The 144,179-nt window shown below is 43.9% G+C and overlaps 1 protein-coding gene across 1 annotated transcript; it reads right to left on the reverse strand.

Moving 5' to 3' along the window:
- Positions 1-28,273: 28,273 nt before the first annotated feature.
- Positions 28,274-84,690, reverse strand: UBL3 (ubiquitin like 3). Its single transcript, XM_059820342.1, has 5 exons — positions 84,161-84,690; positions 38,913-39,021; positions 35,102-35,188; positions 30,449-30,526; positions 28,274-30,038 (listed from the first exon to the last, which is right to left on the reverse strand). Exons 1-5 carry the CDS (start codon positions 84,185-84,187, stop codon positions 29,986-29,988), a joined length of 354 nt encoding a protein of 117 aa, XP_059676325.1. The 5' UTR covers positions 84,188-84,690; the 3' UTR covers positions 28,274-29,985.
- Between the last annotated feature and the right edge of the window lie 59,489 nt (positions 84,691-144,179).

Here is a 144,179-nt window from a genome sequence, read left to right on the forward strand (position 1 = left end):
TTCACCCGCAGCAGCGCCAAGGGTCTGTTTGGGCAAAGCCTTCTGTGTGCAAAGCTGCCATTGAAACTAGTCAGCTGAAGAACATTTTAAGACTAGGCACTTCATGAACTCTATACAGAAATAGAAGTGAATCTCCAGGAAAAGAAGGAAAAGCTCATTCTGGACAATTCCAAAAGAAACATTCCTGTATCTTGACTCAGTTGGAAAGTAATTAAGATAATATGGAAATCATATTCAAAGTCTAGCATGAAAGAAAGGCTCCCACTGCTAAGAGAAACAGCCTTGCAGGAGACACTGATGATAACACATATTCTGGTGTAACAGTGAACAACTGGATTGTTACTGCGATGTTAAATTCTGTGTTAATAAATAAACCCTATATTTTCACTCATTTATGGCTTTGCTTGCTTTCTTTTCTTCTTTCCTTGCTTGTTGTTGTCCCCTCATACACATTCCAGGCAGCTCTGCTGTAAATCCTTTTCATCACACTGTCACGCTTACTGACATTTCAAGGACATTGAAATGTTAAGAAAAACAGCTCTTCACAGCCTTCCAGGAAGAAGCATCAATGACTGGCAGCATTTGAACTCATGTTGTCCCATTTCCAGCTCAACCCAATCCCTGAGAAGCAATATCTGGAAACAGGATCCCAGGAAAACTTCTAAAGGCGCCTGCACATTTTGGGTCACCTGTGACGCCACCTCATGGCAACAATTCACCCACAGCTGGGTGCTATAATTTAGCACAAGCTACCTTATTATTTATTGCCTGGCCCCTCCTCAGTTTTACCCTTCCACGTGCAATTTCATTCATGCTTGGTGTCCCTTGTTGCTTCCTTGGCACACAGCTCTCCCCAGTTCCTCCTCTTCCATTGTTGCTCACATCACAAACTCACTTAAACTCATTTAAAAATTATTGTTTCCGTAAATTATCAGTGTCGGATCCTCACCTGGTGTCATTCATAGCAGTCCTTGAAAATTAACAGCTCAAGGCCATTTAAGGCACTAGATCTCTGTTCTCAAGCTGATAGTGTAAGTTCTTTGAGATAGGGACTACACTGGCAATAGGTAAAAATAGATACAAATAGATAAAAGATGTTGATAGAGTCTACATGGAGTCTAAACAGTTAGGAGGAAAAAGAAAACTTCTGGCACTTGAAGTAGGAGACATGGCTAAGAGGATAATCAAAGATGGCCCCTGGTAATGGAGTGTGTGATTTGGGACTTCAAAAGGTTTGGAGAGGATGGTAGAAACAAGATGGTAGAGCAGGCCCTAAATCTTCATGTTCAGATAGATGGATAAAACCGGTGGAACTGTGCGTGACTGGAGGCCCATGAAGGACAGCTGTGCTCCTGTGCACTGACTCATCGCTGGGAGTTTTACTGCTGAACTTCAGCTGCAACAGTGGGTGGTCCTCCGTGAATTAATAGGTTTATCATATGGTGTTTTTTCTATTCAAGACATACCGCTTGCAAAACAGAAATGTGATATGGCACAGAGTAAAAGCCCTTATTCAGTTTTGATCTGCTGGAACAGCAGTATTTGGCAACTGCAAAGGAGGAAAGATCAAGAAAAATATACCGTAGACTAAATAGATACCTGTGTCACTACTCATTATTTCTCCGCTTAAAAAAACCCGAAACCAATCCAAGTATGGAATCCAGATTTTCTTGATCTGCTCAGAAGTCATTTCCCTGATGATGAATTTTGCTTTCCGAACTTATTCCTCTTCTGTGTGAATCCTATCCTTGTGATAGACCAGCACCAGTTGTCATTGGTATCAGAAGGGATTGAATCAAGGACTCTCATTGTTTCCTTGCTCTCCATCACTGTTCTCTCTCTTGCTTTGTTTCTTTTTTGGTTCAAAAAAGAAAAATAACACAATCAGTGATATGCCCACATGAGATTCACTTTACTACCCACCCTCTGGAATCGCAATGAAATTGTGAAATCGCTGTCTTCAACAATATTTGATTGATAGCCTTTGAAGGTGGGACAAAAAAGTCAATAAAGTCTCATTTCTTCAGAATGTCTTCTCTGCTGCTTTTTCATATTTGTCCTGTGGGATATTTGGCAATTTTTCACACACCAAGTTGACTTATCACACACAGTTCTTTAAAATAACACTGGAGGAATTCAAGGATTTTACTTAACACAATATTGTGAAGAAATACATCAGAGTTTTGTTTGCATTAGCTATAATTCCCTAACAAGCCAATGGGTCTGTTCAGATGGAGCCTGCAACTAAGCTAAAGTTGTTTAGGCAATAATTAAGGTTTTAATCATGGAATTTTATTTGGAGTTCTATCTGGGGAAAATCATCATTTAAGAACCTCTGTCCAGATCAATGGTGTCTTGGGTTAGACAAATGTCTCAAAAAGAGACTAAGATGATATGCAGGGCATTTTTTATGTCACCTATAATTGGCACTGCTGCCTCCTGTGGAGTCTATGTTCAAGAGAGTAGTGAGCAATTCAGCCACAATTATCTGGCATTCCCAGACCCTGCCTGCTTACGTGGTCAATAAAGAGAAGCCATCAAAACGCCCTAGGGAGGTACCTATAGATTATGGTTTGAATATAGGCCCTGCTTCTCAGCCAGGAGCCAACACTGGGAAGTCAGAGGTCTAAACCCTTCTCTTGGATATCAGTGTCATAGAAGGCATTTGAGCAGGACACTTAAGGGCTCAACTGTCCGTTATGTTAAGGCTTAGCCCTTAATACTACTGTTTGTGGGGCACGTTTTTTCATAAATAACAAGCCAGATTGCTTTTATTGCAGGTTGTTTTATTTTTTACTGCTGATGTGGAGCAGGAGTCCAGTGCCACAACCCTCTCCGCAGAGGAAAACCCAGTCTGTTGGCGTCCAAAGCAGCTCTGCATCAGCATGAGGTTGTGAGCCCTTAGCATCCTACTTCTGGCACAGCTCAGTCCTCATGAATCACGCTTCCCACTACAGTAGTGCCGGACGCAACATCTCTGCAGCCAGCAAAGCAGCAATTCATGTGCCCCTGCAATCTCTGAGGGACACTGCAAAGCCCATCAGCTCTCCCCGGGCTTTTCATTCGGAAGGAAGCTGCGTACTTGGGTACAACCCTCCATGGCATTGGCTCTGACTGTGCAGCAACATCAGTAGGCCAAATCCTCAGCTCTTGCTCAGTCTCTGTTCTGGGCTTATTTAAGAGACTGACTGCTGTTTACCTTAATAAATAACAAGCAAGAGACAGACTACAAGGTAGAGCAGAAACAGTATCTGCCCTATCTTTGAACAACACATGAAATCATAGCGTCCTCACCCTCACTGAGGGCTTTCTGGTGTTATCTTAATAAAAATAATTATCCTAATTGCTCACTTTAAGTATTCCAGGTGCTAACAGTAGTTGTGCCTTATAAATGGAAACGAAACATGAAATGAAAAAATAGATGAAGCAACAACTCTTACAAAGAAAAGCTTAATCTAAACATTAAACCCCCATCACAGCAGCAAGACACATGAGGAATGTGGCTGTAGCATCAGCATAAGACACTGCAAGTTAGATGTATTTGTCTAGCACTAAAAGCTTCATCAGCCCACAAGCCTTTTGGTCCTGCTTATGCCCTAATCCCCTCTGAGAAAGCCCATGTCTCAACATGAGGTCTTTCAGGGTCTATGTGCCTCCAAGCTTCATAGCACCTGGACCTGGGTATAATGCGAGGGGCTATCCACATCCAGTGGAGAATATCCATTCCTGTGGGTGAGACACTAACAGCTTGTAAAGTTTGGTGATGTAGCTCTTTCAAAATGGTCATCTTCTGCCAAAACCCTGATCATTTTACCTTGAGGACCACAGCAGAAGAAACGGAATGCGCTACAACAGCACAGTGTGCAAGAGGTGCCCTGGCAGGGTAATAGCGATGTCTGCAGCAACCTGTGGTGATAGGTGGGAAAGCTGGAGGAGCAAAAAACTCCATGTGTCTCTGCTGTGGTGCTAGCGTGGGGCAGGTCTGCATGCCCCACATTTGACATGCCGGGTGGAAAGCCTCGTTTGAAGCCCTGGTGAACCCTTGCCTGCTCTGCTCAGCCATGCCCAAGGCAAAGAAAACCACTTGGAGTCAGCAGAGACGGCTGCCCGGTGTCTGGGGGAGTGACTCTTCCCTATCTGGAGAGGACACTGATGGAGTGGGCATTTCAAGCCTGATGAGAGGAGCTGAGAGGGGCTGTGAGCGCTCTCCTCATACCTCAAGGGCAAGCACAGGAAGGCTGAAGAAGCTTTCTGAACTGCAAAACAGCACTGAGCAAACTGATAGCAGCTTGCCATACATGCACTTCAGCTGGGCATTCACCGAGGGTCCCAGTGAGCTCAGAGCAACTTCTGACTCCGCTTACGGGGCCCACATCTACCTGGGTCTAAAGCACAGTAACTTTATAATCAGTGCTAGGTGGTGAGAAGCTGGGGGCAAAAGGAGGTTCAGTTTGACCAGAAGAGTCCCAACAGTCCTACAGCCCTTCATCTCCCTGGACATCTCCATTAGGAAGCAGAAATATGGCTCATTAGCCCCAGTCTTATTTATACCCATCTGAATCCTGACTAGTTGCCTTGCTGCGGTGACCAAGTAATTTGAGTGTATCTTGCAGGGGAGTCCCTATCTGGGACAAACTTTGAGCTCCTAATTTTAAAGTACAGGTTTGTGTGACTTCAGCCTGTTCTTGCTTCTTTCCGTAGTATGTTACTGCCAGGATGTTCCAGCAGTGTAACTATAGAGGCCCCAGTCTGAATTTTATTCTTTATGAAAATTTCAGGCCACCACATATCTTCAAGAATATATCCCTTTATACAGCTGTCAATGCTCTGATATGAGTCAGTCTGTGAATCACAGGAGATACAGCTAGAAACCAAACTAGACCATGCTCTGTTCTTTCTTTAACAGAAAAGAACTATTTTTCTGTCATATCAAACAAATTTATTCTTTCAGTTCATTACTTTTCCCCTTCCCTCTTCCAATTCTTTTTCTTTTTTTCTTTATAACAGTTGCTTATTTTTCTCTGACTGGACGCACGTCCTGCCACAGGTCTGCATGCCAGTGCTTTCCCCTCATTACCGGGTGATGTGACTCAGTGGTGCGACTTGCATGTGGGACCAGTGGGGATGCTCCTGAAGGTCATGATATTCTTTGCTCTTGTGCATGCTGCAGCAGCGCCCAGAAATGTTTGCCAGCACTATGTAAAAATTATGTATATGATGCAAGCATGTTTTGAAGAACTGCAATGTGGAGCCCCAGCTGGGGCTCTTGTGCAACCTTTTTCTCATGCTAAAGGGAAGCTTCATGCTGGAATATTTTGCTGCAAAGGGCCCAAAACATGCCAAGGAATAAAGTATAAACACATGGTCACACTGAGGTGCACACAAGACCTGCTTGTGCTGGGGATCTGTGGGCCTTGAAGGACATGTCTCCCTGTGGCTGCGTGCCCAGGTCCAGCCAGTGTGAGCTCACACAAATGAACATCTGGGACAGCAACCTCCTGGTCTGGGCAAGCAGCTCTGTTGCTTGTAAGAACAGAAAGCTGATTTTCCTGGTGGTGAGTATGTTTTTTCCATGGAAAGCAATTCTTGGTGTGATGCTGAAGTGTGAAAACCAGATAGAGAAAAAAACCACTAGGGGTGGGAAACAGTTTCCCATGAATTTTTTATCTAGTGCTAGATCGTTTTACATTCAACCCCCTTCTGGCCAAGTTTTCAAGGGCATGATCTGGCACAGTTGTGCTGGGGAGGGAGAAAAGCAGTTTTCCCATAAGTGCTTCAACATCCATCTGTCCGTCTCTCAACAAATAACCTAACTACAGAGTGGAGATAAGTTGCAATAGGAGTAGTCCTATTCATTTGGTAGATATAGATGCCCAGGTAGAGCAGAAGAATTGACTCCTGCCTAGACAGAGGAACCATGTGGGCACAATCCTGGCAGGGACAAGCCCAGGAGGAACCAGGCTTGGTTCATGCTGCAGCTCCAGCAGGGCTTTGATTTTCCCCTTTTGCAGACAATTTGCCCAAACCTCAGTTTAGATCGCCTGCAAGTTTGGAGGAGGGCTTTTCCCTCCTCAGTAAGGTGTCCCCTCCTGGTGGTACGAGCACACTTCCAGCCCTCATGACCACGTTTGGCCAAACTGCCAGCCCCATTCTGCTTTCTTCCTGGACTGCTTTTGGTGGCAAAACACAAAGAAACGTGGGCACCTTCTCCCGTGCTGGGCGAGCTCCCAGTCCCTCCTTGCTCTTCTGAGATGGTGCTTTTCCTGGGGGGCTGTGGCTGCAGCAGGGCAGGGGAGGGGGCAGATGTGGATGGGCAGCGCTATGCCACCTTCATGCATTTATATCAGGGAGTCCTGGGAAGCAGAGTGAAACCAGGGAGCGTGCAAGCAAGAAACTAAAGCTAATGAGAGTAACTAGCGCTGTGTGGGAGCTGGAATTTCCATTTTCGAGGGGAATTCCCCGGTTTTGCAATAGGCTTTTATTCTCTGCTGGATCAAAACCAACAAGTTTTGGAATTTCCTATGAAATTAAACTTGAGAAAGATGAGCAGATCCTTTGATGCTTGTTGAAGCGTTTGTTGTCATTTCAACAACTGACAGGGCTTTTTTTACATTAAATGAATTTCAGAACAACATGTTGCCTCGCAAAAGAATAAGCCAAGTATTTCACTGTGGAAGGGTTGAAGCAAAGTAATTTTATTACTTTAATGCAATGCTCCCTTCCTTGCTTCCAGGATTTTATTCAATCTTTTTCTTTAGATGTTCCCTTAAAAAATTTCCCTTAAAATGATACTTTCTCCCAGAAAAAAAAGAGATACTTTCTCCTGTATTACTACTGCTAACAAAGCTAAGCAATTTTATTGCTTTTGCAGCCACAAGCCCACTTCTAGGACTTCTTGAATGCTTAAAAAACAGCCCTTTTCCTTTTCCTTTCTTGCAGGTTTTCTTGAGTGCCAGCCTTCCTGGGAGGTGTTGGAGGTATGCCCTGATGGCAGCTGGGAGCAGGACCAGCACCTGCCCAAGCTCCCCTTCCATCCCAGGGCCCCCACCAAGGGCAAAGAGGGTGGCACGGCCGATGTGGTGAAGGACTACAGCAGCTATCCAGGCTGCGATTGACTTCAAGTTTGATGACTGTGGGAGCAGAGACAAAATTGAGCCTCTGAGCAGCTGCCTTTGACAGGCTGACAGCTAAATCCTGGAGAAGAGCAAGCCCTGATGGATCTATCAGTCAGGCCAATTCTGCATATGTATTTATGGCTACAGGTTTTCATCAGTAAGAAAAAAATGCAAACACTTTATCCATGTCCTCAGTTTTCCATAAATCATGATCCTGCTGTGGCGAGGAAGTCCTGCAAACGTGGGCGCTCACCTGGTAGGAAGGGAGGAGGTTCACAGTTTTGGGGTGTCTCCCCGAAGGCGATTGGTAGCATGAGATGCACAGCCTGCACTGCTGCTTGAAAAGCACTGCTTTCCTTTAATGAATTTTAAGCAGCCACATTCTTACTTGATGCACTGATTCCCACCCTGGTTTTCCCTGGTAGCTGTGCCCAGAGACACTGTCCCCCTCCAGTTTTGGTGGGCACAAGAGCCACTGCAGTGCCAGCCATCCTGCCTGAGGATGAGCACTCCTTCAACAATGTAAATCAAAGCTCTTGCCTTCTTTCTTGGCCATATTTGTTATTTCAAGTAAGTCAATCCCATCTGAATTCCTGAAAGCCAAATATCCTGATCTGCATAAGAAATGTGTTTTATCTTTATGAGAAGAGCGATGGGATCATTTCTTTGTATAGCTTTCTGGTTTGTCTCTGTACTAACTGCTTCTCTTCTTTAATTATTCATTTAATATCCACTGCCCCTTTGCTGCTACCTGAAGTACACTTCAAAGCTCCCAAACATGAAGTGATAGGCACATATAAATTTCAATGTAAATCAGAGCAAAAAGGAATTTTGGGAAACCATCAAAGAGCTGCATGGAAAAGCTTCCTAAACTGTCTCCATTCCCAGCAGGCAGCCGTGATGTCCCGTGGTTCCTCCCTGATAGAAAAAAAATTAAGGCAGGATGGTGCTTTTCCAGCGCCAACCCATACTCCCAAGGATTACAGTGGGATGTAGGTGCCTAGACAGTCTGAAGACTGTTATTTCACAGGTTTCAATAAAATATCCATGTCTGTCCATGAATTGTGTCCCCCAAACACACAAGGGACAATGAGTGCATGCTGGTGGCTTGGCTGTGAGTAGAAGCTGGAGAAGAGCGCTGGATCCTAACCCCCTTCCCAGGGTGCGATGGCTCTTTCCAGCTCCCTCCCAGTCCTCCCGGGGGCATTGCCCAACACCCAGCAGCTCCTATGCCTGGGCAAGAGGTGCTCTTTGGACGAGTCCAGACAAGGTTTAAACCCTTCAGTGAATTAGTTAAACCGAGAAAATTACAAAGGATTTTTTTTCCTAGTCCCTCAGCTCAGTAAAGAGGACCCTGTTGGTCTTGGAGTAGCTTCCCTTGTCTTCAAACCATTTAGCTCAGTTTTGCTCTTCACTCTTCCTACCCCATGCTCAGTATTCTTCTATTTCTAGTGCCTCACACTCCCATGTGCATTGCCATGTAGGGTATCTTTTAGGGGCCATTCCTGACACGCATCCAAATCATCACAGCTGTCTTTTTCGACTCTTCAGTAGCAGGGCAGTTTCTTGTGTTAGCTGTTTCCCTCATCACATCATCTTTTATTTTCTGCAGCTCTGGCCCTGGCAGCCTTCTTTCCAGCTGGCTCATTTCCACGGTCCCCATCCCTGGGTCGCCGCCGTTTCTCATGCTCCAGCGCCCTGACCCATTCAGTGGAGCTGTCTTAGACGTGCTCATTCCTGGCTTTGGCAAAATGTTGGGAGCACACTCCAGCCCTTGCAGAGTTTCTAGCCTTGTGCTTCTCACAGTGCCAGTTTCACAGCGCTTATTGCTGCTATTAGTTGTCCACCAGGTTTTTCAGCTTGTCCTCATTTTCACCTCCCAATTCAATCTTTGCCTCTTCCCATTGTTTTCCATTTGACTTGATGTTTACCTGCATGCTGAGCCTCCGTCCAAACTTTCTGCTCTTTCAGTCCCACCTTGTCAGTTATTCTCTGCAGACCTTTCTTCATAAGTGATACCAGGTCAACAAGAGAGCTGAGCTGGGAAAATGGCAATGAATAATTTATCTGATGAGCGGAGCTCCTTTGTGTGTCATGGCATAGCCGTGAGCAGCTTGTGTTTCCCTGGACTGCCTCCAAGTCCTAGCCCTGTTTAAAAAGTCTATTAATCACCAACAGTTTAATTATTTACTTACAGGCTCATCAGCCCGGAGGAAGCCTAGCCCTGTGGATGTCCAGCCTGGGTCCCACCAAGCCCCAGCCCCACCAGCACCTGCAACTTGCACCCAGGTCCGGCACTGGTGGATGAGCGATTTTCCCCAAATCGGTGCCTCGCTGCTGATACCCTCCGCTGGAAGGAAGCAGCTTGGCCGTTCCCCATCACTGAGCACGAACACCAGCGAGGCTGGGCTGGGCAAGCACACGTGGCAGCCGGCTCCCATGGGGATTTTGAGGGGACCAGGGGGTGAGGGACTGTTCGTGGCACATGGCTGGGAGCCTTTACCCAGCTCCCATCATGGGGCAAACTCCTGATATAGACTTCTCCATAAGGAGTTGCATGGACTACCAGGTAATTTTAGGATCTAATTTCAGCACAAGTTAAGCCAGAAGGAAAGGTTGTCAGGAAGCTGAATAGCATGGGGAAACCTCTGACTCTCAGAAATGTCAAAGATTAATCAGGGAAACCTGTGCACAGGACACCTCTTTCCAAGTAATCTTTTTGATGAAAAATGGATATATAAACTGAGCCCAGCCCTTCCTCCACTTGTAACCCCGGCCACAATTAAAAGACAGACAGACAGAGCAAATGCAAGCAAGAGAGCACCACATGCCTTACTAATAGGTTGTCTCTGTTCTCTGCAGGGACGGGATTATTTCCCTTTTAGCTTCCAGCACTGCCTTTGCACAGTGAGCTGCAATGATGATTAACAGGAGGAAGAAACCCATTGACCCAAACCAAAGCCCATTACAGTAAATGGATGCTGCCCATTGATTTTGCTACGTCCTTCCTCCCTCTGCCTGGTGAGAGCCGACGTCCCTACAGCTGGTCTGTAGGGCTGCTGCCGCTTGGAAACTGCTTGGGTTGGGAAGGTCAGAAGAGGAGGGTGTCTCTGGGAGACTCCTCCTGCGAGACCATAGCAAGCTCAGATCAACCCATTTCTGTGTCCCCATCTCCACCAAACACCAGTCCTTGTGCAACAGGCTTTGGCTCCAGCGTATCGTGACATTGCTTCCTGTGAAACTAAGGGTATGTACAGTTGCCCCAAATTACTTTCAAAAATCATCATAGTGATGAACACCAGTGTAAGAGGCCGTGCAGGGCCCAGGAGGGGGGGTGCAGCTGGGTACATAAACCCCCTGGATGCAGTAGGGTTTGCCACAGCAGTCTGCTTCACAGCTCACTGACTCTAAAAGACTCAGGAAGGGAAAAAGGCTCCTGAAAGAGCAAGTCCTGGCAAAGGAAGGCTGCTCCTCTGAAGGGCCCTGATGCCTGGTCACATCATGCAACCAGATGTGTGCAGAGCTGGCTTCGTCTGCTGGAGTTAAAAGGTCTTTCAGGGCTGCAAACCTGCATTTTTTGGCATACCCTTATCTGGTTCACGGGAGGTGACCAACCTACAACCTGGTCATCTTTTTGCCCTTAAAAAGCTTCCCCTTTATATTGTCACATTGGAGCCTGGAGGTTCCACTGGTGTCAACTGGCACAGAAACCACTGCACCAGACAAATGTAAGATGTATGGAGCTCCATTCTTGCACCATCATTGCAAGGCTGAGGCAGACAAAAAACCATAGGAGCAGGTTTGCCTGGATATTCACAAGTGGGAACAGGCATGACTCTACAAATGGAGGTAAAAAGACCAGCAGGCAACAGACACAAATGCTAAGCAACAGCAGAAGATACCCTTGAGATGCATTGAATACCATCTCAGGGCTGTTTTCTCTCCAGATGGAAATAGCTTGCAAGACTCAAAATATTGGCTAGATGTTTGGATACAGCAAAATGGCATCTATAAGTCAGAGAAGGTTACTTTTCACCTGGGATCTCTTAAAAATGTTATTATAACAGTTTAGAGAAAGTTAAGGGTATTACACCATGGGCTCTTGGAGACCAGTCTGCAGCACAGTTTTATCCCCATAAAACCAGTGATCTGGCAAAGCAAGCCCCGGTAGTATCTAGATGTGCTTCCCCCTGCAGCCTCACTGTGGGGCTTATGATGCTTGGAAACCGAATACGTAGTGTGTTTGAATTTATGAGATTTGGAATTATTTTGGGGTAAAATCTCACAAAGATTTTTTTTAAAACAAGCCTACATGTTTAAAGGGCCAGAAAGACAGAAAAGAGGATAAATGATGCAGAAGTTACTATTAGTTATTCAAAATATTATTTTCAAAATGAGAAAACCCTTCCTCACTGCACTCCACCATCCTCCTGCCATGTGGAGCCCATGAATCCTGGGGTGCCCTGAGTTCAGAGAGCACATCTACAGGGGGAAGAAGGACCATTTGCCTCCCTGTTCTGTGCCAAGTGGTGCCCTGGCCTTTATCTGCCGTGCTTGGCACTCACTGGCAATATAAATCAGGGTTTCCCAAGCTGCGGTTGTAGCCTGCACAATAGGCATTAAATTAATGAGCATGTGGCCTCCTAAAGGCAGGCAGATCCCGGAGGCAGGGGCAGGCAGCGAGGGAGGTGAAGCGTCTGGTCCCTCGGACCTCACACGAAATGCAAATGCATTGCCCTGATTTGACCATGGGCAAATAACGGTGCCCCCCGGGCCAGCCCCGGGGCAGCTTCTCCCCAACCTCCGCCTTTCCTGGCTGCCCAGCCGGAGCTTCATTTTGCAGTAGCTGGTTTTCCTGGGAATGGCAGAAGGACCAAAGCCCAATTTCCTACCGAGCTGGGTCCAAAATCTTCATCCCTCAGTTGCTTACCTCCTTATCATGTCGTAACTCATGTCCTGTCTCCCACGCCTGTCCCCAGCTGGCATCCATCTACCCAGTAACTCCGGTGGGAGATGGGCCATCTCCATGCGCTGGTGTCGTGCCCCCAGCTCCCTGTGTTGGCCATCGGTGGATCAAACCAGCAACAAATAACCCAGATCACACTCCTGCCTTCCCACTTTGAGTCTCCATCCCTTTCACCCACCCAGCCGTCACTCCTCGCATCACCTGCAGGATCTTCTCACCGCTGGGACCATCACCTGCCTGCCAGATTGAGATAGAGCTGATCGATGGCATCAGAAGCCCTTGAGAGCAGGCAAACCCAGCTGGCTGCCTGGTTGGCGAGACAGATGGACAGACAGCTAGCATGAGTTTACGCGCCTCGTTTCCTCAGAAATCTAGGCTAGAATTAAGTTTCCATACTATGACAGCAGCGGTTTCTATGATGATGTGAAAAGGTTGCTCTGAGCTCGCTGGATGTCTTGGACAACTGAGAGCAAAAGGTCAAATGATACATATATCAGGCAATAAAAATCTCCTGATAACACAGACTTTCTTATTTCTGTGGCTGACAAAGAAATCCATCCCCGAGCACAGAAGCAGAGTCACAGAAAATAAGGCTGGTAAAGCCTTCAAATATGAATCCAGTCTCGTGCTCCTCAGCTGGCACCCCCTGACCCATGCCCCCACCCAGACCCAGGGTGTGAGGGGATCTGTCTGCTGGCTGCGCATCCGCCTGCCCTCCATGCTTCTGCTGTTTTGGGGAGCCTCCCGGAGACATCCTCACGGCCAACAGGACCTTCACTCATGCAGCACTGTGTCCCAGCCCACCTACTGCCCACCTGTGCTCAGCTTCCGTGAAAAAACGGTCAGTTAAGCCTTATTTAGCTCATCCTCCCTTGCAGAAAGAGCTATGCACCACTTGAGTCCCAGACAAAGCCTGTTCTGCCTTTTTTATCCGTCTTACTGAGGAGGGGAGGACACAAGTGGCCCAGAGCAGGAAGGCTGGGGTGCAGGACTTGCCCCCACTGCACAACTGTGTTTCTTTCAAAGGGACCCCACTGCTGCCTGCCAGGCTCCTGCCAGCCCATGGCATATCTGTGGGATGTGTTCGACTTTGGGGGAAGAGCAGAGCGATCGTTCTCTTGCTGCTTCTGTTTCTGCTCCATCTGGCAGGGGATACAGCAAAACACCACTAACAATGTGCAGGCGGTCCCCAGCCCAGAGCCCCCATGAGCTATCTGCAGCCGTAGCTTTCTGCTTTGTTCCTTCCCACCCTGCTTACCAGACCAGAGGGGAACACCCAAGGGTGCTTCCCAAACAGTGCGTCTACAATGCCATGCAGCGAACACAAGCTGGGGTCCAGCCGGAGCAGCCCATCCCCTCTACCCCAAGGATAGCTCATCCCGACCCTCCCCTCCCAGTTCTCCTTGGAGGAAGGCACAGGAGGCTTTGCCCAGGTGATGACAGCTTTTTGGATCTATGGCAGTAGAAGAGATCAAAAAGCAGATAAAAAATACTATTAAGAGACACGAGCTGAGACCAGCATCTCCTGTGTCTAGCCCCAGGATCAATAGGCCAGCACGGGCAAGGGGATGCTGGAGGCCGTGCCAGCAGCAGCGTGCAGGGAAGGGGTCAGAAGCCCCTCTGAACCTCACTTCGGGCAACTTACCTTCAGCGAAGCTTGGCCAGGAGCCCAAAGGCTTTCTTCTCTTCAGAGCTCAGCTGCAGCTCCGCGCCACTGCACGCATATAAGTCTCAATAAAATGTACTTTAAAATTAGATGAGCAAAACCCAGGGGCCGCTCCTCGGGCAGGGAAATAGCCACTGTTCAGCGCTCCTCTGCTTTACGGCGGCTGACACACAGAGCGCTGCCGGTGGCATTTGCAACCTCCCATTTTTGTTTCTTATCGCAGTTTGCTGGTACTGAGGAGATGGGAACGTCTCGCGCCGAGAAGCAGGGAACGATTGCCTGCAGCCATCGCGTCCAATGACGCAGTGACCATGCCCATCTCTGCAGACAGAGCGCAAGCATCCAAGACGCCCTCTGATTTGGAGCTGTCTCTGCCAGTATTAAATAGCCAATAAAAGAAAATTTTGCACATGAGTAAGATACACCTTTGGGACAGATTTCCTCCCCATATTCTCCCTCTTCTTCATTGTTTATAGGAGAGGAAGCACACGCTGCACCCCGACACCCACGTGCCATCTTCAGGATGCTCTCCATGGCAGCCACGTGCCCAGCTCCTGGGTCCAGCTGAGGGCACGCTAAAAGGCTTTCTGTGTTTGTGAAATCACAAAATAACACATGGCCTCTGCCAGAACTCCCAGTCGGTTCCTGGTGAAAACCAGGAATACCAAAAAATGGAAGTAGCTCAGACAAATGGCAGGGACAAGAGAGGAGATCTCCTGGTGTTCACGCAGAAGCCACAGCCGAGGGATTTCGCTTTTCAGCCAGAATTTCACCTGGCTGCAGCCATACTCCTGGCTTCCCCTTTGACATGAATCTTGGTCAACATCTCTCACTCCTGTAATTGGGTAATTATGTCAATTATGAGGGCGAGGGAAATTGTTCAAGCTTGTAAGTGCCAGCACAGCCTCTTGGAGCCAAGCTTTCACCACACAGCTGGCTCAGGAAACCTTCTGTGTTGAGGATGAAATTTACCCCTAGGAGGGATGTGCCAGGACAAACCTGTCCACGGCTGGGGAAGGGCCAGGGCTGAGCTATGGCTGTGCAGTCACCTGCTCACCCCCTGCTCCCTGATTTGGAGGTGCCTCTGGGTCTGTCCATGCCCGCTGATGCTCAGGGCTGCAGTGGTGGGAAGCTGCTGCCTCTGTCCCTAGAACACCATGACGTGTGGCTGTGCTGCATAAACTGCTGTGAAACCGATGCATTTCTTTTTCTCCCTCTCCTTACAAGCAGGCAAATGAACCATTCGACCCAGTGAAAGCTGTGGTGTGTGGCACATGCCCGTGAGCGATCCAGGCCCCACTCCACGTCCCTGCTGCAGAGCCTGGGAGCAGCAATGCAGAGAGCGCAGCCCTGCAAGGGGCCGGGGCTGCGGAGAGCCGAGGGGCCAGCAGCATCCCCTGGCACGGGGCACGCACCCATGCATGTAGCTCGGGAGGATTTTCCCCAGGGACTCCATGAACATTATATCAAGGTATAACCTAAAGTCATCTGACAGCTCAAAAACCAGCTAAGTAATAGCCAAAACTTACTGGGGGGAGTAAAAGCATCTTCAGTTACCTCCGCCCACCGCTGCAGGATGGTGTAGCAAGAAGTGGGGGTACAGCAAGCCTGTGGGGCAGAACCAGGGGCATCCCGCCCCAGAGCACGGGGCAGGAGGGGGATCCAGCACGGTCCCTGCCTGAACCCTCCAAAATAAACACTGGATTCCCACTGCACGGGCTTGTAGTGTAGCCTAACAGCACTTTGGGCCTTTTGTAGATAAGTTCTTATTTATTCATCAGGAATTGCCTTCTTGTTAACGATGACACATGGCCTTGCAGTGGGATGGAGCGGCACAGTTAATTGCAGCTTCCAGGGACGGGGCTTTGCTGCGACAGGAGAGGAAAATGCCTTCAAAGCAGTCTGAGCTGGGGAATGGGAATTTGATGCTTTCTTGCAGTGCGCCCAGCTCAATAGGCAAACCAAGGAGCAGATAAGTGATCTCAGAGGGGCAGGAAGGAATATATTGATTTAGGGGCTTGGAGACCACTTTCATGCAGAGCATGCACAGGAAAGCCAGGGCTGTTTAGCTGAAAGCCATACAATTTTTTTGAAGGCGTGAGATAGCTGTCAGAGGAAAAAGATGGCCCGGATAGGAAACAAACCGCCTCATACTTTTGTCTCATTACCCACATTTTTTTTTTGGCAGAATCATCTGAATTGGAGACACTACTAAGCGCAACGGAGAGAATAAATTATCCTTTTTCAGACGGGCCTTTCTTACATTTATCTTCATATGGATTGCCTGCCTCACTCCAAACTAGAAGGCAAAAGCTTTTAAATATGCGGGGCTCCTTACCACCCACCATGCAAAGCCCCCATCATTCAAGGCAGGGCTGGAGAGAGGCTTTCTCCTCCTCTTCCCCGGTGCAAAGTTTTCCTCCTCTGTCCCAGCAGAGCCCTGCTGGAGGATGCTGCAGCCATTCCTGCTCCTCCCATCCTCCCCAAGGCTGCTTCAAAGAGCAGGACTGGGTTTTTCCTAGAGCTATGCCATCCAGTTTTTATCCTCTCCCTGTTTTTAAGTAAGAAGGTTTCTGACAGAATTAGGAATAAATAGCTTTGGACCTAGCATTCAGCAGCATCATTTGATATCAGTGCTCACAGTGGGGCAATTTTTAATGGAAATATCTCTGTTTTTTTGGCGTTGTTGGGCAACTATTTGGAAATAGATATGTACCAAGTAAGGCTGGGGCTGCTGCATGTGTGAGAAGGTAAGTAGTGCACCAAGGTATAGTTTGTAGCTCTGGTGATGTTTCAGCACTTCATTGATCTTCATTGAGGCTGGAAGGGACCTCAGGAGGTCTCTAGTCCAACCTGCTGCTCAGAGCAAGGTAAGCTGTGAGATCTGGCCAGGTTGCTCAGGGTCCAGATGGGTCTTAAACATCTCAGAGGACAAAGAAACAGAACGGCCTCCCTGGACAACGCCCTCTGGGACACGGCCACCCTCACGGTGGACGTTAGGTTAGGTGGCAAAAGGGCAATTTTCAGCTGAGCGGTCCCCAGCCAGGCAGCCCCCTGGTCTGCGTCACTGCAAAAGAGCAGGGCTTTGCATTTGTCCCTGTTAAATTTCACGAGGTTCCTGCTGGTTCATTCCTCCAGGCTGCCCAGATCTCTCTGAATGGCAGCATATTGACCGGTCCCTTCAGTTCAGTATCACCCACAGACTTGACACAAGTGCACTCTGTTGCCTCTTCCATGTCATTGATAAAGATGTTGAACAGAACAGGTACCACAATAGACTCGTGGTACCCTACGTGTTACTGGGCTCCAGTAAGTAGAGCACAACTCATTAACCTCTACCCCCTGAGCCTGATCATCCAACCAGATTTTTACTTTTACCTATCTGGTTGCCCACCCATTCAGACCATAATGTCCGAACTTGGATGCGAGAATACGTAGGAGACAGCATCAAAAGCCCCACTGAAGTTGAGGTAAGTGACATCTCCAGCTCTCCCTCCCACCACAAATCCAGTCATTGCCAAGAAGGCAATCAGGTTGGTCAGGCATGACTTACCCTTGGCAAACCCATGCTGACCGTTTCCAGCCATCTCCTTCTCCTTCATACACCCAGAAATAAGTTCCCAGAGAGGTCACTCCTTGATTTTCCCAGGGACCAAAGAAAGCGTGACCAGCCTGTAGTTTCCAGGATCATCCGTTTGGCTGTTGTTCCCCGCCCTGTCCAAGATGGGTGCAACACTTGCTTCTCTCCCAATGTCAGGGATCTCACACAATCTTCATGACCTTTCAAAGATCAGTACAGTCGTCATCTCCAAACTGTACTTACAGGTTCCTGATGTTACACTCAGGTAAGCGTGCTGGCAAACAACCCAATCATCTTACCTTGTGCTCTTCAGTCCTAACAACAACAGAGAGTAAGAAGATGATGGTACATTTGCAAAGCTGGTCTCTATTAAAGGGAGTATGTTTCAAAGCAAATATTAATGGATTTTCCAAGAAGGAGGACTATGTGCAGGACTGCATCTGGTGAAGGGAATCAGGGTGTAGATTCAAACGGCTGGCACTACTAACTCCTCCTCTCCTCTTCACAAATTTTGTTTTCTCTTCAGGAATCATTTAGAAGTGTGCTAACAACAGTCTTCCTGAGATCAGTAGCCTGCTTTTGAAGACATTAGAAATGACAAAGCTTTAGGAGGACTTTTTTTTTTTTAAATAAAGCATAACAGCACCAGCAGTGAAGTGGTACCACAGTCACCTAGAGAGATAAACCTGTCCCCAGATCCCTCTGCGGCTGCATTTGCACCATGGGCAGAGCGAAAGAACAAGCCACCAAGAGAAAGACCACTCTCCCTCTCTGGTCCCTTGCAGGAGGTCATCAAAGGAAAACTATGGGAGGTGAAGACTGACCCAGCCTGGGTGTCAACTCACTCAGACATCCAGAGGGATCCCCATCCCAGAGGGACTTGATTCAAAAAGGACTGAGATCTCCTGAATTCAGAAGAGGGACAAAGTCTTCCAGTGGGAAACTTCCATCATAGCTCTCACTATGTTTGGTATGGACAAAATGCAAAAAAATATGACTGGAGTCAATAGAAAACTTTCCATGAGCTACTGTGGGAATCAGATGGGGCCACATTTCTCAGTACCTTTTTCTTTTTGCTACTTCTATCTATTGGCAATCCTTGGAGACCAGCCAAGTCTGCTTCCTGTGCTCCTCATTTATCAGCATGCTCCTAAAAATCAATATCCTTGCGTTGGCTACTTCTGTTAGTGCATTATCATTTCCTGCAACAAGGATAGCTTGACAAAGTGAAGTTTCAGCTAATTAAAGCTTGTAAAACAGTTGCGTTGATGCTGAGTATCCAGCACTCTGTAGGCCACTTCCTACAATTTCCTCTGGAGGAGACTCCAAAAGACTCCTTGATGGGTCCTTTTGTAGTTACTACCCTTGCGTGGTCCTCAGCAATATACTTCACAGTCAGGATGCTCTGTCCCCCATCCATTAATAGGAATCACTTTGATTTGAATGATGTGAGTGTTCTCTAGGTTCAATGGGCTGGGAGCCCTTTACATCACTGTCAACACAAAGACGCTAGAAGGCTCTATCCACATGCAAATTGCACATCTGCTAATGCTGAAACCTCCCTCATAGCACATGTGGTCCTTCACATGAATGAGAATCAGCCTTTTTGATTTCCAAAATATTTGCAGCGAAGCACACGCCTGCTCAGAGACAACACACAATTGCCAAATGGCTCCCAGCGGTTGACTAAGGCAGCCCAGTCACAACTTGTAGCCTTTGAAAGGAAAGAAAGGAAACTGTACAGCAATTTCCAGTTTGCTGATAAATCCCAGAATCACAGAATCACAGAATCAGTACGGTTGGAAAAGACCTGTAAGATCATCGAGTCCAACCTGAAAAAAAAAAAAAAAACAAAATAAAACACACACAGGGAGGGTGACTCTACCACCTCCCTGGGCAGCCTGTTCCAATGTTTCACCACTCTCTCAGTAAAGAACTTTTTCCTAATATCTAGCCTGAACCTCCCCTGGCGCAACTTGAGGCCATCTCCTCTAGTCCTGCCACTCGTCACTTGGGAGAAGAGACCAACACCCACCTCTCTGCAACATCCTTTCAGGTAGTTGTAGAGAGCGATGAGGTCTCCCCTCAGCCTCCTCTTCTCCAGACTGAACAACCCCAGTTCCCTCAGCCGCTCCTCATAAGACTTGTGCTCCAGACCCCTCACCAGCTTCGTCGCCCTTCTCTGGACACGCTCCAGCACCTCAATGTCCTTCTTGTAGTGAGGGGCCCAAAACTGAACACAGGATTCGAGGTGTGGCCTCACCAGAGCCGAGTACAGAGGCACGATCACCTCCCTGCTCCTGCTGGCCACACCATTTCTGATGCAGGCCAGGATGCCGTTGGCCTTCTTGGCCACCTGGGCACACTGCTGGCTCATCTTCAGCCGGCTGCCAATCAACACCCCCAGGTCCTTTTCTGCGGGGGAGCTTTCCAGCCACTCGTCCCCAAGCCTGTAGCGTTGCATGGGGTTGTTGTGGCCGAAGTGTAGAACCCGGCACTTGGCCTTATTGAACTTCATCCGGTTGGCCTCAGCCCATCGATCCAGCCTGTCCAGATCCCTCTGCAGAGCCTTCCTACCCTCAAGCAGATCAACACTCCCGCCCAACTTGGTGTCATCTGCAAACTTGCTGAGGGTGCACTCTATCCCCTCATCCAGATCATCAATAAAGACATTAAACAAGACCGGTCCCAAAACTGAGCCCTGGGGGACTTTGCTTGTGACCGGCTGCCAGCTGGATTTCATCCCAGGGTAGTCTGGGCTGAGGAGGACTGAACGCAACCCGGCAGGCAGCTGTAGCTCTCAAATAGTTCATCAGGCAGTTAGGTTTAACAGATTTACCAGACCAGTTTGCACAACAGCATCATGTAACACATGAGCTTCATGTATTTGTATAAGGTGGATCCTCAGCTTTTAAGACAGATGGAAAAAAGCACTGAGGGACCAACACAGGAGTGAAGCTAAATAGGGCAAAATCAGTGCAACCTCCTTTCCCATCTGCCTTTTATCCTAACAGGGATATTATACCAGCTTAGACTTGTATTCACATGCTGGTAGGAAAGTCTCTCTACCCCCCTTCTCATCACATGTGAATATTGTCCCGCAGCTTGGCATAACCCAAATGCAAAAGGCCTAAAAGAGATGATGCACTGGAAGAGGAAACAAAGAGCAAGGCTGGGAGATGGCTGCTAGCAAGAGCAGACAACAGTCCTCCAGTTTAGTCCCTGGTGTTCCAAGATGTTAATTTACACCAGCCCAAACTCAGTCACCACGCAATGTACCTGCACATCAGCCCACCTTCCCATCTATAAACTAAAGCATTTTATATATCAGCTTGGAGTACAGCAGTCTCATTCCCTCTTTCCCTGCGTGACTTGTGGGATGCGATTCTCAGCTATTTTCTCTGAACCTTTCCTATGATTGCTTAGTAATGACTGCATTAGAGCTAGCAGCTATTACTCTGAACACAACTGCATCCTAAAAGATGCATACCTCACATGAGGAAAGGAGATTGATTCCTGCTGCTGCAGCCTGGCTAACCAAATTAAGTATTTCCTACATTAAAAAAACCAAAAAAGAGTATATAAATACACAGACCACTGGTACAGGATCCATGCAGAGACACAAAATGTGGAAATTATTGTAGGATCTTCCTAAAGAAGTTCAGAGACCAGCCCATTCGTAGTTTCCTGGTAGCACCTGAAAACCTGGCAGCTTCATCCAGGGTCTGATCCAGACCCAGAGGAGTAGGCAGGGGTCACCACCGCTGCCTCTGTCTGTGCTTGGGCCGGCAGTTCCAGAGGGAGCAGTGATGGAGTAGCCATAGAGAAGGAGATACAGTTCCTCTTACAGACATGGCAGGATTGATGGTGCAGCATTGCCGAGAGTTTATGCTACACAGAAAGGTGATTTTTCTTGTTGAAGTGAATTCAGTACTTAAAAGAGGTGTAAAGAAGGGACATCACATCACAGGAAAAAGTATATTTTTGTTGAATCAGGTTTAAACGTTGCGGCTGGATTTTCAGTCTAGAGATGAATGATAGCAGCTATTACATGGTTCTGCATCTTTAGTGTACCATACACAATCTTTTTTTTTTTTTCCTGGTTTTCAGTAGAAAAATACTGTTTTCATGCCAAAACTAGGACAAAAAGTCAAGCTACTTTTACAGTACTGTAAAGCCGACTAAAAGTGCCTGTTTTGGTATTTATCATTTGGTGAGACCTTGTTTTCACATTTAAGAAAACATCAGTAAGCACAAATACCCCAACGCAGGAATGGCAGTCGGTACAGGAGGGAAAGTCTTGACCTGCAGGTGCTGTGAGCACCTCATCAGGACCTGACAAGAACATCAGATGAAAAGCCATGGCCTCCGCTCCCCACACCAGTCACTTCTGCATTTCCTAATAAAACCAGCTCTCCTCCCTTGGAGCATTTCTTAACACAAAGCTCTTTTCACACATAGAAATTGTACTTCTATAGAGAAATAAGCTCAAGAACTGCAGTTGTAAAGGACTATCGGATGTCAAAATTCAGCACCTGTATCCAGGAATCTATATAGCCTCAATATGACAGTCTGCAAAATCTCAAAGTGCCAGGAGCAGCATTATTTACAACTAGCCGTTTGTTGCTGATGCCCAGACACTGCAGTACTCTGCTTTCTTCCCCAGCCAAATTGCACTCAGCCTTTTTTCTTCCTCCTCCTCCATTAACCGTGCTACCTTTTGCCTTGGAAACTGGCATCTCTGAGACTACAATTCTGCTTCAGGCGAGCTGAATATATGATCTTTTTATTGTTCCACAAAAACTTCATTTTAATTTTAGCTGAAAACCCTTTCAACGTATTTGGCCAAACCGTGCAGTTAGGGATTCATACACCTCTCATTTACACCTCCTTACACAGGCGTGCATGGCCGCAGACAGCTCCACCACGCAGCTGCTGAGTTCCCCGCTCCCTCCTGCCCACGCTGGTGCCAGCACGGCTGGGGCTGCCTGAGGCTCGCTGCCCGATGCTGCCCGACGCAGGGCCAGGGGCACTGGAGGACTATCAAGTTTCATCGTCTTCTCACTCAGCAGATAATAAGCTTCAGTCCGAGATTTTGCAAATCCCACTGGTTTTCCTCAAGGAAAGGTCTGGCGAGTCAGGGAGTGTTCATAGCTATGACAGTTCACTATCTTTGTGTGACCTCAACATTTCATACAGGAGGTCATCTTTTCTCTCCCCCTCTCACGCACGTCCCAAGCATTAACGACTGCAACATCCCAGAGGTGTAAGGACTGCACCACTCACATTTAAATACCTCTCAGCAGCTGAAAAGATGAGTTGTGCATTGGATGCCAATTCTATCATGCTCTTGGAAGCTTCATTATCTCCAGGCTCTTGTGTTTGCTCTGGCCCACCACCAAGAAAATTGTTTTTGTCTCCATTTTTCATTTTTTCACCCAAGAAAGGAGAGGTGTGTCTCCAGGTTTTGGAATCAACCTGCAGGGATCAGAAGAACCCTTCAGGTTTTCCCTAGCAGCAGCTACATTTCGCCCTAAGGAAGATGCGAGGAAGCTCCATGTTGGCTATCTGCTGGCCAACTCTTCCCTCTTGGAAAAAAATGGAGTTGAGTAACTTCTGCAGACTGGTTTCCCTTTTCAGGAAATGGGAGGAAAGTTCTTTGCTAAATCAAAGGGGAGTTAAAGATTTAGATACCACTACACTGACCCAACATCTTTAAGACCACGTTTCCTTAAGCAGCCCATGAACTTGTGCATGCAAGCCTGGCCACAGCTGGATCCTCCCATACGCACAGGGAGTGCAACCGTACACCACTGACAAGACAGCCCTCCTCAAAGGCAAGGTGGGCGTTTGGCACATACGCAGGCAGCAAGCCACCACACCTTCCAGCTGCCTTAATTTCCAGAGGTAACAAGAGGGTTCTCAGTGCCTGGCCACAGTCTCTGGGGCTTAACCATTAATTTTCAGTTGATTAAAACAGCCAGGCACAGAAGTGCATACACAATATTTAACATGAACAAAAGCATCCTCATAGCTTTTAACCACCAGGAAGAAGAAACTACGTCTTTGAAGAGTGAAACAACCTGTGTCACCCCCACCAACCCTCCCCTCCCCACGTGGATGAAGCCCAGGGGGAGGCTGATGCCTTCACTGGCTGGTAGCAGCTGCCAGGCCAATGAGGCAAATGAAAGCCATGGGCTCAGACCTGGTCCCCCAACAAGACCTTCTGGAAGCTCAAGTCCCCCCATCCCGCTGGTGGCAGCATGCCTCTGGGGAGCTCATAGGAACATTTTGCCCTGGACGAGGTATCAGAATGATGGGATGCTTGAAGACTTGGGTGATGAAGCCAGAGACCGTCATTGCTCAGAGGACAAGAAAAACATATGAAAGCTGCCTCAGAATCCCTTTGTTGAGAGAAGACCTTTCTGGATGCTGGCAGTCAGGGTGACCAGGAACCAAAAGATTTGGCTGCCATTGCTTAGTTAACGCAAGAGCACAAGAGAAGACTCTTGCATATTTGCTTTCCAGAAGAATACCCACTGAATTTACTTCACTGAAAGACAAGAAAACTCATCTGCTGGTACAGTCATGTGGATTTGGTAGAGTTCCCTTGGCTGGACACTTACTGACTTGCCACACTGACATTTCATCCCACTTAAGATTTACGTGCTTTTCATCTCGCACTGGTGTGCACAGTTGTGGCGCTGACTTTTCACTCGGCAAGGTTGCGGGGTACAAGCTCCCCGACAGCTCCACTGCCTGCTACAGCAGAGCCGTAACCTTGGCAGTACTGAGGATTAACAATCCTTATTTAGGGACGCATGTGAGTTGCAGAAATTAAAGAACTGAAACCCAATCTTTCTTTCATTTAGCCAGCGTAGGTAACAAACAGATGCAGGCAACACAGACACCAGTACGTATTTCCATCTCTTTCTCTGGAAGTGCGGTATCATCCACCCAGCATAGATTTGACTTTCAGTATCATGGATTTTTTAAAATATTATTGTTTTTCAAATCTAACCTCTACAGGCAGTTTCACTCTTATTTTGTCCCCCAATGACTGGTGCAAGATCCCAATCCCTTTTTTGCCAGGCAACAACTGAAAGCCTCATGAAATGACCAAATACCACCCCCTTTCTGCCCCTCATTCACAACCTGAGCTACTTCACCCTGGCTATTAGTTGCCACACTGTGGGCAATGGTCACCTCTTCCCACAGCTGCCTTTTGTGGCATGGATAGCTGCTGGTAGGTGAATTTTGACCAGCCATATAATGGTTGATCCTACAATAAGCACCTAAAACTTCTCCCGTTATTTCTTCCTGATCTTTAGTTCAAAGAATAGATAAAAGTACAAAAAGAAAATTGTTCCGATTCATCTCACTACCCTGCCTCTACCCAAACAAAGTAGTAGCTGAAGAGTATTTTCTGGTAGAAGAGTCAAAACATTTACTACCTACAAATTCAGCACCTCTGAATTGATAGAAGCAGGGTGTTTTCATCTGGCACTGCTCAAGAGGCATTAACTTCTGCCCTAAGCACCTGCAGTTCACATTCTCCACCAGCTAAAACACAGCAACTTACTCCCTCAAGCCTGCTCCAGGAAAGCACAAACATCACCTTGACTCTGGCCAAAATTACTTCTCAGGAAGCAGCAGGTTTGTAGAGATAAACTCTAACCAGGGTACATGATACGCTTGTCCCGCACAGGCTGGGGCTCGTGTTATGCAGTTGCTTGTACATAATGGAGGTGGTAATGTGCCAGAAGTATTTTTCCCCTAAGAGTTGGGCTCTTCATTGAAAGTTAACATAATGTCTGAAGGACAAAAATGACTACCTTGTTGAGAAAAAGTTTGGCATCACTAATTATAATTCTGGAAATTCTATCAATTTTCATCGCTACAATGATCCATTTTCCTTTTATATCTTGCTCAGCTTTTCTCCTCGAATTACTTCTGGTGAAAGTGAGTGCCATTGATTTAATGAAAAATGTTTCAATCGGATTTGGATTTGTCACCTCTGCTTTAAAGACAAATGTAAAAACTGGGCCAACAAAACTAAAAGACAAAAATAGAAGTTCTCCATCTATTTTCTCTGTGCTAGTCATAAATGTAGCTATTTTAAGCTCTCATTCTCTTCAGTCTCTCTATAATATTTCTGCTGTCTCATTATTTTTGTTATCATTTTCGAAACCCTAAGGAACTTGCAATACAAAGTGTTTACCCATGATGCCCAGAACTCAGTCCCGGACTGATTCAGGTAAATTTAAACCTCAGAGTTGTGCGAGTACTTTGCTTTCTCTAACTATGCTGTCCTTTACATTCAAAACTGAACTTCATTTGTCACTGTGGTCCATTCCACAAGCTTGATAAGGTACCATTAAATTTTCCTTATTTTTTTTGAGCTTGACTTTAATAACCTTCACTATTTTCTATTTCACTGGTCATTCCTTTTCCAGATCAATTAAAAAAAACCTTAACAATTTAAAAAAAAAGCAGACATCAATCATAACTATTGGAAAAACCCAGACCATAAAGAGGGTCTTGTAATTTTACAGTCTAGTATAATGAATTGGCAAGCAAATTAGCTATTACATTCTAAACCTCTTCACAGGTATGTACACATGGCACAGAAGGACAAGTATGCCACTACCTTATGAGGATTGTTAACAACTTACTATCATGAACGATATATTACTGTCATCCTCTTGAATAATAACAAATGCCTTTTATTGTGCTCTGAAAATAAGCTTGATACTCTATCTTGGCCATAACTTGTCAGTATCTAGGAAGAATCTAAGTACTTGAGAAGAAATAAAGGGGGTAGGAACTCTCCTTTAAGAATCTTAACAGGTCTCAGTATTTGCTCTGATTTAAGCACAGAATTCCCATTGGTTTCAATGGTGCACCTGCTGTTAATAGTCTAAATGGCAATTTACAGAGGACATATAACCCAAAATCTGCTTAAGCTTACCCATTTAATTAGCATAAAGTTAGTGAGAGAGTTTTAGATGGACAAGTATTTCCATCTTCTTATTTGCTTCTTGAAGTAAGATTAGTATAACAAATCTTATCAGAGCACACACAGAACCACAAAATACACAAGCTTTACTTGCCCAAAGAACAGCAGCATTAACTACCAGCTTTTGGCAAGCCCAGAAATGGCTGCCTGCCTTCCTACCTATAACAGAGGAAGGAAGCTTTTTTGGAGCACCGCATATTTCTCTTCTAATTTAAATCACTGTTCCTCCTGTTGTAAATGCAGTGTACTAAGGAAAGGTATTCAGAAACTGCAGAGATCAGCACTGAATTAAGATCGATGCAGCACCTTAGCAAAGCCTTTAACATTACAGTGGCCATACTTTCTTCCTCCAGCAGCTGAGCTAATCCCCAAGACTGTTTCAACAGTCGTATCTTTGCTATCATCTAAGAAAACAGAAGTTACAGAGTGCTTTCATTGCTACCAGATATTCTTCACATGTGTGAATATTAATTTATGATTGATAACACACACAATGGTATGGGAGACAGGTATGGTCCCTTCATGGTATTTCAGAACATGAAGGGCTCCAATTCATCCTCTCCTTCCCTTCCTTCATGACATCTATTAACTCATCCATAGGGAAAATATAATTTCTCTCCAACAGTGAAAAATCAAATGTCTAACTCTTCAACATATTATTAGACTGTCCAACAGCCTGACCCTGCAAATATTTAGCTTTTACCTTTATGGGCTGCAAATACCCTCTTGACTCCAACCAATGTAAAAGAGAAGCACATAAGTGAACTTTAGCAAGGCTGAGGAATCTGGGGTTAAGAGCTACTGCTTGTGTTTTGGTGAATATACAATCCACAAGACAAAGCATCCAAGGAAAAAAAGCACAAATCTTTTAGCAATTCTACCCCACAGTTTTCCACCTGCCTCACACCACAACAGAAATGCTCTGCAATGGGCAGAACTCTTGACAATTTGCAGGAAAATTAAGGCAACGGTTCTACCCGCTTTCTGCATGAGTTTTTTTGGCAAGCTCATGCTTTAAATGCCAAGCAGCATTTAAGGATTTGCTTGGACATGTGCATATATGCATCTTATTCATCTCAACAAAAGGGAACTCCACATACTTTGCTATTCAGGCTTGCCAAATATTTTAACCAGAAGCTACTGGATTTTCATGTATTTATACTGTATTAAGTACGCAGCTACTTTTTCAAACCAAGATTACATTTCAAACATTCATTTTTCAAAATCAATGCATCTGAAAGACTTGTTTAACTAACAAAACACGTCCTGCCGCAGCCCGTTTCTTTTTCTTATATCATGATAGCCGTCTCCCGTCTGAGCCTCTGTTACTTAGGTGGTCAGCATTTTGGAAAAGCAAAGTTTCATTTTATAGTTAAAGATGATAACATGCTCGTAGTAGCTTTCTCAAGCTGATGTTTATCAAACTTTTTTTTTTAGATAAGGTTTGTGTCCATATAGTTAGTTACTTAGCAACTACACTGCAGAGTACAAGGAAATCCCCCCTCCCAAGATTCATTTAGGCAATGAGCACATAATGCTGTCATCTCAGTTCCCAACACCCTATGAGGTATGCGTATGCTCTTCGCTAGAAGTAAATGAAGACTACAAAAACTTACAGTACGAGCACTAATTTCTGTGAGGTACACCAGGGTGTGACACAGCTGTACATTTGCAACTGCAACTGTCCATGCTCACATTCTTCTCCGACAGAAAAAACCTCTAGGCCACTTCTTTTGACATGAAAGGAAAACAAAACTGAAGTGATAAATCCCATTAGCAGTTTTCAACAGGTTTTGCCCCTCACCCCATTGTCTGGGGTTTTTTTAATAACTAAAATGGAGTCCTTACTTAGTTTCCAGATTAAGAAGTATTATTAAAATTAGTTACAGGCCCAATTACAACCCTTAAAACACCACCAAAATGCACTACAATATTCTTTTATTTAGTTTACAGAAGAGTTCTATCAGTACAGGTTGCAGAAAGAAAATGTTTAGTGCTATTTACAATTTGTTTTAAAACTCTGCTCTATACAAATTTAATTCTGATCAGTATGAACAATATTTTTGTAAATCTACTGCATATAAAGCATTTCATCAAAGCAGTAACAATGAATAAAATAACCTGATTACATTTGAATGATGCTAATCATTCAAAAAAACGATTACACAGAACATCTGTAAGAGTTGTGGACACTTAAGTACAGAACACAATGTCAACCTGTGACTCTTTTTAAATGCTAAAGCTATTTATATGGAATATTGTTCTATTATACTACACGCCAATCTATATTTAACTTCTATAGTTATGTATTTTATAAGATTTTTATTAAATATATTCTACACATATTTGTAATTTCACCCAGGAAGAATTTCTCCCCAGTGAAAAAATATAAAATCTTTTATATTTTTTTATTTTTATTTATTTTTATTTTTTACAGGTTTAGATGAAACTAGCTCATGCTTTAGTGCTGTGCAAATTTCTTTAGCATATCAACGTTTAAATTATTGATATGAAATAAAAGAATGGCATCCTTTTTAATTATGTATGCCTTCAAAAATCAGCTTCTGATTTTAATACAATTGCAAGCACTAATACCAAATGCAGATTACGTAAAGAAACAAAACTAATACTATGGCAGAGGTTTTTCTTTTTGCTTCTTAAACTTTAATAATTCTTTTGAAGTCACTAATGAGTAAGCATGACACTGAACACTAAGGTACAGATGAGAAAATGACTGAAAAACACCAATTGCCAATATTCAAGTACATAAAATTGATTAGTAAATGATGTTTTCTAACATTTATGCACAATAATAAAAGCCTATGAACTACAGGAAATTACCCCTCCCATATTAAGGCTAGGAAATGCACTCTCTGCACTTGTTTGTGCTGTCTGAATAAGCACTCACCGAACATAGGAGATCAGAGTGCACACGGTAACGAAAAAATCAGTTTCATCAGCCCTCTACAGAGTGCTTTTAAATTACAGGCACATAGTTATTTTTGTTTGTCGCAGTGAAAATATATATAGTTAGACTTGGTTTAGTTAGTATTCTGTGCCAGTTCGGCCACCAAGGTTGACTTAGGTAGAATTGACTTAACAGTTTTTCCTTTGATTTGGCCATAAGTGAGATTTGTTTTAATTATAGATATACTATTTTCCAGTGTTACATTATACATTGTAGGTTATTACTAGGTGTCTCAAATATTGTTAGAGATTGTTGATGAGAAATATACTGTCAACCATATTTAGTGCAAATTGCATCTAGAAAGCTTGACTGGTTAGATCTGGTTAATGGAGATTTTTGTGGTAGCAAAATGATTCCTGCTATGGAAAAAGAACACATTAACTTTTCCGGAGATTTAATTCTTTCAAGAACTGATGTACTGTAAGATTATTCAACAAACAAAAAGCAGGAATTAAAAAAACTAAAAAAAAAACCAATGAAAGTGTTCATAGATCTTTCTCTTTAAAAAAAAAATACTAATGAGACAGTGTTCGTGTAATATTTCAGTTCCATGGATTTACAGATAGGCTCTTCCTACAGGTGTTTGAAGCAAGGTAGGGCCTCTTCTATTCCAGCAGCATGAAAGACAAAGACTATATTACATCACACTTAGCAGGTAAAGCTAACAGGGTTTACAGGATTACACAGCAATTGCTTTCTCCAGTTTTTTCACGGTTCCTTTGACCTGTGGAACAAGAAGAAAGTTTTGCTTACATACCATTTCTAAAGCAATTTGGTTGTTTTGTGCATGAGTATGCTTGACACAAGTATGTTTTTTATTATTTTTAGTTAAAAAATTATTTATTATTATACACATGCATACATAACCAAAAAACAAATCAGGAGTAGTTTTTAACAATAAAAAGGGAAAGCTTTTAAGGTTTGAGTAAATTTCTGCTTTCTACAAAAATGCTAAGCCAGAAAGTGAATTTCTTAGTTTTCTATAAACAACATGTACAAGAGTATTCCATTACTTGCTTCACCAAAGACCACAAGCACTTGACTTCTCTACTATGAAATACTCAAAGAATCTGTAAGAGATCTGACCACTGTGCCATGTACTTGAGTAAGAAATACCTCTAGTGCACAGCATACCTTGAGAGTTTGGCTCTGGCAACGTCTCTCTAGCCACCAAATGCATCACTGTTGTTTTGCCAAAAGGAAGTTTTAACGCTGCAAAAGGAGAGAGGGAGATTTATTAATACATTACAGCAGACGTCTTTCTTCAAAACACCCAACTGAAACTAGCTATAATTGGATTAGCATCTGTTCAAAAGTTCATACTGTTAGGTTTGAACTGCTTACTAAATAGATTTATAAAGGTGTTTCTGGCTAAAGTTTTGTAGATCAGGGTCTTGGGACCTGATAATAATCACTTAAAACACTGTGTTCTTAGAGACATGATATTCCTGTTAGGAAACTTAGCCTTCCTCTTTTGAGTAAAAGCAGAAGTGGGCATTCATGCCAAGACTCAGGTGCTAAGCACTCTTTATTGATAAGGATGCTAAAAAGTGGCTAATTCAGCCACTAAATTGTTACTCCTGAGACACCAAAACACTGACCCGCTACTGCAAAACAGATTTTCTTAAAACATACTTTGATCCACAATACAGATTTTCCAAAATACAAAATGTCTGCATCTTGCCTTTTAATATTAATCTATAACATCAGCTGAATATGAAAAATATAAATTTTGAAACATTTTAAATCAGATAAGGTAGTTCTCACAATGCTGCCTTTGTGAGCTTTAGTAACACAAAACAACAAAATTGGGAGCTTTCCACAATTTGTTCTGCTTGTTTCTAAAATTAAAATGATCATTTTCACATTCTGATTAAAGCATACCAACACAGTGCTGCATTTATGGTTTTAGCACTGTAGTATAATATTTATCAAAACTTCTAGTCTCCTTAAGATGAAAGGAGTCTCTGTTGCTCATTATATTTAGCAGATTCTCATTGCCAGATGCAATATTCTGAACTTTGACTTCTTCCATTTATTTGGGGGGGGAGTTATTTTTAGAAGTTCTTTACAAAACTTGAGTTTTGTTTCCTCTCTCCAACTCCTAAGGATTAAGCATCTTTCTTGATTATTTTTCTGAGAAACGTAAGCTAAAGATGCTCTAAGTTTTGTCATCCTCCCCTTATAGAGGGGAAAAAAGTTAGTGATAAATATAACAAGAACTTAACCCTAAATACACAAATCATTCTAAGTTGAGTAGAATTTGTCCTCTCAAATTCAATTTACATCTTCTATTTTCACGTACAGTGCACCAAGGCATTTTAAGTGAATAAATGAATAATGAATGTCCAATAAACCTGAAGGTAACTGAAAAGAAATATGCTCCTCTATTTTAATCACTACAGCACAGATTCTAAATTCAGTAATAAATAAATAAACAAACCTAGTATTTGGTTACTACATGTATTCAAGACAAGCCTAGCTACAACATTGCTGTTAAATCACATTCCTTGTCTATGTATTTGTTTGAAAAAATACAAGTTATGATTAAAACACAGGGGTAAGCATATGGAGGAATACACAGCTCCACAAGCTTCTTTGAAGTAGCTGTGCTTTGGGAAAAGCCATCTCTATACAAAGTCGTATCTGAAAGTTGCTTAGTTTACTCGAAGCACTGCCTGTGCCTGCAACTAGAAGTTATTGATAGCTTAAAGTCTGACAAGGATGAAGTATTTTGGGTACTTGATTCTGTAATACAGCTGAAAACTCTGCCAAGAGCATATTAACAATCTGTTAAACTCAATGGAAAAGGATTGTCTTCATGACAAACTCTTACAAAGCCGTTACAGAAAGACCAAAATATTACAAACTAATCACATTAGGGACATCTTTCATAATATCAAGACACTTGAGGAGACTTGATTAGTGAGCTGTGGAGATTAATTGTTTACAGTAATCAAGTCAAAGTATGCTAATATTTCAATTAACTAATTTCAGCTAGTAGTCTGCATAGTTCACACAAGTTCTTACTAGCAATTTCCAGCTTCTTGCTTGGAGCACCATGACAGAATCTGAGCACCCTAACCCATGCTCAGTAATCCTTTCTTGCTCTTGTCTTCATTCTCTCACCCCTTTCTCTCATTTAAACTAAACTTTTATTTAATTCCTTTCCCATCTGTTTAATTCCACTTTTATTTCAGATTTTCTATTGCCAGAATTTACTTTTCACCCCCTTTTTTGGCATGTGTTTGGCACAGGGTGGGTTGGCTTCCCTTCCCCCCTCCCCAATAAATAAGTAAAACATTGCTGATTACCATTATCTAACAAGAAATGGAGAACTGTCAATTATGTATTACCTCCCTAATTAATGTTATTTCAAATGCAAACTGCAGACCAAATATTTAGCTAAGGATAAAATTTCCTGTTGGAAGCTGAACAACAGACTCTGCCTTGCTAGCTAATGCCCCAATGCTTCACACAGGCAGGACACCACGAAACAGTACGGCCCAAGCACCACAGGCAAGAGTGGCAGAGCAAGCTTTACAGAAGGGTCTGTTTTTCTTTACCACTTCCAATGCCATTAGCTCTACTGTTCTTGTAGTGACAAGTCCATTCAAAGAGGCTGGCAAAAGAGATGGTTTCTTTAAAATAAAATTTTCCACTCAAAATCCAGTTTTCCTTATAAATTTTTTGATGGTTCTTAGTTTAAAGGAGTCTCAAATTCATAACACACTACATAGACATGTGAGGTTACAACTAGAACATTACAATGTCATTTTTACATGTGAACAAAAAATGGACTCCTGTTAAAACAGAAAACACCAAACTGTTCCCTTGGAAACTTTTGTTTCACTAGTTGATAAAGTGACTTTCAGTACACAGTAGGTCCAAATTCCAGTCAATATTTTCTAATCACCTAAAGCAAATAAAACACTAAGTGCTATAACTCAGTTTTAGAGAGCTGCAGATAGAAAAGCTTAATGGAACTGTATTATAACAGCACAAGAAACCAAATACTGTATTTAGGAAGAAATTCCCTCCCCCCTCCATCTCCCTCCCCTTTTAAAGATAACTAGTTCACTTAGGGTTACATTCAATGAACACCACAAATAATGGTGGTGTTACATTCAATGAACACCAAAAACAATCTTTTCAGGCTGCTTCATGAATTGCTGTTCCCTGAATCAGCTGTATAATCTTAGTCCAGATAGCTTCATTAGTACTGAAGTACACCAATGTTTTAGGGATTCTTTTTCTTAAAACAATACAGGAACAAAAAGATCTTTGAAAAACACTAATATACATGCAAGATCCTTAAGGTAAAATCATGATGATTAAATTGCAATGCATGAATAATTAAGAATGAACTAAAATGCCCTGAACCCAAGTGTTCAAAATCCATAGACCTGAGTTAATGCAAGAGTCAACAACATGCAGCTATTGTTTTTCAGCTTAACTCATTAAACAATACATTAAATACATTAAACAAATATTCAAACTTGTTGGATTAGACAACTATCACTAAAGGGAACAAGCACTGGTGGTCAAGAGCAACACCTAGAGATGAAGGGCAAAGAAAATCCCATTTAGCTATCCTTGCCTGAAAAATGTAGGGTAAGACTAGCATCTCTAATTGCAGAGATGATCCAAGACTCAACATTTGCCTTTCAACCCCACTCCAACTGCTACTAGCTGCACTCATTGGCACCTGGTAAACATACAAATTAAAGAGTGAATAAAAATTTCAGAGTTCTCCCAGCTGAATTGACAATGATCTTGTTTGTATATATAGCTGCATTAAAAATTGATTTTTAGAATAGATTTACACTCCGTATAAGTACATCAGTAATGGAAGAAAGCGAATCAATGGCTATGTCATCCCAGTCACTTCTTCATGGAAAGATCACCATAAGCGGTTCAGAAATACTCTTTTCAGGTTCATCTTAACTTCATAAACATTTCATTGGTGATTATGTCTAAAATTTTCCTCTCTGTATTGCACTCAAGTACCAAATGCACGAACAATCTGAACATACAGAGAAAGAAGTATTAATTTAAGTATTAATTTATTTTTAAACTCGCGCATAAAGAGAGTCTCATTTTGTTTAATCATTGATATCGTTGATATTCACACTGGCAACTTTTATCTACAAAAGGAAAAATTATTGTTACAAATTTGTGTCATATCGCTATCAAAGACACCCATCAAAATACGTACTTGTGGGGAAAAAGTTGCCACAAGGGGGCAGAGTTGAATTGCATTTCCTTAGCATATGAAGTGAAGCCATTTACTTTTGTTTTCGCATAACTATGCAATTGTATCCCTGGGAGAGCAGTGGACAGCAAGAATGCTTCCCCTCATTCTCATTCATAGAGTGTCTTCCTACATTGCACTAAGATTTAAAGTATTGTTTAACCAATTATCATAAAGTTTATCAAACATTTTAAAATACTTCAGACATTAATGAAGTAGCTTACCCTGCAAGTGCAGTGTAAGAGAGGTGGAACAAAATATTCCATTTAGAAAGACAACAAATAAAAGCAGCATTACTGTTTCTTTATGTAAGAGGAGACTTGACTTAGCAGGTGGTACCTCCCAAAGTCTAACAAGTAGTGGTAACAAAATGGAAAAATACACAGGAAGATACAATGTCACTATATGCAGAAGAAAAATAGTGTATCTCAAGCCATACTGTGATCTTGAACAGTAAAGTAGTATTTAATGCACTGTAAATAAACATCCCCTTTGCCTGGCTGTTACATGCATAATGAAAATTATTTTCATACCTCCTAATGTCACATTGCCATGAAGAAACCTCCCTTGATAAATAAGCCGCAAGATATTTGGACTGCTGACTTGTTCTTCTTCCCAATCTGAAAAGACACGAGAGAATTTGCACAGTTACATTGTAATAAAAACACCTTTTATTATTTCTCTCACCTTTACTCAGGAAGAAAACTAAGAACCGGACTCTTTTGCGTGAAACATTGAAGAGAGAGCACAGGCTGAAGATACAAAAAGATAATTCAAGGCTAGCACTCCTGAAATCCATTCTTAAATTTATTATTTGACATTGAGCATTGAAACACATAATTTTATGCCTGCAAGTATTACTAACTAACTTCACAGATTGCATGAGATATTCAGCACATCTACAAGTCCTACACAAAATATTTCATAAATGCAAGTTGCTTCCTGAGGTTTAATATCCACTTGGCTAAAATTGCCTTAATTTCTTCCCATTCAGAAGATTCTCAAGCCATACTCCTCTTCATCAGCTAACAATCTAACTGGAGCCGTTCTCCAGCAATGCGAAGCAGCCACACACAGAGCGAAAGCGCATGTGATGGGTTATTTGAAATAGGATTCTCAGATCACAGCACTGAAAACGCTCCACAGGCTGCTCAGCAGCATTCGATGATGGCCAGATCCAACCAGTTAAATGTCCAGAGGGGGCAGTGACCTGAACAGCCCCAAATGGTCACCGCAGAGAGCCTGAACAGAGGACTCTCACAGAGCAGACACTGACTGATACATTTTAAGGAACTTCTCAAAGGACAATCTGTGGATGTTTTTATGTGGCAAACCGTGATTTGGGAAAAGCAAGCATGCATTTTCCTATAATGCATTTCCTATAATGCTTAAGCCATCATAAATCATTTATAAGCTTAAATGATCTTTTCCTACTCTTTTACTGATCCATGTCACAATGTGAACAACAAATAAATCTGCACTTTGCTTTCAGAACAAATATCATAAAACCTTGAAATGTTGAATTTAAATGGGCTCCCTGGGCATACAGTGTCTTCTCTTTCTTAGCTGACCAGATATCTGGTAACAGCTGTTCACAAATGTTCTCCCTTTCTGCTTTTGTAGTGTTTATACACCAAATGAATATTCAGCAAGGGATCACGACAGACAACAGAAACCAACCTGTTCACTGGGAACATACAATTAACATACAGGCAGTGGCAACTGGCACCACAAAAGGAGAAGAACTGAAAAGTCGAGAAGGGGAAGCGTTTAAAACAAAAGCCACGGCTTTGGAGAGTGTACGGAGAGGCATCTGGTGCGAAAAAGCAAGGAGGCAGAGACAGGGGCAGCAGGAGCCATCGCAGCCCCAGCGCTGCGCAGGACACGGCGGAGGCAGGGCTGGTATCAACAGCAGAAGCTGCAATATCCCCGGGTGCTGCCATGTGCCTAGTTTATAAGATTAGATTAAATAAGGTAACCAAGGCCATTTGAATTTCAAGTATTCCCACTCAGGGTCTGATTCAATTGTCTTGCAATTCAAGCACATGCCCTTTTTGCTATGCTGTGAAGTGGACTACCTTAAGGATCTGAATTACCACACTGCTAGGGTAAGCGATTTTTTTTGGAAGATACAAGTTTTTTTTATTTTTTTTTTTTTTACTCCATACAGTCTGAACTCCACTACACTATGGCTGTAAAGAAGAGAAGTTCAACCAGTTTACAGTGCCATAACGACACAAAACAGCAACCAAAAGACAACAGACTATATTTTGGCACAGCTCTTTGCTCATTGTTAAGCTGCCAATTTACCCATCCTTTTAATTTTTGCTTCTTGGCTGGCAGTCTGAAACATTTCTTTCTGACAGGACTTCAAATTTTAATTTCCACTGATGACTAAATGAGCTAAGGAGAAAATACTTACCTACAACTTTTTTTTTTTTTTTTTTTTTTTTTTTAAGTTCAGCAGATAATTGCTGTACAAGAAAAAAGTTAGTATTATTTAGAAGAAAATATGGGGAGGGAAGAACAGGTAACCTACGTAGATGATATACATTAATAGAAATTTGGCATTTTCCACTACAAGTCAAGAGATCCTTAATTAACAACTGTATCGCCAGAAGAGGAGAGGAGAGGTTTGCCTTAATCCTGCCAGCATGTGACGGAAGATATTTCATGACTTTTTTCCCCCGACAATATCATGACAAGTCAAAATGGTGGTAAAAACAATTATTTCATATAATCTCTATTTCAAGGAAACTTTAGTCCTCATCAAGATTTCTCAGTCCTGGGGCAAAGAAGAGCACTCTCAGTCTGAAAACAGCTAGTGGGCTAGTGTTGTGAAAACCTATACACTATTCTGAAGTCGATTTTTCTTCAGTCTTTCAAACTGACACTATTCTTCTTTGCACAGGCAATTAGATATTCATCAAGATTTAGAGCACTCCCTCAGGACAACAGGTATTTGAACTGAGGCTTCCATGTCCGGTTCTACTTTTCTTTTTCTTTAAGAAAGACACACTAAAGTCTGGGTTTCTTCCCAACTCTAAACTCAGAATCTGCAACCTTCAAGCTCTTCACAGACTGGGAACATAAGACCACATGTTCAGGAATACACTTCAGTAAGAAAAAAAACAGCCTTTACTAATTCAGATAAATGTACACAAAGAACATTTGGTCATGACAACTATGTTGTAGGCACAGATTGAAATACGTACAATAGCTACACAAATGCTTCATCAACGAGATTTCTTAGTGTAAAAGGTATTGTACATCTATATCTAATACTTCAGATGACTAAAAACCTCCTCCTTCATTACATATTTTACTAAATATGTAACGCTGCATCCGAGCAAAACAGACAGCAAAGAAGTCTCCTGAAACCCTGTTCTTCCTGACCTCAAAGACCAGTTTAAGGCCTAAAATACGGATTATCAACACTAACTTTTTGGCATGAATTATTATCCACCCCACCTCTTTGACAAAGGCACCACAGAAACAGATATTGCAATGTTTTAGTATGTGTAAATAGTAGTCTTTTTTTAACATCAAAACAGTAACCCAAATGAAGTCCTGTACCAAAAGAAGCATTTTCTTTCATATGTAAAGCTATGTCTGTGTTTTGGCTATTTTCCCATGAAATCATAGCCAGGGAGAACAGAAGCACTTTGTTTTTGTGGAACTATTCATATATGTGAATACATATCTTAATTGTGAATACATATCTTAATATATATCTTAAGTTTTGTGAATACATATCTTAATTCCATTTTCCGAAGCTAGTAATCCTGCATAACACCAAATATATTCATACAAACAACCTCAGTTTCCCTCAGTCTTCTAATGACTCCTAAAATGTTCTTTTATATTTTATTTTTTTCCTGGAAAAAATATCATTATTACAGATCCTTTCCAACATAAGGCAGCAAGTACTTCAGACTCAATTTCACTAATGCGTTCTGTGACATGCCATGTTTTACATTAGCTGTCCTCACATAAGAGGTTTTATATCTCCAACATTTCCTCACACTTACTAGATCCTCTAATAAGATTGATCAAGAAACGTGTCTAGAGATAGGGGGGAAAAGTACTTCAGTCTGAGGAAGCAAATTTTAGAAATAAAGTCGGAAATGGTCCAGACATCTAAAAATCTGCCCAACCAAAGAAACAGGGAAAAAGAAGGCAAGAAGGCAGTTGTATTTCTTTATAAATCTATGCCCAGATACACAATAAACATACTTAACTTGAATGCTGAGAACAGAAATCTGTTTATTGACACTTCAGTCTGCAAATACAGGAAAGCTTCTAGCTTGCCAGTTAAAAAGCCAAAGCCACACAGCTACTCACCCATCGGCCAGTTGTCATACACATGTTTTGCAATATCTGCTGCAGAGTCATTTGGTGAAAACAGGAACTCTTTCGTTTTCCCACTTACCAAGATGAGGCGCAAATTTATCTGTAAAAAAAAAATGCAGTATTAGGAAAGTATCCAGAGAAGACTTAAACTATTACTATTTTTTTTTCAAGTTACTAAAAAGTTGCCATTGTGTTTAGAAGAAAATTGATCCAAAGTCAATCGAGAAAACAGTTTAAGATGGTGTTAAAAATAGGGTCAAAGTGGTCAATAAAATTTTGTTTGCTTACACATAATCTAGGAAGATTAAATTCTAACAGCTGGCATTTTTGATGGTAAACACCAGAAGATTCTGATAGGTAGTGATTGAATCAACTGTGCCATTAAAAAAAGCTTTCAGCAGAGTATAAAAAAATTCCAGCCAAGACACACTGGCAACATATCTTCTTGAATGAACAGGAAAAATATAAACCTGAAAAATTAACCTGAAAAGAGAGCACTAAAAATATCAAAATCTGTGCCTGAATAGCCTGTGAGCTATGTAAAGGCCCTAGCACACTCCCTCCAGTATGATATATGTCAACCCTAATCTCACCTACTGCACCTCCTACAAAACACCAGGGAGTCAGACAGCATTCTTCCTTGGTCCCAGCTGCCACAGAACTTGAACCCCTCTGCCAGTCTTCTGAACCCAAAACTTTGTTCCACCACTGTCTTTCACTACAAGCAAAGTGGTTGAAATCCACATGCAATACAGTAAAAACATCACATCATTAGTTTTTCTATCATCAATTTCCTTTATCTAACCATCAGCATCTTCAGCTATAATTTTCCTCTCTTATACTTGCAAGTTACTGAATATCATTCCTTTTCCATATAGCATTAAAATAACCTGCATAAAGAGCTAACTATGACATTACTTGCAATGCAAAAGAGATTAAATTCTGGCTCCTGAAGCAACTGCTAGCAAGGTCACAAAATGCATTTGGGTAGCTAGCACTAATCAATGCCTATGGCAAGTAGGAGTCTAGCTGCCTTTGTGTTTTGGCCTACAAGTCTAAATTGCATCAACTTTTAGCAAGACTTTAGCATACTAACTACTTGGATACTTTTTTCCAAATCATGCTCTCAAACCGTGGCTCTCATTTTAAGTTAAGTTGCAAGAAAGCTTTCCTTGTTGGAATTCAGTAAACTGTTTTCTAGATCAAATGCAAAAGGAAAAATTTACAGCGATGCCCAAGTTTTCAAGACTTCTTCAGGGTCAAAAATCTCAGCATGTCATACCCACTGAACATGACTGTCCTGCCTCAGTTACCTACTCACCACTTACTTCAGAAGCTCTCCAGACAGATTGTCTATTCTCTCGAATGCTTTGGCTTGGATTCATCCCTCCTATCTTTAAGCACGTAATGGAGGTATCCAAATTACAATCTCTATCATCCTGCACACTTCAAGGTCAATGAAGAAAATGACCCCTCCAAAAAGCAATTCAGCCTCTATTTCAAAGTGTAGCAAGGATAAAAAGAATTAGCATAGAAGGGCTAGGTTCCCCTCCCTGTCCCCCTGCTAATGCCCTTCAGAAAATACGAGTTCTGCCATTAGCCCAGCAGAGAAGCCAAGTGGTAGCTGTCTCTGGGAAAGCACCACAGTCACTGCAAGAGTATCGCTGCATGCCAGGAAATTGCAAAAAAACTTAAAGGAGAGAAGCTGCAGGAATGCTGTTTAGTCAAAGATGATTATTCAGAAAATCCAGAACACACCTGACTATAAACATTAAAGTTACATTTTCTTTGATATTTCCAGAATTAAGGAATTATTTTCAAATCTCACCACGTTTTAGCAGAAAAAGCAGAACAAGTTCCACTATTCCTGTTTACTCCAAAAACCTGACTGCTCTAATGAATTGCAACTTCAAAATGTTATGCCTAAATTTAGCAATGGCCGACTATGTCCACTTGTTGTTTTGCTTATATTGCCTTTCAGTTTAAATAGTTTCCTCCCTCTTAGCTGTCTCCACCTGTGTATGTATAGGCAACACTTACATATACAGTTTCTTTAGTTGGACTACCCAAGACCAGCTCTTCAAGCTTTCTCTAGTGAGATAACCATTTCCGCATTCATCCTAGGAGCCTGTTTCAGCACATTTCAATTTCTTCTCTTTTCTCCTCAAAACAGATAACTATTTCTGAAGCATACTAAATGATGTCTCACCAGACGTTTGTATAACACCACCAGTAATTTCCTCTGTCTACTGGAAACATCTTCTGTCATTGTGTCCCAAGATCATGTATACCTTCTTCATAACTGCACCACGTCGTTTGCTCAGTTACTTCGTACCCTTTTCTACTTTGATTCTTTCAATTATTCAGCCTCCAAGCTTGTAACTGACATTTTGGCTCTAACGCCCTAAAGCACAAGGCTCCAAATTTCATCCCACTCTTATTACTCCACCCCTCCCAGGGAAAGGAGGCTGGGTAGAAAGAAGTATTCTGCACCACAAAGATGTTTCACATCTCCCCCATGTCTGGGACCATGGCCTATGAAATCCTCAAAAAAATTTCTGTGTAACACTTCTTTCTCTCTACTTTAATAGCATTTTTCACTTCATGTCATCAACAAATTCTAGCAGCAAGATCCCTTTACAGGTACCTTTGTCATTAAATGAATCAGGAAACGTAAGACTGATCTGACAATTCATCCATAACTGTTCCAATAATAAGCTCTCTCCGAGCTGGTTTAACCCTCCTCTCAGCTAGGTCCTTTATGTTAGGCCCTTACACACACTCACAATTTCTCTATTAAATCCTAATTTCTCCTATTTAACCAACAGTTTGCAATACGGCGCCACATCAGTTACTATGTACGTATCCAGATGAAACTATGAAAATGTCTATGTAGAAAATAAGTTCTTTTCATCAAAAGTCAGCTTGCCATACTCCAGGCTTTCAGAGGTGTGGCATACTGTGCCTCATTCCACTTTGTCTGTACCTCATTATATTTAATTATCCTTTAAGCATTAATGCATCTCATTACAACATCAATATACTGCCAAAAATTTAGGAGGTTTAGACTGCATCACAAACTGTTATTGCACTTGGGAATGGGCCACCTGTTTAAAAAACAGACAAACCAACCAACCCCAAATACTTGGCAGCAGTGCCTGCTGTAGGCACTAGTGGTGAGGAGCTTTTCCACCAGCAGCCCTCCTGCCTTTCACTTGAATCTCCTCGCATCCATTTCCTCTACTCTAACTGGCTCCTGAGACTCCCCCCCTTAGCTTGCTGCCTCTGGCCAAGCAGTCCCCCAACTCTGGTTTTATGCTGGTTATCTAAGGATATCTGCTCCTTCATTTGTGTGTAGTTTATCTGTGGTGGGGATTACCCGTTTTGAAGATCATAATACCTTCCTAGGCAGTAGACATAACACCAAACCATCAGCTCCCTAGAACTGTCTGATTTGAATCCTACAAGGAGATAACTGAAAAAACCCAGAAGATTAGTCCTGCTCAGCACTTAAAATATGATTAGGGCACAGCATTAATATAGAACTAAAGTTATGCTTCAGCTAGCATAACATTGAAGAGACACATTTCTTTTTATTCTCACTACTGTGAGATTTCAGATTACCAGGCACACTAAAGTGAATACAGAAAGGAGAAGAATATCACAGAGAAATAACCAAAACTAACTTGGCTTCCTGGAAAATTTGATTAAGTCATACTTCTGCAGTTAATATACAATGTAAAATCAATATAAGCAACAGGGGGGAAAAAAAGTGAAAAATGTTAGTTCCTTCTTCCCCCCCACCCCATCTCCCCAAGATGGATAACTTAATAGTGCTGAAGTTTTTTGTTGCTAAAGAGCATTTCTTATAGTCTTACTATGAAATATAAAAGGCACAACAAGATAAACTAATAATTTTATAGGATATACTACAAAGTATGTGTAAAATGCAGGAGGAATTTTTTCATACCAAAAAAAATAATATCACTAAATATCAGCAGAAGCCCAAAATAAATCCTTAAATCAGTCAAGCAGATGTTGCATCAAGTGCAAGGAAACAGCTGCTCTAAATGAAAGGTTAAAGTATTCTTATTTATAGTACAGCATGCCACTGACACATTTAGTTTGCATGTTTGTCTATATATATGCGCATATATATAAGATATATATATATATCTTTATATTTCTTAATCTTGGCTTGAAGGAATCTTAGTCTTGAGTTGCACATCACGCTACCTCAAAGGGTTTGAAGCAAATAATCCCAAAATTTGCCTTAAAATTTAGAGTCTAATCTCATTCCCCTTAAGAGCATTGGGAAATTTAATGGTTTGCAGCTACTGTACTACTTATTCTGCAAGCCTGAGAACCCCACTTCAAACAAACTACAGGGGACCTGAAACAAACCTTTCTGGTAAAATGCCACTGATGAAAGTTCGTATTTAAAAGAAAAAAAAAAAAAAACAGCACATGTGTATATACATTTACTCAAAGGGAAGTGCAGAAAATAAATCTTGGTTAGGTAGAGAAGTTTTGACACAAAAGCAGCAAATTTTAATTTTTCAAGTTATAAAAGCATTCTTAGCAGTCTTAGCTACCCTGTATCCTATTTCCTATGTTAAAAGTTAGCAAGGAAGTTGTATCTGTATCCCTTGTATGCTTAAAGCCCCTCCACCTATTCTTGTCAAAGAGGCTTGGTCCCAAGACACTTTTGTGATTCTCGTTGCTCTTCCACAGGGGACATAACAACGACCATCCTGACTTTTTTTTTTCAGGCTACCAAAGGGAATTCCAGCCTTCTGCTACAGCAAACTGATAAGGATCATATCCTCACACTTCTGCATTATAGCACCAACGGCAACATTACTGATGAAAGCAGTTAATGAGAGCCACAGTATCAGAAGTAGGATTAAATACAATTTGTGGACTACATCCTCTCTGTACGGTTATATAATAGCACATTCTGTTTGTGATATCAAGCATGCAAATCTTGCCCTCTCTCCCCCCCACACCAAAGCCCACAGCAGTCTCATAATTACAGTCCAGTAACTACCCCATCAGTTGCATCACATACACAATACAGAATTTCAGTGTAGATTATATACCGTAAATCAAAAAAACCCCATACATTTTTTAGAAAATGTATATGCAAAGATTGTAGTAACAACTGTGACCACAACTTTTGGAACAGAAGTTTGGGTCATGTATATGCAGATGTAGAATAAGTTGTGTTTTGTTTGTTATAGGCATCTGCAGAGTTTTTTCATTCCTTGAGGTGTAAATACAAAGTATCTTAGTGCCACAGTGCTTCTAATTTCACAGATAAAGTTAAGTAAATGGGAAGTCACTTCAACATCAAGAAATAAGAGATTTACAACCTACACAATGTTTCTTGATGTTGAAGTGATTTCTCATCTATTCAGTTAAACAAGTTACTTTGTTCTCAATTTTATGCTCCAGTAGCAGCTTAAGATTCCTCCCATCCTACAATTAAAATGCAGAGGAGGAAAAGTGTCCTATCGCCACATGCTATACAACCACAAGTTTAAACTTAGTGCTTTTCTTCAGCTGTTTAAGATTAAAATACATGCACAAGAGTATTTTTTTTCCTTTTCTTAATACATGTGAAATTGAATTAAAAACTAGCGATGAACCAGAAGAGAAAGCAGTAAGAGCGTTCAGAAATACAGACTGAAGTTCCTCTTCTCAAAATTCAATACGTTTACTTCCTAGTTCAAGTTCATAATTGTAAAAAATAAGTTTGTTCTTCAAAGACACATCAAAGTTTTCTAACGACTCTAGGCCAAAGAGAAACCTCACAGCATGATGCAGTACACTTTACTGGCTGAATTCCACCAGATTCACATAAGAAGTTGAACCAAGCCTGAGTAACAGTCTAAGTGAAACAGCAGCATTACACAGGCCAAGTGTGCTTGTTTTGGCTGGGGTAGGGTTAGTTTTCTTCATAGCAGCTAGTGTGGGGCTATGTTTTGGATTTGTGCTGGAAACAATGTTGATAAAGCAGGAATGTTTGAGTTACTGCTGAGCAGGGCTTGCACAGAGTCAAGGTCTTTTCTGCTCTTCACACCACCCCACCGGTGAGTAGGCTGGGGGTGCATGGGAAGTTGGGAGGGGACACAGCCGGGACAGCTGACCCCGACTGACCAAAGGGATATCCCATACCATATGATGTCATGCTCAGCATATAAAGCTGGGGAAGGAAGAAGGAAAGGGGGGACATTGGGAGTAATGGCATTCATCTTCCCAAGTAACCGTTACACATGACGGAGCCCTGCTTTCCTGCAGATAGCCGAACACCTGCCTGCCGATGGGAAGTAGTGAATGAATTCCTTGCTTTGCTTTGATTCCTTGCTCGGCTTTTGTCTTTATCTCAACCCACGAGTTTTCTCACTTCTACTCTTCCGATTCTCTCCCCCATCCCACCTGGGGGGAGCGAGCGAGCGGCTGTGTGGTACTTAGTTGCCGGCTGGGACTAAACCACAACACCAAGTTAGCAGGGACCTGCAGGTTCTAGACTCCAGTTCACTCCAAAGGTAGACGTATCATCTCATGTAATCCCTTCTGGAAATGTATCCACCTGAATATAGTGAAGAACTTCAGTTTTTACACTCCCTGGAAGGCTGCTCTAGAACCTGACTGTCCCATTGAGTGGAACTTTCTTCTAATACCCAGCATAAATTTATTCTTGGACAGGTTACATTCACTGATGCCAGACCTACTTTGTGCTCTAATTATAATAGGCTTTTTCCCAGCTTAGGATTTTGATGGCTTTCTTCTACATCTGCAGACAAGGACACACTTTGCTAAAATAAACAAGCAAAGGTTTTCCTCACTAATAGGTTGGCCCTTGGTGCGATCACTGTGCTTCAGAGCTTTGAAGCACATCAACAGAGGTTAAGGAAACAGGCTTGGTTAGGCTGGAGGCCTGGTGGGCATGAGGCATCTTTCCTATGCCTAAATTACCAAGACAAACGACCTCTTTACTGATGTCCAAGACAGAAGAACAAGAGACAATCGTCATAAATGGAAACAAGAAGCTTTGAACTGTGATAAGGAAAAAAGTTCTTGCCTTAAGGACATCAAAGCAGTGGAAGAGTTCACCCAGAGATGCTTTGGAAGCTCTGTCCTTGGGGGTTTTCAAGACCCTACCTACAAAGCCCCGAGCAACCTGGTCTGAATTCAGCGGTGACCCTGCTTCCAGCAGGAGGTTGGGCTAGAAAATTTCTCGAGGTCCTTTCCAAAGTGAATGATGCTACAATTCACTTTAATCTGCATCTACTTTAGTTTTGATTCATTTGTCTTAAGTATACATGATTAGAATTATACATAATATTTCAGGAATTTATAAAATTATACTAGAACCTCCTTAAATCAACTGCAAATGCTTCTCCATTTTCCATATGAACACCACAACTGTCTCGCATTTGCAATGCAGTAATCTTGCAATGCTCTTCTCTAGTCCAATCATTTCCATGACATAAGCCTTCAAGCTTGTATTACAAAATATTGCTTTTAACCACCCATTATGTGCAGGGTATTTTTATATTAATGAAATTGATTTTGTTCCTATTAATTCAGTCTTTGAGATAATCCAAACTTTTCCATACAACACCATGATCATCTTCTGTACTATTGGTGCCTCCAGATTTTCATCATGAACAAGTTTCATCAGCATACTGATTTTTCCTTGTGTCAGTAGCATAAACGAAATCATCAGAAAGATAGCTGGTCCCAAAATTAATCTTTAAAGAATTCCACTAAGCATAACTGCCAGCCTGACACTTCCACACTGAACGCTATCTTACCATCTTCTCCACTCAAGTCACACACTTTATCAAACCCTGCCTTCCCAAACCAATCCTTTCCTACGCAACATCAACTACTCACTGAAGTCCAACCAGACAACGCCTCTTCTGCATTTCCCTCATCTGAAAAACACTCTCCTTCCAAAGAAAATTGTCTAATGAATACATCATAATCTAACTTGGGTAAATATATATTGTGAATTTTATTCCATTATTTCTTCTCTGCTCCTTCTCAATATCCTTCTTGAGGTGGGTATTCATCTGTCAAATTCAAAGTCTCTCTCCAAATCCTTTCACTCATTTAGCATGCAGGTATCTTATACCTTCAATGTCTTCGACCTGAAGAAACACCAAGCATGCAAATTCTTCAGGTATGCTGCTTATACGAACCCAGTACACTTAGTTTAATAAGCATCTGTCCCCTGGAAATCCAAACCCTTATATACACTCCTACTTTGTTTATTCTTCCATTTGATTTTAACTGTATCAGCTTGTGATCATTGGATCCAATGCCATTTTCCCAAGCAGCCTTCTGAAGATTTCCAGAGCTTTCTGGGAATTTAAGAGACATCTAGAATAATATTAGGTCCTTCTTGGCCAAGTAACTAGCTGGTAGAGGGACTGAGATGCAGGTGCATAAGGTAAGAAAGTAAGCGAGCAAAAAGTATGAATTTGTAGCCCACCAATGCAAGCATTCTCACGAGAGAGAAGAGATCTTTGATTCTGGACTCTTGTTCAAGAGTCACTTGGTAAAATAAATAAAACTATAGTTGTTATGTATCACACTTCTGGACACCTATTTTCAACAGATGCTTTATAGGGAATACAGGTAACTTAACTGCACTTCCTCAACTGAATATCTAAAATTTACATTTGGCAACACTCAGAACCCCTACATTTAGCTTTAGATGCACAAAGGGGCTTTGCTCTACCCTTACAATACCTTGCACCTGTAATAAATTTACTTCATATCAGGGGAAAAAAAATGGACATGGAACATGAGAAGTAACATAAATTGTCAATGTGACTGAACAAAGCTCTGAAGTTTCATTGCCAGACGGCTGACAGAACTGCATCAGTCATGCAAAGCCACACCACTTGTGAAAGTAGAGCGATCCCAACATGACACCATGAAAGCGTGACAGCATCCCACATCACTCTATTCAAGACTAAGGTGAACTTCATAACCATTTCCAATGACATACTCATCTTTAGATTACTACAAAAGGAAAGAAATACATTTTTATGTGCAACTGCTTTCTCAAACAAAGAACGGCCAAGGCAACTTTGCACTGATAAAAACTAAGTTAGCAAATTTCAGAGAAGTTTGAAGTGAAGGGAAAGAGAAAACCAAAATGAAGCATAATCAAATTTTATTTAGAGGAGGAAAAAGCAAAACCCTATAAGCATTTAACTTAGTAGCTATAATAGAGCTAGCTGTTTCTATGGAAACCATGACATTTTTGAACTTAAAAATCATAGTGCTTGGTCACACTTCATCCATTCTCTCATTTCAAGTTCAAGTAACATAGGAACAATGGCAATATATTCTTCAATATCCTCCTACGAGTTCCAGGGTTATCTTTTAAGAAACAGCTAGGAAACAGTGCTCTTCAAAAGAAATTAATACAGATACTATCATAAATAACTAGTAGAATACAATGCATTTCAGTGGAGTTTACATACTGTTTCCTTTACTATCCTGACTACTAGCATTCCTGGGACAAAGCTTGTTTTGCCCCCTCCCCCCCCCCTTTTTTTTGGAGCAGCATGAGGTGAACACACAACACCAAAGCATCAGCTGGAGTTAGTTAAGAATTTTCACTGAAAATCTGTTTTAGTAAGAAAGTAAAAACAGAAGAATAACCTTTTCCTGAAATATACTGATTCTATCAGTAAAAGATTTTTCAGTAATTGGATAAAGTAAAAGTCACAAATGCCCACCCAGGAATAACTTCTCTCCCAGCAGTACAAGATAACAGAGCCACTCCATTACCTGAACAATGGAAGTACTCAAGTATCTGGTCTTCTCAGCTCAAATGGCATTTTGCCTACTGTATCCCAGGTGCATGCTTTAATCATAGGGTACAGAATTAACCTGTCTCCTACCAGACACCAAGCAAATCCACTCTGACAAGAAAGATTCAGAGAAAGACCTACTCCAATTACTCATTAGCCAGAGACACGGCAGTTTCACCCTACACATGCAAAATAAATTTCTCTTATGTTATGACAAAATTGTCTAAGTCTATCATAATCATAATGTGTAAATTACAGCATGCAGAAGACCATGTTTTGGAATTAAGCTTCAATACAAATAGGTAGCAAAACCAGCAGAAAGAGTTAACCGTGTGGCATCCAAGCTTGCTATTTTCAAAGTTCATCCTTTCAACCCAGTGTTGGAGTAAGTGTACTTTCACTTTGAAATGAAGTGAATAAAACACGAAACTGAGAAACTGATACCCTCAGATTAACAGGAAATTTTGGTAGAGATCATTTTAGCAATCAGTATGCCATGCTGAACCAGTCATTTCAAAACACAAGAGTGGAAATAATAATAAAACTGCATCAAATGCCAATGCATGCATGAGAAGCTCGTGCTAGTGGAGTGAACCGGTTGGCTCTGGTGAGCACAGTCACAGCAAGGAGGTTTGATAACTCCAGTGGTTTAGAGCTTCTGCTCTCAGGAGGGACTCCCGATGAAACTGGAACCAGCCCATCCTGGAGCAACATATCCTGGGAGTCCCTGGTCTGTAGCACATGGAGTTAGTGGTGAAGCAGCAACAAACACAGGCTATTGTGTGACTTCTTCAGAACATACATACAATAATAGCAGAGAAGAGCGTTCCAGGTTTTCTTTCTGAAGTGGGAAAGAGTGTGAGTAGGAGACAGAAGAAGGTGTCTGCTTTTATATTTTCAGTCTCTTCTCCCTAAAAATACCTTCTAATGACATGCATTCCAACATTTGACTCCAAAATTTAAAAGTTAAATCAGCTCATACCATCATGTTACCATCCTCTCATCTCTTCAAGACCTGTCCCTGAATAAGCCCATCACCTTGTTTTCACCCTCTCGTATCAGTTGGTATTTAAAGCTTAGAAGTTCACTACACAAATATGAATAACGATAATGCTAGGCACTTACTTAAATTCGGATTTAATTCTGCTATAACTCAACATTTGTTCTAATGTATTCTACAGAGAGAATATTTACGTAATATTTTAAAATATTATTTAGGACAATTCCGTGTCATCTTTAAAGAGAGAGCTGCAAGACCATCAAGTTTGTGAATGCTTATTTTGTGAAATGTCTAACATCTCAGATTTGAAAATGAATACCACTGCTGCTGCTAACAAAGGAGAAAATACAATTCCAAGGAACTGGTTCCATACATAGCTCCTTTTTCCAAGTCCAAGGGGCAGACAGATACTCTCCACCCCTTTTTAATCCCCAGCAAATTATTTTTTCCTACCTTTAACCAATTTTGTGGGGCTCAGTTTGATTTAACTCATGTTCCTAGAAGTTTCAGATGCAGCTGTTCCACAGTTACAAAAGAAAGACTAATGAAGGACAAGGAAGAGTATATCGAATGTTCTGTTTGTGCACTATGAGAAAACAGGCAGAAAGCTGAGTTTCCTGCTGCATAAGGGAAATTTCAAAAACTACATACAATATACCTAGACTGGGAGGTATTACAATTTTATAACCAGAACAGGTCAGTGAGACCACAGACAGAGCTGAAAGTAATCTTTCCGTTATAGCCTGGATAAAAAACAAACATCAGCTTCAATCTGACCAGAAATGAAGTTTGGCAAGAAAAAAAAATGTGAACACAAAGAAAACATTAAAAAATACAGAAAAAAAAAATGGACATTTCAAGGGAGCGGCTATTAACTGGAAGCAATCAAAACAATGATAATTCCAAGCAGCACATGGCCATGGATATCATCTAGTTCCATGTACTAATTTTCAGGAAAGACAAGTGGGGTTTTTTTGGGTTTGGGTTTTGTTTTTGTTTTTTTGAAATGGAGTTTTAAAAAGTGATTTCTCATTTTAATTTATCTAAACATAATAAACATGTATTGGGCTTTCTGCATTCCTGAATTAACCTTTATAGCAGAAGTCCTATTGCTCTTCCCCCTCTTCCTGCTTTCTACCATGCGAGACAGGAACAGCAATTAAGGATCTCTTAAAAAGTTAGTGTATATATTCATTTTTCACTTCTCACGAAAAAGACACAAGTAACTAGCCAATTTAGAAATTTCCTTGGAAAAAATCTTTAAATAAGGAAAAAAAAGCATTTATTGAAAAAGAAAACAAAAAAACACCAAAGCACCCCACTTTCTTGGAAATTAAATCTCCACCCCTTAGTTCCTTATGAGAGCATAAAGATTCATGAGATGATACTTTTCCTCAGAAACAAATTAATCTCCAACGCAAAGCCTATTTTTAAAATGTGCTACTCTGCAGGCCCCAAAAAAGGGACAGTGACAACCAAGTACAAAAATAGCCTGATTCGGAGCAGAAGAGAAATAACTGAAGAGCAAGGAAACAGCCTTCTGAATCCAATTTTGTCTTCTATTCTATTTTCTCTTGTAATAACTGTTGCATTATATGTTTTTAATGCAGTTGACTGTGCAGTACAAGAAACACACTGCGACTAAGTAGACAATTACAGCTAATATAAATACTATTTGCCATTTAAACTAGACACAGCTTGAAAAATTCTAGGAAAAAAAGGTCACTCCCTAAAGACAAATAAAGAGTGACGTAGTCCCCTGAAAGTCCCCTCATACCAGCTCTAAGCTATTAATAACATCAGAGAAGGGCAACAAAGCTGGTGGGTGATCTGGAGCACAAGCCTTATGAGGAGTGGTTGAGAGACATGGGATTGTTTAGCCTGGAGAAGAGGAGGCTCAGGGGAGACATTATCACTCTCTACAACTACCTGAAAGGGGGTTGCAGAGAGGTGGGTGCTGGCCTCTTCTCCCAAGTGACAAGTGATAGGACAAGAAGAAATGGCTGCAAGTTGCGCCAAGGGAGGTTTAGATGGGATATTAGGAAAAATTTCTTCACCGAAAGCGTTGTCAGACACTGGAACAGGCTGCCCAGGGAGGTGGTTGAGTCACCATCCCTGGAGGTATTTAAAAGACATGTGGATGAGGCGCTTAGGGACATGGTTTAGTGGTGGACTTAGCAAGGTTAGGTTTACGGTTAGACTTGATGATCTCAAAGGTCTTTTCCAAACTAAATGATTCTATGATTATACAAATAAAAAAAACCCTTAGCCCTAAGATTTTTCAGGACCTACATCCCAATGGAAATGCCAGCAATAGGAGGCAAGTTTGCAGCTTCTCACTCTAGAGTCATTTTGGGACTCTGCTGACAGGTCCTTCACCTCGTATGATTCTGTATCTTGGTCAGCACTAAAGTATTAAACTTTCAAGCCTTGAGAGAGTGTCAAAAACAAAATGGAAAAAGTTTTAAATATCTTTTAAAATATGAAAGAGGCAAAGAGTTGCACCTTGACTTAGAGATGTACTTCAGTTCACTTGGGTGGAAATACCATAAAATTAAATTTTTATTATTAGCTACTGATTCCTAGCTTCTCTGGGCTTTCTGTGTATCATGGCAGTCAGCCAAAGTTTTGCCATTCCAAAGTACTGTCTAAATCACTGAGCTAATTAACGGCAAGAGACAGGGCATTACATATTTTTGTCTCTGATGCAAAAGATAGTTCAAATTTTAATCAAAATGGATGTTTCAATGACCATAGATCTCGTTTACTCTAGCGAAAGCAACCAACTCGGATATGAATGAGAACACAACCTTTTCTAACTGTTTTCCTCCTAAAATAGCCCAGAGAAAACACTGAATTATGTGATAAGAGATCAAGGATTGTGATGCTGATGTCACATTATTCAAAATACAACTCTTCAAGAGCAAACAGTTTGACCTTGACCTATGCCTGTACTTCTCAGAACAGAATAATGAACACTCTTTACCTTTCATTTTTTCCTTCCTCAATGAGTTACCCTTAATGTTCAACAAAAATGTAAGACATTTTTATAGAAAGCTTACATGTTTTTGTTCTATTTAAACATTATGGCACTAATTCATCCCCAAGCTACGCCTGGTGAAGTCAACTGACTTACGTTAATGAGTGATATCACAAATAAGGTCTGATCCAGTTGTTCATTGTGCTCTGCATTCACTGTTGAATACTAAAAGGCACAGCTTATTCACCTTGCTGTTACTGCATGCTAGTCAAGTGCTTGTGTTCTCCCAACCAGCTGGCAGTCTAATAGTAATTCTTATCCCATTTCCCATCATGAAGAGCACTAGTGCATCCAGTATGTCTAATGACTAAAACAGTTAAAGCTGCCCTTTCATTTTGGCCTCCTCCTTCTAGGGTATTGTTAAGCCTTCTACAGAGTCAGAAACATACAATTTACCAGTTGTTAGCTTACAGCTCAACTTCCTTGGATGATCTAGTTCCTGATGCAGTATCCCTGTATGTCTACCACACGGTTTGGTGAAGTACTTGCCACCACAGTAGTCAAGCGCTTCCAAAGAGGACTGTATCTGCCTGGCAAGGTACCTTAAACTTTTTCATCCACGGAAAGAGTTTTCCTCAAATAAAATTAGATTTTAGTGAGGACAAAAAAAAAAATTTCATAAGAAAAGCTTTTTAGGACGGCACACATTTAATATCGTTCATTTGTCTTGTATGCCCAGAGTCTACACAAAAAGCATCAAATTATATAAAAATGTTTCATTCCAGCCTCCCAGAAAAATCTATCTACATAGCAATAAAAAGCACAAATTTAAGATCCAACTGATATTCAGGCATCTTTTAAGCATAAATATCATCTTGGTCTAGGATGTCACTAAACCTTTAGCAGGAGGGGAGAATAGCGATGCCTTCTTGAAGGCATTACAGTCTTTTAATCGGTAGCAATTATAAGCAACACCAGTCATGGCTCTCAGTTCTTACTGCATCAACAACTACATTATAACAAGCCATCTGCTCTGTGTCAAAGTAGTGAGTAAGGTTGGCTTCTGTGAATCTGGGGCAACATGTGTTCTAGCTTGCATCTTAATTATGGTTTACAAACCACTATGTATGGAAAACTACAGAGGTATGTTATTGAAAGCTCCCCAAAGTATCTATGATTCTTACCTTTAAAACAAAAAAGAATTCGTATTACTTCCCTGAAATAATTTGTTGGAATCTATATACCTAGGCAACAGGAGAATAACCCATTTAACAGGCTTTTCTCCTCATACATTGTGACTTTTGCTAGAATAAAATAATTTTAGACTTAAGTCATATTCCAAATCCTAAACTTTCCTGCCCTTATGTTTTTAGCATATGTGGTCAATACAGTTAGCACATACTACTCACCACCTGAACACATCCAAGCTCTGAGACGTGGAGATGACCTGTCTCTCTCTTCCCCTTTTGTTTCTCATGTACTCCAATTGTTAGCTTTTTAGGATAGCTGCTTGTTTTGCTTTATATATAATACTTTCAGGCTACAGCTCATTTACAGAACATATTTTTTAAAACTAAGAGTGTTTTATTAATAGTTCCACAAATTCTATAATGGATTGTAAAGACCCTCTCACCCCCTCTTTTCGTTAAGGGAAAAGGCACGACAGTCTAGCATAGCATCAATGACTGACCATGTTATGAAAAAATCTCACTGGTACCACTGGTTATGACTAACTATAGTTAATGGAGAATTACTTCCCAGACAATTACTGAACTTTTGTAATTATCTCAATTGAAGCACTACTTTGATGTTACAAGAAACAGCAAACACTCTTTCCCAAAAACAAACAAGCCAGAAGGTCTTCTTTCTTACTGGGATTCAACATGTTCAACTTAGAGTTGTGGATAGATGTTCATGTCAGCTATGATGACCAATCTTTAACAAAAATAATTATTAAAAAAAAAGAAGAGAAAACACCTTTCATTACAGGAAAGAAAGATGCCGTATCTTTGCATTTGCTGTCATGACATGATAAAAGTTAAAGCAACTATGCTTTTGGAGAGAAAAGTATAAGAATAGAATTTAACAAGGTCTCTGTCAGGAGACACAACCTCCATTAGCATGAATCTTTTTTTGGGGAAAATACGTATGTATGTATCGACTGAAGGTATATTCTGTGCATACCACCTGATGTTAACAGTGATATAGTTCAAATGTTTCTAGTTATCAGCCAACTGATTTTCTAGCTAATTACTAAGTCACAGTTACAGCACAGTAGCAGAATTGTAGATATAACTATTTCTTACAAAGGGTCTAGCACATACTCACAAGACAGAATAGAAAATACAGCTGCTCTATAGGAACAGAATGAAAGTCCACATAGTCAGAACTATTTCATTCTTCCCAATAGTTTGGGAGACAAATCATTATACAAAGCTGAAAGGAGGATCTGGCATTTAGAAAGAAAAGTGCATTTGTCATACAAAACAGCTATCAAGAAAACTATTGTCTTAAGCTACCCACGGCTTGGGCAACTATTCAGCTAAGAGTCAATCAGCATCAACCTGCGACTAGTGATACTGTCACTTAGTGGTGCCAGACACATCTATGGCATCATCTGCTTTTCATATTAACATTCTCATTCAGAAATTAGTTTTCAAAGAACATAATGAATTCTCATGTGCATATAACTATTTCATTTATTACTTCAACAGGCAAGACTGTTTCCTTATAATAAACAGCCTACCAAATTATACAAAGTAAGTGTTGCATGAACACTGTGTAGTGTTTACACTACAAATCAAGGCTCTGAGTAGCTGGGTAAGTATACTCTGTGCCAGATACTGTCTAGGCTCTAAACATCACCACGTTACAGGAAAGTTCAATCTTGTCATATTGGAATTACATTTGTTACTGTGTCAACTAATTGACAGGTGAGTACCACCCCAGGACAGTTCAGTTCTGATTTAGTCTAAATAAGTGTATGTGATGCTAAAAAAAAAATTTTTTTTTTTTTTAATTTAAGACTTTTTAATAGAGTTTGAAACCACTACAAAGCAACTAAACAAGGCAGCCCAGAGAAGAGCGACAAAGGAAACTGTAGAAGTGGAACAAGATGGCACGCTACAAAAACTTGTAAAACATGGAAACTGTCTCCCTGGAAAAACAAAGAAACAAACAACAAACCAAACAGAAAACTCAAAGCAAAACAACAACAGCAAAAAAACCTCAAACCCAACCCAGTTCCAGATTTCAAAGAACACAGGAATAACATCAGCAAGGGAAAGAGAACAGCACAAAAGGAAGAAAATCCAGTACAATGGTGATGAACATGGCATGGAATGAGACTGATGGCCATCAGCTACGATCTTTGTAAAGCTACATGAAGCCTATGAGGCTCTATGTCATGAAAAGTAACTGTCCACAAATATTCATGGCCAAGCAGTTAGAAATAAACAAAACCAAGGTACTGATCGTCTGAGCCTCTCAAGTTGCAAACCTTTCACAGAAATACCAGTTGAATATACATAACATGCCGTGCCCCACAAAAAGCTTGCCCAAAGTACCTCTGAGCCAAAGGTTTTGAAACTTTTAATCAAATATCAAAGATTATACTCTATCCTGGCAAAAACTAGTTTCATATTTTAAAAACTGCAGCACAGAGAACTGTAACAGACAGTAAGCAAAACTTCTCTCTTCAAAACCCATGGTATTTTGGACCTTTCCAATACATGCCTCAAAGGTAGGATTAAAAAGTTTAATTAGCTTTTCATGCAAGTACTGAACCAGCTGATCATATTCACCTTCCTCCCCAAGTGCGTCAGTAAAATCATCAGGGTACTATTTGCTCTCTGAAGAAGAGACCATTATTGTGATTACCTGCTAACTCTCAAATCTCAAGAGCCTCAGTGTCATGTTCTTAAAACAATGCAGGGAAGATCGCATGTATGCTCATACATTAAGCAGCCCAGACTTCACAGTCTTGCACCCATCCAAACTCTGAAACAGGTAACACAACTGTTCTCCATAATCCATTTTCCTTTCTTTAGCTGTGAAGAAAATGGATGTCATCCATAAAACTAAAATCTTTACATTAATAAATGCAGTATTACTTACATTACAAACACTTATATACACTATATTGGGATATATAACATATTAATGTAATAGGACAATCTTCAACACACTAAGTATCAAAACAAGAATAGGCCTCCATAAAGATATTTTATAAAAATCAGTGTAAGAGAAGGGCAAAGGATCTGAAACTCAAAACAGAGATCAAACACAAATGCATGTAAGAAAATAGATTAAGTAGTGAAAAAGTGACTAGTGTTTTTAAAACACACTGGTGTTTTAAGTATTATCTGGAATATATATACTGAGTGAATCTCATTGCATTATAATGAAAAATAAGTCACATTCAATGCCGCTATGAAAAATTAAGATATGTTACCTGTAAAATTCAGTTTTATTAATAGTGTGATGCTACATACAATACCAATAATTTGTGCTTTCACAAAGATAGAAGAAAACTGAGACAGTATTTCTATCTTACATTCTAGAATGCTTGTCAGCTCACAAGTTTAAACGTCTCTTAAACTTCCGAGATACTTGAGTTGCAAAGGAAGTATTATTGGCATTTTGCAAACGACACCTCCACCTTTCCCCACCAAAGCCTCTGCTAAACAAAAGAGTAAGGTCCATATACCAGCAAGCACTTCCATAATTATTAATTACAGTATTACTTCTCAGTATAAAAACTACCTATGGAGAATACTAACTTGCAGATGGATCTCCACACAGTGGACTTCAATGCACAAAACTGCCCTATGTAATCAATTATTACATTACAGCGTAAGAATCTCAAAGTTAACCCAACTAAATCGACCCCAATTTGAGAAGTTTCCAAAATTTTCAATTTTGCTATATCTAACTTTTCATGCAGAATTTAAAATTAAGGTAAAACAAGATATAAAGAGTACTCTGTCATTTTGCAACATATGGGTGAAGTTATAAAGCAACAAAACCAGAGGGGGGGTAAGATAAAAAGTTGTTTAGAACTTTTCTTGCCTCTTGTGGTTAAAGTGAAGGAATAAAATACCATCAAAGATCAATCCAAGTATCTAACATAGCTGGAGTCTTATTTTGACACAATCCCATTCTGGATATCTCAGAGAAAAGAGTAAAATCTTTATGGGGAGTCTCAGTTCCACAGTGCCATAACTGAAGGATATTCTCCTCCCTTCAATGACTGTTTTTGGCTCTTGAAAATTAACAGCTTGCCTTGACACAAGTCATGACAGTCATTTTTACAATGATTCTTATTAAATTACATCTTTTGCCTCATTAAAACAAACTAGTAAATTCTACTGAATACTTACCTCACACAAGCTCTATGCTCTTTAAATCTTAACAATTCATCTGCCTCTCTGTCCAAAGACACTTTATATAGATATCAACTCCGACAGCACTTTCCCATCCTTTTTCTTATCCCAAATGAAGGATTAAGCATGTTTTTCATGTCCAAAAAGGTAGCAATTCAGCATACGGCCCACTCAAGTTTGGTCTGTTTTGAAAGATTGTACTTAATCAAGAAAAAGTGTCCTTTTACCCCCAAAACAGCATTTTTTACCCTTGCATATACCTGAATTTCACGTTTCTCCTTGAACTTAAGGGCTAATAACAATACATAGCTATAGAACATATTATTTTCTAAGTTAATGTTTACTATTAAACATAATTCACAATGTGATATTTCCATGTATAAAGTCGAAGTCAAATACAACTGCACTAAGTCTAAGTTGCATGGAGAGGTTTGAAAGAACATAACTTTGAGCTTTCTTTAAATACTGATAATCATTACCACAAACACGTGCACATACGCACAGAGAAAACACGCTTCTTCAGAGCTTTGCAAATTGCAACACAAAACCAAATGTTTCTTGCCTACTAATTATTTCTTTTGCGGTTTGGTAACAACAGTTGCACAGACAGACAGTACTTGTGGTAAGCTAAGTAAGTAGAGGGACATAAATCAAAAGACTATTTCACCCTACTTCTCTGCTTCACAAGCTACATTCACAGACACTCCTCAGTTAAAGACTTCCAAACTTTCCAAAGGAAAATACAATGGTAATTAATACTCCCTCGTTATTATACTGTTTGCTTCATCAAGGAAGGAAGTATAACTGACAGTGCAAACCACAGGAGACAAAGTCAGTGATTCTTAATTTATTTTTTCCCCCTCTCAGTCAAATAAACTGTCCTCTGAATGGACGCTGAGTGTCCACCTAACACTGATTCAATAGGAAATGATTACAAGAGAGGCCTCTGCATCATCTTTTATGTGCTTGAGGGGGACCTGGAAGTTTGACCTGCAGCTTCCCAGGCTGCTGCTTCTGCTACCTCACAACAACAGGCTGAAGCCAAACAGATTCTCCTAAATGTTGTACTGCTTCATAGAAAAGCATTAAAAAGAAAAGCAAAGAGAAATATTAATGATGACAAGCTGCTAAATGGACGTCCTTCCATTCCCCTCTGTCTCTCCAAAAACACACACATGCTTTCGTATGATTTTTGTCCTGCACAGAAACCACTGCAGATAGAAACACTAAGAAATATATATAGGGGAAAAAACACCCCTATCCTATAAGCAAAGCAGCAAGATTAACAGCTGGAAGCATGCGTTCATGACAACAGGCCACAGACATAAGCCTCAACCTAAGAAAGCCTTCCATTTCCATTTTGAAAGCTGTGCTATGCACACTTTGAATAGTTTTAGTTAGACACATTGCCCCTGGAAATGGGTGTAAAAGTACTACTCTAAGTACATGCTCTTAGACTGAGCTTAAGAAAAAAAACACCAAACATTTTTCACCAGTGTCTTCCACAGACAGTGGTGCACTGTGCAGAGAATGAAATTACTGAACCATCAGCTTCCAAAATTAACATGTTTTCATTCACTAACCAAACCAGAACCATAATAAGCACTCTGTGTGTTCAGGCACAGCCAAAGACCTTACAAATTCTGATCAAGAGTGCTTAATACAGAGAACAACTTTCAGTTATTCTAATGGTACTTAAAGAATTTTAATATATTTTTATATTAGCCTCTTTTAGTTTTTTTAAGACTTAAAGTGTGCTCTAGCATAGAAATTGTATTACTAATCAAATTTTTTTCCCCTTGCATACGTTCAAGTATGAAAGCAGTACAAAATGCAGAACAAATATTCAATTTCTTGCAATAACAGATTACTTCCCTTTCCATAAAAACAAGCATTAAGTGTTCATGAACTATAAATAAATAATATCTTTTAATAGATTAGATATTTTTGTGTACAATAAAGGGTTAGTAGAGTTATTTTGTTTTTTAAACAGTCACATTTACTTTAATTGCTCTTGAAACAATAAGATCACATTTTTGATGTTTAAAAATGCAGGTTGTACATTCACCTCAAACTTGCCCAGAAAAATGTTTTTAGAGAAACAGACACAGATTCACTGCATTAATAATACATTAAGGCAGGAGGAAGGAAAGTGATGGTTAATAGTAACCAACGTTTTCTATTGAAGCCTTCTGCCACTAATCACACTTAATATTCTGAGACTTCCATCTCTGAGGCTGGGATTTTCTACACTGGTTCTCACTTAACATAGGGCTTGCTCTGCTTGCCTAAAAGGAGGACCAGAATGAAATGACCACTTCTGCAAGAAGTGAAAGGACAAAGAAAAAGGGGAAACACTCCCACATATTTTTAAAAAAAACAACTTTTTTAATTAAAAGCTTGAAAAAATTGTATCAAGACAAATGGAAATAAGTTTAAAGGTCCAGTGGTAAGGTCTGAATAATGTACCATATTTTCAACATTAACTGATTGATGATCTATACACAGCCATGATCTATACACCTTCTAACTCAAGAGAAGAAAATTCTTCTATTTACAATTACGTTGGCAACCATGTCAGAACACACCACATTTACTCCTTCCTGAAAGAGTAACATCTTAAAGGGAAGCTTCGCAACAAGTCATCCTTTGCGGATGTCATTTTAGCCGATAGCTTTCGGATAATTAATTCATTGGCCAACATCACTGTCTGTAGATAAGGTTTATTTCCTACTTCAATTCACAATGAATTAGATGCAACTACATAAAGAAGTAAATACAACTGAAGAAACCAACCATCCACAGCGATACAGGTAAGTATACAACACTGCGGAAATCTTTATATAAGCATTACGTACCATATTCAGCTTCCCTCATGAATCATCCTATACAATTAACTTTACTTTTTCTAGGTGGGTAAGTTCTTGCTCCTTGGTTAAAAACAGCACAAATCACTAGAAAACACGTATTACATCACCCTTCCTGTTTGACTGTGACTTGTTAGGAAGCCAGAAACAAATTTATTTCCGAAAGGTGAACAAGAACTGCAATAAAACACTCTGATGACTTTGCTTAATCCCTAGTCTCCTCTGGACTGCTGTGATCCCATGTGCTCTTTGCCCTCCCTGCCTCTTACAACACTTCAGCTTCCTATCAATCTTCTTATCTATTTTCCTAACTTTTCTCCCTTTCAGCAGTGTTTTCTGCTTACCAGAACCCAGCCCAAGGTGACTTATTTGTGTTCACACATTTATCTGACATTATACATTGAACCACTTTCCCTCAATTTAAGTCTGCATATCCAACAATTCATTTTATCTGTAGGTAGTTCGTTCTCAGCACAATCCAAAGTATGCTTATATTTTCATGCCTATATTTTACCTTCAAACTCTTGTCCTACTTGTACCTACTACTTTTGTCCCATTTTTCTGACTGCTGTGAGTAGCTGCTGACCAGGACTTTCACCATTCATGCACACCTTACAATTTCAGATTGCCTTGAATATAATTCCCGCCCCCCCCCCCCCAAACATAGACAGACACCATCCACCTTTTCCTTACTTATCTGTATTGCAATATTGCCTAGAAATCAAAGTCTAACACACTTAACTTTGACCAGAATAAAGAAACTGTCCCTTATAACTCAAGGTTGGCAAGGAAATACAAAATCCCTACAAACCATAAAGATAGCACTGCTGACTTATTACGGTCAGTGGTCTTAGAACATCACCTAAGCGTTGTCAAAATTCTTGCAGAAATCTGTACAAGAAATTCAGGAGGAAAAAAAATGGAAAATGTTAATTTTCCAGTACACATATACAAAATTCTTTCTGAACAGAATGGGCAGCATGGGATAAAGATCAAGATGTACTCACTGGATCATTAAGTGCACGCGCAGGAACAGTTGCCACTGACAGCCAAACAACCCAGCAGAAAACAGAAGCATATGATACAAAGATAAGCAATCTATTTTTCATGAACTAGGGAAGAAAGAGATAGTGAACGGATATATTAAGAATGCAAACATTACATTTGCATCTTTGCAGATCATTCTGGAAGCATACAAAAGGGGTCAGAGAAAAGGATGCTGCAGTAACTGAAAAATGAGATGAGGAGAACCTGGAGAGTTCTAACTGTAGGGACAAGTAAAGAGAACGTAAGTTAAAGTTGCTATGACAGATATCTCACTGAGGCCTTTCAATCACATCCATTCAAAAATGGCACTGGATCAGAAAGCTGATACTGCCCACATAACCAAAACAGAGGTAAAAGCAGATGGCTTTAGGCCCAGTTCCACTTGAGCTAATCAAAGATGTGTCAGAGGGACAGCCAGATTTCAGCTGGACCAGCAGACAAGCCTGGACTAGAGGTTTTCATACAAACCTGGCAGCAGATGGTTCTGTCTATGAACGAGGAAACATTTGGTAAAGTTGTAGCAGTGAGAGACAGAGCAGAGACAGGTGCACAAACACCACTGAGCAAAGTAGCAAGGACAGAGTGTTGCGAAATCTCTACAAGCAAGCTTGGAGTGAAAGAGAGTTAAGAGTCATCTGAAGAGGATGCAATAAATACACTGCAGAAAAAACAAAACAAGATAAAATAATGTTATAGCATCCCTGAAGGATGGACTACCTCAAATCCATTATCACCCCAAAGCTGTAATTTATTGCCACACCTGGTCCCAAATCTACAACCAATACTGAGATATATATATTTATCTCATTTAGATGTTAGTAACAAGTGTGTTATTTAATGGATGTTGTATACAGATAGATGATGTAGTTGAAGATGACATTTCTCTCAAAGATTTATAGGCATTAGAGCAGGCACAGAAGGAAGAACAAGAAGTTCTAAGTCTTCTTTAGTTATTATTAACAGGACAAAAACAATTGAAAATGACACCTGATAAAACAAAATTGCAGTTCCATCTTCAAGAAAGCAAGACAGTACTTGTGTTAGCACAGCAGAAGACATTCTCTGAAGTATAAATTAAGATGTTTCAAGGGAGAGATTAAGTATGTTCACAGCCTTTCAGGATTTTTAAAAAGCCAGGGATTTAAAATAAAATAAAAAATTAAAGAGGTTCCACGAGAAGCAACTACATATGGAACACAACACAAAAAGACAGCATCCCTATCAAGGTAGGCTTCCAGAAATAAAATATGGCAAACCATCTGGATACAAGAGAGAGGTCTTCCAGATTCTATCTTTATGTAAATCAATTAACTATAATCCTCTCTTCCACTTCTGTATTTGTGTTCTTTATATCATTTATGTTTTCTACTTGAAATATTATAAATAGAGCATGTGTTTTTAATTTTACCTTAACCTAAATTTAATTTAAAATTATTTCAAGGTAATTTATTAACAATGAAGAAGTCATTCAACCTAAGGATTTGGCCAATTTATGAAGCATCTTTATGTCCCAGCATATTCTGCTGGCTATCCAACGAAGATAAAACTTACACCCTCAGAAGCTGCATGGGGTGGTTTGGTTCACCATGGATCAGGAAAAGAAGGAAGCTCTTTTAGTAACCCTTATGACCAGAAGACTTTTCTAGCAAGCAACAAGATAGAGGAAAGTAAACCTGAACACTAAAGATGTGCAGCAAGTTTATGAAAAGAGTCAAAAAAGTTTCATATAGATGAATGCAAAAGCAAAAAAAAACCATAATGCCATCAGTTATTCTTAGAGTATTTTTCCCCCCTTAATTCAAAACCTCTCCTGTTCCCATTTATGACCACTGTCCTTCATTCTCCCACCTTTTTACTTCAGTAGAGAGCCTGGCTCCATCTTTTAGATAACCTCTTTGTAAGTACTAGGAGGCTGGTGTTAGCTCTCCCCAAAGCCAGCTCTTCTCCAGGCTGAAGAAGTCCGGTTCCCTCAGCCTCTCCTCACAGGACAGGGGCTCCAGCCCAGACCATCTCAGTGGCCTCTGCTGAACATGCTGCAGCTGATCAATACATTTCCTCTTCCAGTGTGGTACAGGAAAAACAGTCCAAAGCTGGACACTGTATTCCTGATGCAGTCTACTGAGTACCAAGTAAAGGGGAACAATCACTTCCCTTAATTCCCTGGCTTACACTCCTGATACTACCCAGGATGCTGTAAGCCTTCCCTCCTGCCAAGGCATACTGGCAGCTCATGTCTGGCCCACTGCCCTCCCCAGCCAGTCAATCCCCAGCATGCACCACTTCTGGAGGTTAATCCACCCCAGGTGCAAGACATAACATTTGTTCTTGCTGAATTTTATGAGGTTCCTGCTGATCCATTCCCCAGCCTGCCGAGGTCCCTCTGAAAGGCAGCCCTGCCCTGAAGCAGGTCAACTGCACCTGTAGTTTGGTGTTCACAAACTTCATGAGTCTGCCTCCTCTTCCAGGTCACTGATAAAGATACTAAACAATCTAGGTCCCGCAACACACCCCTGCGGGTCTGCTTGTAACCAACCCACAGGTAGAAAACCAACCATTAAGCAGTACCTCTTGAGCTTAATGATCCAACCATGAGTCCCTTGTTTAAACAAGCCAATCTCCTGGCTCATCTACTCATTTTCCCGACTATTGGGACAGACAATCCCTGTGCTTAGAGGAAATGGAACTTGTAAAAAAAGCCCTGATGAAGAGAGCTCAAAAAAGGAAGGTTCAGTAATTTGGCAAGGGGCATGGCACAGTTTCCAGCTTGCACTGCAGGATGCTGTAGTCTACAGTATCTCCACCATTACCTAATTAAAAAAAAAAAATAAAATCTCTGTTTCTTCTCCTTCCATACGGCTGTCTACATTATACCTGAATTAACATAGCTTTTCCCACAACCAGACCGGGGATTTTAGGACTCTTAGGCCAGGCAACAGTCCAGGGAAGAAAGGCATGTCTTATCAGAATGTTTTCAATTGCTGGTATATTAACCTACCTAAAAATTTTTCTCATTTTACTCACAATCATCCCTTGGCACCAAGAATTAAATGTAAATTTAATAAACCAACACTTGGATCTGTTTAGAAAGACAAACATATTGCAGGGAATAAATATCTGTTCAGAAAATCATTTGGGATTTGAAGGTATTTTTTTGTGCTTTTTTAATTATTTCTTCCTGTAACTACTAAGATTACTAAAAGATCATTTTGAAAATTCATTAAAACAGCACGAATTTTTCTCTTCACTGCTTATATTTCAAGAGAAAAAAAACATAGTGCCATTTTCATTAACATTACGAACTTGTGAAGCTTCATTTCCCTAGAATATTACCCAAACCCTTTATTGAGTCTACAAAGCTTTGTAAGTGGTTTGGGTGTTTTCTTATGTCATAAAGAAAGAATTTCAATACTGGAAATAAAATTGAGCAATAGGCATGGATATTTTTTTCCTGTAAATCTGCAAGAATCAAAAAAGTCACCAAGTATAGGCAGTCATTCACATTCCCTTGATATGTAAATATATAAACGTGCTTTTCTTCACTGACTTCTTGCATATTTGCACTTGGTACTAGAATGAGAAAGAAAAAGGGACACAAACATGCAGTTATAAACTGAAGAATATTACCTAAAATACTACCTGGCAATTTCACAACCTGCTGTGAGGATGACACTGCTTCATAATATGCAGATGGAGTTACTGTACATTTAATGTGACATTATCCACATGGGAGGAGCACAGGTCCCAATGGCCTTGCAGGATTAAACTAAGAATGTTAGTTGTTTTATCACACTTCAGAAAAATGAAGGGGTTTTGGTAAAAAAAAAAGCCAGGGAACTAGATATTCAAATAAAAGAGTTTCTGTTATCTATAAATAGCAAGGTACAGTGACAGCATGGACATTCAAGTGAACCATGCTTCAAGTGCTTGCCCAGCCAGGGGCAAGATCACTAACTGATGCCCCTTTCCTCTTCCGTAACAAAAGCAAAGAACAAAATTCTGTTCCAGAAGATCTTCCTCCTTTGCAGCAATTAGTACCAAATTCCACCAGGATACATGTTTCAGAGATGAGAACCTCTCTTGCAGTATTTGTTTTCATAAATTCATGAACACACATGCAATGTAGCATTTTAGAGAACAACTTAAACACAAATTGCACTTTTTTTGAACCTCTTTTAGTACCATAGACACACCAAAATGTCTTATTTGATCTGAATGGTGTCAATTTCCCCTTTTCTGTTTGTTTCTTACACTAGCCTGAATGCTTGAAATAAAGTTAAAAACAAAAAAAAAACCACCAACACATTTAACAGAGTATAGGAGTTCACAAAATACAGGTACTATACATGCAAGGAACAAAAGGTTAACTTCTAACCGAAAAAGATGAAAGGGAGAACATAACATTGTGCATACATTTTTAAAGTAATATTTCCTGTTATGAACAGCAACAAAAAAGAGAATTAACTTTTCCTTCTTTATTGTTTTTGCCTTACAAAAAAATATTATCAACTGTTCCTCTCCAAAGCTCCACACATACAAGAGCCTGTTTTGCATTTGGGGAGAATTCTTTTCTTTATCCCTATTTAGCTATCTATTTTTAATTGAAGTGTCTTGCTATTTTTAAGTCCCTCTTAACCCAAAAAATAAATTTACTTTCTCTTTCCTACTCCCACCTAAACCCATTTTTCAATAAAAATCTATACAATCACAAACATTCCATCTATGGATACAACCCTGGAGAGAGTAAATACCCTAATGAAGAGAAATCAGGAGTGCAGAATGATAGGTTATTTCAAAAAAACCTCAGAGGTATCTCTTCAAACTCTTATGCACAGGCAAACTGCCTATCTGTTAGAAATTTCAAGTCAATCACTTACAGACTTTAAAATACAAGGAATCCTGATGCCGTTTGGTTGCAAGTTCTTATTCAAAGAGCTGAAGTACCTAACAGCATTTTGTACCATCTTGATGGTCACAAGTTGCAACAAGGGAAATTCCCACCACACACAAGAGAAACACTCCCAGTGAAGGTAGTTTAAGCTCTGGCACAGGTCACCTGGAGAGGCCGCGGAGTTGGCATCCTTGGACAAAGTCAGAGCTCGAGTGCACAAGGCTTGAGCAACATGATCTAATTTTGAGGTTAGCCCTGCTTTGAGCCACCATCACAGCTAGCTCTGCTTTGGACTAGAAAACCTCTACTGGTTTCTTTTAACCTTGAGACTCCATGATCTATAAATATAGATTTTCTAACTTTTGAAGATCATTTGTATTAAACACATTCCATATATCAAGACACTGCTAAACTGAGTAGAGCTTCAAAGACCATGTTTGGCAGCCCCACCAACAGGTTTAAGCCCACCTAATAAGTTCTGGAAAAAGAACTTATTATAGGTATAGGACTACATCTATGTATAACAACCTCTGACTCACAAATTTTCTATGAGATTCCAAGAGTTAAAAAGGAAAAAGTCTTTCATTCTACCTTAATAATTTATACAATTATGTCATTACTACAACTGAGAAGCTGAAGGGCTTACAAAACCAAAAAAACATTTTACAGGAATAGGTGAACACCTCCAATGCCTCCTACACACATGCACATTATACTTTTATTAAAACTAATGTCCTCTGTCAGGCCAAAGGATTTTTATTGCTGCAGATTTCTCACTGTTCCTCTGATTTATTTCCACACACATACACAGCAGCACCAGTGGGGAGATTAATGTCTGATAAATATGGCACCAGGAGCATGAGAAAGGAGTGAGTAAATATCGCAACGAAATGGTATTAAAATGAAAGGAATTTATTTCCTTAACTCTTCTTGGTTATTCAATTCCATCTGAAGTTTACCACACCAACAGTAACTATTTTAAATGAAGACTATTTAGGTATTCATGTGCCTTTTACTATTAATATTCAATTTACAAAATAAAAACAATGAAAAGAGTGCTTCTGTTTTGCCTGACAAGCAACTAATCCTTTAGGCTATGTTCATTGTTACCGTCCTACTTGGTATTGTCTCAGTACATTGGTGGTTACATAAATCTAAGCATGCGTGGGTCTCACATTCTGCTAACTTGTCTTTTTATAAAGAGAGTGCATTTTCTGTTACAACTGAACTTGTGTGAATGCAAGCTATCAATGAAAGGGATGATCCCACTTTCTCCCCTTTGCTGGCATCAGATCTAGTGAACCTAATATCATCAGATGAGTGGTTTTAAGCTGGAGGTATGGAAAATCTTTGGGGGAATTTCTGGTAGATTACTCCTCCATCAAATTACTCGGTGGCCAATTCCTCTTCTGGCTGCATGACCACTAACTAAATCGTACTATAAGGACATGGTGGAAACATGGTGATGGGAGGGGGAAGTGTTACATGGCTAGTCATGTATAGACATGACTAGATGGGAAAGTAGAGGGAGAAACCGAATTGCCAAAACAGAGCTTATAGCACAATTCTGTCCACTGGTTCATCAAAACATTTGAATGAAGGCATTAAGTGTTTGGTTTGGCTGTCCACTTGCCAGGAACACAGATAAATGGGCTGTCTTGCAATCACCTTATATACCCTGGTTTTAGCTACAAGGCTTCTAGTGAGACTTTGAAGACAAGGGCTGGGGCAAAGGAGCTTTTAAAAGCATAGATTTGAGGTCCTTGATCTTCCTAGAATAAGCCTCTGATGAGCTGGGCCAGTAAAGTTAAGCCAAAGCAAACCATGTACAAACAGCAGAAACTGGATGCAATTAATTCTCAAGTTCAGTTTATCCAATTGACACATGCATATAAGAAAAGCAAGCATTTCAAATATTTTGATACCATAGCATGATTAGTAGCACAGATGTCCTCCACACAATAGCAACAAATTCTTGTTCCCATTTCATATGCTTATCTACACTCTGGAGACACAGCAAAATGCTACTGCATCAAGCTGCACCAAAGTGCTGCTGATCTGAGAAGATTAGAAAATGAAGCTAGACAGGACGAGAATATACTGGGGTATTCATACACAACATTTAATTCAGAGGTTTCATGCTCTTAAGTGGTGCAGACACCTCTAGCTAACTCTGAGATGAAGAATAAATGAACAAGGATTTCCACATGAAGTGAAGCCAAATCCTTTCCCAACCCAACAGCCTCAACCTGACAGAACGGAGTGAGCCAACAAAAGGAGCTTTGCCATTCTAAGTGTGTGCTGTGTCTGATCACTCACAATGTATTTCATGGAAATCCAAATCAGAAAATACAGTGTATTGCCTCAGGTAGCTTCTTCAACTGACTTCTAGTAGATTTTACTTGGGCATTATTTTACTATTTTAAAAAAGCAAAACTCTTGTGGAAGTCAGAAAATTAATTTCTAAAACTATGTTTTAGAGTTAAAGCCAGTTCTAAATTGCAGTCAGCAGAAAGCCCGTTTCTAATCCTAAACCATTTTCTGCAATTTATTATTATTTTTCTGAATACCGGTTGTTTTGCTGCAAACTGAACAGCAGAATGACCTGCAACAATTTTCTTTCCAGACTTTTGTAAATACCAGATTTTTTTCCTTGTCTCATCAGCCCTTACATAAATTATAATTAAGCATAATAACAACATAACACTAAAATCTGCCAGGTCACCCTGACACCATTATTGAATAGGTCTTATTTATCATGAAGACAACATTTAAAAAGGGAAAATTATTTCAGTAAACTCTACTGGTCTGTATTACAATCCCAAAACACTGATCTAAAAGAAAATAAAGTTACAAAAAGCTGTATCATTCACAGGGTCAGATAAAGAAAGGAGAGTGCCAGACAGATTAACTAAATGCCACATGGGTTAGATGTCAATACGATTAGAATGGACTTTGGGTTGCTGCTAGCAAATACATCCACATGCCTCGCAGAGGGTTCGGTGAGAAGGCACATGTCTTGTCCTGTGGAGCAGCTCCAGACCTAAGTGGGAGAAGATGAAAGCACAGACTAGAGGAGTGCAACAGGGGAAAGGTTTCAAATACATTCCTCAGTCAGAGACTAAATACAAGGAAGTGTCAGACAAGCTAAAGGAGTCTCAGAGCAAAATAAAAAAAAGCTTTTTTGTCAACTCACAGAAAGCCTACTGTGTTATTCTTAAATGCACACCTCCATCCAGACAACAGTGCAAAATGAACAGCTGGCTAAATCCCTCCAGAAAAATAAGCTTCTGGTGTATTTAACAGATGGTGGCACAGGTTATGAAATTGGTCTTTGCTTCAGTCTCCCAATATAATTTTTTAATGTAACTGAGATACAATATTTTAATAGACTTAGAATATTTCTCAGATGAAACAAAACTAAGCATTTACTGTAGTACATACACTTACGTTTAGAACAAAAGCCATGTTTCTATAGATTATATCCTATTCCACACTTCTGCTGTCTGAGAAAAAAAATTCCATGCTCAGAAAATGAGGAGTTTTACGGTTACTTTCTTGTACCTCAAGCAGAAAAGTTAGAGGCATGCCAAGCAAAAAAGCTGGGGGCATGCCTAAATATTATATTGCTTGTCAGGAAAAAAACCCCAAACAATAAATTGCCCTTTATCCACATATCCACTAAGCTGTCTTCTACATATATTCCTTTGGCATGTAATGCCATGCCACCACAACCAGTTTTCACAGAGAAAAGAGTTATTCCATCATCTTTGATTTACATCACAGGGTTTGGGGTGGGGGGAAAAGCAGATTTGTTTGTTTTGAATAACAAGTATAATTCCCTTCTATTACTTTATAAATGAAAGTCTTAACCTTTTCACATGTTATAGGGAAAAGCAAAGTTGTTGTCTCAGAAAACATTGTTTTATATTAGGGATTTTTCTTAAACTTGCAAATAAACTTCTGTCAGTCCTGTGAACTCTCAACCAGGAAGTTCAATGCCACAAAAAAAAAACCCCACCACTCTCAAGCTACTATTAGAAGTAGCAGAGCCCCATATTTCACCAGTTTAAAAGCAAAGCAAAACACAGAACATAACTGCTTAACTGCAATTCTTCATTCTAATTTTAAAAATCTCTAATAACATTTGTCCATGTCTTAATAAGAAATTTGCTCATTTACAGAGACTTGACCATTCCTGAAAAAGAAATGTGAACATTATTAAACTTACAAAATTCAAATACCTATCATTACAGATTAGGCAGTCAATTCTCCCTACATACGTTGCATGCTGATGCTACAAGCATGCATGATACTTACTTCAGAGCCAGCATGAGTTAGGTAGGCTGACCTTCTTTCTATTTACATTACATTAGGTGAAAAATTCTCTTTCCACAAAAATCAAACCCTAAAATTTAACATTGAATAGAATATTTTGTACATTCTATTCATAGATATGTAACTATTAACCTAAAAATAATTTAGTCATCATCAATTTTCAAATGAAGTTAAGAGAATTAAACAGACATACACGTGCACAGATTTGGCAATATAATGCTTTCCAAAGCATGAAAATCCAGAACTAGGTCACAGCTTTATCCTACAGATCATTTTCAGCTTAGTTTGAACAATAGAAGTCTTTTGAATAAACTGCCTGCATTCAACAATCATGATACACTCATCTACAAATAGAAGCTGTATTATAAAGTCTAACAGCCCATGTATCCACAGCAGAAAATGGACGGAGTTGAATGAATACACTTGTGGGCTGCTAGTTCTTTGCTTCTTTATACTTAAAAATTATTAAAAAAATCTGACTCCTCAGGTGAAGTGTTATTTCCAGGGTACCCGATTTATTAATTCTAATTTGTAAATTTTTGATTGGTCCCTCAGTAATGAAATCTAGCCACCCAAAAGAGGTCTGCTAGAAGCACAAATGCAAAGATTAGTCTTGTCAAAGGAATGAAGACAACTATATTTAGATATATGTCTATTTACACAGTTACCATATAAAGATTCCTCTACATGAAATTCCTCAAAACATTAAGTAAGCAAAATAAGATGTACACTTTAAGTATACAGAGACAAAGTATGTTTTGTTTCAAGATAATCATAAAGTAGCGTGGATATTGTTTCCTCTTTTACAAATACTACAACAATTTATGTTGGAAAGGTTTCATTTATAATCATTACATTTCTACCTTAACTTTAAAAAAAAAACACCCCACAAAAAACCCAACCCACCACACATACAAAACTAATGTTTCAAAACTTAAATTGAGCCAAAACAAAAGTGCTAATATGAAACACAGCATAAAGACTTCACTCAATCTGTAACTCAACCTTTAGCAATACACAAGTATCAAGAACCACCCTCTAAAATATAAATGTAAAATGTATTTATCAAGTTGCAGGTATGAAATTGACTCCAGTATACAACAGAAACCTTACTAGCACAATGGTAACAAGCTTCCCTGCATTCATATTATATCACGCCAAAGAATCTTCATTATTTAATTATGTAAGCATAAATTTTCAACCCACTCATATTCATTTCTGCTCTGAGGATATGAAATATCTTGCAAACATTTCAGGCCAAATATCAAGAGAGACCTGTCAAGCTTCAAGTAGTAAGCATCTTTCTTTTAATCTAATACAAAAAAACCAAACCTATCTGAGTCTTTGCAAGACTCCATTATAAAAAATTCAGTATCACTAAAACAACATAGCATTTGTATCTACAGTATTCTCTCCTGCTCCGCAAGTGTGTTACACAATTAGGAAAAAACACACCATGTTTCTGCTGTGATGTTTAGAATAGACCATTCAAGTCCAATTTTATACAACAAATTATGAAAAGGATGGATAACGCACTTTCAAGGACTTCAGACAATTTTCAAAACTAACCTAGTTGTGTAGAAATTTTCATTTGTTTGGTAACTTAAATTACTTTTACATTTACTATGATGATGTGTATAAACTTCCATTTTCTTCTTTTTAAACAGGCTGTGTGCAGCAGCTTAGACTGGATCACGCTTGGCAAAGATCTGCAATCATACTGTACCTACTTCACCACAACAAGCAGCAGTACACCTACAACTATTTAAATTTCCATATAGTTGTAATTAGGGGAAGATCTGCTATGCTAAAAGGAAACACATTTTTTTTTTACTGCAGTGTTCACAACCATAGTTGTGAAAGTTTTCTGTAGGAAGTAAAAAAGCTGGTAGAACTGTGATTTACTGTAAATTAAAACATTTAATGATTTTGAAGCACTACTTAATGAATTTAAGCTAGGAAAAGACAACCCACCAAAAACCAATATGAAAGTGTTGCAAATGAGGTTTTACAAAGCCCCAACAGCTTGAAAGAATTACCTAAACATATACATTTAGTGCTATTTTTAGGCATTGTGAAGTACTCCCCCCCCCCTCCCCCCCCGTACAGTCCAGCTGCTCCTCCCGAAGGGTATGGGTCTCCTATAACTCATGTGTCACTGCTGCCTTCTCTCTCTGGCCATCCTGGACACATTGGCATGTGTGAACTGGCATTAAATGCCATGTTTAGGCAACTGAATCAAGTCTTTGAAGCCTTGTTGTTTTAAAGCCTGTATGTGGTAATGCAAGATTTACTTTTGCCAGAAGGTGAGATAATGTTTACACGGACACATTTCAATAATTTTTCCACCCAGCAAAGTAACACACGCTGCTTTTCTATCTCCATTCAGCACCAGTACTGAAAATACAAATTTAAGGGATGGATTTGGGTATGTTTGTGTCTGGCAGGCAGAGGAAGGGTGAGGATGTCCTTCCTCAGAAACCTGTTATTATCTGACACACTGAAAACTTCATTAAATGGAAATCAATCACTAAAGAGTACAAAACCTATGCATAGGTAAGAGAAAATTATGACGACTCCTTGACCGTTTCTTGCTGCCTATTATGCTTCTGTGGCAAATTACTGCCCATAAATAAGCCTGAAGGCTTTGATACTACTATGTTCAGTGCCTGTACCTTTGTCACTAGATGGCTGTGTGATCATGATCTGGCTTCTCTCTGTACGCCCTTCAACTGCTACCACCACCAATCCTACTAACTGCTACAGCAGTCCAAAATGCCTACAACAGAAAGTGAACGTCATCTTTTCCAGCAACCCAGCAAGAATTACTTTGAAACAATTCAAAAGATTTCTTTCTCTTCCCTATCCTAAGAGCTCCACAGACACTCTAGGGTTAGCCAATACAGTTCCGAAAGAGCACCACAAAACAACTGTTGGTTTTACCCTAAAGTTAAAGACAGAACAAAATTTCAAGACTACTATATTTTACGATTATAAGTGATTTTTGTACAGGAAATTTCAAACTCCCACAACAAAGAGCTATGGTTCTTCCTAAAAACTGTATCCCATTTTTTGGAACACGTTGCAACCTGATTTTACAAGAAAAACTATTATGTGATACAAAAGACTGCAGAAAATGCTGTGTTTATTCAAGTATAATTCTCTATCTTCCATCTCCTGCAAAACAACATCTAATAAAAGAAAAAACAAACTTCAAAACTGTACTAATAGAGGCACTAACTACACCAGTTCTCTTTCCCTCTGGTCTTCATTTCTATATGCTAAGAACTACAAGATAAAACAAAAAGTTTCTTTTTTTTTCCTGAAGAGAACAACAAAGGGGAACAAAATCACTTCCTAACCACATGTTCATTATAAATAAAATTCATAACCTAGAACACTTATTTAAGCATCAAAGTCAGGACTGATATGCAGCAGCAGAATCAACTATAAAAGGCAGGAAACTATTTACCTTCACTCCGCCTTATCTGGCATTAGTCAGCACTCTGAATTATTCACTTTGGTGCTTGCCTTTTTTTAAGCTGAGTTTGAAATTTACCAAGCAGCACATTTGCAGATAAAGTCACCAACTGATAATCATTCTGTGCTCTATGGATAGGGCAAGCTGTCTTTCCTACATTTCATTTCCTAAAAGAAATAAATACAGAATTTGAGGGAGATAATTTAAGAACAAACCTAAATTCCCATGTCCTTGAACATCAGAAACTGCTGTGGATTTGTTTTCTTCTCTTGAGATTGCTTCAGATTTAAACTGATAGCATGCTATTTCAAAAGTAGGAACATGAAAATTGACAGCTATATTATGGCAATATTTGATAAAGTACTCAGAATTTCAGTTTCCATGACCTTTGTGTAACAGGAAAAGCAATGCATCTCCTTAGGTGTCCAGAAGAACAGCTAAACCACTGATTCCAGTGTCCCAACCACACTAACCAGTGCAAGGCCAACCTCAGACAGGGATTTACCTGCAGCACTAACCACACCGAGCAACTATTGGGGGGCAGCTACAGCGCGCACATGATGCTGCACCACAGTTAGTCCTGCTTAATATAAGACATTGGAGTCCAATAGTTAAAATCCAGAAAATTAACACACGTGAAAACTTAAGAAGTCCTCGTAAGAGAGAGCACACAACTCTATTGAGAGAAGAGCTTTTTAATTATTCTTACAAACATACAGTAATAAATCCTCATCACCACTTTTGTGCTGTAATATGGGTATTGGAAGTTATTAATTTTGTGTGTGATTTCATGTTAATGTCATTATTACTGAATCATACAGAGTTAGTGAATGGGAATTTACTCCCCTCACTTAAATTCTTTTAACAAAGTTCACTGAAAGTTTGGGCTTTATTGCCAAAAATAGCTATACAACGCATAAATTGCTAGAACATGCAAGTCCAATAAAGTTTGTTTCCATCACAAATCAATAGCCTGGATTCAGAAGTGAGAGCTAAGCTTTCACTATCACACGGCACACCTGTTATGACACGTAACTCATTTGCACAGATTAAAAGTATATTCATTCACAGGCAAAATGACATAAATACTCAGATTTAAGATACCTTAAGTAACATGTTGTGCATCAAATACAACCACAAAACACTATTGCAAGAATTAAGTTTATTTTGATGTTCATGTTACCACCCATACAAATATGAATTCTATAATTTAAAAAAAAAAAATACTGCAACTAGGTATTTCAGGCTTTAAAATCATACAAAGTCTTCTACTCAGTCCCTTATAGTATATAAAAGATAACTATGTTTAAAAAATGTTAGACAGCATTTAATCTTAAAAGAAACACTGAAAAGGACTACTATTTTAGAAGAATTATTTTATATTGATATAATTTATAATAACTTTCCTGAGGCTTAGTAGCATATGCCACATATATTCACATGTGGATTGGCACTAATCTACCTTTAAGAAGAAAATCCTAAATTTACACCCCCAGCTACGAAAGACTTTTGACTAACACTGCACTTCACTATTTTACCACTATTGCACTATTTCTCTGTATTAAAAACGTATGTCAGATTCCAGAGACAGATTAAGTAGTACCATCTAGAATATATGTTAAGTATCAGAAACAGATTATGGTGGTGTGGATCTCTGCCAGACCACAAAGCATTACTGTATCATAACTCCACTGAGGAGATACCAACCAATGCTACAGTATATGACTTTGAAGTGCTATTCTTTTTTAGATGAAACACATTGTTCTTTTCAATCTCTGAAAGAAAACCATGTTTAGTTTCCTTGTGTTTATTTTGAAATTGATACTACACTTTTATCAAGTGCTTGAGAGAATTTCTTATGCAACATGGAAGAGTGAATATTGCACAATGAAGACCACAGAAAAGCATCCAGAAGAGTTCAGGACCACCCTTTAAAAAAAAAAAAAAAAAAGGAGCTAAGCTTTCATTCCCATCCAAACTGCCAACAGATTCACAGATTAAAATCCAGATCCTCAGCTGCAGCTAAAGAGCACTCCAGGATAAAACCACCTTTGTTCCTCAGCTGTGGTCCAAACCATTGGCATAAATTGGATTACCCTGAAGGGTAATCTGTGCCAGCTCTCAAGAAAAACCAAAACCATCACAGTAGGTAGACACCAACACAAACATTTCCAGATTGCACCCCTGTGCTGTTGAACATGAAGTACCATTTTGGTACCTATATCCCACTAAAGCATAGATTCATTGTTTGGTAGTAGAACAAACCTACTAAACTCCTAGGCAGAATCCCTGTTTTTACTTCGTTAATTTATATGGGATACAAAAAGCTCAAGGAGTTTCTTGCTTGTTTCTGTCTCCATAATGACAGTATCATGGAATAAAATCTCAGCTAAACTCTGCCACAAACTTTCCATTTAACTCTAAACTGAATCTCCCAAATAATTTTAAGTAAAAAACCAAACCAAAACAAACCCACAAATGTAATCCTGTCACTGGCAAGCTATTTTCAAATTTCTTTACAGAAAGTAGAAAAAACTACAAGATGCTGACGGCAGTGTCACAATTGTGTAATCTGCCAAATCTTCATTTTACACAAAGTTTCTATTTGTGGAAAATATACATTACTTTCTTTTTTTAAAATCAGATTTCAACATACTTGCAGAGTCTTAATACAAATCAAGAAATTGCCTTCACTGTGGACAGTTTACAAGCAGCAACAAATTTATCCTCTGTCAAGGAGCTAAACACAATCCCAGTTAGTGACCGCAAAACACACGAAATTTCCACAAATACGTAAGAGTACTCAGCTGCAACAGCATTTAAGTATTTCTGCAGAACTATACTTCTGAGGCCCAGCAGACCTACAAGGTCTTAACTTTTTCTTTTAAGTGTTACTCTCAAAAATAAACAGACCTCCTAAATGATTTTCTCTACATTCTTAGAAACTCTGTTAGCAACTTTTCTTCCCCCTCAAATTTCTTTTCAGATACAAAACATATAGTATTGAAGTGCATAATGCTATTTGCAGAACCTCAACTGATGTCTCAACAACTTTTTTCTTTTTTTTTTTTTAAACAATCCTTGCAGGGTGTGGATTCTTCATTCTCTTCTTCCCTCAGTATTTCCTCACTATCATTGCTTACAACACTTAGTGGTACATCTGTGAATTTAAATTTGTCTGGAAGTATACCAAGTGAAAAATGTTCCAGTCACTGCTTTAAGATGTTCTGCAACATATGTGTAACAGAAGCTGTCAAAAATTAAAGGCTGTCCTTCTAGCAGAATTTACAGAGTAATTTTTAACAATAGCTGAATTTCAAAAGACAGACCTCTAAATTATGTTAAAACTGATGAAGAGCTGGGGTCTTGGAGTTTAGATGTGACGTGAGAACAATGACATTAAAATTTCTCATTGACATTCTGCTCATTTTCAATAGCTTCTAAAATGAAAGCACTGCACTCCTTCCTATCCCTTTAATAATTATGGTGAGGTAAAGTTTACACATGCAAAATTGTGGCAGGAAAGGCTTGCTACTTCAGTAGGCTCAATTAATTGCTGCAAAAACAGACTTAACATGGAAAAAGAGTATTGATCAGCAGCTCTGCCTTTCACCATAGTTAGAATGACTAATAACCAAGTTAGTGGATCCAATACTGTACGAAGAAAAGACTGAAAATAAGCTGTAGTATCTCTTTTATATAAAACCACAAGAGTGATTAGTCACATTCCAGATATTTCTGGATTCCTGCAAGCTAGAGTAGCACTCACAGGCTGAGTCAGAACTGAGTTCTCCATTCTGCTCAGTATTGCATAAGCATATATGGAGACCTCACCAAAAGTTTACATTCTGACTTCTACTGAGAAACAAAGCTGACTGACCAGAAATATAAAACCAGTAAATCCCACTTACTGCATATACCATGACCATGGCTTTCAACATTCACAGAAGTTGTACTTAGGAAGAACTTAGTTAAAAACCAGAAAAGCATGCCCTTAGTCATTTTGTTTACAGTATCATAAAAGTATTGCTTACCAAGTCTGCTGCAAGGACCACAATCAGACAGGCTAATTTCCTACTACAGCCTTAAGCCAAGCCAAGGAAGAGCATTACAGGCCTTGAACGATCTAAAATTTAAGTTTAGATATGCACGAACAGCAGTCACAAGCTCCAAGGTGAAATACAGATTACCGGTACTTGAAGTTGTCCCTAATTCCACATCCAAGAGGCACAACTTGTGCCCATTCCAGTCCCGACTGAGCTGTCCAGTTCCCACAGATGACATCTGGCAATCTTTTAACATGCAGAATTCAATGTTCCTGCTGTAGAGGCGATCGTTTTGCTACACTCAGATACTCAGCATTTGTTTTTTGTCTCCCAGCCCTGCTGGAACCTGCCAGCAGCTACTGTTGGCTTCCCAGAATTCTCAACAAGGGAGGAGTTAAACATCCTTCAGTACATATCCGCTCCAGTATTTCATGGAGTTAAACAACACAAGTAGAGAGAAACCAAATCAGGTAACAACAACAACAAGGGTGGGTGGCAGGAAGGAAGAAACAGTTTATACTGCCAGCCCACACGTCCATCTGAAGTATAATGCTGCACCAAGGCCCAGCATAAATATCAACCATTATGTCATCCGTAGGTTACAGCTGTTCATCCCCAAAGAAAATTAGATGAAAGACATGCAAACATTGTTTCAGAGTATGTTTAATGTGTTAGGATCCTGCGGAATTTCCACTACAGTGTCATACATAAAAATGCCAGTCATTACTAAGATATTTATTTTTGGTTGTTAGATAATAGGTAAGACATTTTTAATCATTTTGAAGTATACCCAAATATATACATTCAACATCAGCTTTGACAGGTTTCTCCCTGGCCACTGCTGCAGATATCAGAGAAGGAGGTTCTTCATCTTGTTACAATAAACACTGCAATATGCTACAAAGGCTGGCTCAATATATAAGGAGTCAGGAAGGAGCTTCAAGCTCTTCTTTCTAACACAGTTCCCACCAAATCCTTCTCCAAAAGGAGGCAAAACCCCCAAAATAGAACTTTCAACACTGAGGGTACAAAAATACAGAGAAATAATTAGACCTTTATTTAAAAAAACTTAAGGGACTAACTTATGACTATATGCACAAAGGCTACTAGGAATACAATAATTTTCAAAACAAGAAAAAAGGATCTACTAAAGGCAAAAGGAAAAGCAGTTAAAATAGAACAGAGATGCATGACGACTTACATTTTGTTCCAATACATTAAAATGCTATGAGTGAACAGTCTTCTATTTCTATGTTCCAAGCATACTGTAAGGATACTACACTTATTATTCTTAAATGAAAGAATTGTTTAGACTGAATGATGGACAACAAGACTCAGCTGCCATACAACCAGCTACTCCTTTGAGTCCCTCCTGTCTGAATCTTGTTCCTGGATGACAAAATTCCCCTACTTATGTAGCATCAGTTACATGTCCATCGTTTTCCCCTGTTAGTCACAATTAATACGTATTAGAAAGGAAGTTCTTGTATATGTTAAGCTATTCATCACTATTCTATACTAAATTTCCTAAAAAAGAACACGCGCATGCACATTTCCACTAAAGATGCTGACAGTAACAAGGAGTGAACTGAGCAGGGTTTCTATTTGTTATTCTTCTTCCACCTATGATAGAACCTGCCCCCTTCTGATATTGTCCATGTATACAAGTGTTTTAGACCGCAGACTCCATCCTCCTGCATGTCTGCAAGCGTCTCGCACTGAACATTCAGTTTTATTAAAAATAATCTCTCCCATACCACCTACATCTCATAAGTATAGCATATGGATTCAATAGCCGTACATAATAAAATTGAAAACCTTTAACTGTTTGATAGATTTCAGTGTTCCGCTGTTTATCAAATGCCAAAAAAACCCAACCAAACAAACAAAAAACACCACCATGAGCCAAAAGCATCACTCTCAGTTACTACTCAGACAGAAAAAGAATTTGATATCCTAGAGGGCATGCAAAGAACTGCCCAGGAAGAAAGTGCTGGCAGAGCCTTTTCATACCTACATACAACGCACCGATACAGGAAACGGAGGGCACCGTAATACTTTTCAGTCATACAGGCCCCTTACTGCAAACTTCCGAGATCCCTGAAGAATTATATCTGCAAGGAGAAGTATCATAGGCATACAGAATACAGAGACGCAGCTTCCCAGATTCTTGTGATAACTCCACTGAAATAAAGGGATTATTCAATTGAGTAATAACTTCTGGACTGAGTGTAGGATTTTCACAGCTTGTTTTAAAACAGTCAGCTACAATGTGTAAACAAATAGCAAACCATTTTCATTGGGTCCACTCAAAAAAACAGTGTTATTAACTTCGCAAGTCCATAAACCACCTCATGTCTCTTTATTATTACCAAAGAAATACAACTTGCAAACAGCCCTGCTGTTATTCACAGTCAAACTCTAGCTGCTACTAAATGGCAAAACTGATAAATTACCTGATTAAATTATTGAACACATCCAGAGATGCCCTGTTGCCACTACAGTCACCAGTACTTATGTGAAAAATCAAACAAAATTAGGCTCCAGATACGCAGTACAGTCTTCAAGCACTGCCCCATACATGTCTAGTCCAATTAAGCTAATGAAACTACTCAAGAGGTCAATATTAGCAGGTTTCATTCCAAGAGTGGAGTGTTAACCTGGAAGTAGCACACATTGCTAAGGAATAATGCACCACAAACTTACAATACCCGGAATGTGGTGTGTCACAATCCAATTTATTAGTGGAATGCAAATGATAAAGTACTGTGTTAATTATTTAAGAAGCGATGTTGAAATGGTTAGCTGGTAAAATCTGCTGTAGTTCTGGAAAGAAGTCAACTCCATGTCAGAGAAAAGGAGGCTGGATCAAATTATGCCTACATACAAGTACAGAGCTTACTGAAGAATCGATAATTTATTATGAATTTATGTATAGTAGATCATTCTCAAAGGTGGGACAGGAAGACAAATTAACACATTTTTAAGAAGCAGCAATTATAATAGTAGTATTATTATGAGAGGGTTAGTTCGTGAATCTGGCATAAAGAGTTTGAAACATAATTATTATAATACTTAAGTAATTCATAGCAGATTTACTAAGTGTGACAGCATCTTCATAATATGACACTCCATCACACTGATGCCAACTCCTACAGAAATGGGAAATCATTTTTTTGTAAATGCAAATTACACAGTGGGTGGATAAGAGAAATGCAAACTGCAAAATCCTACACTAAATAAAAACATATATAAACAAGGTGACAGCCTGGTAAGTGCCCCTCTTTAAAGAGCAATCAAGTAGCAACTCCATTTTCTTTCCTGAACAAGCTCCTTTGAAATAAGGAGGATGGTGACAAAAGGAGACCCAAAATGAGTTTTCCAGTGCTCTTTTTACACAGTAATGTTTATTAGCTCTATTTAATAACTTGAATTTCTACAACACACTTCAATCTTTCAGAAACTGCAGCTAATAATGCAGAAACTCAACAAAACGATCCTAAGACAGACTAGAATATGTCTATTTATTCAGCCTAATTCTACCGACACCGGTAACATCTTCATTCAAATGTTTTTGTAATGACTCAGTATTTAAACATCACTATGTATAACAAGCTTCTTCCTGATTTGAAGAAACAGAGCATCGCTAGGCCTAGCTATCCCTGCCAGTGGTATTCTCATTACATCACAACAGAAGGAAATAGTTTTCAGAGAAACAAAATAGTATTTTACCTGTCTTAAAATTTGTGTATTTTGTATAAAAAGTCAAATGTCAAACATTACAAGCCTAGAGGCAGCATCACGATTCCCAGGCAGGCAGGACCTAGAAGTAGCGTGGGGGTGGTAGTGCTCTCCTCCAGGCAATTTAAAAAGCAGCACTAAGAGATTTGCATCTAAGTCTTCACAGCTAAGGAGAGGATTTCTGTGATATAATGATAGATGGACACGTGCAAGTGAGAAGGGGGTTAAGAGTACTCTAGCAGCCAGAGAAACCCTAAAAAGACATGTATGAAAATTGATAGTTGGAAGGATTTAAGTCAGAGGCAACAGTCTCCTCATCACCCTCTTCTTCCAGGGGGCAAAACTTACTCATAGTATTTGAGAAAAGCATAGGGGAGGGAAAAAAAAAAAAGAAGAAGAAAAAAAGGTAAGCCTAAAACCGTGTTTGATTATCCTCTATATCTTACTGTTTCTGCTTTTTCGGCAGAATTCACTCATTTTGACTGCAGTACAAAAGCTGTGAAGGAAACACCAAAAGTAAACAACTAAAGCATACCATTATTTCAACGGCCCACTTGTCATATATATGCACCATTAACTGTATATCTATGGCTGAAACAAGGGCTACTCGGTTTTATTGTTACCACTACCGGGGCAGGTTTTACTGGCAAAACAGAACTTCATCCTGAAAGGAAAAAAAGCATGGACAAGTCTGCTGCTTCTAGGAAAAAAAAGTACCTTTAAATGTGAACAGTTGTGGGCAGATACGTGAACATATTCTGCCGTAAGAGGAAAGAACTAACATATCAAACTGCAGCCACAACTTTTTTTTTTTACCAATTAAGCGATTTATGGAAATATATACAAATGGGGAAAGTCGTGCTGAACGAAAGATTACCTAGCAGAACTGATTCACCCTCCCTCCTCATGCCCTGCTATGCATTCCTATTTTAAATGCACCGAGACGAGTATCCAATACAGGCTAAAGCACAGTCCGCCATAAGAAGTACTAGGAGTGCCCTTGAAAAATGTCCAGATTGCAGCTAGTGCACAAAGGACCTCGCCATGTAAGTAAGTGCATGAGAATTTCTCTCTCGCTCTTGACCCGGCGGCAAGTGAAGAGATTAACTTCCCATCAACATCGGAAGACAAAGCGTCGGTAGGAAACAACCGAAGTTTGAGAGAAGAAAAGGAAGAAGGCTGAGACTAAATTTCAGCTGGTTTAGAAAGAAAAAAAGAGAAATGGCTCGAGTAAATCACTCTGAATGCTCTACTCGTATTTCTCTGCCCCCCAAAAATGCTCGGCAGAGCTGAACAGCAGTGCTACACAAAATAAGCAAGAGCAGTCAGATATTAACTGCCATAGGTAAGGGAAAGCAGACATCCCCCCTTGCCTTGCTACACAGAAGGCGACGCTACAGATTTCCCACTCCGCTACCAAGAGGCAAAGCAGAACCAGCATCTGAGGCGGGGGGGGGGGGGGGGGGGGGGGTGGTATTAACTGGGAACTTTTTGTTCCTTAAATATGTAACCGAGATCTTTTCTTTTTTTCTTCCCACGCCCTTCTTCTTTCAATCTTCTCTGCCAAAAGAGGCCGAAATAAACGTTATTCCATAATAATACTATTAAAGAAGTATAAGGCTTACCATATCAGCTGGAACGCTGCTGGACATCTTGATGTTACCCTAAATGGCTTAAAAGCAACTTTAAAAAAAAAAAAAAGAAGCACCAAGCACAGCCCGCCGGAGATCTTCAAGAAGCAAAACCGGTGTCAGTGTCGGAGGCAGCAACTTCCACGTCCCCTACGAAAAAGAGGTGCCCGATGTGCCGCGGCGAAGGCGGCCGGCTGAGAAGGAGAAATATCCAGGGGCAAGCGGTGCCGGGGCCGTTCCGGAGGAGCCAGCGGGAGACCAGAGATGGCAGCAGATCCCTGTCAGCAGCGGCAGCAGCACCAGCGGTGCCAGGTAGACCAGGCAGGACTACACCGCCACATGAGCTGCGTGCGGGCTTTTTCCCCTCTCTCCCTCTTCCTTCTCTCCCAGCCTTGACAAATGACGACGGGATGATTCACAGGATAATGGTGCGCCCAAGTCACCTCCTCAGTCAACGCAGGCGACCTGGTCGCGCAGGCAGGCAGGACCTCGCTCCTGCCCTCGGCGGCGGGGCAGGGAGGCGGGAGGGCCGGGGTGGGCCCGGGGCCGCTGAGGAGGACGCCGGGCTTCGGCCCCCCCCGGGCGGTGTGCGATATTCAACCGGGTCTGGCGGGGAGACGGGCTGGGGAGGGCTGCCTGAGGGGCGGCCGGAGGGGAAAGCCCTCCCCCGCGGCGCTCCGGCGGCGACAGCACTCGGCGGGGGCCGGGGGGCGTTCAACGGCGGCCGCCTCCCGCAGCCTCAGGTCTCCGCTCGCATAGCCGCCGCCTCCTCAGCCCGCCCTCCCTCCCTCCCTCCTCCGCCTCGTCCTCCGGCGGCTCCGGGCGCCCTCGGCGGCGCGGCAGGGGCGCCCCCCCTCCCCCGCGAGCCGCGCTGGCCGCGCTGCCTCGCCCCGCTGCGAGCCGGAGGTGCCGGTCCTCAGCGCGATCCTCGCCCGCAGCCGCCCCCTGTCATCTTCGGCTCAAACCAACATGGCGTCTGCCGAGCCGAGAAAGGGGACACGGTAGGGGAAAGACGGACCCCCTCCTCCTCCTCCTCCTCCTCCTCCCCCTCCCCTACTCCCGCCGCGTCACGCGCCACTGCCCCGCGCGGCACCATGGGGCTTGTAGGCTGCCGCGGGGAGCGGGGCAGGGCCAGCCTGGCCCCGCCCCGCCGCGGCCCCGCCTCCGCTCCTCAGCAACCGTTGCTAGGGCGGGGAAGCGGCCGCGGCGCTGCGGGGCCTCCCTCCGCGGGGCCCCTCGTCCCGCCCCGCCGGGGGTGCCCCGCGCCCCCACCCCGCGCCCCCCTTGCGGTGGCGGCGGGCAGAGGGCGGGGGCGCACGGCGGGCTCCCCGGGACGCCGCCGGGGCCTCGGCGCCGCTTCCCCGCCCTGGCAGCAGACACCCCAACCCCCGCCCCCCGGGCAAACGCCACATAAATCCCCGTTTTCCCAAGGGCGGCTGCAGCTTCCTCAGGGCGTTTGGGGCTCCCCTTGCAGCCCCTTCTCCACGCATCTCGTTCCCAACGTGTGGGCTGTGTGCTGTACTCTTGGTCAGCTTCCAAAAAAAAAAGGAAATTTTTATTTTATTGGTTGGGGGAGGGGGGGGGTTGCACCCCAGATCTGCCAGTCTGAGCCTGCACAGCATTTCTTTGTATTTCTCATTCTTACATTATTGTTTAGAGCCTGAAATACCAAGGTTCTTCTTCTTTTTCTTCTTTTTTTTTTTTTCAAACTGTGTAGTTCTATTAATGAAAAAGGCTCCTGTAAGATTCATGGTGGAAATGATGACTCCCAACTCGGAAACATCTGGAGAAAGGGCACTTAGCATGTAAAACGCCCCTTCGGAAGCCATCCTGGTTTGTTATGGCACCACGTTACCTGAAATGGTGTCTGTAATTGGTATTTTATTCCTTATTCCAGGCTGCTCCCAGATACCAGTATTCAACAAAGAAAGGGTGTGCCTGATGAAAAATGCATCCCACCTCAAAGACACCAAAAAATCCTACACAAGGTGCAGATCTATTGAAGATATGAGTAGGCCTTCTGAGAGGGGTATGGAGAGACACATTCATATGCCGGTGCTGTAAAACTGTCCAAGAAAAAAATAGTCAAGAAAGTCAAGTAGATGGAGCTTGTGACAGATGCCACCTGGTTCCTTTGGGGACAGATCTCGTGTAAAACCACAGGAAATTAAGACAGAGCTGTTCCCTTTAATACTAAAAGTTTGAGGCTGCCTTTTTTCTCTATGACTCCGTGCAGTGAAGGCAACCACTGGCAAGATATGTCCCTTACACGGTTTGTAACTCTTTTCTTTATGCTCTGCTCCAAAACAGCTTCAAGCTACCAACTTCAGAAGACAGATCTGACAGCAAGCAGCCTTGTCTGATGGCTAGTAGAAGAGTTAGGGGCCAGCAGAAGTGGCCCCACTTGTGTGGCCTGTGTGAGGATCCTGTGCTGTCACTCGTCGTGTGACTTTGGGCATGTCACTCCCTTGTCAGCCTAGTTAGCTCCGAGAGTACATTTTTGGGAGGCAGTGACCGGGGCATCTCTCACAGGAGAAGAGGCTGAGAGCTGGGACTGTTCAGCCCAGGGAAGAGAGGACTTAGGGGGATCTCATCGCTGTGAGTGGCCAGTGGGAGGGAATGAAGAAGAGGGATTCAGGCTGGGTCCCACTGACAGGACAAGAGGCAATGGGGATAAAATAAAAAACAGTGAATTCAACCTGAACATAAGAAAAGACTTTTTTACTGTGAGGGTGACCAAACACTAGCACAGGTTGCCCAAAGAAGTTGTGGAGTCTCCGTCTGTGGAGATACTCAAAACCCAACTGGACATGGTTATGGACAACCTGCTCTGGCTGACCCTGCTTGAGCAGGGGTTGGAGTAGGTGACCTCAAGAGGTCCATTCCAACCTGAATGATGCTGTGACTGCGACACACACCCCAATAAATGGTTTTATCGTACCTTGTAGCATCATCCCCAATCTCAGGCAGGTCTTCTAGCCACCAACAGGATGAAAAGGCTTGTGTTTGTGGGAGTATTAGCATATTGTTGAAGCATTGCTTACTTTTTCTCCAACTTCTGTCTCCAACTTTGAGAGACAGAAAAAGTACAAGGGTTCCTCGTTCTTTTTTCTTTTTTTATAAAGCATATGAATAATAATACTCATAGATGAGGGCCCAAGGGATGAGCCCTGAAGGATGTCTCTCCATCCCAAATAATACATGTTCCTGGGCACATATGACTTTCTGGTTAAATCAGAGACAGGCTGAAGAATTATAAATAGATCTCACTGAACAGAGTTTATACTTAGATTGTTATTAATGTGGGGTTTTCCCTGAAAAAAAAAATTAAAAAAAACCCCTTACATACAACAGCTTAAGTTTAAACAGGCTCTTGAGATCTGCTCCAAGGCCATCCTGCAGACCAGCCCTTTGCTCCACGGAGACAGCAGCCCTGTACAGGTGCCTCGAGGTCATCTCAGGGTAATTTAGGAGGTGCCCTGCCCAAGCCCCCCCCCGCTCCCGCTAGCACTCTCACAGTAGGGGTGGGAGAATAGGCTCCGTGGCTGCTTTTCAGGCGCTGCAACTCAAGACCTGTCTCCTCGTGTAAACTGAAATTGGTGGCAACTCAAAATTATGTCCTTGGCTGTGCTGTGACAGCTGAGGGGAAGATGCATGGCCCTTCCCACCTCCTCTGCTACGAGGAGGCAGGGCAGACAGCAGGGCTTCATAATTGTGGTGGTGAATTGCCAAAGATTATATGGAAATACCCTTCAGCTGAGCATCAAGGAGTCCATGTGCTCAAGCACGTCAGGCAAGTGAGGATGCCAGCAAGCAGAGGCAAACTGGATGAGGGGTCAGCAAGGCAAGCAGGCAGCAGCACGGCACATCCGCTGCATTGGAGATGGCTCTTTTAAATTATTTAGATGGATGAGCTCATCTGTGGCGCATAAAGATAAGCACATCCATAGGACATAACCATAGGACAGAATGCAGAAGACATAGAGCCTAAATCAGCATGATTCTGTGGTTTTTGCTTTCTTGCCTCTGGTTTTACAGTCCGTTAAAAGGAAGGATCATCCATTTCGTGTTGATGAAGCAGCGGGATACAGGAGGAGTCAGGGGACCGTCCTTGCTACTTCATGTACGCACTCGGGTTGGTCACCTTTTCTGCTGAGTGTTGTATAAACGAGGACCAGCTTCTCTCTTTGACACGCAGCTGTACTGTCCAAGAGACGGCATGAAGAATTAGCTTTTTTATTCCTATTAGTACATATTTGAATCTACAGTTATGACTGCAGGCCAAAATCCACTGCCTTAGGCACAGCACATACAAGCCCATATCAAGAGTTTCTGTCCTGAAAGGTTCATAGCACCAGGTTTACTCTATGGTTGATGTTTATATCACATTTGCGGGATTTTTTCCCCCTGGCTCTCAGCTATGATGACACAACACAAACAAATAGGGGATCCAGGACAGCTGGTACATGCTGGAGATCATTTTAGGATGATTGTGTGGGGGGCAAATGAATGAAAAGAGGTGCTGCACGATGATCCTGGTAGAAGTTGTACTACGTATGACGAAAGTGATAAATCCCACCTGTTTCATGGAGGTGAGGTCATGTATTGGAAATGCAGCATGGGTCAAATATAAACCAGAAAAAGATCTTTTCTCTTTGGCATGTATTAAGAAAGGCTGTTATAATAGTATTCATTTCACATTCGCACAGAGAGGAAATGAGAGTTGTGGTCAGCAGTAGTCGGCTGGAACAAGGCTCCCTGCAAAAGCATAACTGCAGGCTACATCTGGGATCAGCTTGCAGCTAAACCCCGAGCAAGTGCTACAGGCATACACATCTGAAAACAAATCTTTCCCACATCCAAGGATCAAGCAAAAAGGCAAGTGCTGTTCAAGAGAAGTGCTAGCAACATGGAGAGCTAAAAAGGCAATTCTGCTTTTGGGATCTAATCCTGTATTCAGACACACAAATCTTATTTCCATCAGGTCTTCCTTGCAGAACTGTCATGTGAATTTAGCCGTCCAGGTACAAAATCATTCATCATCATTACTTTGGCAATTTGTGGGGGAAAATGATGAAGTATACAACTGATATTTTGCTCCTTATTTGAAAAATATGACATGGCATGAGTAAATATGTAGGATTTTGCCATGCTGTATTCTCTTTGAGAAGAATTGTGCTTGTGCCAGGTATCTACGGGTAGGTTGGGATGTGCTTTTAGTGTTTCACGGCCATCAGTACTAGTTGAAACCTGACTCTGTACTGAGATGTGCTTAATAGGAATAAAAGGTCTGTTATTCTAAATCAGATTAGTAGTCCAGCCAATGCGATATCCTGTCTCCAGCAGTGGCCAGCATCAAATGCTTCGGAGAAAGACACATGAACCCCCACGATGGACAATCACGTTATAATCTTCTTATTTGCTAAGTTTCCACTGCTGCCAATGCTGCCAGAGAGGCTGGTTTATGCCCTGAAGCACAAACCTTCATGTCCTTTATAGCCTTAATGGCAGAGTAACCCATCGATAACATGTAAGACCGATTGCCATTTTTCAAAAGAGCAGCGCTCTCTTCCAACAGTTGTTATTGCTGGGGTTGGAGACCACATCAAACCTATGCTCCAAGACCAACATTAAAAGCTTTCAGCCTCATACTGTGCTCCAGCATTTTCCCTTTGAGGCAGGCTGCAAACAGGAGCATCTTCAGGACAAGGAACACACCACCATGAAATTTCTTTTAAGGCAAGAACATCCACTGCTTCTGATGTCTCTCCAGATTTTCAGAGTAGCCTGAGAAGGTGAAAGGCTCCTGAGACAAAGAGTTTAATTCTCCAGGGTTTGGCTGTGGGACAGATCGGGATTCTTTCCCTCTCTGGCAGCCACAGAGGCAAGATATTGAGCAAGGAACACACCAGGCTAGTCAACAGGATACTTTTAATACCTTTGTAGAAACACGTGGCCTTTTTTTTAACTCTTACAGAGCCAAGTTTGCATTGAATTCAGTGTGACTTGGTCCTGTTAAATTCAGGCCCCTTACAAGGGAGCGTTCAGGCAAAAAGCTGCACTGGAAAGGAGGGCCAGATCCTGCAGCGTGTTTGCCGCGCCTGCTGTCGGCTCCTGCGCACTGCCAGTTTCTAGTGCTGGCCTCTGTAGAAACCTCACGTTTTGTGTTTTTAGATTTTTTTCGTACTAAATTGATTCCTTTGCCTTTGGAAGAACATTGATTTTTGCCTGTTTGCTGCTTCTGTGTCAAGCATGTGGGTCCTACCAGCCCCTCCGTCGATGCCAGCAGAGTTCTGGGAATACCGTTTAGTGGTCCTCACTTGCCTGAGAGGCAGCAGGGATGCAACAAAAGGAGCTCTGAGGTTTTGTAGAGTTTATAATACACACCGAGGGCCAGAATCATGGTTTATTTATTTACTTTTTAAGTTACTCGTCAGACCAATCTTACTGGAAAATAAAAATGCACAGCTGTCTAAAACAACTCACATTGTGCCCCTGAATGCCCCAACACTCTTTAAGGTTTTATTCCCCCCCCCTCCTGTGTACAATGCAAGACGATAGGAAATAACCAAGTGATACCGAGTGCCAGAGGTTATTCCTGACCTTCCTGATGCAGCTGAACTGGGCAGAAACTGTGCTCTGCTGATCTAATGGGCGTAGCAGAGATATGACATAGTGGTGCTGCAGTTACTGATGTCATAAATTATGTCAGGGAACTCCTAAGTGTGAGAGTGAAGATTAACAGAGGAGGGTACAAAGGTGGGAGAAGGAAAGACTAACACGAATGAGAAGAAGAAATGCCTTGGCTTATTTTAGAGAGTGCTCAAATCACCAGTGTTCTTGAGGTGGTTTAACTATCCATACACCTAGGAATTAACAGATACATCTGTCCAGTCTGTATAGAAAAATAACCCTGAAAACAATTGGAAGAAGTTCCTTATTTCATAATAGATAAGAAACAGGAAGGAGAAGTTTTAGCAAAGAAGCATCCATCCTGGATCAGCTTCCTGACAACAAGGAGGAACTAAGGGGAATACTGAAATAACGCTCAAGCTCTGAACTTGAAACTTGAATTTAGCAAAGGATTTACAAAACATAGCAGGAAAATGCTCTTTAATATCAGGAAATCAAATACGTGGAAATTAAAAAGTCCCATACAACTGGTCATAAGGGTTGTGGTGGCAAAAATGATGAAAATTTGCCAGAGAAGAGGGAGGTCAAAGATCCCTGAAAGTACCATATCAAATTAAATGACAGCTCTGCAGAAAAAGGAACAAGAATCTGTGACTTTGGGGAATGGCTGTTGCAAAACTCAATGTTGCAAAAGAAATTGTCTAGAAAATAATTAAAGAAAAATACATAGTTAATGTTCAAGAGAGGACAGTAAAAGAGCACCAGGAATCAGCCTCAGCCTGACCAAGGATGTAGAAGGAAATGGGTTACTAAAACTGTTAAACATGAGAGCTGAAGCGTGAATTGCTTGTTGGTGCTATCAGGATCCCAGCCTTCATTTATGCCTTACAGGAGCTGCTGCAGCCCAAGGCTGAGGGTAGCCTATTAGCTGCGCAGAGCCAAACTCAGCGGGGACCCTGGAGTACTGATCGCCTTTTATCATCCCTCTGTCCTGCTGATTACAGCAGGTTATTTTTTACGTTATCAGGTGGCTAGGTTCATTTATATATTTTTTTTTTTACTGTAAGGGTCTCCAGTGAGACATTAAACATTAGTGAGCTCCCATTATAGCTCATATTTACTATTTATAAAATTAGTACTAAAAATACTAAATTGAAGTAAGAAATCATTCTTGCTCCTTTGATTTTTGCGTCTGTTATCTACACTACGTTAGAACTCTTCAGGTTCTTTAATTTAAGGATCTTCTTATGTTTGTAATTTAGCGCTGTTACTTATATGCATATGCATGTGTATATATACATAAACATATGTTTATATAGGCTCTAAATCTATATGCACACATGGATATTAATTCTCTGAACATTTTTTAAATTAGCTGTAGCACTTAGATAGATTACACTCAAATTTAATTGTATGCTACTCAAACTGAACCAAAAAACCCATCTCAGAATTTGCGCTGTGGAGATAATTGTTTACATACCTTATGTCAATGTAATACAACATTTCATCTGCCTTATTTTCTATCATTCATTAGTTTCCAAACCAGAAATAATATCTGAATGAACCAGTGTCTCGAAATGCTCTTTTAAATTGGCTAAAGAGATTGCTTGACCTCTGGTAACTGGGTACTGTTGTTGGGGAGACTCTCCATTAGCAGTGGCGCATTGTTTAAACACAACGGGTCAGTAGTCTCATGTCATCTATAGGATATGGAGACACCACAGTTTTGTGTTTCTTTTACTTTATTACTATACATGCTAGGCACAATCAACAAAGACTTCCTGAGGATGAATGTTGTCAGTATATGAAACACTGAATAACTGCTTTTTGTTTTGCTGAATGGTCCCCTTTCAGATTTAAAGGGGAAAATACAGAAAAAATAGCTCTGGGGAATGAAGTCTTGCATGTAGGAATTTTTTTTTTAACAGAGAGACTTTTGGCTGCATTGAGATCTTACATGAATTTTATATGAGTTTGACTCCATTGACGTAATCTGAATTACTCCCGGTTTACAATACGGTGAGAGAAGGACTGGGCAAATTAATAGGAGCCTGAATTCCATGTTACTTCCAAGCTCACAGTCACCTGGATCCTGAATGCTGCCAGTGTTGGGATTGATTTTTTTCTCTATTTTCATTTTCGCTCATCATGACCATAAAACCCAAGAGGACCTGATTTAATTCTAGCCTCCCTTTCTCATTCCAGTCACAAGGCCTATGTGGACAGTAATAGCTGTTTGTGTAGTATAGGCGACTGCTCCCAAAATAGCCAGCACTAAAAATCATCTAATTGGTTTACTGTCAGCAAGAGTCTTGCTAGAGACAGCAAGAGAGCAACAGAGTCTGAAAGACTGAGTGGGCAGGTTTTACCACATTTGAGTTTGTTCTATATAGGTGCAGTTGCTGTTAAAGAGCTTTATTAGTTTTTATTAATTTTACTTTTATTAATTTATTAAAATGATATTAGTTAAAAGTTAAATGAAAGGGGAATTTGTCAGACATCAGTCTCACTACTCACTTACGTTGCATCTGTCATTGGCAATGGGCTGGTGTCTTGGCTGCCAGCTGGGAGCACAACGAATGAATGAGAAGCAATAGTGTCAATGTTTGTCCATGTGCAAAAACTTATGCCACATTTTCAGATTCCCTTTATCAGATGCTAAGGGTGGGATTCAGCTCATCTACATTTAGTCCTCTAAAAATACTGGATATCTTATCTAAGCTACTTGTCCAGCCTCCATCTGTCATCAGTGGAGCAAGGTACGTCCACCACCTTGACCTCTTAGATGAGACACTTAACTTCACTCTACTGACTATTAAAAAAGCCTGGACAATTAGTTTAGACTAGATGCTTAAATTTTATACAGCTGAAGATGACCATGGTGAATCTGTCTCCAATCTCTTCCACTTCTCTCCACCAACACGGTGTCTTCAGCTCCACACACTGCTTTGCTGGAAAGTTAACCATGATTTGTTGCTAAGGGCTGTTCTGCACCAACCCACCCAGACCTTGGCATCGTTCATGCTCCAGAGTGCTGAGATCTGATGCCAGGGATGCTGCAAACATTTATGCAGGACCTTCAGCATGAAAGCGATACCGCCATGGCTGGAGTCAGTGGGCACAGGCTGAATGAATTACTTAACAGCAAGCAGAACTAGTAATGTACTTAAGCAGGTGCATAAACCAGGATCAAGCCTTAAATAATAATCACGTCGAGGCAAGAAAATGTTCATCTTTTGTTTCCTTTGTGGCACAAAACTTGCTGTTGTCACTTAATTAACTCGGTTTTCAAACTGATGAATGATGAAGTAACTTTGGAAGCGTTACAATCATGGCATCACTTAAAACACCTCAATGCTCTCCTGAGAGAGGTGAGAAGGTTATGGTCTGGTTGTTCTGCTAAATGAGGCTACTCAGTGATCACAGCATGTGCTTTGGAGTCTGCGATGTCAAGTCCTCCAGATGCAGCCTGGTTGCTATTAAACTATATGGGCAGAGTCCCACTGCCCAGCTGAGAGTTGCATCAGGTCTGAAAACCTTTCATTTTTCCAGAAGGATCCTTATATAGGACACTGAGGACACAGTGAGGGAGCTGATCATTAAAGGCTTGTTGAAACAGAACAAGAAGAGGATGTTAAAGCTTGGAGAAAACATGCATAGGTCTCTTTTTCTTCATAGTGTTAATATGGCATGTAATGTGTATTCTTTCTAGTTCACTGTTGCAGAATTCTTTGTAGATGCAGCAAGAGGTAGTTCTTAAACAGAGACTGGTTACACGGAATATTACAGAGTGTTTTCAAGAGTATTAAAAATGCCACCAAACAAAGATCTTGTTCACTTTCCCTGCCCTTTCTGTGATAAATGACTGCAGTAAAAGTTAACTCCCACTTTTCCTTATTAAACACCTCTTCCCTTTTGTATGAAAAACTAATTTTCCTGTGCTTTAGAAATTCTGTAAGTGGCAGTTGAAAAAGCAGGCAAAAGCTGTACATTAGAGTAGAGGACAAGGCAAGTACTGAAAAACAAAAAGCTATTCAATATTTTTTTCCCCTAAAAGAAAAGGAATGAAAACTGTCATCAGACTGAATTGTTCTATTCCTGATTACTGTGTGTAGCATGATGAAATAAAAAATGCATTTCCATTTTAGCTTTTGCAGGCAATATATATGCCCGCAAACCTTTTGATAAAGAACTGATTTTCAAAGCAGCACATTTCTGTAGGCTCGCAGTGATCCAGCAGAGCTCTCACACTGCTTTGACTTTTCCAGCTCCCTAGAGTATCAGACCTTTACAATTCTTTACAATTTAATAATACAGGCAAACTTTTCCATAATTGATTTTGGATTTACAAGGCTCCTGGCTGCTTGCTTGCATAGATGTAACCAACAGGCAGAATCCACACATCAGTCTTGGAAAAAACCTCATTTAGACAAAATAGATTTTACCCGTCAGCCTCTCCGCAACTGAGACTGGCAATGTATCACGCTTGGCCATAAACATTTCTTCAGGAAGGAACTGGTCTTAAATAAGTCAGTTTAAATAAGATCGGCAAAACCTTCTCCAGTAATACCATCTGGTGACTCTTAATCACATCCGAGCCTAGAATTTTGCAAATATGAGTCAGGTTAAGAAAGACGTGAGAAAAACAGTCTGAGCATGGAAATGCAAGAGTATTAAGTTAGAGTAGCTCGCAGCCTGTAGGATGGAGAAGAGCAATAAAGAGGAACACATAGGTAAGCAATTCATAAACTCAGGGACTAAGGCAATACATTCTCATTAAAACGCAGCCATTTACCAACACTACCCTGCCCATTCTTACCTCTAGTTTTGCCTTAGTCCTTATGTATTGCCCAGGTACTAATACAGGTACAGAGTTGAAAGATTAGTGCAGAGTTGAGCATCATGTGTTTGCTGTTGTCTCACCAGCACTGAACCATCCCTTCCCTGCCTGGTGAGCCATGCGAGCAGTGTGTCCCCTCCTGAAATTACACAAGAACCTGTGAGACCAACTGTTGTATTTTCTGTATTTTCTAAGCCATTGGCATTATTTTGTAGAGTTTGAATTTGCATATGCAAAGTCATAAGCTTTTTACTTTTCCACATCTGTTTTTCCTTTTCTGCAGTTGAACCCTTAAATAAACAACAGCCTGTGGTAACTTGTATCAAGAGTAACAAGGAGGAAAGGTGGGCAACACTGAACACTGTACTGGTTTGAGGAAACAAATAATTTAAACAGTTTGCTTATATATTCTTTTGCAAAGCAATTTTTTTTTTGCTGCTGGCCTGCAATCCTTAGATTCAGTTTCATTTGGATGACTGCAATGCCATTCCCTCTCGGTAATGAGTGTCTGAGTGATGCATCACAGGATCACTGTGTCAGGGAATGTTGACAAATAAATGAATGTGCTGATTTCTTCGGCATTTAAGACTTTCATTCAACCCTCTAATCTAAAGACAGGTGTTTTCTTAAAGTGGATTTACATGTTAGCAAATATAAATAAGCACTTAAAATGTTGGTAGAGACAAGATCTCTATAGACTCAGAAATTATTAGAAAAAAATTAAAAAGGTGAGAGTGGTTTTCCCATTTCAAAAGTATTTTCATGTTAGTTTAACAGGATTTGATATGATGTTTTACAAGTTTATGAACAAGTAGCTGAATAGTTTGGGCAGCATGCGTTAAATCTTGTCCTGAATATTTAGTTTGCGTTAAGCAGCTAGCAGAGTGCGCATCTGTCTCTTCATCACTGGCTTCCATTCTCACACCCTTTCTTTCCTTCTTCTGGCAAAGTATTTTAGTGTGTGCTTAATCCCAAGAACATCACTAATCCCCGGCTGTTTATGTGTGGAAACTAAGCACAGCCTGCAGTATTTTGTTAGCCTGTGCTGAGACTATGAGGGGATCTGTCGTCTCCTTGGAAAGCCCATACCATGTGCGCTGTGGCGTGGGGCTGACTTCCACTGACCAAGGGTGGGGAGAAGACATCCTCTCCCTGTGGGCATGAGGCATCCCTTGGGTCATGCACACCGTGACCTTGGAGAGGAGGCTTGAAGCACCTGCTGTGGCAACTAAATTCAGGAGATCAGTGAGCTATTCAGGTGGTCTAGTCTAAACATCAAGCTCAAGTGGTTGGCTTAAGTCCATCTTAGGTGTTTCAGCATGGTTTCTGCTCGTAAGGTCCATAGTGTGGCAGGTCTGGGTGCAGACCTGTTTCTTCTCTCTCATTTCCAGACCGAGTCCTGGCTTTGTCGCTGTGGAGAACAGGGACTCTGAATCACTCCTTGCTCTCTTCTCGCACAGTAGGTGACCAGATCTGTCGAAAGTCCCATGGGGGCAGTCCATTCCCACTTGTGACCTTGGCTTACTGTCAGGGAATTTGCGTAAGGTGGAGCAGTGTGTGATGGATGCTCTTGTCACATATTGATCAGATAATTCCTCCCGAGAGAGTCCGGGCGTGCACTTCCTACTACTAACAGCAGCTCTTGGAAAAGCCAAAGAAAACTACCGATCAGATAGGTGAACACAGAAATATATATACATAAAAAAAAATATTTTTGTAAAAGTATATGCGTGTGTGTACATGAATAAAGCCCGTTGTTTCTTTTTCCCCAAATCCCCTGCCTGTGAGTGCTGTTACCTGGTGCTTGGTGCTCTGGGCATTTTGGGTTGTTGTAGAAGTAATTGGCATGTTTGATGGGGTCTTCTAGTGAAGGGCATTTGGGATGTTTTAGTTAAGAGTCCAAAGCACTCCACAGCCCCAGGGAAGTGTTATGGGTACTCTCTCTCATTGTACAGAATCAGATATACATGTGCAAAATAAAGCAGAGAAGGATACAGTTACTTTTATGATTGGTTCAGCTTAACAAAGTATGGGAATAGAGAGTTTCTTTGTCCTTGTACAGGACAGGTTTGTTGTTCTTCAAACACTTTTGTGAGCAAATGAATGTGTTAAATTAGGTCCTGTAGTGACTTGTTGGCAATTTTAAAGACATGGCATAATGAAGCTTGTTTCCAACTCTGCAGGGATAGATTCTTTTGTTAATCTACCAGATTAAGTATTGGGTAGGCCTGTTTCATTAGCAAATGGGAGAGGAGAGGCCAAGAGCCCTATTCTTTTACCCTCCTGCTCCCAGCTCTGTGACCACCCTCTCTTCCCTGAGGGGGAACCAGAATTCTGTTTTCTGAGGCGTCAGTACAAACCTTTTCTGACATACGAGCCTGTCTCAGATCAAACACCTCCCTTGGAAAATATTGACATACATTTGGAAAAACCAAACCAAGCCAGAAAAATACCCCATCTGTTAATTTCTTAACAGGTTTCACATTTGTTGCAAGCATGCTGGTCAAAAAAACCCACCCCAACAACATAATCTCATGGAAAAAACATCAGTCCCCCAATTCAGAGAGAAGTCTTCTACAGCAGCTTTGAACACTTAGAAGTGGATTCCCCTCAAAGCCATCTGAAAGGGTAGTATTTACCTTAAGATTCAAATGAACTACAAAGAAAGGCAAGAGCAGAGGGCAAGTCATCCCATCTACTTTGGCAGCTGTCTTCAGAGGGATGAACCATATTTTGGCAACCCATCTCTCCTCTGACCAGACAGGCAGCCAATGTGGCTAGCTTGGATTAGATGCCTGACTCCTGAAAAGCTAAATTTAGGTGATAGGAGTTCCAACCTTAAATTTTTAATCTTAAGACAAACTAAGTGGCTCTGGGCCCCCCAACTGAGTCTGCTGTTCCTTTTCCAAAAAACAAGCACTTCACGTCATGCCAGATCGATTTTAAAAAGTGGTTGTCTCTCAGCTGAGATGTGGTACTGTAGTATTCCTGCTGCCAGAGCATTCCTGCTCTGCTGAAGTGCAAAAAAAGAAAAATACCCCCTCCACCTGCACGTGGAGCAGTGAGGAGCCTCGGGCTGAGAACAACAGAGTGCTCAAATGGTTTTGGCCAGTACATCTGAAAAAACAACCTTCGTAATATAGAACAACAAAACACTTTACTGCTCTTAGAACAACAAACCACTTTGCGCACAGTAGCAGAGCGATCTTTGCTAAAGCACAATGATATCTCAACAAGGGATCCATGCCTAACTTTTCCAGCATTAACTACTGGAAATGCCTGCACTACCAATGTGCTTTTACTTGTACATTATGGAAATAATGGTCTCATCTATACACAGCAAAGTCAGTGGAAAGGCAATGGCACAGAGCCTCGGGTAGCTTCCATATCCCATATAGCAAAAGCTGGCAGTGTCTCATTCTGTGGAAGCTAAAATACTCTGCTTGAAAATAAAGAAAATAAGAAACACTCAAAAGCCACTTCTGGTACCACGGTATTTACTGCTTCTCACTTTGAAACCAGAAAGTGCTTGTGCTGTTTAAAAATCTAAACACACATGAAGCAGAAAATGTAATCGCTTAATTTTATAATGAGACCCAGACACAGGAACCCATAAGGATTTTCTCCCTGATGTTGAACTCCACATTTCACACCTAGCGAAGCCACGTGCTGGCTTTGGCTCCCAGCACCATCCCCAAATGCCTTCTGGCTGGGAGAGGAGAAAGCCTTCTCTGGTTACCTTCAGGCTTGTCCCTGGAGTGCAGGAGGAGAGGGAAAGGACAAAGCTGTATTGGTGTCAGGAAAAAGCCCAGTGGCTGAGCCCCCCACTAGAAAGTGAGTGCACAGCACTACAGGTGACGCTGGGGTTTCCATTTGCCAAAATGTAAGAAGTGCCTGCAAAACCATTCCTCTCTCTGGAGACAGCATTGCCATTCCTACGCTCCTTCAGGGATGCTCTATAAAACAGAGAAGGCAGAAGCAATCAGAGTAAATATTACCAGTCCCACTCACTGCTGCATGCTACTGCTCTGCTCCAGTTTTTGAAGCACAGTGAAAATTGTCTGGCCCTGCTGACGGATGCAACAAAAGTCACAGATTTGATGGAGAGTGTAGAACAAAAAAGCAGCAGTACACAGATATAGATCCCTGCAAGCACAACACTTGCTAGAGACGTGACTGCAAGTAGCTGCTCTCCTCACTGGTTATTTCCAGAGCACGTGAAGTTCTCTAGTGTGGAAATGCCACCAGTTTGTTTGATTTGTTGACAGCCAGCTCAAAGCATGGTTATCTGTATCTGGATGGACTTACTGGTGTGCCAGGCTTCACACCTGCAGCCAGGAGCCCAGATACTCTGATCTTTCCCTTAATTCCTCCCAAAACAACAGTGACAGGGAGGGGAGAAATGACCACTTTCAGAAGAGGAATTGGGCTAAACCCAAAGGTGAATGCTGGTTTAATGTGGGCGGTATTTCATACAGAGTCAGAAAGAAAATGATCCTAAAGGCCTACAAAATTCCTGGGGCAGTAATCTCAGCTGCTGGAAGCACCTACATGTTTTGGAGTGACTCCCTGCCTTTGTCAGAGCTGCACCTCACTAGAGGAAAACAAAGGACTTTTTTACTCCAGGAGCATCCTGCCGTGATACGAACATCTTCAGAGAGAACACACAGAAACAGTCCTCACTTGACTTTTATCTTTGCCTGTGGTACAGCTTGTGCACAGAGGCAAAGGATGCAGCCACGAGGCAGAAAAACGTCAACATACTGCGGTGCTGCACGGGAGCACCCAATATGAGGTTGCTCCATTATTCACACAAAGGAGGCTCCAGGCTGTCCTGGCTGCCAGGGCCGGGCAGGGTAGCCAGGGCAAGGGGTTGAGGGTGTTCAGACTGAAGCAAGGATAAATGTAAGCTTCAGCCATGCAAACAGAGGCAAGAAACTCTGGGCTCTTTGTTCAAAGTCATTCCCCCTCCTTCAGCATCGCCGCCTCCTGCCATGTCACCGTGTGCCTTGTTTGCAATGCTGAGGAAGGGAAGCTGACAGAGGTGATTTCCTTACACTTCTGGAACCTTTCTAGCCTGAACAAAAGACTTATTACTTCTGACACTGGATTCCTGTGTCTGATGAACCCCTGACTTCTCTAACTTGGATAAGTAGTTTAATTCATAGCAGAGCTGATTTCAGTTGGTGGTGTTGAAGTGTTGTCATCAAGGCATCGTTCAACACAGGATAGAAAGGTGACCAGGAAAAACTGAAATTAATAATGCTTTCATATGACCTTCCTAGAAGAGCATGAACAAAAAAAAGCCATAACTGCAGAGGAAATATTGCAATGTCTGTATGGAAAGGATTTGTGCTGCCATTTGCTCTCTGGTTCATTATATTTGCTTTCACCACCACCGCCCCTTTACCGTAAGATAGTAACTTTTCAGAAACGTCTTCTCCATTGAAGTTTCACCTCTATTTCATTGGCTCAGACAATTTGCAGTGACTTGGATAACATTTAGTCAAAGAAAACAGCCTGCATAAAATCAAACATTCTTTTCTTTGACAGAACACTTAAAAGCAAACCAACAAAGATATATATTAAATATATGGTTAATATCATTGTATGTTCTTCATTTTGTTGGGCTACTAAATTACAGGCATTTTAAAAGGAGACATTATATAAATCCTGTGTGAACATATGGCATATTTTTGTCCCTTCCAAGATTGCAGGCTGAATCTATGCAATCCCATTAACGAAATGAGCCTTGTCGTTTGAGGAGTAGCACTTAATGACAGTTGTCAGTCATCACTAGTTACCACACTAAAGGGACATCTTGATACGTCTGTGACAGACAGATTAGATATTGTCTGGAGAGGGCTACGCAGCAGCTGTAAGAAAGCCCTAGCTGACAGGAAATGAGGATTAAAAAAAAGAGCGAGGAAATCAGACACAGCTTTTCCAGCCCCTGTTCTCCAGAGCAGATGATCCTTCTGCTCAGGTATGAGCTGTGTGTGTCTGAAGCTAATGGCTGAATGGGAGACGGCCGCTGCTGTGATTTAACTTCAGTCACCCAGAGACACGAATCCCAGCTTTGTTGTGCTCAGACCTGGGCAGATGGAAACCGTCTCTTCCCCCCAAATAGTTTGCAATTTAATAGGTTTTCCTTCCCATTCTTCATAGTCTCTTACACTGAGGGCAAATGTAATCAGCACAGCTATGCCAGAGGCAGAAAGAGACTGAAATCATTTGGCACTTGCAATTTCTGTCCCTGCTGCATCTCACCAGGTAGTGGAGGGATGCTGCTTCCCCGTCCTCAATGGGGACCCGTTTGGTGCTGGCAGAGGGGCTGCCACAGGACCCTGCTCCCACTGCCGGGGTCCTTGCTGCCAGAGAGCCTGAAGGCAGCCCCATGGCTCCCTGTGCAGGTGTGCCTACGGGGAATGCCTCCCAAATAGCTCTTTGCCTCACTCGACCTTGTAAATTGGCCATGTGGAAACCAAAGAGATGCAGGGGTCAGCTCAGGAGTCTGTGCACACGCTGCTCTCACAAAGACATGCTCTATATCCTTGCATGACCAGAGGCTGAGCCTGTCAACCAGAGAAAACGCTTTTCATGCATTTCTAGTAATAGCCACAAGGTCATTCAACGTGGGTACAGGCAGCAGGGGATGGGATTTGGAGCCTCTGCTGCAAAAGTCCTTCATCTTTTTTCAGCCAAGGGTCAAACGAGACTGCAGAGGGGGAAAGACAAATGGGACACCAGCCCCAGGAGACCTGATGCAGGAGGCCAGCAGAAGCTTGCCGAGGCAGCAGGTTGTAGCACACCTAACACTGCTCACATAAAGTTGAGCAGTGAAACCACAATGCTATAGGGCCCATAAAACTGCTCCCTGCTGCCTGGCTGGGATGGCGATGATGATGAATGACACGGGCTCCACTCCGCAGGATGCCTGGCCTCAGGAACATTGCCTGCCCCCTGCTCCTGGATGCTGCTGCTACCTCCCAGCAAACGGGAGGCCCCAGGAGGTTGCAGCCAGTGTCTCCTGCAGCGAGCTGCTCCCCAGGGACCAGCCCTCTGCTTACAGCAGCTTTCTTCTCCTGTGAAGTCAAGATACTCCAGGAGGATTCGTAAGGTGCAACACACCCAACTTAATACCTTCAGTCTTGACCTTCATGTCCAGAAAAGCAGATATGAACAGACGCACTCCAGAACATTAAAAATCATCTAAAAGGAAAGTAAATAAGTGACCTAGAATTGTGGAGGAAGCAAGAGAAAATGCAAGGTTTGAAGTTAATTAGCCCTTGAACTGTCAGGCCCAATTACTTCCAGCAGGCTCTGACATTTCGAAGATTAATTAGGGAGTTAGCTGTCACGTCTCACAAAGGACCACCATTACGCCAGAGAAGATCTACCTGCTCTCTGCACACAATGTCTTGAAATTTTGCAATGTGAATTAGATCCAAAAGCTAATTGGGGACCTTTGGTAAAAGCTTTCTGATTATTACATTCATTTTGAGGAACACACTGTATTTATATGCTGAAATACAATTGGCTGCTTTGAAGGAAAGGTTTAACTCATTGGGTGATGATCTTAAATACTTGAAGCTCCTGAGCAAAAGGCCTTTATATTCCTCTGTTCTCTCTGCAACACCCTTGTAGCATCCAGTAGAGATTATACTATAGTGCTGTACCCAGTCTATATCAATTACTCAGCATGCATTCACTCCCAAACAAATCTGTGCGTATAACTATGTACCTATCCCTGAAATCAGCCTCCCAAATAGTTTCTGAGCAGCAGAAATGGAGCTTCCCAAAGCTGAGTCAGCAGTGTGCCCCTGCAGCAGCAAAAGCAAGCCCTCTCCTGGGCTAGACCAGCAAGGGCATAGTCGGCAGAGCAAGGGATGGGATTTTTGCACTCTTCTCCACAGTTCATGGGCCTGGTCCAGTTTTTGTGCCCCCAGTTCAAAAGACACATTGGAAAATGGGAGAGAGTGCAGTGGATGGCTACCACGGTGCTTAGTGAGTTGGAAAATCCAATCTAAGGCCCTGCTTTCAAGGCAAAGTCACACCAGGTAATCTCCAGAAGCTCTTTCGAACCTGACCTTTTCTAGGGTGATATGATTTTTAAACCTTTGTTCTTCCCCAGGACAGACCAGCTCCCTGCAGAGCTGGAGGAAGAGACGATGCGCTGAGTTTTCTGCTCCTCAGTGCAGCTCTCTCTGCAGCAGCAAACCGGAACCGTACCTGCGGGTCTGTCCGTATCGTACCATTAAAAACGTTGTTGTAAGCACCTTCGCAGATAAAAAACCCTCCCTGCCTCACAACAACTGAAGTGTAAAGCACTGACGTAGTGAATTGGGGGAAGGGTCCTTCAGAAAAAGTGGAACAAAAACAAAAGAAAGGAAAAGGAAATGAAATCCCGTTTTAGACACAAAATGGTTTCTGGCTTACAGCCATCCAGATATTTTTAACATGTCCATCAATACAGTCTCTCTGCACAACTGACTGATCTGTGACTCTGTATTTGTGCTTCCATCTCTCTCCAAACGACCAGAGCGTGTGTTTGAAAGAACAATTTGGTCAGAGCTAGCTTTATTTTTCTTTGTCGTCAGGGGATACTTATTATGTGAAAGCTGAGTTATAGAGAGGCAGAACCTCCTGGGAGGTGGTTATTGCTGTAGTCCTTTTGATGCCCATTGGGAGGGTGTTTCCACAGCCATGGCAGAGCTGTATGCAGCAGCCAGCCTCCTGCACAGGCATCCTCAGCCTCGGCACAGCAAGATCATGGGCTGCGGGTGAAAGTGCTGCCCAACCCTTCCCACCAAGATGGGAGTCAAAGATAAGCTATCTGATCTCATCCAGCTAGGCACATGCCTACAAGCCAGTGTAGCTGCTCTCCTACCAGCGATATAACTACCTACTCCCACATTTCGTGCAGTGCCTGGAGCAGGGCTGGCCAAACCTTTGCGATCCTGCAAGGCATGTACCAAAGCCTTCACACAGCCAAGAGCCACCAGAGATGTCTGGAGAGCTCTGCGTGTGTGTATGTGTGTGTGCGCACGAGTGTGCTGGGGGTTTCCTGAGCACAGGTGTCAGGAGCTCCCCCAGCTCCCCCGTGTCAGACTGGCCCTCCCTGATCTGGCATCTAGCTGGAAACAAGGTCCCTGATACTGTACTGTAAGAAATGGTCCTTTCTGTGATTATCTTAACATACAAAGGGATATGACAGCAGAAGGGATAATTATTCCCAATTCAAAGGCAAGGTCCTGAGGATGTTAAGGCTAGGACGCATCCTAGCCATCATCAGCCGTCTCAAAATTAGGCAGCTAAGCCAAGGCAAGACCCTCTCTTTTAAAGTGTTCTTTAGGTGGGACGATTCACCCTCCGTCATCTGTAAGGAGAACCTGCACAACCACCTTCAGTGAAGCCTGTGGTATCTGTGGGGCCTGGCCGCAGAGCTCAGGGGATGACCCTGACTCAGGGTTTGCTGTCACTGGGAGTTGGACTTGAACTTGTAAAAGCCTAGAAACAGAAGTGATGGATACCCCCTTCTCACTTTCCTCTCCAAGTGACCTGTTCAAGGTCATACAGAGCTGGCAACCAGACCAGGAAATTATGTGCCCCAACCACAAACCTGTTTTTGTCTCTCATGCTTTTCTAACCATTTTCAAACCTACCAGGAACAGATCAGCAAAAAAAAAAAAAAAAATGCCTGAGATTCCAAATGCCTTCTAATCTTCTGTACCATCAATGCCGTAGTCATAAATACCTGCTGGAGCCAACCCAAGGCTGGTTTTCCATTTCACCTTTCAAGGTTTTTTTTTAAAAGCCAGGAGAAAAACTAGTTCCTCTACAGACAACAGTTAATCATTAATGGTATGTGCAAAATATAACATACTTGACCCTTTGACGTGGTGGAAGAAACATGTAAGTGGAGATGACAGGATATATTGGGTTATGCTTCTCTGGGACAAATCTGCGTTGTGGTGGGAAGGGAGGAATTGAAATCTTTATCACCTGAGCTTAGTAAGGATGTTGCATTTGAAAGGGAGTGATTGGGTACTTTAAGGCTGCTAGCTTGCAGCCACTTCAGTAATTCTGCCTAATAAATGCAAAGTCATTGATGCTTTGTTCTTGAAGTTCATCATCTCACGGGGAAGTGCTTAGTCAGCCTTATTTTGCTGATTCACTGACTTTGCTGTTGGAGGCACAGCCCGTCTTCCCTGGGCAGTGCTTTGCTCAGGCGGGGCTTGTGCTTGCGGGGTGAAACGCAGGAGCTGGCAGGCGAGCGGGCTGTGATCAGCATCCGGCATGGTCCTCTGTCACCGCACAGGCACTTGGAGATGCTGTACAAGAGGTGTGTTGCTGGGTCCTCTTGGGGCCTGACGCAAGGCACCGAGTACCCTCAGCTCCTCGGGTTAGGAGGATGTAAGGAGGGTTAGGAGGATGTAAGGAGGGTTAGGAGGATGTAAGGATGCTTGGCATATTGCACAACCAGCCCTTTATTTTCCAGGAACAAATGGGGCACCATTCCTTCATTAGGTTTTGCATGAACTGACCTTTCAGAGAAAATCACATTTTATAAACTTATTTTATAAATCTACCCATCAAGCGCTTTGCAGCTCTGGGCTCACCTGCACATTAAAAAGAAAAACAAAAAAAAAAGAAAAACAAAAAAAAAGAAAAAAGAAAAGAGGGTGGTTTGCGGGATTTCCGCGGACAGGGCGGTGAGAGCGGCGACGCCACCTGCCGGCGCAGAAAGGCCGCTCCCCTCCCCGCCTCCCGCCCAGCGCCCGCCTCGGCTCTGCTCCGCGCCAGCGCACCGTGTGCCGCGCAGCCTTTGCTTTGGCTATTATGATTTAACAGCGGGGTGCGCGGACGTGGCGCTGGGTGGGTGCCCCGGTGCCGGGCTGAGCGAACGGCGTGCGTGGGGGGGAGCTGAAGCGCAGCCGGCTGTGTCACGGGGCATCCCGATGGGAATGACTAACCCCCGGGGAAGCAGAGGTCCTTACACGTGCTGTCATAAGGCGTGAGAGGGCATACTGTGTGGCTGGTTTGGGGGTGGGAGGGGGGAGTGCTGGGCAGGAGGAGGTTCTCTCTGCTCAGACAGCTCCACCGGCACTGTGGGGACCTGTCTCCCATTTCTCCTTCTGCCACGGGCTCTCTGTGAGCCCTTAACATACAGCTTTACATGCGGAGCAGCTGAGTTCCCATTGGTAATGCAGGAGCACACAAGGAATGATACGGAGAGAAACTCGGGAACAAGCCCAAAAGCAGGGACTGGAAATCATGATTCTCCTGCCCTGCCAGGTTTGCTGCCCACTCAGTGGCACAGTCAGGCTCCTCTTCTCCCTTCTGTGTCTGGCTGTCTTAGCAGAGGGCAGCAATTTCAACAGCCACACAGTCCCTTCCAGGCTCACTTACGCCTTACAGTATACGTCTGAGCGGATGGGGAATGTCTTTGAGATGCTCCCAAGAGCTGTAAACCCTCTTATTCCCGCACAGCTGCACCAGCCATGCTGGGAAGGGAAAGTGGACAGCACGTCTGTGCCAGGGCCCCTCCGGTCCCACGGGCACGATGGGCACCCTGCTCCTCCAGACCCCCAAAGACCACAGGAACCACATAATGTACCCTCTGAGCACCAGATCATTTTGGCCAGAGGCAGCCAGTGCTGCCTAGGACTTCATGTGCATCTACCTGTGCATGACTTGCCCAAACCCACATGTGGAGTCAGGGTCAGAGCTGGGACTAAATGTATGCCTGACTGTTCTCTCATCTTGCCCTCGGAGGGCTTGGTTGCACCTCTCTCCTGAATGCTTTGGTCAGACTATGTTGCTAAAAACAGCGGGGAGGTGGAAGAGGTGGGCTTGGGCAGGCAAATACAGTAATTCTGGAGTTAGGGAAGGTTTGACCCTATTCAGTTTGCAATGTACCTTAGCACCCACAGTGTTCCCAAAGACTATGCGATGCACTGTGAGCTGTAGCTGGTGGGTGAGGCACACTCTGGCACAGTAAACATGTTGCAGTTTCTTATTCAGAGCAAACAGCTCTGAAAGAAATATTAGATGGCAAAGTGCATACAGAAAATCTCCTGTAGCCAAGCTGCCGGCCCTCCAGCAGGACTAGGAACTCTCGAGAGGGGTATACAGGGGCCTCCATCTATGGAGGATGCTGAAAAAATCCTGGGTCATTCTTCCAGATTTCTTGGAAGTGATCTTCACCTTGAAGGAGTGCTTTGGGCTGAACCCCACAGAGCTGAATGAGAGGGAGGGAGGGAGGGAGGGAGTGTGGGGCAGAGCCAGGGGAGGAGACAGCCTCGTGCAGCCGGTGGCCGCAGTGCCACCATGCTCTCCCACTAGGTTGTAAATCACCTGCGTGTAACGGTGGGGCTCTGGATCATGAGGCATCACCACGGGACTGCAGCACGGGACGGAGGGCAGGCACCCACTGGGTGACTCCCACATGCTGTGCTGGGTGCCTAAACCTTCACAGCAGGGTAGTGGGTGCCCCTGCCCACCGCCCGGCTACTTTTCACAAGGGTGTTGGGAGAGCTGAGCATCCTGAGCTCCTGGAGCCCCGGGAGCTGAGCGCCTGGCTCTGCCCTTACCAGCACCCTCCTGGGAACAGGGTGGCACAGGGGAAAGGGAAGAGAAAAGAGATGCTTCGTGCCTGGGCAGAGACTGGCTGATCTCAAGAGAAAGCATAAAAAATAGCTTCTGGTTTAAAATATCCTTGAACAATTTCTTACTGCGCTTTCTCATGGGTATGGCTTTGATTAATGGCGACAGCCTGGCAGCTGGAATAGCTGTTCAAAACAGTGAGAGGGACTGTGTCTGGTGGAGACGGCTTCTTCCAGGGCAGCTGGGCCATGGTCTGGGCACTCAGTGAAGGCAACCACTTCAGCTTCCTGTGAAACATCAGCATCTTGGCTGTCACTTCTGCAAAGAGCTGCATTGAGGACTGGAGGGTGGTGACAGCCAGGCTGCCCCAGCGCAGTATATGCAGCATTGGAGCTAGGAGGGCAGGTCAGCAGCTCCGGAGACCACTATCAATATATCTGGCTGTTAATTTTGATGGAAAGATACCCTGCATAAAGTCACAAGATAGAAAATGGGGGCAGGAGGGGAGCCATAAACCGTTTAATTGCTTGCATAACTCAGCTGAGGAAGCTGCAAAGAAGAACTTGCCATTCTTGGCCGTTTGCCCCAGGGCTGTGTGCAGCTGAGGAAAGAAGAAGTGAAAGGAAGAACCTCCCGCTTGGGTACCAGAGGGTAGGACGGTGCTGCTAGAAGAAGTCGAAGCTTAAGTCTGCAGTAACCAGGCCAAAAAGGTACATGGTATGTAAAAGTCCTAAAGCAGCCCTGCCTAACTGTACACGCAACAGGAACATGGGGTGCCGAGGGGATCTGAGCTCATTGCCCAAGTTCCCTTCTAACCTGCACTCTGACCCTGGGCAAGTCCCTTCACCTCTGTGCTCCATGTTGGTCTGCTCAGATTTCAAAACCTTCAGGCTCTCCCCATGCATTTGACACATTTCCTAGGACTGCTGCAGTCTCACTAATAACTGGTGGCGAGGTCTTTTGCAATGTCCGTCAACCCCGACTGAGCAAGGCAAGCCCCTTATAACCTCACTCTCCTTGAAATGTTTTGTTTTGTATAGCTCTTTCTGTCAAGTAACTCCTGGTCGCAGCATCAGAGTCATGGAAAACCTGACTCTGGATTCAGGAGCACCAGAAACATAATCCCTCAAATACTGATGACTTACTTCATCGTGCCTTGGATTCCAGGCCATGTTTCTTTGCTAGAGGAAAGTTGGCTGTTGAAAAAAGTCAGATCTCAGTTATTATTTAGTTTCCACTAATTTAATTCCTCAGTGTTTTATCAGTTACTCTTTTCTTTGTCATCCTCCCCTTAGTTTGTCTAAATGAATGTCTGAAAGGACTCTTACTCTGTTTTGATTAATGTTAGTTCCCTCTGCTGCCCTCATCTCTCCCATTTTCTGAACAGTTCTGAGTTCACTTAAAAGAAAACACAGTATTTTACTCAGTTTATAAATATATCTATTGGTACTGTATATAATCACTCTGGATGCAAATAATGACTTTTGCATCACTTTTTTTAATGTGTTTAATCCCCGTTCAGGACCCTGACTGTGACTGAAGAAAAGATCCTGCCCCCATCACTCTTGGGCTGTACAATACTTATGTGAGTGTACATGGACAAAAAATACATCGGACACTTTATGGACTGGTGAAGCATCTCTGCTGGTGCCCTGTAAAAAGTGTTACCCAGCCTAGCCCAGACCCTGGTGTACAGTGCACTGTGCTTGGAGGAGGCATTGGCTGTCTTGGGACCTGGAGGCTCCTTCTGCCCAAGCAGAGCCTGGTGGGCTCCAGCAGATGAGCTCCCGCAGCTCCAGTGGGCTCTTTCCCAGCAGAGCCCTGCCTATCTCCCCACAGGTGCTGCCATGCTCCCTGCAGGATAGAGCAGCCCTCAAAGGCCCAAGCAAACCCCAGCACTGCCATACAGTCAGAAATAAAACCAGATCCCATCATGCAGACCAAGTGGAGGATGTGGAAAAGCCTGGTGTGGTCAACCTCCCTGGAACTATTTTCTTTCTAACCCAGCAATCATTCCATGGACATCAGTGAGGCTATCCCAGCTCTGAGCCACCCCTCATGAGTGGGAAAGGGAAATTAATGTTTAGATTCCTCCAAAGAGAAGAATTATAAGCAGAGATGGATATAGCTGAATTGACATGGACATACTGTTCTTGCTACTGCTAACCTGGGAATAAACAGGTCACTGCAATCTCCTCCGACAGCTGTGTCTGGGGAACCAGAAATCCTAGGGCCAGGATTTGACTGCAGACTACCAGACCTGTTTATACCAGTTGTCGGTATAAAACCGGATTTAAACTGAGTGAAGTTAGAGGAAAGATCCTGTGGGTGGGCAGGAGGCTCCTCTCCCCGGCAGGATGCTGGCCAGGAGGTGGCCACCAGCCCCAGCCAGGGGCTGCCCCAGGGCGCAGGGTGGTCTCTGGGGGTAACCCTTGCTGCATCGCCCGCTGCTCTTTCTCTACTTGTTCCCTTGGCACCTTCAGGGGCTGCAGGACTCCCTGGGGTTTGCCAGATGCAATGTCTCTCGTGGCCGTTTCTTCAGGGCTTTGTCCCCACTTGCTCCTCCTCGTTAATGAGACCAGCATGGCTTCCAGTGTCGCAAACTGGCCAGCCCTGGCTGTGCTACATTATTTTCACCCGTGAGACTCATTTCTGTCTTGGAGTAGAGATGTGACTGGGATGCAATTCCCAGGCCTAATCTTTCTGGGTTTTTTCCCCTCCATGATAAGGACATCAATTGATTTTATTGTCTGATGGACGTTGCAGGCATCATCAGTGTCCAGGATCTGGTTTCAGCCAGGAACTTATCTCAGGGATCCCTGCGGGCTGCCAGCCCCAGGACAATGGCTGGTTGTTTGGTGCCGTAAGCAGACGTGGCTCTGCTCCACAATTGCCTCACTGGAGGGAGCATTGCGATAACGTGCCAGCCCCTGCCCAGCAGTGGCTGCCACGTACTGGCAGCTCCAGGCGGAAGCTCACCGAAGGGTTCCCAGCCTCCAGGACTGCCCTGGGGGAGCTCAGGGACTTCACAGGACATCACACTCTGATGGTGAGAGATCTTCCCTCTGCAGCCTGAGTTGTTGTGAGGCAGGTTATAATTTTTTTTTCTGATGCCAGCATTTACCTTAAATAGCTTTTCCTCCTCTCTCAGGCATTTGCAGAGGGCAGTGACAGCTCCTCTTGGCTTTTCTTTGGGTACTCCACAAACTTCAAGTTTCTCCTTACAACAGTCTCCATTTCCTTGGTCAACTGGTTTGCCCAGTACTGGTTCTTTGTGGGGCACTTTGCTTTTGTAACTAAACCAACAGTGTTTGTGAAGTACTAGAGCACTGCCTGGATCTGCGCAGGGATAGAGGGAGATGCCGTACAGTATTGCATTCCTTGCTTGGTTTTCTCATGGGCAGGGACTCGTAATCCCGTAACTTGACCATTATTATTGGCAACTGGGCCCCTGTGCAGTCTTTCAGGTGAGGTGCTGACAACCAGAGCCACTAACACTAAAATATTTATCTTTCCAGGACAAGCAAACAGATCCTTCCTCATTTCCAAAGCCTTTCCCTATACTTCTCCTAAAAATATGTGAAAATGGATTTTGTTGGCCTGATTTGTCTCTTGGAAATGTACCTAGGAAATTGTTCTACATCTTCTCCAGGATAAGCTCTGTTGAGTTATTCCAAGTATTTATTTTGGTATAAATCCGGGCACGCTTATCTCCAGGTCTGGTGCCCTTTTCTCCCCCTAGTTTAGTTCAATCTGCCTTGTATGTTGTGATCATTTGGAGAAGGTGTTGAGGCACAACTTAGGTTTCTGGCAAGTCTCTTAAATTGCTGTGTCCCTGATGTCCCGCAAGGAACCAGCCTTGGGCTGAGAGAGGAGGTCTCTGGCACCTGCAACCCAGCCTGCTGGGAAGAAGCTATGGGACCAACAAAAGCGGTTCTTGACTTTAGCGCTGGGTATGGCTTATCTAATGGAAACCCACTTTGACAACCTCATCTACTGAGAAGGAGACAAAATAACATCCCTTTTGTACTACAGGAATATTTTTTTTGATTACTAGAAAAAAACATGATTGCAGGTGAGAAGTGTCTTGGGCTGAGTGGAAGACCATCTGACCGTGATGAGAAAACTTGATTGTTTGAGAGAATTATCCCAGAACAGGCTTACGAGAAGAGAGGAAAGGGAGGTTAGAAAGAATCAGTGGCTGTGTTTTCTTTTCTTCTTTCTGTTTTCTTTTTTTTTACAGATAAGATCTGTGTCTCATCGCCAGTAGCTAAACTCAGAGGGAATTGTGCGAGACCCACTCCATACCTTTCACGGTGGGAGCTCTTGAAGGAGTTTCACTTAGTGCCAAGCGAGTGCAGGACCATCAGTGATCACTGGGCCCGGGGCAGGGGGTCTTCTGTGGGTGAAGGTGGAGCAGACAGAAACCCTTCCCAGGACATGGTTGGGAGGCTGAAGAAAGCAGCTCTGCTGTCATCTTTGCAGACCAAGATGTTTGTGGGGCTGTGGATCTAATGTTTGGGGACTCAAATTCAGCAAGGTGAGGAGACTGCTTCTTATGTTCAGCCAAAGTATCTGTTTCAGGACATTGTAGAGGAATGTGGTTTTGGTTTTGGAGTAATAGCCAAGAACTGGTTTTGGTGTAATTCTTCTGGAACAGCTGCATCTGTAAGTTTTCACATTTGGGCAAGCCTTGCACTGCTGTAAATCTGTATTACCCCATTGAGCAGAAGAGAATAAAACTAGATTTCCACTATGAATTTAATCAGGTTGAGGGCCTGGCCTGAGGATGAGTGTGTTTGCTCAGCTCAACACACTTCAAGGGCACCAGATTTGGTGCTGAGCTCTCCCACACAGACCAGGCACCTTGACCCCTCTCAACTTGAGCATCTAAAAATAAAGGAACCTCAGCTGGGATTCACCTCATGCAGCATCATCCCTCCTCTGTAAGCCATCCTGTGTCTGTCCACGGTCAGCACAGAAAAACAGGCATGGGGAGAGCGTTGGCTTACTGACCAGGCACTGATCCTGGCTGCACGAGAAACCCAGATGTTCGGCTGAGGCTGAAGTCAGCTTTCACATGGGGCAAACTAAAGGAATCCAACTCCAACCCCAGAAATCACGCTTGAAAATCGTGACTGTGGATTCTAACCCGGGTGCCATTGCTGTGGCCACCAGAGGCTCTATGGGAAGCGTATGGACTATCGGACAACGGACATGAAACCTAAGCAAAAAGAAACATGATGAAAAACTGAACATAACTGGCCTTTTCTTAGTTAAGTAGTCAACCCAATTACTCCAGCGCGGAGCTATTGGCCTGCTGGTATTTCAATCAGAGGGTCCCACGAGCAAGTTGCACTTAATGTAAATTAAACACTCCAGCCAGGAATGCAGGCAGAATAGACAGGAACACTCGAAGATGAAGTGCCTCTTAATGTGTTTTCCTGTTTAAACAAAACCATGTACTCGCTAAACACAGCTAAGGAAAGAGGCAATAGCCCTTGGCAAGCAAGCCTATCTGCAGCGCGTTCTCAGCAAGTGTTTACTCAGTGGGTTTGAAAAGTGTACCGAGTATATTGACATAATGCAATGTTCATCATGTGTTGTGCGAAGCAAGAGGGAGGGCTGGTGATCTAATTGCTGGCCCCAGAATTACTCTAACCCAGGACATCGTTATTTCTTTGCAAATAGCTGGCGCTCGGAGGAACTGGATTAATTTCCAGGCAAATTTGGAATTAAATTAAGTTCTGCCACCAATCAAAGATCCGATCACAAAGCAAACCCAGGCAAAAGTACTCAGGGCAGAGACAAGGACCTTGCATGACAGCTTGCAAGCCCTGCCTGGTTGCGGAGAGACATCACTACTTGGGAGAGACACTATCGTTGATACACAGCCCCCAAAACAGCATCTGGATGTCAGTGGAGACGCAAAGGTCTGCCGGCGGCAGACATCCTACTCCCTCCCCTCCTGCACGGAGACAAAACCTTATCCCCAGGCTTAAGAGTCCCCTCCAGCACATTCATGTCATCCTGCGCTTGGGGCAAATCTAGGTAAAGGCAGGATTGCCAGCCGCCAATATCTGGCCATTTCCTTCCCATCATGAAGTTGACATAAAATCCTGCTATTTGAAAAAAATCATGTACATGGCACTCTACTTTGCTTTTTGGTTACAGTGCATGATTCCACTCCTTTTCTGAAACCATAAAGCCAAAGGCTGGAGTGAAACTGAGATGCTCAGCTGGCCTCTGGGCAAGGGATCTGTGTGGAGGCACAGCAAAACTCAGGGCTGTCCCAGGCTTACAGAGAGGCACAGGGACCTTCTGAGCTTCAACATGTTGTGACAACCTGCTTTTCTAAAGACCCAATGCAAAACTCCAAATTTCTTTACATGCAGGTGGTCTGGGAGCCCTCCTCAGCCCTGCATCCCTCCGTGGCAGCATTCATGCCCTCCCCACACTGCCCCGACACCCAGGCAGGAGCCTGGGGCGAGATCCCTGAAGAAGGGAGTGTGGTGGCTTTGCTCCTCAAAGGCAGAGAAAATGGGCAGTAGCTGCAGATGGAGCCAGAAAGGCCGTAAGGGAGAGCACGCACCCCGAGGATGGCACTGCGGTGTCCGAGCTCCTGCAGCGTGGGCACGTGGCCACTCCGTGCCTCCTCCGTGCTAAGGGGGAACGAGGAGGCCTTACCTCCCCTGGACATTGCTTCATGTCTCATGCTGGCCAGCCCCAGATGTTCACCTGGCCACCCCCAGAATCTTCATCCTGCTTGTCAACACTGAGGCTTTAAAACCAGAGCAGTTAAACATCTTTCACCAGCTTTTTGGAGCCTGATCTTCAGGACTTGGGGCTTCAAGCTTTCTTCCCCCACATCTAGGAGAGAAAGAAGAAGCTGGAACAAAAAGTTGTGATGCTGCTAAAACTACACAACTGCAGCGTCTTGGTCCTTAACAAAAGCTCCAGACACTGGAATTCAAGATGAAATAATTCAGATTGATACCATTGTATTAAAAGCACTAAATACATTTTCACTCTTGTTATTCTATTACTCTCTGTGTGACTGTACTTGCGATGACAAATCCTGCCGCTTAGATAAGGAACCAGGCTTTGAAGCCAGGACTTGAATTAGGTTTTGGTGTTTTTTCCTTTGGAGAGAACTCCACCTGTTTGGTTTGTCTGTTCCCACATTAAAAAGAAATATTCTCGAGCCAGGAAAGCGCCACTTTTCCCTCAGTTCTCTTTCAATTCCAGCTCATTTTGGCTCAGTGCCTCTTTATGCCGTCCAAAGCATCACCCACAATTCAAAGAACAGAAAAAGAGAAATCCATTCAATTAAAAAATGACATAAAATACAAAGCGCTTTGGAGGGCAGATGTCAGAGCTGGGCAGCGTTCTCACCCTCTGGCTCTTAGGAGTTTGTTAACCTTCAGGATTATTAACAGAAAATTCATTTCCTGTTCTTACATAGATTTCATCTGCAATTTGTTGAGGGTTGGTTTTTATTTTTCCTGTTCTGAAAATGTTTTCTCTTGTCTGTGTACACTGAGAAATTCCCATATATCTCCTGAGAAAAAGTAATATCTCTATTAAAAGATAAGCTGTGGTGCTTATGGAGTCCCCCCCATGCACCAGGGTGGAAGGACCCCTTCTCTGGATGCTGCTCTCCACCCAGCATGAAGACTCATGACTGCTTTGGAGCAATAATTTTTCCTAAACCTAGTAAAACATCTATTTGAAGGATCAGTATGCATATGGGCATTTCTTCAAAGCTGCCTCCTTTGGCATAGAGCAAATTAAATTCAGTGTCAGGCCCAGGTCTGCTTCCCTCAGGGTCCTTTGAAAACCCCAGCTTTTATGTCATGCCTCAGACTTGCAGTGGTTTACTGTAAAACTTAACAAGCTTAATTTGGTTGGTTTTCTTTCTTTTTTTCCCAGACTTAATTTGTCTCAGAGCACACAGTCTTTACCATAACCCAAAAGAGTCTGTTTTGAGCAAAACTGTGGCAATATAATATGTACACACACAACCCCCTTAAGTTATTCTTCTGCTAGATCTCCTAAAAATCATGCACATTTAGCAAAGGGAGGTAGGGAAATTTTCATCATGAGTTGGCCTGGTAGAGATTTCAGTGAGGTTTGAGTGGGGGGTGGTGGATAATAAAAGTTTAGGTGTGGGGTCACGGTTTTGGTGGTGTTAGGGTAACCATTGAGAGGTGGGGGAAGAGGAACCTGCACATCTCCAGCTGAAAAGGTGAGCATCATCTGGTGAGCAAAGAGGGGCCGAACGGGCATAAACCCCGGGCACCGATGTGGCCACCGCAGCAGAAGTGGGAGGAGGCAGGGGCTCCGGGACAAGCATCGCCTCACACTCAGCTTGTGGCTCGATTTGCAATGCGGTGCACAAGGAGTTTATGAATATAATTCCAGGGAGGATCTGTCTGAAGTGTCATCGCAGGCAATTTCCCTAATTAGGGGAAGTTCATTTAAACATGGAGATGTGCCAGAGCTAATCTCTGCATCCGGTTACCACTCTGCCTGGGAAATGCTGGTGTCTCTGGGCTTGAACGCTGATGCAAACTAAGCAGCCATCTGTTGCGGGTCCCCAGTCGCCGGACACAGTGTGTCAGAGAGGTGGGAAGAAGGTGCGAGGAGCAGGATAACACTTTCCCCTCCTTTGGCTCAATACTGAATCAGGATGCTGAGAAAAATGCTGGTTAGTAGTAGAAGCAAGGAGCTCAGGTGAGGGGCTAATGAAGAAGAACCTGAATGACCTCTCGGAGAAAGCCCAAGTTGCAGTACAGAGGAAGCCAGAAACAATTACGGAGACAGGGGCTGCAGATGAGCTAGTAGCACGAGCTGGTAGCTACCACCTGCTCTCAGATATTGCAGCCACAGAACCCTCTCCTCTCACAGATCAATAAAAAAGATGCAGAGAAAAAGAAAAGAAGAGAGGAAAAAACCCACGTTCCCTGGTGAATACTTCCTGAAGCATCAGCTCTTAGCTGTATTACCTGATACCAGCCCTCTCTGAACTTGCTCTCCTTCCATTCACTTCCAATCAGTAGCTATTGACCCAAGCTTCATTTTCTGTTGTTTCATGTTATCTTTATTCCAAAAGCATGAGGCAGGAGGATTGCCGCTGTGCTGTGCACTGAGGGGCAGCCTGTGAGCAGAGGACGTTAGGGGCCATGGTGGCGAAGAGGCTGAGTGCCCCCATTTCACAGACACTGACCGCAATTCCTATGCAGGCAAAAAGTCTGGGGAAGGACAAGAAGCTGACACCGGGCTTCCCCACAACAACCCTTTTGCATTTTTGTTCCCCCAGCCAGGGCAAACCTTTATTTTCTCTCTTCTCCCACGTCAGCATCGCTCCTAGTAGGAGTATTTAAATCCTTTAGAGTCTTTAAAAACCTTTGCACTTCAACTTTGGATTTGAGATCTATATAAGTATATGTGGGTGTAAGCACTCCTAAACTAAAAGGCCCGTCAAGATTATGTGCTGAGTAAGCATTTCCCTCCGTCACCCCCAGCCTGGTCCTCCTCCCTGGGGTCTGATCCTGCCCCTGGCGTGGCGATGCACAGCGCCTTGTGCAGGCTGCTGGCCCCTTGGGCTCAGCCCAGGACTGATGGCACATTTCCACTGTGCAAGCCTTGCAGCTAGCGCAGGGTCTCCACCAGGTTGTTTCAGAGACACTAATGTCCTCTTGGTGCTTGAGGGAAAAAATAGCAACCACGGGGTTACAAGAGTGCATGGGCAAAGCAAGTCCCAGCTCAGGGCCAAGGAGGCCATGAGGGACCTCTGTGTGGCCTGGAGCAGCCAGTTGCAGCAGGAAGCTGCAACGTCCACCGCCTCACCGATCCACTAGCTCTGGGACTCTTCAGCACCTCACCCCCAGGCATCATGCATCCTGCCCTGCTGCAGCTAGTCTAAGGGAAACCCTCACCCTAAAAGTTCTGGCCGCACACCGCAGGCACAGACACCCTCTGTGGCTTCACCAAGGGCAAATCATGTCTGACTAATCTAGCGGTCTTCTACGATGGAGTGACTGCACCAGTGGTCAAGGGAAGAGCTACAGATGTCGTCTACCTAGACTTCTGTAAAGCCTTTAATACGGTCCCACACAACATTCTTGCCACTAAATTGGAGAGGTGAGGGTTTGATGGGTGGACTGTTAGGTGGATAAGAAACTGGCTGGATGGCCATGTCCCAAAAGTTATAGTCAACAGTTGAATGTCCAAATGGAGATCAGTAATAAGTGGTGTCCCTCAGGTGTCTGTACTGGGACCAGTACTGTTTAATATCTTCATCAATGACATAGACAGTGGGATCGAGTGCACCCTCAGCGAGTTTGGAGATGATGTCAAGCTGAGTGGTGCGGTTGATACACTAGAGGGAAGGGATGCCATCCAGAGGGACCTTCAGAGGCTTGAGGAGTAGGCCCAGGTGAACCTCATGAAGTTCAACAAGGCCAAGTGCAAGGTCCTGCACCTGGGTCGGGGCAACTCCCAGTATCAATACAGGCTGGGGGATGAAGGGACTGAGAGCAGCCCTGCTGAGAAGGACTTGGGGGTATTGTTGGATGAAAAATTGGCATGAGCTGGCAATGTGCGCTCGCAGCCCAGAAAGCCAACCGTATCCTGGGCTGCATCAAAAGCAGAGTGGCCAGGAGGTTGAGGGAGGTGATTCTCCCCCTCTGCTCTGGTGAGACCCCACCTGGAGTACTGCATCCAGCTCTGGGGTCCCCAGTACAAGAAATACATGGACCTATTGGAGCGGGTCCAGAGGAGGGGCACAAAAATGATCAGAGGGATGGAACACCTCTCCTGTGAAGAAAGGCTGAGAGAGTTGGGGTTGTTCAGCCTGGAGAAGAGAAGGCTCCGAGGGGATCTTATTACAGCCTTTCAGTACTTAAAGGGGGCTTATAAGAAAGATGGAGAGAGACTTTTTACCAGGGACAGGACGAGGGGTAATGGTTTTAAACTGAAAGAGATTAGGTTTAGATTGGACATAAAGAAGAACTTCTTTATGGTGAGGGTGGTGAGACACTGGGACAGGTTGCCCAGAGACGCTGTGGATGCGCACACCTGGTAAGAGCAAGGGCTGTGGCACAAGGACTGGGGAGGCTTTCCTGTGCCACAGAGAGCCATCCCCGCAGCACTGGGGAGCCCGAGCCCTGCCACACACCCAGGGCTGCTCTGGCCCCTACAGGTTTGGAAAGTGGCTCCTGCTTTTAGCTTTATTAGAGGGATTTTGCTAATTTTATGGACTGTCAAGACTGATGTTTCTCTGACCATTTGTCAGAAGCACCACAGCAAAAATAGTACCATTAAAAATGGATCATACATATGACTCAAAACTTAAAGCCATTACGTGGGCTGCCTCTAAAATTTATATCTTAATATTGTGAGATGGGTTTGTAAAGGAGCTCCATTTCAGATTCCCATTTTCATCTCTTCATGCAGCCAGTGCGGAATGATTACAAGTGCTTTTCTGACAGGCTTTTTGTTTACACCCTCTCTCACTCATCCCTAAAAATCACCAAGCGAGCTTTCCAATATTCCATTAGTCACATAAGAATACGATTCACACTGAAATTTATTTATTTTCACTTTAAGGAAGATCTGTGGCACATGGTAGTTAAAGCTTGATTAAGAATCCTTTATTTCCCAAGAAAACTCTCATCTGCCTGATAATATTTATTAACGATCTTTAACTGTCACCCCAAAAATGCTTTTTATCAGCTGGGCACACTCAGCACGCTCAGGGTCAGGTCACACACATGCACAAAATGAATAGCAGCGGGCCATAGTCTATGCACTCATGACTTTCCAAAGGGTCTGCATACACACCCAGCAAAAATCAGAGGTTTTTATTCCCAAAGACATGTTCACCTGTACACGTCATGCTTCCAGGCCCTGCAGAGAGGGAGGACTGTCCGTCAGCTCCCTTGGCAAGCAGGCAGGGAAAGCCAGGCAGCAAGAGCCCCTCACCCTGCACGGGTGCCTGTCTCCTGCCTTGGGCTGCACTCACCTCGACAGCCCTGTGACTCCTTCAGCACCTGCTTTTGACTATTCTTACATTAGACTGTTTCGAAATTATTAAGGTGCCTAGCACCTGGTACTGTGCCTTTGTCTGAAGCCTTTTCCTTTGATCTGCATTGCCTTTGAAACTCTGCCTGGATGCGCAGGCAAGCCACCCTGCTTTTCCTGCAAACCACCACCCTGCGGGATGATATTTCTCTCACTGAAACTGGTGCAAAAGGTCCTATAAACCCTCTGAAACTCAGGCCACAAACTGATGCGTTGTTTTAATGCTTAGGGTTTTTTTAAAGAGCCTGGCCAGCTGCCTATGTCACAAGGTGTGGAGCATCTCCTGAAGTCACCAGCAGCAGGTGGGAACATCAGCACATCCTCAGAGGCCCACAGCATCTCGCAGGATTAGATCCATCTGTTGCTGCTGTAGGTTTACACCCTTCAAGTGCCATGCAAGAAAGCTCAAGCATCATCACTGCAGACATTTTGGTGTGTTGCAAAAATGATCACACTGTGCTAGATCAGCAGCTGGGTTGCCCGGAAAGCTGTCTGGGAAGCAATGTCTCCCACTGGAGGAGTGTCAGAAAAACGATGTGCCAGAGCAATCTTACCCATGGTGTGTACTTGAACCCTCCAACCCGAAGCCATTTAAAGATATTATGAGGCTGGAGTTTGAAGCCAGGCTTTGGCATGCAGGATGGACTGATCATTACTTCCCACTTTGACCTTAAATTCTGGAACGTGTCAAAGAACAAAACACAGGCGCAGGAAAGCATCAGCTATGACTCTTAGCAAATCAAGTGGACCGGCTGATTACCTGTTGATGAGCAATTTAATTTGAGCTCAATTATACGCTCTGGAAGTCTGGCTCTCAGGGAGGTAATTACCCGAATTTCCGCCCTCTGATGGGGCCCAGCACGCTCGGCATACGTGATGCAGGTACAAGCTCTGGAGCCCAGGAGCATCCCCCCAGCTGGCAGACATCAGGCTGGCGGGGCAGCGGGCTGCCGCGGTAAAAGTCCTGACCGCTACGCAGGGAGAAAGACAGCCCTGGCTGCAGAGTACGAGCAGGAGCCACGCTGCTCATCATCGTACGCCGTGGCACTTTTGAAACACCAATGAATAGGGGCTATCTTAAGAATGTTTTTAATTCAGAAAAAACCTAGATTTTAGCCATGGGCTGAATTTCAAGGATAATGCTGTTTGATTTGAGGGGAAGCCAGGAGATGTCCAGGGAACCAGTGCCCCCTGACATTAACATGAGCTGGCTGGACCCCTGAGCTATCACAATTACGTTTACTGGAGACTTTATCTTTCATATCCAGTTTATATTTAGGCTTTCCCATGCTGCTGGGCATGTACTCGTTTCCTCTGACATTAATGGCAGCACTCCCATGAGGGAGGACTCGCTAAGGTGAGCGGAGGATGGATTCTGGGTTTGTGTGAGAAAAAGCAAAGTTTTCAGAAAGGCAAAGGGCTTTCTCTTCTTGCATGTTTCAGCTGCGGCTCACATTGCAACAGCCACCAGGTATGGTCAGGGCCCTGTTTTGGGAGGACACCATGCAACCAAAGGGGGAGATAATTCTGGCTGTGGCAGGAAGCCCCGTTTCTTTGAACTCTTAACACTTCAACACTTTCTTAAATGCTTCTGTTACGGTCTTTGGTAAAATGTTTGAACAGTTATTTCTTTGCTGTGTAATTATTTGTGCCCTGATCTTGCTCTTTCGAAGCAAAAGGAGCAGGCATGTTATAAACACAAGTGCAGCGAGAGTAATACTAGCATGATTGCTTAAAAATCAGTAGCACTGGGGCATGTACCATGAGCCAAGCAGTTGGTATTTCTGAAGGGGAATGAGGCCTTATATTGCTTTTATCCAGGATCTACAGGAGGAAATCGAATTTATATACTTAAATATCATATCATAGCATGCTGTAAAGTACAAACAGTATTTGTCATGAAATACCTGGCAGAGCTTTGTCGACACAAAGGTGGATCATTAGTTAGGAAAGAATATTTGTGCTGTTACGAGATCACGTATTTTGGGGGTGGAGAGATGGCACATAGCAAAACCGGGGTCTGATCTCACTTCCACCTAGTGTCACCAGCAGCAGTATAGGGTCCCAGCTGAGCACAACCCTTCCCCACCTTCTGTCCATCACCCGTTCTGGAGCAGGTCTGTTCCCTGAGCATTACCCTCGTCTGTCCGCACACACACGGCTACTTGCAGCATCAACATCCGAAACCACCACTTGACAGCCAAGATTTCCCAGTCCAGCTCCTCAGAAAAGCAGGTCTAGCCATGCAGTTTCCTTTACTTAATGCAAAAAGAAAGAAAGGGTGGGACAAAGATGATTGTCAGTCAGATTTACATGTCCTAGATTTCTATGGCAACCGTACACAGTTCAGCAATGACACTGGTACATCCAGGCACCCTCTTAACAGCATCCACCTCAAACCAGCCTGCAAACAGTGCTGGAAATCTGTCCATCCACCCTAAGAGCAAGGCACAGGAATTAGAGGGTCAGCACAGAACGTCCCTGGGGCATTTTGATGCCTTTACTAGAGGGCAGTCAGGCGTGAGTCACGATGTGCAGTGCATAGCACATGACAGCCAGACAGCCACATACCCCCATTAGGTGAATGTTGTCAGAAGGCTTTCAAGTGACTTAGCAAACAGTGCCGGGGAGCATGCACCAGCGTTGGGGTGATGTGAGGGATCCAGCGAGGAAGGGAAGGTGGTGATAGGAGGTGCAGGCTTTGCTGTACTCATGCTTTCCCTGCCTCCCTCTCCACAGTTTTGGTCCAAGCTGTGATGGGAGAGGAGGGCGCATGGGAGATCAGCCATCAGCAAGAAGTCATGTCAGTAGGCATGGGTTTGTTGTAGCTTGAGTAAGAACCAAAGGACAAAAAGGGTGTGTGTTTTGTGAAGTGGCTGATTGGGATATCCACCAAACACTTGTAAAGGCTGTGCCTCCTGCAGCCAGCACAAGCCGTGGCTACTCTAGCCCAGCCAGGTTTCTAGCAGTGTCAGAGCAGTGAAGGTGATGGATATGGAGTAGTTTGCAGCAAGAGGAGGGAGTACTTCAAAAGTGCTCTGCACAATGGGGCTTTTAGCTCCCCAAATGAGGGTTTAAGCATGGGGGAAGCTCTCCAAGGGACTACTGTTCCCAGCAGCACCATGTCTCCCTGGGCAGGGGATGCCCCCCATCTCCTCCCACATCTGTCCCTCCTAGGATGCTAGGGATCCCAGGACAGACTCCGCTGTGTGCCACGAACCTGTCTATGTGCTGTCTTTGGCAGTCCTGCTACCACCAGCTGACCACAGTGTCATATGTGGAGCAAAAGCCTAGTTGGTAAAACGTGTTTGGGGCACAGATTAAAACTAAGAGGCAGTACAAGAGAGTGAGATGTTTTTGCAGGGAAGAGTTGTCAGGAAGACTGATTCAGCCCAAGACTTTGTGCCACGAGCACTGGTAGGCAGTGATGGGAACGCAAGAGCTCAGGAGTTAGATGGAGGTTTCCTGCATGTGCTGAGATGTTTGGGCATTTAGAGAGCCTGCAGAAAGGGAGGCTGATCCTGCTTTCTGTGGGTTGGTAAAGCTTTGAGGGGCAGGACGGGATGGGAAGGCACACAAGCTTCACCACCTCCCGGGTTGGTGCCTCTTGTGCTCTGGGGAAGGCAGCAGCCTGGACCTTGGGGAAAAGCATATGGGTCTAACATTGTCCATCCTGATGGCTGGGCTAGTTTTTCCACTTAAGTCTTAGGCGATCCTTGACTTGAATGGGAACTAAACTTGTTTAATATCTTCAATGAATATTTGTCCGTACCTTTCGCTGAGGCTGAATATCTTTAATAGATTATGTCTCCTTTTCCTTCTTTCTCATTTCTCAGCTCACCCTCTTAGTCTTATTCTAAGAAAATACAGATTTTAGGCTTCTTGAAAAGTCAAATGTTTAAACAACTCTATTAGTGATGGCATTTCCCTTCCAAACTCTGTGACTAACACATCATTGCTTGTTTAGAGCTCTATTGGGGGGGTGAGGGTTGGCCCCATGTGGGGCCACACCAGCAAGAGCATTGAAGAAAATGCTAATTCCCCTCTACTTGGTACCCAGGAGGCTGCATCTGGGGTGCTGTGTCTAGTCTTGGGCTCCCCAGTATGAGAGACACATGGACGTACCAGGGGGGTAGTCTGAGGGAGGGGTCCTAATGCTGTCTATGGGGGGACCTAGTGCTGTCTTCTGTTGCCTAAATGAGATTACAGGGAGGGCAGAGGCAGGCTTTTCCCAGAGAGGCACACTGAAATGACCAGGGCAATGGTCACACGTTGCAACAAGGGAAATTCTGGTTCAATATAAGGAAAATATTTCACCATGAGGGTGGTCAAACACTGTCACAGGTTGCCCAGAGAGGAGATGGGATCTCCATCCCTGGAGAAACTCAGAACTGAAGGCCTGAAGACCTGGTGTAGCTTTGGAGCGGGACCTGCCTTGGGTTCCTTCCCACTGAAATTCTTCTGTGTCTCTGCAATTCTATTATTCACATTAAAAATTACGAGAAAAGTAAAAAGAAGAGTAAATGTGTTGGTTCTGTTTAAATTCTGATGGCAATAAAAAATAAAGCAGCAGTCTTGAGCATAGCTCTGAAATGATTCAGTCTGATGAGTCTGCTGCTGGTTGTGAATAACACAACCTGAGAATAACACAAACTGCAAAATATGGCTAAACATTGTTTATTCTAAACCTAACACAAGATTTTCCCTTTTTTTTCCCCCTAAACGCACACATATCAAGCATGAGGTTTGCTTTGCTGTGTGAAAGTGGAGAGCCGGAGCTACCCGGTTTAAGGCTGATAATCCCCGTTCATTATGGCAGTGTGGCCATTTTATTTGCTTCTGCCCTGAAACTGAAATAAAGCCTCCTTTTGATTTTCACACTTGATCTTGGGTATTCTCAAGAACCATAGCCTTATCACTACAAACGTACATGCAGATAAAAGGCCTGGCACCCACCCTCCATGAGGTCTTTTTACCAAGCTAGCCGAGGGCACTGCCCCCTGCAAAGAAGCTGTTTTATTCCTGCTGCTTTACTAGAAACTCCGCTGGTGCTTTTGCATGCCCCAGGTCCTCGGGCTGCCTTTGCAGGTGGAAACTCCACTCACAGCAGCCTTTATACTCCTTTTCTTTCTTGAAATCTCTCAGGGATGCAATTCAGATTCAAGTCTCCCTCTCTCCCAAAAGGTTACTGACCCCTCATTTCTCCAGGAGGTAGTGTTTCTGGCTGCTCTTGTCTCTTTGGAAACTCAAGGGTTTCTCGAGCAGCGCCTATGCCATCTTTCAGGGATAAGATGCTCTCCACCAGGAGGGCAATCCCAGCCTGCAGCTCTGTCATCATTAAATTCAGCAAAATCACCCTGCGGGGGTCACATCTGACCCAGGTTAGACACAAGCACATATGTGGGTGCCTTTCTGTCACACTAGTCAAGGAGGTGGCACGGGGGCTGCGCCAGCCACAGGGGGACAGATGGTCCCTGATGTGACACAGAGTTAACCCGTCAGCTTTCAAAAAACAGGTTCCCACCAGCAGAGCATGTTTATTCTGGATAAGCTTTTTGTGTCAGGGGGCTATGGCATTTCTGTGTGTTGGAAGAAGTCCCAGAGCTCCACTCAGCCTCCTGCCAAGCGCAAAACCAGGGACTTCTTTCTGTCCCACACATCGGTGGTTCTCCTAACACCACGTGCCCCGGCAGCCACACCAAAGACGTAGGCATAGACATGGCGCGAATGCCTGCAGCTCGTTACTGCCTTGTGAATGGGGCAGGCCTGGGAGTAGTCAGATGTTTGAGGTGGTGAGGAGCCTGGGGTGACTGAACGCCAGCACTGTCTCCCAACAGATCCCACAACGTGGATCTCTACAAATATTGCAGACAATGAGATGGCATGGCGAGCTCGGCTGCCCCGTGCCACAGGCACTTCACACAAAGCCTCCAGGATGGCAATCACAGCCAAACAGCCCAGAGACCACCTGAGGTAGCAGCTGAAGCCATGGACACTCAGATACGCTCCTCTTGGCTTCTACAGCTGCTGTGAAAGTCCAAACAGCTCTCGTGGTGGTTCTCCTTGGCTGGTCTCTGCTGCCAGGAGCTTTCCCCTGCTTCTCCAAAGCAGTGCTCAGCTTCTGAAAAGTCCCGTGTGATTTTGGGCACCAAACCTGAAGGGTAGCAGAGAAAGCTAAAGAGGAGCCTGGAAGTCTCTTCTGAGTGACACCAGAGAGCTGAAACAGTGGGTTTAAGGGCCAGAGTGTAAAAGGGGGCAACTCACAGCTGCCATGATGAATCTCCCGTGGGTTGCCTGAAACTAATCCTGTAGGTATGGCACTTCTCCATCACAGGAAAGGAGTCACTCTCTTGCGCGTGACCGTCAGCAGTGACGAGAGATTAGGAAGGAAGAGAACTATCACGGTGACAAGCTGTGTTCATATGACGTACTGCAGCACAAATCCAGATACGGATGATGTCTCAACAAGGCAAAAATAGCATCATGATTGTCTGGACAGGTCAGAGGATGATCATGAATTTGGAGGGGTAGTTTTAAAGGCAATTAGAAAGGTATCTCTGCAATGCCCGTGCCCTGTTCCTGTGCCATACAGGTGACGCCTGCTCCCATAGCTGGTCACAGAGCATCCCCATGGAGCTCAGGGACAGGGGCTGGCACAGGGCATTAGGAGGACCATCTCCATGGTCCACAAGCCACTGTCCTATGCCAGGCAGGGCTCTCTGCAAGGGACGCTGGAGCACCAGGGACCTGCCAAGGGGACACCTGCCCGAGGAACGGGTCGGACAACAATGCGTGTCGAAACGGTTGGTTGCAGCAGCTTGGGCAGAGCAGGCGCACCGTGAGTCATGGCGGGGCGATGAGCAAAGGGCTTCTGCTCCTCACCTGGCAGCCCTGGCTGGGCACGGGCAGGCAGGAGGCACGCAGGGTACTGCTGCCTCCAGCTCCGAGGCCCTGGCAGCTCCTCCATGCTGGCATCTTGTTGCAAAGGGGTCACCTCAGAGGTGACCCCTGGTCCTGGGCTCTTCAGACCAGGGGGGTTTGCCTCCAGCCTCTGTGCAGAGGGGGATGCACTGTGAAAAGGAGACCATTCCCACACACTCCCTTTCTTTCTCTTTTACTATTTTTACCCCTGTCAAATCGAGAACAAAGCCAGCACCAAGGGAACGCAACCCACATCTCCCTGAAGTGATGTGCCGGGGAGCAACCTGAGAGGCATCCACGCGTCGCATGGGAAATATATATAGAGAGAGAGAGAGAGACACCCAACCCTGGGAGGTTTCTCTACAGGTGGCTGGCAGCCCCCAAGACAAGGTGACCATCTCTGGTACTTCTGCTCCCACCAGCTGCAGCCTGGGCTACTGGCACAGCCCCTGACCGCGCTGCTGGGGCAGGGCCAGGAGAGTTGGTTTCACAAGGCATGGGGTGTGCCTTCGCTCCAGGCTCAGCCCTGCCATCATCAGACCTTCCCCCAAATCCTCTGGGATGCTGCGTCCTTTATAATCAAGAGGCCGGAGCAAGCCCTCAGCCCTGGGTCTCACCTGTGTGTTACAGGAGGGCTATTGAGCCCAGATGGCTGGCTGCTCTCCAAAATCCTATTGCACAGAAAAGCCACTCAGCCCATCTGCTTGGGATGTTACAGCATTGCCTCTTAGGAGAATTTATTGATCATTAGGCGGGTAATGAGGAGTGAATCTGCCCACCTTTTCCCCCTCCCTGCGCCTGCCTTGCTTACAATATGCTCAGGACACCAATGTGATATTTCCATTTCTTACCTGCTTGTCTTGGACATGTACACCAAGTGATTATTGCACATAGGAAAACAGCAGTAAGAAGTATATATAGCAAACTTGCCATCTACTTTTTTTAACTGCAGAGTTGTCTTTTAAGGTGGGTATTACAAGGCTTACTCACCACCTTATTTTAAAAAGTAAAGAGAGTGGAAGAGCCCAAATGATTCATCTGGTCGGCCAGCAGAAAGCTGTGCTGCTGCTCCTCCCTCCTCGGCTCCAGCTGCCGGCTCTGGGTCCCTTCAGGCACGATGCTGCTAAGGCTCCCTCTGCCAGGGCCATTTGAGCTCAGCAAAATACCAGCGTGTAAGGAAAATTCCTAAGTGCCAGTGGAGAAGGAGTGCACACGAGAAGGTGTGTTTGTGTGCACACAGGCACATGTGTACAACAATCAGCGACTTGTTTCTGCGGCAAAACAGGCAATGACCTGGGTAACCAGCTCCACTCTGGAGACCAGCTTCCCGAGCACACGGCTTGCACAGAATCAGTCTTTCCCCACTCAGCAAAAGGCAGAGACGGGGAAGAAGGCAAACCCCTATTTGCAGGGCCACACCTGCCCTTGTCCCCATACCCCAAAGCGATGCTGGGGTGAGGGGCTTGCCCGGGCTCACACTGGAGCTGGCAGCAGGAACAATTCAGATTTACAGAGTCCAGCATTGTGCTTGGTGCTCAGAGGGGTTTAAACTTAAATCTTCCTTCACCAGCTCTCATATACAGAACAAAGGGCAGGATACCATGCAGGCTTTTTTGGATCAAAGATGCTTTAAGAGGGAGAGAAGCATCTATTTCTGAGCCCTTCCCTCCCCACTCCCAGATGAAGGATCACGCCAGCTCGCCAGCAGCCGGGCTGGGAAGGCGGCTTCCCCCAGAGGGAGTTTTTACCACATGACATGTGTCTGCGGGCATGGGAGGAACAAGTGATAGCATCAGCTGAGATAACAGGAGAGAAGCCATTATCCTGGCAGCCCGGAGGTCAGGAGAAGAGGCTGCTGAGCAAACTCCAGCTCCAAGGGCCCAAAGCACCTCAACTGGCATGCCGTGGATTATTTTGGAATAAACATGCACATGCCGCTCCCAGCACTGAACTGCTTTCCAACATCCTTTCCGGAGCAGTGCTGGTGCGGCTCCAGTCCTCCATGGCAGCTCCATATGTATCTGCGGGTTAAAAGCACCCCACAAATCCCTCGTGGAGACAAGCACAGCCCAGCCACCGCAGCACGCGGAATGGCCTTCTCTAATAAATAAACCCATGCAGCCTCCTGCAGGAAGAGTCGCTTTATCTCTGCCTCATCCCAAACTAGCAGGAGTAAACGTGACCCAAGGCAGCCAGGTTTTAGCAGCCTGAAAAGGCTCTGCGGTCAGATAACTAGGCTGGGAGCAGCGTTAGGAGCTGCTGCTGTGCAGCTGAGAGTGTTGCAGAAAGGAAGGTAAATTTAGGTCCATGCTGAGTACTTGCATCTGAAAGATTTATTGCTCTGCCTGGCAGCTGTGCCCACAGAGAGAAATGAGGTGTGCTATCACCAGAGAGATGACTGCCCACTTTAAGCATAAACTGCGCCCAGTTCATCCTTTCTGGGTTGTTCCAGATTTGCCTGAGGAACCTGTCAGAGAAAAAAAAAGAAAGATTTTGCTGTCAAACGCACCTGCTGAGGCAATTTTTTCCCACCTGATTTGGCTGCACAGTCCTGGATGCAAAACCAGGTGGGATGAGCTCTCTGCTCATGCCCCGGTGGCCGCTGCTGCTGGGTCCTCCTGGCCTGGGGCCCCTCTGCACCGGCAGATGCACCCCAGCACCCTGGCACCCCAGCACCCCGGCACCCCAGCACCCCAGCACCCTGGCACCCCAGCACCCCGGCACCCCAGCACCCCAGCACCCTGGCACCCCAGCACCCCAGCACCCCGGCACCAAACTCTGCGCTTCCAGACTGCTTTTTGGCGGGCGTGCACCCATGTGAGCATCTATTCCTGCCTCTCTGCTCCTCTTCAGAGTAATTTTTGACCTTACAGACCAAATTCAGCCAAATGTGTCAGCGGGGCAAAGGCGACCCAGCTAACCAGGTTTGTACAAATTCAGTAAAAACAGGCCCCCGGATAAGGTGAGATGCCCTCTGCGCTGGGGAAAGCTGCACGAAAGGCTGGTGTCGATGGGACATCAGGAAATCCAGGCGAGTGTGATCCCGAACACAGGCATAATATGATGGGGGAGGCTGTGCAATGACCCAAACATTCATGGGAAAGGCCTGGTTTTCCCCGATAAATGTGCTGAGAACAGCAAATCCCCGTGCCTGCCGTGCTCCCAGCCTGTTTCAAGGCCAGGAATTAAGCCAGCTTTGCAGGCAAAGCCACAAGGACACTGGGGAGCTGTCAGCCCAGCTGATGATTTAATAAACCGGTAACACCACAAGAAGGGCCAGGTCCAGGCTGGGGCATTCTGGCCACTCTCGGGGGCAGTGCAGCGTCCCCCCGGCTTCATGCTAACCCCGGACGACCGCAGCCCACACACAGCCATATGCCTGAACCGCAGCAGCAGACAGAGCATCTGCCACCGTGCTGGCCGGCTTGTTGAGGGCTGGGGGGCATGGGTCCAATGGGAGCAGTTTTATTTCCCGATCTGGAGAGGTTTTTCTCCATTTGGAAGAGGACTATCAGCCTTTTCTGACCTTCTTCCAAGGGACAGATGTTTTTGCTCTATCGCTCATTCATTGCTAAGGCTTCGGGCAATAGCTACCACTATTTCTTTTAGGTTTTGGATTCAGTTCCACGGCAGCAGTCCCTGGCTGAGTTAGCCTGTTTAATTAGTTATTAAAATGGAAGCACTTTTTTTTCATCACATCTCCTACCATTCTGGAACAGGTCCACTAATAGTAGACACAACTCAAACAAGCATCTATTACTCTGCCTTGACTCAACTAAATAGTTTTGGCAAGTCAACCTTTCTCCTTTGGATTTGCCAGGCATCTGACTCCTGCTTGCATTCGCTTTCGGGAGGGTACTGCTGCCACAGGCAGAGCAGCCAGGCCGGGGACAGTCCACCGTCACCCTGACAGTAGCGTTCCCACCCAGCATTACAAGGAGATGTAGGGCTGCTCCATCTCTTTGGGGTGATGGTTGTGGGATCTTGGCTCTGAAAGCCTGATGAAGTGCTGGAGGTGTCTCGTGGCAGGATTTCCTGTTTACGTTGCCCTACGCCTCGTTATTAGCATCACACCTCTGCTAAACAGACATCCTCGCACTGCAGCTCTGCGGGAGCGAGGCGGGAGGGCTGGTTTGGGCAGGTGAGTCAGGCAAGCGCTGGGGACAACAGCTCCAGGCCGGATGGGGAAAGAGGAGGAACCACGTGGGAGCAGCCGCACCATGCTGTATGGGGACAACCCCCAGCGTGCCTCCTCCCCCCCCAATAAACCCACCATTCGCTTTCCAGAAATGTCCCCGGGTAGAGGCAAGAGACCATCATGCATTAATGCAGGGTTTGTTTTGGCTCAGGGTGCCCGGGAGCCAGGCATCAGCCAGGCAGGACGCGGGAGACCACATCTGAGCTCCCGCTCTGCTGTCATCTCTATCAGCTTGCTGTGCTTGCCGAGAATAATTTTCACTCTTGCTACCTTAACAGAGCGATGCCAGGGGCACGGACAGATACTGAGGTGTCCCAGGTTGCTTCCTCAGTTGCTTTTTGTCCTTTCATGTGTTTTACCATTCCAGTGTTCTCCTCTCCCCAGGAAGAAGGTGCTGCAGACTCTGCCTCACACGCGCAGCCTCAGTGGGGCCAGGTCACCCTGGTCCCATTGCACACTGCTGCGCCGTGTCCCACACCAAATTAAACAGTGACTTACGAGTCGGCTGGGCACCAAGGAACAAGCTCCGGGTGCCTGACAGAAACAAATCAGCTTTTCAGTAGGGGATGCAAGTGTTGCAGATGCTCCAAGGCAGCATGAAGGAGGCCAAAATGGACAACAGGGTGAATATTTTGGTTTCTTGGCTTTTGGCAGGCTGGTAATTAGCCTGGCCTTTGCATTGGACTAGTGAGATGTCTCCGCATGAAGTGACCCCTGCTTCCGTGTCCCTCTCTCAGGATGCATGGGGCAGTGCATCGCCCAGGGACAGCTTTAAGCCTCCCTCCTTTAGAGGAAGAGCGATGATTTCTAAGTCCTCAGCAACTATCTAAGTGTTCCCTTCCCTGGCAAGAGGTGTTTCTGGGGCCTGGGCTTTTCCCCTGGCAGAAAAAAAGTGGAAGGACAAAGGTATTTGCCACCCCCAACCATCCAGCGTTCCCACCACTGACATGCATGGTGGGCGGTAGCTGAAACCTGGGATGATAGGATTAGCTTTTCCAAGGCCCTTGGGAAAAGCTGAAGGTTTGCTGCTAAAAAGGGGAAAACTATCAAAAGAGATATTTTCTTGTCAGACATGAGTGTTCTACTGCAAAGCAAATAAATGCCTTGGGGCTACACCGAGCACTCATGATCACCCAGTTTTAAGTATCTGCATGCGTGGCTGAGGGGAGGGATGATCACACCAGCTCTGCCTCTGTGCGCAACCTGCCACACCTCCCTGGAAGCCAAATTTGCCACTTAACCTGATCTGAAGTAAGACTGTGTCCCCGCTAAATGGCTTAACTAGTGCCTCTGTGAGAGGGGCAGAAGGCAGGGCATGTTACTCCACCATTGCCACAACCATTAACCATTGGAGGTGGCATCATGTCACCAGGTGACAGAGCTGTGGACTGTGTTAAAGGGATGGCGGGGCTCAGTACCTGCAGAAATTAAAATTTTGTGGCTGACTGTCATGCACAGCCCCATAGCTGCAAAGGCAGCTTGGGAAAAGGGGGCATCTAACCCCTTGCTCCCTAAAATGCTCACGGCCATGGTGCTGGTGAGTATGCACCTCTGTGGGTGATCGGGTGACCTCCCTGCCAAGCATGGAGCCAGGACGTGGCTAGTGAAACATTGGAATAGGCTGCCCAGGGAGGTGGTAGAGTCACCCTCCCTGGAGGTATTCAAGGAGCGTGTGGATGTGGCATTGTTGGATGTAGCTTGATGGACATGGTGCTGTGTGGTGTTGGGTGGGTTGGTTTTTGGTGTGTTGTGCCTTGTTGTTGTTGTGTGGTGGTTGGCTTGCGTGGGTTGGTTTTTTTTTTGTTTTTTTTTTTTCAGGTTGGACTTGATGATCTTACAGGTCTTTTCCAACCGTAGTGATTCTGTGTGTGATTCTGTGACAGGCAGCTGGTCCTGGGCGGTGGGAAGTTTTACTGGGCCCAGCACCAGCCCGCGCCGATGCCAGCACCACCGCCATGTCCCAGGGCTGAGTGTGTGCTTTCTCAGCTGCCTTGGCAGCATGCAGGGATGGAGTCCGAGCCCTGAACCCTGCGCCAGGTTGCACACCCTGGCACGCGGCACATGCACGGGCAGGGCAGGTCGCGAAACCCGAGGCAGGAGGACAATTCCTCATCCACTGCAAGCTTCCAGCTTGGGCAGGGCCTCCGCTCCTCCCCATTACCTGCGAGCTGGGCTGGAGCCCCGCTGGTCCAGCTAAGCAGTGGCAGCACTGCCAGAGACCTCCCACGATGGAGGTGGCTGCAGGCAGCTCCACGGCTGGACAGATGGACAGCTGCTGCACTGCAGAGCGAACCCCGAGATGCTCCCCAGCAGGCAGCCCTGCAGCCCTGAATAGCACCTATTTTGTTTGCACTGCACAGCACACAGTGCAAGGCAGTCACGCCCTGCAAATAAATAAAAATAAAAGAAGAAAACAAAAGATGACTGTGTTTTACCATTTGCCTTTTGGTTGTGCTATCAGAAACGGGGTGATCAGGGTAACAGTGGGGTCCCTGAGCAGCTCGGCGCTGCACGGGGAGCCGCAGGCTAAGCACACCCCGCTTTGTTTCCAGGCCAGACAGAGCCCGGGCAGGATGTGATACACTGAGCACCCACTGCAAGAGCCTTTGCGGCTCCTTTGGAAAGGGATCAAACAGCTGTGAGTGGGGGAAGAGAGCCAGCAGAGACCCATGGCCGTGCCATATGGGGCACCAGGCTCTGGTTTCCCCACTCTCTGCAAGCCCAGAGCTGCCCACAGCTCCCTGCTAAGGAGGGCTCTGCTGAACCTGCAACCAGCCGTGGTGCCCCCAGTCCCTGCACCGCACGGGTGGCCTCAGCTCATCCGCAGTGCTGATCCCTGCTATAGGGAGCTGTGAGGAAAGCTGCTTAGCGGAGGTGATGCTCGGGTGTCTCTGGAGCTGGGCCCTGGCCCCAGTCCTGGCCGACCTCACGTGGTGGGACGGCAGCAGCAGGGCAAGCAGCGGCAGTGACAGCTGCTCTCTTTGCTTCGGGGGCTCTGCGTTGCTCTGCATCTGGGCTCGCCACGGCACTGTTTGTAACGGATTATCCATCTCCTTAAACCGAAGCCCTGGCAAGATGAAGCGGGCTCCCACTGGTGTGCTTCACCACTGAGGAAAAGGAGCCATGTCCACCACAAGTGGTGGACCACCGAGTCACCACGCTCCAGGCATGGCAGTGCACCTCTGGGGCCACCAAGGCTTTCCACCACAGCAGCAAAAGCTATTTTTAAGCTTTTAATTTCAAGGAAGAAAGTGCCTGGGGAGGATACCAAGTCTCCCTGTTATAACCTCACCGTGGCTTTTGCTGCACAGCAAAGGGCTGCCATGGCAGGGAACCACTGTGTCATTCTTCCTCACACCTTTGCCCTCACCTCCCTTTCCAGGGAAGGGTTTCCTGCAGCCAGAAGGAGGGTCGGGCTGCTCCTGCTTTTGGGAGCGGGTTTCAGGGGTGCTTGGTGTGGGGATCACTCACGGCTGCTCCCCGGAGAGCGGTTGCAGCAGCAGCAGCAGCGAGCCTCAGCTGCTTCCCCTTTCAGCCACTGCTCGGATCTGGGGCAGGAAAATCCCCCCAAATTTCATTTCTCATTTTGATCCTCATTTTTTTTATATTAAATGTTTAAGACGTGCCCACTCAGAGCAACAACAAAAAAAAGTCAATGCACTGGGCAAACTGAACCCAGGCCGGGGCTGTGGCTGGGGGATGCACAGGTATAGGGTACCCCCCCGCCATGGCTATGGGTGTGCAGCCAGCTGGGCCACTTTGCACACTCATCGCACACTTGCATGTCCAAGGCAGGGCTGGCAGTGACCTGGGATTGCCTCCCACCGTTACCGCTCCAGTGTCTCTCTGCCGTGCGGCCTCACGAACTAGCCAAAGCAAAGATCATGGGAGATATACATTTATAAAACATTACAGCTGCTGACGTGTCTGGCACGGGACATTCAGAGTACCCACAAGCTGCTTTTAACACCTGAATGCATCTTTTGTACATCTCGGGCTAGGTGAGGTGGATTACTACAGCTCCCGCTCCCCAGTTAGGTGCGTTGGCATCCCTTGAACCCTGGGATTGGAGGTCAACCACCACAATACCTCTGTCATCCTAACGTGGGCAATTACTGTCATGGTTGGGCTCAGTCCAGCCCCAACGATGTCTCAATGCTTGCAAATAAAGAACGGCTGCCAGTTTACTCATTCATCCAAAAGTTAAATTTATGGAGAGGCTCCATAGTCCACTGGTGTTATTGCCAGGTCAGCACAGTGCGGGGTCACTCGGAGGGATCCACTGGCACCGGAGCAGGCAAGGACACCCATCTGTCACTGCCTGCACTGTGCAGAGCCCCATCAATGATTTTATTCTGAATATTTTGCATCAGGGTGGCCACAGCATTTGATTCATCTTGGGGATCCCTCACACTGGATTAAGGAATTGTTGCGCTGAAGCTTTGAACATTGATATGTTAAGAGGAGCGAGCATCTGGCAGGAGGTGTTTATCCCTTAGTTAAGCTCTGAAGAAGCTGCTAAGGGTACTGCTTACTGTCAGGTCAGGGGATGACTGCGCCCAGCCTCCCTCCCTGAGGGACAGCAATGTTGCCAAAAAGGTGTTGCGGGAATATCAAAACCTGCTCCCTGCATAAGCTGACAATCAATAACACTTGGAGAAGGGAAGGAGATGGGATTTTCTCCTAAAAAAAAAGGGTTGGGCTTGTATCTAGGGGCAGCGTGAAGCTCCAAGCAGCCTTTCATCCATGACTGCAGAGCTGGGTCCGCAGGAGCGGCTGGCTAGACCACCAGAAGATGGTCAGCTGGAGCACCCTGAGTGACAGGGGCTCCTTGGGTCTGATCCAAGGGTAGGCAGATATCAACATGATTTTCTTTAAATTCTACTCACCTGTCCCCACTACAAAGTAATTTCATATTTATCCTATACATATTTATACCCACATGGTGCCAATGTCCACCCAGGCTCATACCAGGGTCCCCATGCAGGCATCCACTAACAGGGTGGCCTAAGGCTCTGGTAGACAAGGGTTGCTGTCTTTCAGCAGGAGTTTACCCACTAGCTTTCAAAAACCTACATCCCAATGACCTGTCTGTGGCTTTTATACTACTACAAGAAAGTACAGAAGGACTCCTGTCACCAGGCTGGAAGGTGTCATTACACAGCAGATAATTCTCCTGCTAAATTGACGGTTTGCTGAGGTGTACCATGAAATCACCACCATGGAAGAGCTGGAGATGGGGAAGATGCCACAGTGTTTCTCCTTGGTTTGGGAGGACTGATGAAGGTCAGCATCGTTGCTCAGACAGTGAGGATCACCTGTAGTCTTTCCCCAGTAGCAGCCATGCTTTTGAAGAACATTTTGAAGGGCTGGGTCTCCCTATAAGTGGGGCTTGTTTGCAGTTTTTGCAGTTTAAGACCTGAGGGAAAGCTGGATTTAGATGGTGCTGTGCAAACAGAAAATAAAAAGTAATCAAAGTACTCAGAAAAAGTGGTAAGTCAGCATTTTAAACCAGTAGTTTCATCCTTCAGAGCATGTTTCTTCCAGCATGGTATAAAATATAACAAAAAGCTGGTCTAAGGTACACAGATGTAATATATTATTGCTCTTGCTTAGCTGTACTTCAGCAGCATCCAAGTAAAGTTGCTTGTGCAGCTTTCACTTAACCCGTGCATTAGGAAAATTAATTACATGGCCACATACTGGAGATCAGCTGGGACCCTTGCTCCCAGCTGTGACAGGAGAGACGATGCTCTGGGAACGTGTCTGAGCTATGCACAAGAAAGGCTCCTGCCTGCAGGATCCCTGCCTGCATGATGCAGTTGGGAAGGAAAGAAGGAGACTGAAAGGTGAAGAGGGACAGTGATTTGCTCAAGTGACTGGTTAAAGGAGCTGATGGCCCCGCCAAAGAATCGGTCTTTGCCCTTGCTGAACTTGTGATGATTCTAAGCAATGCCACCAGCCCATCAACCCAAAGGTGACCTGACCTCCCCATCTCCCAGACACCCAGCGAGCAGCGAGAGGGAGGTGTAACTTTGAGGAGGCCTAGGCACTCACAGCTGCACCGAAACACACTCTGCACACTGAAAATATCCTGTCCTGCGTGTCCCAGATGAGACAGGCAGACTGACCCCAGCTCCCCCACTCCAAACTGAGAGGGGAGGCTTGCCTACGCCTGCAAGGGGAGAGAGGAGACAGCATCATTAGTGACTGCGGATTGCTGCCACGATGACAGCATCGCAGAAGCACCTGGGAGGAAATTAATCATTATAAAGCCTGTGCAGGGACTACCTGGATGCACACAACCAAGCCACACACTGGAGGTGGATGGTAAAAGCAGGCAGGGGGTAAGCGAAGGAGGTGAAGGTCCCTGACACACGCCTGGTGTGGCTGGAGCTGAGACCTGGGGTGACCATCACCGCCGGCCGTGCTTGGCAGCGCCATGCCGGAAGCGTGCTTCTCCTCTCCTGCCGCCTCCCTCCTCCCGAAAACCCTCACCCCAGCCCTGCGAACAAACTGGTGTGTCACGGTGCAATTACAGACTGTCAACCCGTGTCAGCCCGAGGTGGGTGGGAATTAAGGCTCCACTGACATCTAGCATTTTTCTCATTTTTGACAGTCTGACTAATTTCAGACTAATTTGGTGTCTTCTTGTGTTCTGTTGTTTGCGTTTGTTTTTTATCATTACTATAATTACATTTATGCAAGTTTCTGTCTGATTAAACATCAAATAGTAAATACCCACATGCAGTAGTCACAGCAAGAAGAAATCCAGGGATTTGCTCTCCTGTCTCTAGCTGGCCCCAGAGCTAACAGCACCGCATTCAGGACCTTCACCTTAGAGGAACGCATGAAATCTGGAAATGAAAATAAGAGAACTGCCTCTGGGCAAAGCCAGAAAAAATAATTTGCTCCTTGACTCCATTGTCCTTTAGGTCCCTACAGCAATCAGGCACCTTCCTCTCTTTACTCACTTGCTGTTTGTTGCTTAACAGTTGTGTTAACATGTGAGGCATGAATATTCTCTAGAATATTTATCTATGCAACCTCTTAGGCGTCTTAGGATGCTTAAAATTATCTTCAGATGCAGTAAGATACGTGAGCACCACCATCAGCGATGTTCACTAAGGCACCTACAGCATTCCTTGACCATGGCCAAGATTTCTCTTTTGGGGCAAATTATAATTCTTCATCCTGAGTAACGGATCCAGCACATTTTAGACAGCGGCACCTTGATTTCAGAAGTTATTTATACCTGTCAGCTGTGCTGCAACAACTCACTGTGGTCATGGTTGCCAGATCAGTTTAAATGGAAATATTTTCCCATGCAAGCGGGCGAGCCAAGGGCATATGTGTAGATTAGTGCCACCAGGTTTAAGCTGGTGGTGATGCTGAAGTTTTCAGTCATGAGTGCCCACATCTGGGTTGTCAAGCAGCAGCGGGAAGAGGGGGAGGAAAGGCACAAGGGTAGAAATCACGAAGCCCCCTCTATGCTGCAAATGAATTATGCCAAAGCCCCTGGCCCCAGGGAGTGCACCCAATCGCTGCCGCAGTCACCTCCGTGCCAGCGGGCGTCGCGAGCTGAGCCACATGGGCCGGGGAGCAGGGGTAACGAGGGAGGCCACGATGGAAGGAAGTAATTAAAGACGGAGGAGGCATCCGTCATGATTGCTGCCGAGGCAGTTGTTCTGCAGAGCAATGAGCGTGGGAGACATTGCGTGTGCATGAGCTGTCCCAGCCTCGGCAGCTGGGCCCCTTAGCACTGCTTCATTTTTTGGTTGGTTCATGTTTCTTCAAACCATTGGGATGGCAGAACCAGACCTGAAGACCTCAGCTCACCTCTTTAAGCACCTGCAAGTGGGGTGTCCCACGTGGGGCATCCCACCTGGGGCACCCCAGACCAGGGCAGGGGGTGGCTGTTGCCATCAGGAGGCACCGCAAGATAAGAAGGGTTTGGGGGGACTGGGCTGCTCTTGAAAGGATGGGGCAGGTCTGAGGTCTGGCAGATGAGGGCAAATTCGCTTTGCCAGGTGATGGCTCTGGCTTGGCACAATTTCAGCTCTTCCAGAACCACTCCCTGGAGAAGAGATGTCTTGCTCTGCTCCATGACTTGTGACGTGACTTCCCCGATCCCCTAGAGCAGAGGCTTCGCAAGGGGAGGGTCTCCAGACCCAGGATCCTCAGGAGCTACTTCAATCAGTTAAACAAGGGCCACTGTACGCTCTCGTCCTCGGGCGGGTTTCTCCCCTGGTCGCTACCCCAGCACATCCCGGCTGTTTTGTCTCCCAGGACTGTCAGACATTTCCTCGGGGTTTGACCCAGCCAAGCACTTAACACACATGCTAAATCTGAAGCACATCAATAGGCTTACTCAAACCCTGAAGTGCCTGGGATCAGGGCTGGTTTGCATACAAGCACAGCCTTCTTCCGTGGCTGTCACAGGAAGGGCATCATTATGCATCGCTTACTATTTGAACATCAATTTGCAGCATAGCAAGAAGAGCCAAAGAGGGGCATCTCATGCCAACTGCTCCGAGGAGGAATTTGAACCAAACGTGCCCATTTTGGACTGATGTGATGGTTCAGGGGAGGCGTGAAGCTGCTTCGCTCCATGTTGCAGTGTGTGGCCACCGCTTGCAGGGCTCAGAGAGGTCCACTCGTGACCATTAGTGCACACGCGCAGGCAGCAAATATAGGAACTCGCCTACAAGAAAATATGCAGAGGCATTAAATCCAGGAGCTTTTCATCACCCTGGTCAGACCAGGTGCAGCCTGACTAACAGGAGGCCAAGCCTATATTTACTGCAATTTGTATAAATCAAAAGAGATCCCATGAAAGACAACCAACCAACCTAATTGCTCTAGGGACAAATTCCTTCTGACACATACATCTGATAACATCAATTACCTCCCAAACAGACTGATTCAAATGCTGTGGGTGTTTTCAGAGGTGATAAACATTATGGGAGGAGGCCGGGGCTGAGACTGAAAACACACTGGCAAAGGCATGAACCTGTAAGGGACAACATCCATCAGAGACCATACGCTCACGGGCAACAGGGACTCCAGAATGGCCCGTTCACATTTCCCCACATGCCACAGGACAAAAAACCTTGCAGCATCTTATAACAAACTTCAGACTGCTAGCAAAAAGCAAATTCAAAGCTAGACTGTGCTACAGCACACCACTGTGTCAAAACCTCCTGTAATAGCAGGGAATATGTTGAATAAAAAAATGCTTAATACTGCATGGAGCCCTCTCCTCGACAGCCCTCTTCAACAAATCCATTCCGCTCTCCGGCCGGGTGCACAGCGCTCAGGTGACAGCAAGCTCCCGTCAGTTAGCAGGTCAGCAGGAGGCCACACAGTGCTGGAGGAGAGGTGGATGACACTACACCCATTACTATTCATCACTGTTTACAGAACAAACCTCCCTGCTGCTGCTGCTGCTGTGCCAGACCGGCCCTTCTGCACCCCCACGTGCCCCCCAGGAGCAGTGGCTACATGGGGGGAGCTCTGCAAACTGCAGAAGAAGCCGGTCCAGGTGAGCTCAGCCAACTAGAGCAGCACATCTTAGCACCCTGTGGTCTTGGGAAACTGTGCTCTTGCTGCTCAAGCTCATATTGCTGGTGTTGCTTAGCAGGACTGAGCTCTCGTGGCTGTGCAACGCAGGCACCTCTCCGTCTGATGGCAGCCACTTCAACCTCCTCCTTGCGCCAGGGAGAGCATCCCCATCCCCGTGGGCATGGGGGTGGCTTGTGCCCAGTCTGCAGGGAGGCATCCTGGCCTCTCAGAGCTGGCCCAGGCTTGGGGCCCCGCACTGTGCTCCCATGGCCATTAGGTGTAATTGCTCTTTTTCTGTGGTTTTCCAGTTCAAAGGGACTGAAGTAATAAGAGGACCACATCATAGCCTGCCAGAGTGGTGCCTTCTCATAGCAATGGGTGCCAAGGGTGTGTTTTGCATGCCCTGGGGTGCAGCAAAAGGGCTTTGGGGGTCATCCAAGGGCAGAAGGGCTGCAGCAATACAGCACTGGAGGACCATCAGGCTTGACATTGCATAGCTAAGTTCGAGCTGTTTGGAGCAGGCTCAGGAGGCAAATTTCCCATCAGCTGGGTGAAACTGGGGCCACCAGGATGTTAGCCCTCATTTAGGGTTGCATTTTAGGGCTCAGAGCAACTTCCAGTCTCTGTGGACCTTTGCAGCAGCTGTCCCATCCCAGTGAGCGTCTCACTCCTGGGAGGAAAAAGGAGGTGTGAAAGGGGGGGAGGAGGAGCCGGGCAGGAGTTCAGAGAAGTTAACTGCAAAGTAAGAAAGAATGAGGCAGGGCAAAAGTGAAAAGTAAATAAAGTCACTGGAAAGCAGTAACTGTGGGACTCTTAAAGGAATCTTGTAAATCTTGGAAAGAAACAGGACAGAGTCACTCTTCTAGCATAAAGGAAGCCCGAGACCTACAAAAGCTCTTCCGTGTCTGCGAGAAGTCACCGCCAAAGCGAATACATCACCGCCCCTACTCCTACACTCGGAAACGCTGCAGAAAACTGCCTCACCGTGAGGAATAGCTGTAACTGAGGATGGACAGACTTGAGCTGTGAAGGACGGTCTCCAGTTTTTCCTAGGAGCTGCAGATCCTACGGCCAGCCCCAGGTGAAACACAGTGACAGAGGGAGAGGCATACGGAGCTAATTGGTCCTGATTCGAAAGAACTAAAAATAAATCCTGGGGGAAGACCTCAGCAAGCAGCACGTCTCCAGGGGACGCTGACTCAGGCAGAAGCAGCATGATGCAGACGAACAGGGCGGCAAGACTGTCCTGAGCAGAAATCTCATTACAGCTACTTAGCTATTCCTGCTAACCTGCCTCCTATTTACTGCCCCGAGGGCTTAAGCAAAGAACATTAAGAATGAAATTAAGAAAGTAGAAATGTAGGCTAGATGTCTGAAAAAAATCTCCCTGACACAGCAGGATGAATTGAGTGTGTCCGCAGAGATCTTTGCCAGCACCATCAGCCAGCTGAGATGAGTGGGAGTCCTGCAGCAAGCAGCTCCTCCAACCCCAACTGAAACACCCTGGGAGATGCTTCCCGCCCTGCCAGGCACCTATGGGCTCCTGTGGATGGGGAAACAGGGATGCATGGCCGCCCCAGAGCATCCTGTGGTCAGGGATGCTCCGGTCAGCTGAGTTACCCCCCAGGCTGGGCCAGTTCACCGCTTGCCGCTTGCCCTTGCTAGGGGTGGGGAGCAGCCTGCACCTCTCGGGGCCTGGGGTGGGGTTTCCCTGGGCTCGGAGTGGGGTTTCCATGGGAAGCGGGGAACTCCACTCTGCCCTGCATCCCACTGCCTGGCAGAGGATGCACGATGGCTCGCAAGTCCCTGAGCAAAGGGGTGAGCCTGGAGCACTTTTATGTACTGCCATAGCCCTTGAGCTGCTCCCATAGCCCCCAAAAGCATTGAGGCTCATGCAGGAGCGGTCGTGTTGTAGCAGTGAAACTTGAGCATGCGCTTGCCCAGCCAGCAGTTTACCATCTCTCACCCAACCCTTCTTTTGGCCCTCTTCAAAAACAAACAAACTAATTAGAAAATGAAAAAGCACTGTGCACCAAGCCCCGCTAATGGACAGCAAAGCCTTCCTTGCTATCCTGTCCCCACTGCCGTCCTCTCCGGCAGTGATACCTGCACCAAGTGCAAGAAACCCTTGGCGCTGGCGACCAGGCTGGTGGTGCAATTAGAGGCTGTCATGTGCTATCTGTCCTGTAAGTTTCTACATTGGCACAGGCATCTGTGTTGGTAATTACACATGTAGTGGGATCCATAGCATTACACATAGCTGCTTGCATGAGCAAAGAGCCAAAAGAGTGAGGCTTTGCAAGAGCACAGCTGAGCGAGAAATTTGGCACGCGTAGAAAGCTTCACGCAACGTGTATCAGTGCCTCTCTATGGAGGGCTGGTGGAAATGACTACAAATATCCACTTTTATAAACAAGAGTTGGATAACAAATGCATAAATAATAGCATCTTTGTTCAGTTTTCCATCACTTCCGCTATTGCAGTGTTGCCATCCAGGCAGAAACGGTGTCAGAGAGTTGGGGTTATCTCTGGGATGAGAAGTGCTGCTAGGATGAGGGCTCTTTTCTAAAATCCACGCTAACAGAGCAGCAGCCACTGCCAGGTTTAGGTGGATATACAGTTCCATGAAGCCTTAATTTCTGGATAACTCTAGGCCAGAGAAGGCTGAGTCTCTGTGAGGTCTCAAAAGGAGAGCAAATCAGCTCTCGTGCAGACAGCCCTGCGTTCAAGGTTTTAAGCAGATGCTCAGCTTCAGTCATGGGCTGAGGTTCCAGCAACAGCAAAAACACGGGACCTGTGGTTCATGATCTTGGCAAGAGCCCATGCAGGCTGCCACCGGCCACCAGCCCCAGAGGCTATCAGGAGTTGATGGAGGTTCACCAGGCAGGACATGGCAGTAATTCTTTCTTCTCAACAGGGTTTTGTCCTGAAGACCTGTTTTCAGCAGTGAAGAATGCTGATACATGTTTCTTCTGACCAGACCTGGGCCCCAAGGCCCATGTCTCCCCTGCCAAGGATCTCTTATAGCTGTTCCCTCTAACACACAATGAGGGCAAAATGGTTGCAAAGTGCCAGGGCCATGGAGATCCTGGTTCTGCAGCATCTCACAGAATTGCCAGACTGGGACACCCTGGCCTCAAAGCCCAGGAGCTGGAGGGGTG

Source organism: Gavia stellata, chromosome 1, assembly GCF_030936135.1.
Source record: "Gavia stellata isolate bGavSte3 chromosome 1, bGavSte3.hap2, whole genome shotgun sequence".
Taxonomy (NCBI): domain Eukaryota; kingdom Metazoa; phylum Chordata; class Aves; order Gaviiformes; family Gaviidae; genus Gavia; species Gavia stellata.

What these genes read in the sequence shown, in the direction of transcription:
- UBL3 (XM_059820342.1), bottom strand. Translation starts at nt 84,187, where the DNA reads ATGTCCAGCAGCGTTCCAGCTGATATG. An exon ending in GCAGCGTTCCAGCTGATATG is followed by an intron (nt 39,022 to 84,160) that starts GTAAGCCTTATA and finishes TTTTTTTTACAG; the next exon opens with ATAAATTTGCGCCTCATCTT. An exon ending in TGGCAATGTGACATTAGGAG is followed by an intron (nt 30,527 to 35,101) that starts GTATGAAAATAA and finishes CTCCTTTTGCAG; the next exon opens with CGTTAAAACTTCCTTTTGGC.